This window comes from Salmo trutta, chromosome 12, assembly GCF_901001165.1.
Source record: "Salmo trutta chromosome 12, fSalTru1.1, whole genome shotgun sequence".
NCBI classification, from domain to species: Eukaryota; Metazoa; Chordata; class Actinopteri; order Salmoniformes; family Salmonidae; genus Salmo; species Salmo trutta.
Genome location: NC_042968.1, coordinates 35770010 through 35914188, shown reverse-complemented (window position 1 = coordinate 35914188; position 144179 = coordinate 35770010). Strand labels below are relative to the sequence as shown.

The 144179-nt window shown below is 43.4% G+C and overlaps 4 protein-coding genes and 1 long non-coding RNA gene across 8 annotated transcripts; 3 read left to right on the top strand and 2 right to left on the bottom strand.

The window, feature by feature from the left end:
- Nucleotides 1–54419: 54419 nt before the first annotated feature.
- On the bottom strand, nucleotides 54420–70899 carry LOC115203449 (5-formyltetrahydrofolate cyclo-ligase). Its single transcript, XM_029768136.1, has 3 exons — nucleotides 70692–70899; nucleotides 69121–69391; nucleotides 54420–57137 (listed from the first exon to the last, which is right to left on the bottom strand). Exons 1-3 carry the CDS (start codon nucleotides 70800–70802, stop codon nucleotides 56911–56913), a joined length of 609 nt encoding a protein of 202 aa, XP_029623996.1. The 5' UTR covers nucleotides 70803–70899; the 3' UTR covers nucleotides 54420–56910.
- Nucleotides 70900–71052: 153 nt separating this feature from the next.
- LOC115203446 (AN1-type zinc finger protein 6) lies at nucleotides 71053–90046 on the top strand. 4 transcript variants are annotated; one of them, XM_029768134.1, is made up of 7 exons: nucleotides 71089–71276; nucleotides 74413–74460; nucleotides 79653–79810; nucleotides 82288–82402; nucleotides 83677–83777; nucleotides 88497–88628; nucleotides 88807–89698. In XM_029768134.1, the coding sequence occupies exons 3-7, from the start codon at nucleotides 79660–79662 to the stop codon at nucleotides 88953–88955; spliced, it is 648 nt and encodes a 215-aa protein (XP_029623994.1). In that variant the 5' UTR covers nucleotides 71089–71276; nucleotides 74413–74460; nucleotides 79653–79659; the 3' UTR covers nucleotides 88956–89698. The 4 variants fall into 4 exon arrangements, with proteins under 4 accessions (XP_029623991.1, XP_029623994.1, XP_029623993.1 ...); XM_029768131.1 differs by lacking the exon at nucleotides 74413–74460 and having other exon boundaries at nucleotides 71053–71276; XM_029768133.1 differs by lacking the exons at nucleotides 71089–71276; nucleotides 74413–74460 and adding an exon at nucleotides 71852–72147 and having other exon boundaries at nucleotides 88807–90046.
- A 107-nt stretch (nucleotides 90047–90153) lies between these two features.
- Nucleotides 90154–113733, top strand: LOC115203429 (fumarylacetoacetase-like). Its single transcript, XM_029768120.1, has 14 exons — nucleotides 90154–90338; nucleotides 90572–90682; nucleotides 91683–91804; nucleotides 92384–92433; nucleotides 92930–93020; nucleotides 94665–94762; nucleotides 94914–94966; nucleotides 95183–95282; nucleotides 100325–100455; nucleotides 102760–102835; nucleotides 105195–105241; nucleotides 108329–108430; nucleotides 110464–110581; nucleotides 113383–113733. Exons 1-14 carry the CDS (start codon nucleotides 90174–90176, stop codon nucleotides 113451–113453), a joined length of 1335 nt encoding a protein of 444 aa, XP_029623980.1. The 5' UTR covers nucleotides 90154–90173; the 3' UTR covers nucleotides 113454–113733.
- Nucleotides 113734–115070: 1337 nt separating this feature from the next.
- LOC115203435 (major histocompatibility complex class I-related gene protein) lies at nucleotides 115071–117630 on the bottom strand. Its single transcript, XM_029768126.1, has 2 exons — nucleotides 117428–117630; nucleotides 115071–117329 (listed from the first exon to the last, which is right to left on the bottom strand). Exons 1-2 carry the CDS (start codon nucleotides 117483–117485, stop codon nucleotides 116308–116310), a joined length of 1080 nt encoding a protein of 359 aa, XP_029623986.1. The 5' UTR covers nucleotides 117486–117630; the 3' UTR covers nucleotides 115071–116307.
- Nucleotides 117631–129413: 11783 nt separating this feature from the next.
- LOC115203453 (uncharacterized) lies at nucleotides 129414–131756 on the top strand. The gene is made up of 2 exons (XR_003880166.1): nucleotides 129414–129492; nucleotides 131589–131756. It is a non-coding gene; the product is annotated as an uncharacterized LOC115203453 (long non-coding RNA).
- Nucleotides 131757–144179: the final 12423 nt, after the last annotated feature.

Here is a 144179-nt window from a genome sequence, read left to right as displayed (position 1 = left end):
AAACTTAACATGTGTAAATATTTGTATGAACATAACAAGATTCAACAACTGAGACATAAACTGAACAAGTTCCACAGCCATGTGACTAACAGAAATTGAAAAATGTGTCCATGAACAAAGGGGGGGTCAAAATCAAAAGTAACAGTCAGTATCTGGTGTGGCCACCAGCTGCATTAAGTCCTGCAGTGCATCTCCTCCTCATGGACTGCACCAGATTTGCCAGTTCTTGCTGTGAGATGTTACCCCACTCTTCCACCAAGCCACCTGCAAGTTCCCGGACACATCTGGGGGAATGGCCCTAGCCCTCACCCTCCGATCCAACAGGTCCCAGACATGCTCAATGGGATTGAGATCCGGGCTCTTCGCTGACCATGGCAGAACACTGACATTCCTGTCTTGCAGGAAATCATGCACAGAATGAGCAGTATGGCTGGTGGCATTGTCATGCTGGAGGGTCATGTCAGGATGAGCCTGCAGGAAGGGTACCACATGAGGGAGGAGGATGCCTTCCCTGTAACTCACAGCGTTGAGATTGCCTGCAATGACAACAAGCTCAGTCCAATGATGCTGTGACACACCGCCCCAGACCATGACGAACCCTCCACCTCCAAATCGATCCCGCTCCAAAGTACAGGCCTTGGTGTAACGCTCATTCCTTCGACGATAAACATGAAAACGATCATCACCCCTGGTGAGACAAAACCGCAACTCGTCAGTGAAGAGCACTTTTTGCCAGTCCTGTCTGGTCCAGCGACGGTGGGTTTGTGACAATAGGCAACGATGTTCGGATGTACCGATCCTGTGTGGGTGTTGTTACACGTGGTCTGCCACTGCGATGATGATCAGCTGTCCGTCCTGTCTCCCTGTAGCGCTGTCTTAGGCGTCTCACAGTACGGACATTGCAATTTATTGCTCTGGCCACATCTGCAGTCCTCATGCCTCCTTGCAGCATGCCTAAGGCACGTTCACACAGATGAGCAGGGACCCTGGGCATCTTTATTTTGGTGTTTTTCAGAGTCAGTAGAAAGGCCTCTTTAGTGTCCTAAGTTTTCATGACTGTGACCTTAATTGCCTACAGTCTGTAAGCTGTTAGTGTCTTAACGACCGTTCCACAGGTGCATGTTCATTAATTGTTTATGGTTCATTGAACAAGAATGGGAAACAGTGTTTAAACCCTTTACAATGAAGATCTGTGAAGTTATTTGGATTTTTACCAATTATCTTTGAAAGACAGGGTTCTGAAAAAGGGACGTTTCTTTCTTTGCTGAGTTTATTATTGAGACGCACCCTTGGACATCATCCTTCAATATTTCTCCCCCTTTAGTTGATCTTTAGTGTCAAGTGACTCATGCAAGCCTCTCTCTCACTTCCTGGTTATTGCTATGGTTACCACCTCATATTGAGTCCCAACACATTCTCTCTGGGAGGCCTCTGATGCAGCCCTACTAAATTATTCACAACTATCCATATACAGTGACTTCAGAAAGTATTCATTCCCCTTGACTTATTCCACATTTTGTTGTGTTACAGCATGAATTCTAAATGTATTAAAAAAAAAATTCTCACCCCTCTACACACAATACCACATAATGACAAGTGAAAACATGTTTTTTGAAATTCATGGAGAAGGAAATAAAGAAAAATCAAATTTACATAAGTATTTACTCCACTGAGTCAATACATGTTAGAATCAACTTTGGCAGCGATTACAGCTGTGAGCCTTTCTGGGTAAGTCTCTAAGAGCTTTGCACACCTGGAATGTATAATATTTGCACATTATTCTTTTTTAATTCTTCAAGCTCAGGTAGCCTAGTGGTTAGAGCGTTGGGCCGGTAATCGAAAGGTTGATAGATTGAATCCCTGAGCTGACAAGGTAAAAATCTGTTGTTCTGCCCCTGAACAAGGCAGTTGTTCAGTGTTCCTAAGCTGTCATTGTAAATAAGAATTTGTTCTTAACTGACTTGCCTAGTTAAATGAAGGTTAAATAAAATAAAGTTGGTTGTTGATCATTGCTAGACAGCCATTTTCAAGTTTTTCCATAGATTTTCAAGCCAGTTTAAGTCAAAACTGTAACTAGGCCATGCAGGAACATTCAATGTTATCTTGGTGAGAAACTCCAGTGTATATTTGGCCTTGTGTTTTAGGTCATTGTCCTGCTGAAAGGTGAATTTGTCTCCCAGTGTCTGTTGGAAAGCAGACTGAAGCAAGTTTTCCTCTAGGATTTTGCCTGTGCTTAGCTCTATTCCATTATTTTGATCCTAAAAAACTCCCTTGTCTTTGCCGATGACAAGCATAGCCATAACATGATGCACCCACAACCATGTTTGAAAATATGAAGAGTGGTACTCAGTGATGTGTGGATTTGCCCCAGACATAACGCTTTGTATTCAGGACATGAAGTTAATTTCTTTGCAGTTTTACTTTAGTGCCTTATTGCAAACAGGAATATGTTTATTATGTACAGGCTTCATTATTTTCCTTCTGTCATTTAGGTTAGGATTGTGGAGTAACTACAGGCACATCATTTAGCAGATGTTCTTATCCAGAACAACTTACAGGAGCAATTAGGGTTAATTGACTTGCTCAAGGGCACCTCGACAGATTTTTCATCTAGTCCGCTTGTGGATTTGAACCAGCAACCCTCCAGTTATTGACCAAATGCTCTTTTTTGTTGTACTTTTACCCCCTTTTTTCTACCAATTGGTAGTTATAGTCTTGACCCCTCGCTGCAACTCCCATACGGACTTGGTAGAGGTGAAGGTCGAGAGCCATGCATCCTCCAAAACACTACCCTGCCAAGCCGCACTGCTTCTTGACACACTGCTCGCTTAACCCGGAAACCAGCTGCACCAATGTGTCAGAGGAAACACCGTACAACTAGCGACTGCAGTCAGCATGCATGTGCCCAGACCGCCACAAGGAGTCGCTAGAGCACGATGGGACAAGGTCATCCTGGCTGGCCAAACCCTCCCTTTACCCGGATGACATTGGTCTCCCGGTCGCGGTCGGCTGCGACGCAGCCTGTGATTGAACCTGGGTCTGTAGTGACGCCTATAGCACTGCAATGCAGTGCATTAGACCGCTGTGCCACTCGGGAGGCAGGCCCAATGCTCTTAACCACTAGGCTATCTGCTGCCCTACACTGTTGTTGATCCATCCTCACTTTTCTATCACAGCCATTAAACTCTGTAACTGTTTTAAAGTCATCATTGGGCTCATGGTGAAATCTATGAGTGGTTTCCTTCCTCTCCGGCAACTGAGTTAGGAAGGATGCCTGTATCTTTGTAGTGGTTGGGTATATCGATACACCATCCAAAGTTTATTTAATAACTTCACCATGCTCAAATTGATATTCAATATCCTTTTTTGTTTTTACTGAATTACCAATATGTGCTCTTCTTTGCGAAGCATTAGAAAACCTCCCTGGTCTTTGTGGATGAATCTGCGTTCGAAATTCACTGCTCGACTGAGGGACCTTGCAGATAATTGAATGTGTGGGGTACAGAGATGAGGTAGACATGTTAAACATGATTATTATTGCACACAGAATCAGTCCATGCAACTTATTATGTGACTTGTTAAGCAAATCTTTACTTCTGAACTTATTTAGGCTTGGGGTTGAGTACTTTACTGACTCAATACATTTTTTATAAACATTTCTACTTTGACATTATGGGGTATTGTGTGTAGGCCAGTGACACAAAATCTAAATGTAATCCATTTTAAATTCAGGCAGTTACATGTTGTGTATTTGACATTTTAAAATGCTTCAGAAGCTTGTAATTTCCACTTTGAAATTTCAACCCCTACAGAAATGTAAATTAATTATAATCAACATAATAACTCACATTTCCTTTTGATTTCCTGCTGTAGCAAACTGGCTCAAATTAAGATCCTACACATGTACTCTTCCTTAGGTCTACACTCTTCCTGGGGTCTTCCGGGGGTCTTCCTGTGGTCCACACTCTTCCTGGGGTCTTCCTGGAGGCCATCTTCTAATACCTTCATGAACCTTGTATGGAGTCTATCTCTCTTCAGTTGTTTAAAGCTGGACGTAAAAATAATTTCCTCATACAATAATACCTCCCCCACGCACACATTTACCTACTGTACTGCATGCACCAAGTATTCTGACATGAGATCATCAGGCTGTTATTCCCAGAAAAAAGGAAAGGAGGGATTTGTGTGTGTGTGTGTATTAATTCCCCCCCTCTCGTCCTCGTTTTCTTCCGTTCACATTAATCGATGTAGTGCTCATGCTGTGTGACTTTATCGGGTCAGTGTTCACCTCTAATTGAAATAAATGCATCCAATTTATCTACGTTCTCTGTCCACTGATTTACGAGGCCCGCAGACCAGAGAGAAGGAATGTGGGAAAGTGTGTGTGTGAGTGTGTTTAAAGTTGTATTAGTCGTATGTACAGGATACACATGGTATACATCATTCAACTGAATGCTTACTTGCTGGTTCCTTCTTGACAATGCAACAACAATAAGAAATAATAAAAGATAAGAATGCTAACAGAAAGTAAATGTCTCAGTAGAATAGAATAAACATTTTAACATCAGTATAATACAGGAAGGCACAACTTAGAGTCCAATATTTACATGTGTATTTGGCAAGGGGGGTATGGGGGGGCAGTGTATAAACAGGAATATAATAAGAGTCTGGGAGCAGCAGTTCTGATGTGTGTAGCATGAATGTGTGCGTGTGTGTGTGACTGCACACTTATGTGTGTCTGTGACACATTTTTCCGTGCATGTGTTTGAGGATGAATGAACAGTCCAGAGATTGGACGGTTGTTAAAACCCAGATTGAAAATGCCTTCACAATCCATATCCGTTCCATCACCATTAGGGCTCTATGTACCCTTGTCAAAGGTAGTGCTATATAGGGAATTAGGGGACCATTTGGTACTCAGCCATTAGCTCTCCTCCATACTGTCATTGCCCTCCGTGCTGCCATTAGCTCTCCTTAGTGCTGCCATTGCCCTCCTTCGTTCTGCCATTATTTTATTTTGATTTTTTATTTAACTAAGCAAGTCAGTTAAGAACAAATTCTTATTTACAGTGTGAAGTCTGAAGTTTACATACACCTTAGCCAAATACATTTAAACTCAGTTTTTCACAATTCCTGATATTTAATCCTAATAAGAATTCCCTGTCTTAGGTCAGTTAGGATCACCCCTTTATTTTAAGAATGTGAAATGTCAGAATAATAGTAGAGAGAATTATTTATTTCAGCTTTTATTTCTTTCATCACATTCCCAGTGGGTCAGAAGTTTACATACACCCAATTAGTATTTGGTAGCATTGCCTTTAAATTGTTTAACTTGGGTCAAACGTTTCGGGTAGCCTTCCACAAGCTTCCCAGAATAAGTTGGGTGAATTTTGGCCCATTCCTCCTGACAGAGATGGTGTAACTGAGTCTGGTTTGTAAGGCCTCCTTGCTCGCACACACTTTTTCAGTTCTGCCCACAAATGTTCTATGGGATTGAGGCTTTGTGATGGCCACTCCAATACCTTGACTTTGTTGTCCTTAAGCCATTTTGCCACAACTTTGGAAGTATGCTTGGGTCGTTGTCCATTTGCGACCAAGCTTTAACTTCCTGACTGATGTCTTAAGATATTGCTTCAATATATCCACATAATTTTCCTTTCTCATGAAGCTATCTATTTTGTGAAGTGCACCAGTCCCTCCTGCAGCAAAGCACCCCCACAACATGATGCTGCCACCCCGTGCTTCACAGTTGGGATGGTGTTCTTCAGCTTGCAAGCCTCCCCCTTTTTCCTTCAAACATAACGATGGTCATTATGGCCAAACAGTTTCTGTTTGGCCACATTTCTCCGAAAGGTATGATCTTTGTCCCCATGTGCAGTTGCAAACCGTAGTCTGGCTTTTTTATGGCGGTTTTGGAGCAGTGGCATCTTCCTTGCTGAGCGGCCTTTCAGGTTATGTCGATATAGGACTCGTTTTTCTGTGGATATAGATACTTTTGTACCTGTTTCCTCCAGCATCGTCACAAGGTCCTTTGCTGTTGTTCTGGGATTGATTTGCACTTTTTGCAACAAAGTACATTCATCTCTAGGAGACAGAACGCGTCTCCTACCTGAGCGGTATGACGGCTGCGTGGTCCCATGGTGTTTATACTTGCGTACTATTGTTTGTACAGATGAACGTGGTACCTTCAGGCATTTGGAAATTGCTCCCAAGGATGAACCAGACTTGTGGAGGTCTACAATTTTTTTCTGAAGTCTTGGCTGATTTCTTTTGATTTTCCCATGATGTCAAGAAAAGAGGCACTGAGTTTGAAGGTAGGTCTTGAAATACATCCACAGGTACACCTCCAATTGACTCAAATTATGTCAATTAGCCTATCAGAAGCTTCTAAAGCCATGATTCATCTGGAATTTTCCAAGCTGTTTAAAGGCACAGTAAACTTAGTGTATTCCAACCCACTGGAATTGTGATACAGTGAATTATAAGTGAAATAATCTGTCTGTAAACAATTGTTGCGAAAATGACTTGTGTCATGCACAAAGTAGATGTCCTAACCGACTTGCCAAAACTATAGTTTGTTAATAACAAGAAATTTGTGGAGTGGTTGAAAAACGAGTTTTAATGACTCCAACCTAAGTGTATGTAAACTTCCGACTTCAATTGTGTAATGATGGTCTTCCCCAGCCAAACCCGGACGACACTGGGCTAATTGTGCACCGCCCTATGGGACTCCCAATCATGGCCAGATGTGATACAGCCTGGATTCAAACCAGGGACTGTAGTGACGCCTCTTGCACTGAGATGATGCAGTGCCTTAGACCGCTGCGCCACTCGGGTGCCCATTAGCTCTCCTTCTTACTGCCATTGCTCTCCGTACTGCCAGTAGCTCTCCTTCATACTGCCATTAGCTCTCCTTTGTACTGCCATTAGCTCTCCTTCGTACTGCCATGGCCCTCCGTACTGCCATTAGCTCTCCTTCATACTACCATTGCCCTCCGTATTGCCATTAGCTCTCCTTCGTACTGCCATTGCCCTCTGTACTACCATTAGCTCTCCTTTGTACTTCTATTGCTCTTCATACTGCCATTAGCTCTCCTTCGTACTGCCATTGCTCTCCGTAGTGCCATTAGCTCTCCTTCGTACTGCTATTGCTCTCCGTACTGCCATTTGCTCTCCTTCATACTGCCATTAACTCTCCTTATTACTGCCATTGCCCTCCGTACTGCCATTAGCTCTCCTTCATACTGCCATTGCCCTCAGTACTGCCATTAGCTCTCCTTCGTACTGCCATTGCTCTCCGTACTGCCATTTGCTCTCTTTCGTACTGCCATTAACTCTCCTTCTTACTGCCATTGCCCTTCGTACTGCCATTTGCTCTCCTTCCTACTGCCATTGCTCTCCGTTACTGCCATTGCTCTCCGTACTGCCATTAACTCTCCTCCATACTGCAATTGCCCTCCATACTGCCATTAGCTCTCCTTCGTACTGCCATTGCCCTCCGTTGCCACTGCTTCCCTGTCACCTTCACATCGATTCCACATTGGTCCAACACACTGTAACCTTCCCTTCATCACCCCTGTCAGTACGGCTGTGTTTCAGTTCTCTGAAGAAGCTATATGAATGACTCATGATATGATGATGTAGCCTGAACAAGCTATATGACTCATGATATTAAGAAGAATCAAACAGATTTCTATTTCAAGGTCAACTTGCCCAGAGAAAATGATCAGGCAGGACACAAAGAAAGATGTGAGACAAGATGTGAGACAAGCCCCTGATTATTGAGCTGGTGGCAGGTTATACTGAAGTGGACTGTGGTTCTGTGCCCCCATTTAAACAGAAACCCGACCAACCATAGCCTTATCTGTGCTGAGGGCGGTCAGGCCTATACTGTAACATAACTACATTGTGACATTTACATTCAGCCATATCTCTCCCCATCACTGCCATTCTCCTTATCTGTCACTCTAGACATACAGTAGAGAATGTGTTTGCTATATCTACCTTGTTAGAAAGATTAAATCATTATATTTCTTTATTTGAACTATTTTTGCTTTATCTAGCGAGGGAGGCATTGAAAACACTTGTTTCCGATAATAACCTGGGTTTCTCTAAACCTGCGTAGCTAACATGGACGTTTTTTTGATGACCCAGGCCAAAACCACGGAACTCGTAGAACAGCAAAGTGCTTTGTTTCACAAATGTCTTTCCTTCATGCACAAAGTATGGATTTTTTTTATTGTTCCTCTTTGGCGGCTTTGCAGCTGGGATGTTCGTGGAGAGAAGTAACGCTCCATGTAAGCTCCGAGGCTTTCCTAAAACTCTGCACATGTCAGTCAAGAGGTGAACAGTTCAACAAATGGGGGACAATACACTATTGGCACAGTATTTCTAGTGTTCGTAGAATTGCACCAAACATTCCTTGAGTAAAGTGAGGATTGGAATCTGTTTTCAGCCAAAGCGTAACTCCGTCTCTCTCTCCCCATGTCTGTGTTTCTGGTATTGGACGTGTGACTGATAGCGCTGTCAGCCGGCCCTGCAATTGGCTCTCCTCCCGTCGCCGACTTTATAGACTGCCCTGTCTGGGAGAATGTATTCAGCCATGCATTAAATAGAGCAAGCCGCAAACAGCTGCTGACAACAGCAGAACAATACAAATACAACTGGGAATGTTGTTGCTTTCATATGTTCTGGTCACAATATGTTCGGAGTTGTCACAGTCTTCATCGTCTGACGAGGAGGAATCATCGGACCAAAACGCAGCGTGGTAAGTGTTCATGTTTATTGAAATGACTGAACACTAAAACAAAAATAATGAAGAGAATACTGACAACAGTTCCGTCAGGTGCAAAACACTAAACAGAAATTAACTACACACAAAAACCCTGTGGGAAAAGGCTACCTAAGTATGGCTCCCAATCAGAGACAATGATAGACAGCTGTCCCTGATTGAGAGCCATACCCGGCCAAAACAAAAAATACACAAAACATAGAAAACGGAACATAGAATCCCCACCCTAGTCCCACCCTGGCCTAACCAAAATAGAGAACAAAAACCTCTCTATGGCTATGGCGTGACAGGATTAGGATGGAATTAGATTTTCAATTCTTGAATTGGAGCGTTTGGGAGCGAATCACAACGTTACATTTTTGTCTGGCTTTATGAGAAAAAAGAGCTCTTGTTCATTTTGAGCTCAAATCAATACAAATGTTAGCCTCTTGGCTAGCATGAAAAGAGTAAGAGTCTTGTTTAAGGTCTGACTGCTGTTCCCGTAGAACCCTTCTCCAAGCAGTGAACGCCGTCTTCTACGTCAACGCCTGTTTCTAGCTACTTTGGCTTATCAGGCACAAATCGGTCCAAAGGCAATGGACTCTCTCAACATAATAACTTTAACTTCAATGGCCTCCCAAGTGGCACAGCGTTCTAAGGCACTGCATTGCAGTCACTACAGATCCTGGCTCGATCCCAGGCTGTGTTGCAGCTGGTCGCGACTGGGAGACCCATGAGGCGGCGCACAATTAGCCCATCGTCATCCGGGTTAGGGGAGGGTTTGGCCAGCAGGATTGTCCTTGTCCCATCGCGCTCTAGCGACTCCTGTGGTGGGCGCTATGCACGCTGACACGATCACCAGGTCTTACGGTGTTTCCTCTGACACATTGGTACGGCTGGCTTCCGGGTTCAGAAGCAGCTTGATGGGGTCGTGTTTCGGAGGACGCATGGCTCTCGACCTTGTTGCAGCGATGGGACAACACTGTAACTATCAATTGGATATCACGAAAAAGGGGTAAAAAAACGAATAATAATAATAACTTTAACATACCAGTAATTTATGATAATTACATCTAGACATTACCGACTGTCCGTATTAGTGCAAGGAAGAGAATCGGATGTTAGTGATTGATTAGTAATGCCTTTGCGTCACAGGAGATCATTTAGATGGTGGTTGCATGTCAAGAATGAAGTCAGTTCTTGTAGAGCTGGTGTATGCTAGGTAGAACTGGTGTATGCTGCCTGTATGCAGGGTAGAGCTGGTGTATGCTAGGTAGAGCTGGTGTATGTTCCCCGTATGCAGGGTAGAGCTGGTGTATGCTGGGTAGAACTGGTGTATGCTGCCTGTATGCAGGGTAGAGCTGGTGTATGTTGGGTAGAGCTGGTGTGTGCTGCCTGTATGCTGGTGTGTGCTGCCTGTATGCAGGGTAAAGCTGGTGTATGCTGGGTTGAGCTGGTGTATGTTGCTTATATGCAGGCTAGAGCTGGTGTATGCTGGGTAGAGCTGGTGTATGCTGCTTGTATGCAGGGTAGAGCTTGTGTATTCTGCCTGTATGCAGGGTAGAGCTGATGTATGCTGCCTGTATGCAGGGTAGATCTGGTGTATGCAGGTTAGAGCTGGCGCATGCTGCCTGTATGCAGGGTAGAGCTGGTGTATGCAGGGTAGAGCTGGCATATGGTGCCTATATGCAGGGTAGAGCTGGTGTATGCAGGGTAGAGCTGGTGTATGCAGGGTAGAGCTGGCGTATGGTGCCTATATGCAGGGTAGAGCTGGTGTATGCAGGGTAGAGCTGGCGTATGGTGCCTATATGCAGGGTAGAGCTGGTGTATGCAGGGTAGAGCTGGTGTATGCTGGGTTGAGTTGGTGTATTTATTCATTTAATTTATTTTTATTTCACCTTTATTTAACCAGGTAGGCTAGTTGAGAACAAGTTCTCATTTGCAACTGCGACCTGGCCAAGATAAAGCGTAGCAATTCGATACATACAACAACACAGAGTTACACATGGAATAAACAAAACATACAGTCAAAAATACAGTAGAACAAAAGAAAACAAAAAGTCTATATACAGTGAGTGCAAATGAGGTAAGTTAAGGCAATAAATAGGCCATGGTGGCAAAGTAATTACAATAAAGCAACTGGACACTGGAATGGTAGATGTGCAGAAGATGTATGTGCAAGTAGAGATACTGGGGTGCAAAGGAGCAAGATAAATAAATAAATACAGTATGGGGATGAGGAAAGTAGATAGATGGGCTGTTTACAGATGGGCTATGTACAGGTGCAGTGATCTGTGAGTTGCTCTGACAGCTGGTGCTTAAAGCTAGTGAGGGAGATAAGTGTTTCCAGTTTCAGAGATTTTTGCAGTTTGTTCCAGTCATTGGCAGCAGCGAACTGAAAGGAAAGACAACCAAAGGAGGAGTTGGCTTTGGGGGTGACCAGTGAGATATACCTGCTGGAGCGCGTGCTACGGGTGGGTGCTGCTATGGTGACCAGAGAGATATACCTGCTGGAGCGCGTGCCACGAGTGGGTGCTGCTATGGTGACCAGTGAGCTGAGATAAGGCGGGGCTTTACCTAGCAGAGACTTGTAGATAACCTGTAGCCAGTGGGTTTGGCGACAAGTATGAAGCGAGGGCCAACCAACGAGAGCGTACAGGTCGCAATGGTGGGTAGTGTATGAGGCTTTGGTGACAAAACGGATGGCACTGTGATAGACTGCATCCAGTTTGTTGAGTAGAGTGTTGGAGGCTATTTTATAGATGACATCACCGAAGTCGAGGATTGGTAGGATGGTCAGTTTTACGAGGGTGTGTTTGGCAGCATGAGTGAAGGATGGTTTGTTGCGATATAGGAAGCCGATTCTAGATTTAATTTTGGGTTGGAGATGCTTTATGTGAGTCTGGAAGGAGAGTTTACAGTCTAACCAGACACCCAGGTATTTGCAGTTGTCCACGTATTCTAAGTCAGAGCCGTCCAGAGTAGTGATGCTGGACGGGCGAGCAGGTGCGAGCAGTGATCGATTGAATAGCATGCATTGATGTTTTACCTGCGTTTAAGAGCAGTTGGAGGCCACGGAAGGAGAGTTGTATGGCATTGAAGGTCGTCTGGAGGTTAGTTAACACAGTGTCCAAAGAGGGGGCAGAAGTATACAGAATGGTGTCGTCTGCGTAGAGGTGGATCAGAGAATCACCAGCAGCAAGAGCAACATCATTGATGTATACAGAGAAGAGAGTCGGCCCGAGAATTGAACCCTGTGGCACACCCATAGAGACTGCCAGAGGTTCAAACAACAGGCCCTCCGATTTGACACACTGAACTCTATCAGAGAAGTAGTTGGTAAACCAGGTGAGGCAATCATTTGAGAAACCAAGGCTGTCGAGTCTGCCAATAAGAATGTGGTGATTGACAGAGTCGAAAGCCTTGGCCAGGTCGATGAATACGGCTGTACAGTAATGTCTCTTATCGATGGCGGTTATGATGTCATTTAGGACCTTGAGTGTGGCTGAGGTGCACCCATGACCAGATCTGAAACCAGATTGCATAGCGGAAAAGGTACGGTGGGATTCGAAATGGTTGGTAATCTGTTTGTTGACTTGGCTTTCGAAGACCTTAGAAAGACAGGGTAGGATAGATATAGGTCTGTAGCAGTTTGGGTCTAGAGTGTCACCCCCTTTGAAGAGGGGGATGACCGCGGCAGCTTTCCAATCTTTGGGAATCTCAGACGATACAAAAGAGAAGTTGAACAGGTTAGTAATAGGGGTTGCAACAATTTCGGCAGATAATTTTAGAAAGAGAGGTTCCAGATTGTTTAGCCCGGCTGATTTGTATGGGTCCAGATTTTGCAGCTCTTTCAGAACATCAGCTATCTGGATTTAGGTGAAGGAGAAATGGTGGGGGCTTTGGCGGGTTGCTGTGGAGGGTGCCGGGCAGTTGACCGGGGTAGGGGTAGCCAGGTGGAAAGCATGGCCAGCCGTAGAGAAATGCTTATTGAAATTCTCAATTATAGTGGATTTATCGGTGGTAACAGTGTTTCCTAGCCTCAGAGCAGTGGGCAGCTGGGAGGAGGTGCTCTTATTCTCCAAGGACTTTACAGTGTCCCAGAACTTTTTTGACTTAGTACTACAGGATGCAGATTTCTGTTTGAAAAAGCTAGCCTTAGCTTTTCTAACTGCCTGTGTATATTTGTTCCTAACTTCCCTGAAAAGTTGCATATCACGGGGGCTATTTGATGCTAATGCAGAACGCCACAGGATGTTTTTGTGCTGGTCAAGGGCAGACAGGTCTGGAGTGAACCAAGGACTATATCTATTCCTAGTTCTAAATTTGTTGAGTGGGGCATGCTTATTTAAGATGGTGAGGAAGGCACTTTTAAAGAATAGCCAGGCATCATCTACTGACGGGATGAGGTCAATGTCATTCCAGGATACCCCGGCCAGGTCGATTAGAAAGGCCTGCTCGCAGAAGTGTTTTAGGGATCATTTGACAGTGATGAGGGGTGGTCGTTTGGTCACAGACCCATTACGGATGCAGGCAATGAGGCAGTGATCGCTGAGATCTTGTTTGAAAACAGCAGAGGTGTATTTGGAGGGCGAGTTAGTTAGGATGACATCTATGAGGGTGCCCGTGTTTACGGATTTGGGGTTGTACCTGGTAGGTTCATTGATAATTTGTGTGAGATTGAGGGCATCAAGCTTAGATTGTAGGATGGCCAGGGTGTTAAGCATATACCAGTTTAGGTCACCTAGTAGCACGAGCTCAGAAGATAGATGGGGGCAATCAATTCACATATGGTATCGAGGGCACAGCTGGGGGCAGAGGGAGGTCTATAGCAAGCGGCAACAGTGAGAGACTTGTTTCTGGAAAGGTGAATTTTTAGAAGTTGAAGCTCGAATTGTTTGGGTACAGACTTGGATAGCAATATAGAACTCTGCAGGCTATCTTTGCAGCAGATTGCAACACCACCCCCTTTGGCAGTTCTATCTTGGCGGAAAATGTTATAGTTAGCGATGGAGATTTCAGGGTTTTTGGTGGTTTTCCTAAGCCAGGATTCAGACACGGCTAAGACATCCGTGTTGGCAGAGTGTGCTAAAGCAGTGAGTAAAACAAACTTAGGGAGAAGGCTTCTAATGTTAACATGCATGAAATGTATTTATGTATGCTGTGTAGAGCTGGTGTATGTTGTCTGTATGCAGGGTAGAGTTGGTGTATGCTGCCTGTATGCAGGGTAGAGCTGGTGTATGCTGGGTAAAGCTGGTGTATGCTGCCTCTGTCTGGTCTTAACTTTCTGATAGATGTTCCACTCTCGGAACCCTCCAAACGTCGCGTTACATTAGGATAGTCTCAGTGGGACACAGTAACGTCGCGTTACACTAGGATAGTCTCAGTAGGACACAGTTACGCCGCGTTACATTAGGATAGTCTCAATGGGACACAGTTACGCCGCGTTACATTAGGATAGTCTCAGTGGGACACAGTAACGCCGCGTTACATTAGGATAGTCTCAGTGGGACACAGTAACGCCGCGTTACATTAGGATAGTCTCAGTGGGACACAGTAACGCCGCGTTACATTAGGATAGTCTCAATGGGACACAGTAACGCCGCGTTACATTAGGATAGTCTCAGTGGGACACAGTAACGCCGCGTTACATTAGGATAGTCTCAATGGGACACAGTAACGCCGCGTTACATTAGGATAGTCTCAGTGGGACACAGTAATGCCGCGTTACATTAGGATAGTCTCAGTGGGACACAGTAACGCCGCGTTACATTAGGATAGTCTCAGTGGGACACAGTAACGCCGCGTTACATTAGGATAGTCTCAGAGGGACACAGTAACGCCGCGTTACATTAGGATAGTCTCAGTGGGACACGGTAATGCCGCGTTACATTAGGATAGTCTCAGTGGGACACAGTAACGTCGCGTTACATTAGGATAGTCTCAGTAGGACACAGTAACGCCGCGTTACATTAGGATAGTCTCAGAGGGACACAGTAACGCCGCGTTACATTAGGATAGTCTCAGTGGGACACAGTAACGCCGCGTTACATTAGGATAGTCTCAGTGGGACACAGTAACGCCACGTTACATTAGGATAGTCTCAGAGGGACACAGTAACGCCACGTTACATTAGGATAGTCTCAGAGGGACACAGTAACACCGCGTTACATTAGGATAGTCTCAGTGGGACACAGTAACGTCGCGTTACATTAGGATAGTCTCAGTAGGACACAGTAACTCCGTGTTACATTAGGATAGTCTCAGAGGGACACAGTAACGCCACGTTATATTAGGATAGTCTCAGTGGGACACAGTAACGCAGTGTTACATTAGAATAGTCTCAGTAGGACACAGTAACGCCGCGTTACATTAGGATAGTCTCAGTGGGACACAGTAACGTCGCGTTATATTAGGATAGTCTCAGTGGGACACAGTAACGCAGCGTTACATTAGAATAGTCTCAGTAGGACACAGTAACGCCGCGTTACATTAGGATAGTCTCAGTGGGACACAGTAACGTCGCGTTACATTAGGATAGTCTCAGTAGGACACAGTAACGCTGCGTTACATTAGGATTGTCTCAGTAGGACACAGTAATTCCGCGTTACATTAGGATAGTCTCAGTGGGACACAGTAACGCCACGTTACATTAGGATAGTCTCAATGGGACACAGTTACGCCGCGTTACATTAGGATAGTCTCAGTGGGACACAGTAACGCCGCGTTACATTAGGATAGTCTCAATGGGACACAGTAACGCCGCGTTACATTAGGATAGTCTCAATGGGACACAGTAACGCCGCGTTACATTAGGATAGTCTCAGTGGGACACAGTAATGCCGCGTTACATTAGGATAGTCTCAGTGGGACACAGTAACGCTGCGTTACATTAGGATAGTCTCAGTGGGACACAGTAACGCCGCGTTACATTAGGATAGTCTCAGAGGGACACAGTAACGCCGCGTTACATTAGGATAGTCTCAGTGGGACACAGTAATGCCGCGTTACATTAGGATAGTCTCAGTGGGACACAGTAACGCCGCGTTACATTAGGATAGTCTCAGAGGGACACAGTAACGCCGCGTTACATTAGGATAGTCTCAGTGGGACACAGTAACGCCGCGTTACATTAGGATAGTCTCAGTGGGACACAGTAACGGCGCGTTACATTAGGATAGTCTCAGTAGGACACAGTAACGCCGCATTACATTAGGATAGTCTCAGAGGGACACAGTAACGCCGCGTTACATTAGGATAGTCTCAGTGGGACACAGTAACGCCGCGTTACATTAGGATAGTCTCAGTGGGACACAGTAACGCCGCGTTACATTAGGATAGTCTCAGAGGGACACGGTTCCAAAGAATGAAGTAGCCAGAACTAAGCTTCCATTCCTTTATGTCTTTTACGGGCACTGGTAAAAGAAGTCATGTAAATCTTTCACTTTTAACTCTCCCTCTAGATAAAGAGGAATTGGCTGTGAATTTGTCTTGAGCAATTAAAGCTAATCAAATATTAATGGTGGTCCTAAATGTTGAAATTGATTAACTCTGATAACCAATCTCAATTTCTACTGTGGTAATGTGAAATGTATAAATTAGATATGCTTCAGGTAAGGCAGGCATTATATCAGATCTATACCGCCCATGTGAGATGTGACGACAATATATCCATCTCCCCGATCAATATATTTCACAGGAAAAGATGTATAGGCACATAGCGAGAGGTTAAGAGGGATTTCTCAACTCAGTCTATACAGAGCGATGGTTTTAGTCAACTTTGATTCTGTAAGTTAGGAATGTGTTGAAAAAGATGAGTTGAGGACAAGAGGATATGAAAGGGATTATAGAAGCAGCATAATCAGCCCTGAAGTCCAATTGAAAGATATAATTTATTCATCTAACATGATTGTGATAAGACATTAGTGGAATATATTACCATCTGCTTAGACTAGTAAACAGGAGATCCTATGTTGAAATCCCAGCAGTGGCTCCACTTGTGACCATCTCGTCTTTAGCAGCAATGTTCTCTATATTAATAACCCAGCTATCTAACAGAGAGATTTAGACATACAGTATATTCTATCAGTTGGGGCCTATAAATAGGTGAGCTGCAGTAATAGAGGTAGCTGAACTATATGTGAGAGATAATGTGTATTTACTGTTATGTGTGAGTACGACCATAGTAATAATTTCTTAGAGATGGAGAGAGATGGAGAGAGATGGAGAGTGGGATATCACACGTCCGGTGCCAGTGATTAGGATTCGGATCTGTGTGTAATGAATGTGTTTAATTTGTCAATGGGACTCAGACAGTGCTAGCCCTGTGAAGCTGAGTATCTGGACACAGCTGCACCTGCCAACCAGAGCCGAGGATTCATTTGGACCCACACGCGCAGGCACGCACCTGATGCACACAGAAACACACGCATGCTCACACACACACAGGCCACAACCCTCTTGCTGTTTTGGCCACGCCACGTAAGCTTAGCCTGGTACAACAACCATTATATCCGCTGTATATCCAACGGTTTAAGAAAATCATTTGTGCTTTTCCTGATTTACCACAGATGTTACTTAGATGTTTCCTAATAAATAGAGCCTGAAGAGTCTGTTATACAGTAGGAGTTCAGCCCTGTCCTAATAAATAGAGCCTGAAGGAGCCTGTTACACAGTAGGAGTTCAGCCCTGTCCTAATAAACAGAGCCTGAAGGAACCTGTTATACAGTAGGAGTTTAGCCCTCTCCTAATAAATAGAGCCTGAAGGAACCTGTTATACAGTAGGAGTTTAGCCCTCTCCTAATAAATAGAGCCTGAAGGAACCTGTTATACAGTAGGAGTTTAGCCCTGTCCTAATAAATAGAGCCTGAAGGAACCTGTTATACAGTAGGAGTTTAGCCCTCTCCTAATAAATAGAGCCTGAAGAGTCTGTTATACAGTAGGAGTTCAGCCCTGTCCTAATAAATAGAGCCTGAAGGAGCCTGTTATACAGTAGGAGTTCAGCCCTGTCCTGATAAACAGAGCCTGAAGGAGCCTTTTATACAGTAGGAGTTCAGCCCTGTCCTGATAAACAGAGCCTGAAGGAGCCTGTTATACAGTACGAGTTTAGCCCTGTCCTAATAAATAGAGCCTGAAGGAACCTGTTATACAGTAGGAGTTTAGCCCTCTCCTAATAAATAGAGCCTGAAGGAACCTGTTATACAGTAGGAGTTCAGCCCTGTCCTGATAAACAGAGCCTGAAGGAGCCTTTTATACAGTACGAGTTCAGCCCTGTCCTAACAATCTGAGCCTGAAGGAGCCTGTTATACAGTACGAGTTCAGCCCTGTCCTAACAATCTGAGCCTGAAGGAGCCTGTTATACAGTACGAGTTTAGCCCTGTCCTAATAAACAGAGCCTGAAGGATTCTGTTACAGGAGTTCTATGTCATAGGTCCTATTCTGCCTCAACGTTACACCTCATTAATACTACTGAATTAATCATGTGTTCAGCTCAACACCATTAAACACTAATTTAAGGTCTAATTGCTTTGTAATCAATCACTCGAGACCCTCAAACTTCCCTGTCTTTTGTTTATAGATAAATGTGTGTGTCTGTGTGTGTGTGTGTGACTGTGTGTATGTTTCCAGATGTGGGCACATGCCAGCGTTTCCGTTCACCTGCCATTATATTGCTAGCTTTTGACCGAGCATAAAAAGCATAAAACAGACAAAACGATTGCATCCTTTCTGGACTCTGGTAGCGCTGGGGCTGCGGCTCTGACAACACATTAGACTGGGTCTGTGTCCCCCCCCAAAAAAAACATCTAACCTCCCCTGTTATTGTAATGGTGAGAGGTTGGGCCCATCTCAAACAACACCCTGTTCCTTATAGTATGTGACTTTTGACCTCTGGAATAGGGGGCCATTTGGGGTGCAACCTACCTCTCTCTGGAAAACAAAGAAAGATGAGAAAGTAGTGTAATGAATCAGCAGTCAATACATTCTGTTACATAAATACAGCAGAAAACATCCTCATTAGAGGTGTGTACAGGAGAGAGAGACAGTTCAGATAGAGATGTTTCTTTGTAGACCAGACAGGCTTCTCTGTGATGGAAAATAGGAAAAACTGTCAACTCTATATATTGCATTTCTATCTGCAGTGATATGATTGAACACCACTGAATAAGCAGCCTTGACAGTTCAATGATGGTTGAGGCATCATCTTTTCTCCAGTCACTGTGGTAAAGTCATGGATGTGGAGGACTCAGGCTGATATTCACACACACACTCACGCATGCAAAGAACACACACACAGAACAAGCACACACACACACACACTCACGCATGCAAAGAACACACACACAGAACAAGAACACACACACACACTCATGCATGCACAGAACACACACACACACGCTCAAAACACACACACAGAATGTGCTTAGTCTGTGCTGTCATGCTTGACAGCCCGCCCCATGAGTGCTGTGTGTCACAAACGTTCACAGCCTACAGGATGAACCTACTGCCTCCCCCTCACACACACACACACACACACACACACATACACACAGACAGACATAAATAAATATACACACTCGTACACATGAACATGCAAGCTCACATACACACACGCTAACGTACACACAAATTTGTATAAAAACATGTGCTCATACATTGTACAAAATATTGTGCTAGTTCTACTTTTAAAATATAACAACTATTTGCATCAGCTTTTTGAGTATTTCAAACATGAAGTATTCTTATGTATAATATACGGTATACCTACTTAACTTTTGCTGTTTCACAAACACTCAAATTAAGTCCAGCATAAAAAAATGGCTTATATCCAACTTCATTTTATCAATTCCAAAACTGTTTTTATTTGTCAGATCTACTTTAATCTTACTTTCAGTTTTACATTTGTTTACCGTTCTTTTATGTTTCTGATTATTAGTCATTTTAACCCACTTTAGCAGGCATTGTTGAACACAGTGCTCATTCCACTTGCAGTAAGTGGAGGTAGAGCTGCAAGCCTTGTATGATGCTGCATTTGCCTCTGATATTAAGGGTGATGCATGTGGACAAGCTGATGGTGGGAATGGCTGGTCAGATCAGTGACTGTCAGTTTGCCTGACAGTTCTGATATCCGTTCATCCTGATCCATTACACCTCATAGCACAACAAGCTGCTTCATTTTTTATTTTTATTTCACCTTTATTTAACCAGGTAGGCAAGTTGAGAACAAGTTCTCATTTACAATTGCGACCTGGCCAAGATAAAGCAAAGCAGTTCGACAACATACAACAACACAGAGTTACACATGGAGTAAACAACATACAGTCAATAATACAGTAGAAAAAAAAATAAGACTATATACAATGTGAGCAAATGATGTGAGATAAGGGAGGTAAAGGCAAAAAAATGCCATGGTGGCAGAGTAAATAAAGTATGGCAAGAAAAACACTGGAATGGTAGATTTGTAGTTTGAAGAAAGTTCAAAGTTCAAATATAAATAATATGGTGCAAATGAGCAAAAAAAATAAAATAAATAAATACAGTAGGGGAAGAGGTAGTAGTTTGGGCTAAATTATAGATGGGCTATGTACAGGTGCAGTGATCTGTGAGCTGCTCTGACAGCTGGTGCTTAAAGCTAGTGAGGGAGATAAGTGTTTCCTTCATACTAACATAGAAATGTACTTTCTTTCTTCAAACATGCATACAACATTGTGTAAAGGTATCATAACACCTTAAAATGTTGAATTACCCACAATCCTCCAAAAACGGAGCCACATGGCAAGTTGTTGCAAAAACGTACAATTCTTAACCCTTGTGTGGTGGTCGGGTCTGTGGGACCCATTTTCAATGTTTACTCAAAGAAAAATGATACAATGAATCATTATTTCAACCTGAGACTCATTGGCCTTGGCTCATATTCTGTGAAGAACATGTAAAATAACACATTTTCATTGAGCGCACACTGTGCTCCTCCCTACATATTTATATTACATATGTGGTGTTCTGGTCCACTGGACCCCCCTACATATTTATTTTACATATGTGGTGTTCTGGTCCACTGGACCCCCCTACATATTTATAGTACATATGTGGTGTTCTGGTCCACCGGACCCACCTACATATTTATATTACATATGTGGTGTTCTGGTCCACTGGACCCCCTACATATTTATATTACATATGTGGTGTTCTGGTCCACTGGACCCCCCTACATATTTATATTACATATGTGGTGTTCTGGTCCACCGGACCCACCTACATATTTATATTTACATATGTGGTGTTCTGGTCCACTGGACCCCCCTACATATTTATATTACATATGTGGTGTTCTGGTCCACCGGACCCCCCTACATATTTACATTACATATGTGGTGTTCTGGTCCACTGGACCCCCTACATATTTATATTACATATGTGGTGTTCTGGTCCACCGGACCCCCCTACATATTTATATTACATATGTGGTGTTCTGGTCCACTGGACCCCCCTACATATTTACATTACATATGTGGTGTTCTGGTCCACCGGACCCACCTACATATTTATATTACATATGTGGTGTTCTGGTCCACCGGACCTCCCTACATATTTATATTACATATGTGGTGTTCTGGTCCACTGGACCCCCTACATATTTATATTACATATGTGGTGTTCTGGTCCACCGGACCCCCCTACATATTTATATTACATATGTGGTGTTCTGGTCCACTGGACCCCCCTACATATTTATATTACATTACATATGTGGTGTTCTGGTCCACTGGACCCCCTACATATTTACATTACATATGTGGTGTTCTGGTCCACCGGACCCCCTACATATTTACATTACATATGTGGTGTTCTGGTCCACCGGACCCACCTACATATTTACATTACATATGTGGTGTTCTGGTCCACCGGACCCCCTACACATTTACATTACATATGTGGTGTTCTGGTCCACCGGACTCACCTACATATTTACATTACATATGTGGTGTTCTGGTCCACCGGACCCCCTACATATTTACATTACATATGTAGTGTTCTGGTCCACCGGACCCCCTACATTTTTACATTACATATGTGGTGTTCTGGTCCACCGGACCCCCTACATATTTACATTACATATGTGGTGTTCTGGTCCACCGGACCCCCTACATATTTACATTACATATGTGGTGTTCTGGTCCACCAGACCCACCTACATATTTATATTACATATGTGGTGTTCTGGCCCACCAGACCCACCTACATATTTACATTACATATGTGGTGTTCTGGTCCACCGGACCCACCTACATATTTATATTACATATGTGGTGTTCTGGTCCACTGGACACGAGGGTAATAAAAGTGTGGAAAAGTGTGTGTGTAGGTGAAAACATGTCAAAATTTAGCAAAAAGGTTTGATGTGTGCCTTTACTCTTTCTTCCTCCTCCCTGGGCCTGTTGTTTCAACATAGCACCAATATCCTGTCTGTCTCTCTGCCTGTCTCCTGCTTTTCTTGCACTCTTTACCCTTTGTACTGTGTGAAACTACACAATGTCTTGCGGGAACCTGCACAATGTTTTTACAATACATTATTTAGATACATTGTAAGAAATGCTGTATTTTACCACACTCTACCCCAGCCAGGTGCAAAGTGGGGGAGGGACACAAATAAATAGCTTTGCATGTGTGGCTCCTTACCACAATCAATCAGTATGGCAAAAATCATCTCTGCTCAGAGGGACTTAGAAATAATTTTTGTAGAGAGAGAAGTTAGTGTGGAAGGATCGCCTCCCACTTTGGAAGATGAAGAATTTTCCGAATATGAGGATCATGTCTCTGTCAATTCGGAGTCTGACAGTGAGTTGGAAGAGGATGAGATTGGCCCTCAGCCAGCCCCAGGACCAGCGCGTCAGCAGCCTGCCCCTGGATTAGCCCGCCAGCAACCAGCTCATGGCAGCCTGTGGGAGGAGAAATATGGATGTCAAAAAATGGTGAAATTGAATGGTCTTCTTGCTCAAGGAGTGAGCCACCCCGCATGGCTGCCAATGTGATAAGGATGTAACCAGGGTGATCTAGGTAAATGGCTAATATTAACCATGTATGCTGTCTATATTGCTTGCAATTGATATGAGTCAACATGTAAGTATTAAGTATTTTTACGTGAATTGTTATGGCTGTATTGTTTTAAAAACCCAATAATGTTGTGGGTCATCAGACCCCCAAACATTGGGTGAATAACAAAAGGGGTTAAGTTGGAGTAAATTAACCTCTCTGGGCCAGTGGGACGTTTGCGTCCCACCCTAGTCAACAGCCAGTGGAATCGCGTGGCGCAAAATACAAATACCTCAAAAATGCTATAACTTCAATTTCTCAAACATATGACTATTTTACACCATTTTAAAGATAAGACTCTCGTTAATCTAACCACGTTGTCTGATTTCAAAAAGGCTTTACAACGAAAGCAAAACATTAGATTATGTCAGGAGAGTACCCTGCCAAAAATAATCACACAGCCATTTTCAAAGCAAGCATATATGTCACAAAAACCAAAACCACAGCTAAATGCAGCACTAACCTTTGATGATCTTCATCAGATGACACTCCTAGGACATTATGTTATACAATACATTCAGGTTTTGTTCAATCAAGTTCATATTTATATCAAAACCCAGCTTTTTACATTAGCATGTGATGTTCAGAACTAGCATACCCACCGCAAACTTCCGGTGAATTTACTAAATTACTCATGATAACGTTGACAAAATACATAACAATTATTTTAAGAATTATAGATACAGAACTCCTTTATGCAATCGTGGTGTCAGATTTTAAAACTGCTTTTCTGCGAAAGCACATTTTGCAATATTCTGAGTACATAGCTCGGCCATCACAGGCTAGCTAATTTGACACCCACCAAGTTTGGGGCAACCTAAACTCAGAATTACTATTAGAAAAATTGGATTACCTTTGCTGTTCTTCATCAGAATGCACTCCCAGGACTTCTACTTCAACAACAAATGTTGTTTTGGTTCCAAATAATCCATAGTTATATCCAAATACCTCAGTTTTGTTTGTGTGTTCAGGTCACTATCCAAAGGGTAACGCGCGAGTGCATTTCGTGACCAAAAAATTCAATATATTCCATTACCATACTTCGAAGCATGTCAAACGCTGTTTAAACAGAGTTTCCCTTGTAGTTATTTTTACACACAAATAATCATTCAGATTTTGCAGTATATTACATTTTATGTACATTTTCTAATGTAATGCTTTTTGAACACAAAAATGTAATAAGATATTCAAATATTGATTTGAAACCAGAAACCTGCATTTTTATGTGAAAAACATTTTCGTCACGTTTTCGTCACGTTCTCGCACATACACACACACACACACACACACACACACACACACACACACACACACACACACACACACACACGCACCGCAGGCTAGATAAGATATGATCATATCCAAGGGAAGGCAACAGATTCCTGTGCTGTGTTCTACAGTATAAGTGATAGTGTCTGAAAAAATCTTGCATATAGTGCACTGTAAAAAGACCATTCTGGAAAACACAAAAAATTCTGTTAGAGCTCATGGCCTCCCATAGTGTTCCTTCATCGCCATAGCAACATGGCACGACTCCTGTCAGGGCTTAGTAAAACGTTATTGATTACCCTTAGCCTCCTGAAACAGTCTGAATGACTCCCTGTGGACACACACACACCTAACTGCACCTCTCTCTCTCTCTCTCACATACACACACACACACACACACACACACACACACACACACACACACACACACACACACACACACACACACACACACACACACACACACAGGAAGTTAGGAGTGTGTGTGTGTGTGTGTGTCTGTGTGTGTGTGCGTTTAGTGCAGTTGTATTGGAGGAGCTGTTTAATCTCACTCAATCCTACAGAGTTGTCCTGTCCTCTGAGGGCCTCCACGTAGCTGCGCTGGTCCTGCAGTGAAGGGGAGGGGGGACAGATCTGGGCCGGGAGGCTGTGAGGTAGTAGGCCAGGCCCGGTCCAGTCTTGCTGTGCCGATGGAGGTGGTGATGCTCTGGTGGTGGGTGGGACCAGTGGGGTGCGCTGGGTCTGGTGGGGTGTTGAGGGGGCCTGGGGCTCCTTGGTGTTGCAGTGGGTGATCATCTGTCCTATGTCAAGTGTGGCTTGGGGTGTTTGTCTACCAAGTGTCATGTCCTTTAGAATCTTGGCAAACATCTCTCTCTCTCTTCTTTCCTCTCCTCTCTCTCTCCTCTTTCCTCTCACTCGCTCTCTCTCTCTCTCCTTTTTCCTCTTTCTCTCTCTCTCTGGATGTGTGAAGCCCCACTTGAACACAGAACAGGAAACAACTCCTTTGATGTAATCATATACTATTAATCTAGCCCTACAGGCGACCTGTCTGTGTCTGTCTGTGTCTGTCTGTGTCTGTCTGTGTCTGTTTGTATGTGTCTGTCTGTGTCTGTCTGTGTGTGTCTGTGTGTGTCTGTGCCTGTGTGTGTGTCTGTGTGTGTGTGTGTGTCTGTCTGTGTCTGTGTGTGTCTGTGTCTGTGTGTGTCTATGTCTGTGTGTGTCTGTGTCTGTGTCTGTGCATAATTGCAAATGTGCTTGTGTGAGCACAGAAATTTCAAAGACCCAATTTACCTCTTTCTGTTTTTTGGAGGATTATCGACCCAGTTTGGTCTCAAACGCCTAACTCTCAGAGTTGGTTTGGGGACTTTGGGTGTAAGATGTATTTTGGAGGGAGCAGCTCTGATGAGTTGTAAAGTACTGTATATAGTGGCACAGTTTCAGGTTGGAAAAGAGGTTGGCTGGTCAGTACTAAAGTAAAGCCACCTCTAAATAGACGTGACACAAGAGGGACATTTGATCTGAATCATATTAACATAAGCCTATTTGAGTTTATACCTATTCCAGTGATCTAGTTTTTGCGCTCAGGAACACACACGCACACACACACACACACACACACACACACACACCTAACCTTGAGGGGACACAACATTCAGTCCCATTCAAAATCATACTTTCCCTAATCCCTAATGCTAAACATAACCCTAACCAGTACTCTTACCCTAACCCTAATCTTTACCCAAAAACCTAACCCTAACCCTTACCCAAAAACCTAACCTTAACCCTAACCCTAAAACTAACCCTAGCTCCTAACCAACGCCCCCCTCAGAGAGAGAGACACAGCAGCATGTGACATCTCACATTTTTCAACATGTTTTTTACAAAAGTATAGATTTGGAGTTAGATAAACTTGGATTTTTCAGCAGGTACGTATGCAGGATGCTACCCTCCACAGCATGGCCTTCACACCAGATCAAAACCAGAGAGATTACTGCTTCCAAGGTTTTCTTTTCCCAAGCTACACGGAGGGTGCTCTAGCAAACAAACAGCAGAGACCTGAGGACACCATCCAACCTGGAACTGAGTGAGTAGTGTTTGGTCTGATGCTGTTTTGAAAGCCAAAAAGAAAAAGAAAAAAAGAGAAAAAGAAAGTACATTACAATGATATATTTTATGGGGACTGAACGCTGAGTTAAGGCTCCCAGGCTTGCAAGGACTGACCAGATACAAATTCAATTAGCACTGAGGGGTGAAGTAAAAGGTGTCGAGGCCTTTGGGCCCAACAAGTGTCAGGAGTCTTTAAAGCATCCTCTGAAGCCCCCTCCTGCTGTTCAAAGACCATCCACTGGCATTTTCTACAAGAAATCTGCCTCCAGAAATAAAAGCTTCTCCCAAGTGGGTGTGACACCTACTCCCGTTGCCTGCTGCACTGCTGCTTGGATTCCACCTGGCGATCTGTTCACCGTCTGCCCTGGCCTGTCTCCCCCTGTCTGGTACAGGTACCTCCACCACACTCACCCCTCTCTGTTCACCGTCTGCCCTGGCCTGTCTCCCCCTGTCTGGTACAGGTACCTGCACCACACTCACCCCTCTCTCTTCACCGTCTGCCCTGGCCTGTCTCCCCCTGCCTGGTACAGGTACCTCCACCACACTCACCCCTCTCTGTTCACCGTCTGCCCTGGTCTGTCTCCCCCTGTCTGGTACAGGTACCTCCACCACACTCACCCCTCACTGTTCATCGTCTGCCCTGGCCTGTCTCCCCCTGCCTGGTACAGGTACCTCCACCACACTCACCCCTCTCTGTTCACCGTCTGCCCTGGTCTGTCTCCCCCTGTCTGGTACAGGTACCTCCACCACACTCACCCCTCTCTGTTCACCATCTGCCCTGGCCTGTCTCCCCCTGCCTGGTACAGGTACCTCCACCACACTCACCCCTCTCTGTTCACCGTCTGCCCTGGTCTGTCTCCCCCTGTCTGGTACAGGTACCTCCACCACACTCACCCCTCTCTGTTCACCGTCTGCCCTGGCCTGTCTCTCCCTGCCTGGTACAGGTACCTCCACCACACTCACCCCTCTCTCTTCACCGTCTGCCCTGGCCTGTCTCCCCCTGCCTGGTACAGGTACCTCCACCACACTCACCCCTCTCTCTTCACCGTCTGCCCTGGCCTGTCTCCCCCTGTCTGGTACAGGTACCTCCACCACACTCACCCCTCACTGTTCACCGTCTGCCCTGGTCTGTCTCCCCCTGTCTGGTACAGGTACCTCCACCACACTCACCCCTCACTGTTCACCGTCTGCCCTGGTCTGTCTCCCCCTGTCTGGTACAGGTACCTCCACCACACTCACCCCTCTCTGTTCACCGTCTGCCCTGGCCTGTCTCCCCTGTCTGGTACAGGTACCTCCACCACACTCACCCCTCTCTGTTCACCGTCTGCCCTGGCCTGTCTCCCCCTGCCTGGTACAGGTACCTCCACCACACTCACCCCTCTCTCTTCACCGTCTGCCCTGGCCTGTCTCCCCCTGTCTGGTACAGTACCCCCACCACACTCACCCCTCTCTGTTCACTGTCTGCCCTGGCCTGTCTCCCCCTGTCTGGTACAGTACCCCCACCACACTCACCGCTCTCTGTTCACTGTCTACCCTGGCCTGTCTCCCCCTGCCTGGTACAGGTACCTCCATCACACTCACCCCTCTCTCTTTACCGTCTGCCCTGGCCTGTCTCCCCCTGTCTGGTACAGTACCCCCAGCACACTCACCCCGCTCTGTTCACTGTCTGCCCTGGCCTGTCTCCCCCTGCCTGGTACAGGTACCTCCACCACACTCACCCCACTCTGTTCACTGTCTGCCCTGGCCTGTCTCCCCCTGCCTGGTACAGGTACCTCCACCACACTCACCCCTCTCTGTTCACCGTCTGCCCTGGCCTGTCTCCCCCTGTCTGGTACAGTACCCCCACCACACTCACCCCTCTCTGTTCACTGTCTGCTGTCGTGTCTTTGGGGTACCATTAAACTGAAGACATGTTTATCAATTAACTCCTTGTAATTATTATCACACAATTAAACTGATTAATCATTTAATTGTAATTAACTAGGAGATCGGGGCACCAAGAAAAATATTCAGATTACAAAGTTATAATTTTCCTAATATAACTTTCCTATATTATAATATAGGCCGATTATCTTCTGGTTTAAATGGTGTATTTTACCTCGCGTTCAGTCTCATTCCAAACGTCGTAAATTGTTGTATCTGCACGAACCCAGTCTTTACTAAAATCATCCATACATCAATTGTCTTAAAATCATTTATTTACTACACTAATTAACAGAAAACATACAAACTGTAATTATCGTCACAAAGGATTGGTATAGTAATGTGCCCTAATGGGCTAACAGGCAGGTCGCCTGTTGAACAATGGATCATAAAAGTCAGCTGAGGATGCACACCTACAGAGTTCATTAATATTACAATTGACAATTGAACGCTCACTCATTCGGGAACAATTGCAATCAATATATATTTACGCTCAGTGTCGTCGGGATCCTTGTTCGAGCGTCGTTCTGATGGAGAGTTCTCTCTCTCTCTCTCTCTCTCTCGGTTAGAATGGATCTTTCAAAGCGACATTCATTAATGTCGTCATAGAATGGATGTTTCGTTGGTCTTCGCGTTCGATGATATAATTTACTTAGCTGCAGACTAATAATTAATATCAAAGACTTGTTCTTATTCTGTCGGTCTCGATAGTAAAAGTTAACCACGTGGTATAGTTCACTTTCAGTAGAGGAATTGTATGGTAAAACCTATTGACCATGGAGTGGAGGCCTGGTCTGGAGAAATGTAAATCAGGGTATAGTTTTATAGTGACCCTTGAACAGGCTTGTCAAATGACGCCTGGTCCTGTCTGTGTCCCTTGGGGGGCGTGCCGATGGCTGAGTGAAGCTTGGTACAGAAATCCAATTCTATCACATTAACATCAGTACATAGCATCTCAATGTATTACAAATAGCTTTATCCTTATTAATACATTTTATACAACCATTATGATGCAAGTCTCATCGCTGAGGCTATTATATAAACAGTTTTATGGTAATATGGCTATATTGTCTCTTCTGAGCATCACAAAATTGTACCAAGCGGACCAGTTCGTAGCTGGATTCTTCACCAATCTTCCATACCTTCTCCAGAACACACATGTCGCTCGGTTCTCCAATTCTATGAGTTGGAAGAATTTCCTTTGTCTCTCTATGAAACATGTGGTAGGAGATTCTCCTCTTAGAGTTTTTACAACCCTATCACACAGGGCCTGGGTTGGGGGGAAGGTATGTTGGGGGATGGTACAAAGGGGAGGGGGCCAACTGTCCTCCCTGTACCCAAAGAGGCCAACGTCATGACATACCCCCCCTGGTGGTTTGGATCTTGTTTATCCTGCAAGTTACAAATCAACATAAAATCATGACCACGTGATGTCCCGTTGGTAGATCATCGTTGCAGTCCCCTCTGGTGGTTGAACTGTTATAGGCTCTCTGGAAGCGGAGCAGTCCACCACAAGGATGGGCAGTTGATGTCCGGTTGGTGATCGCCATTGCGGTCTCCTCTAGTGGTGTACCTTGGTAGGTTCCCTGGAAGCTGCAAAGTACCCCAGAAAGGGCCATGGGATGTCCTGGTTGGTGATCGCCGTTGCGGTCCCCCCCTCTGGTGGTTTACCTTGGTAGTCTCTCTGACAGCGGGCATGCCGCCACAAGGATAGGCCGTGGGTGTCCGGATTTGGGGTCGCCGTTCCGGACCCGTCGTCCAGACTGGAAGATCTGGCAGTAACTTAGGCAGATGTTAACAACGCACACACACTCATGAAATATATATAATTACATTCATTCCCCAATGAGCGGCGTTGTGGCACTAAGTGATGGTTGTATGGGGACTTTGTTTATGGCTCTATCACTTCCTATGTGTCAAAGGAACTGAACCGAAAAGGAATGAAAGCATAAACAAAACAAAAAATATACAAAATATTGTTCTCACACAAAAAAAATAATCTAATTGGACTGTATTCTATATACGTCCAATGTTCTGGCAAAATGATTATCATGGCATTGTCTCTAATGCCATATCTAGGGTTTTTCCTACTTGGTGTGTTGCTTAGGCGCTATCCTAAGTTGATAACTATATGATGTCTACAGCTGTAATGCACTAGTTTTGGGCAGTCTACAGGTATGACCTACGGACTTCTGGGAAGAAAACTGGTGAGTGCTGTAGAGTCAAAGGCTTAGAAGTAAATGTTCAACTTTACTAAGGCTGGTATATTGCTTGGGCCCTTAAGTGGTCCTAGCATAAATCCTAATTGGATGTTCCGTTGTGCATGTGCGCTTATCCTTACACATGCGCGCATGTCAAGGGAAGAAAACCAAGTATCCGGGCAGATTACAACTTGTTCAGAATGAGTCTGACGTAGTCAGGTAATTTTCAGGTCAATGCCTGGAGGTCAGTCAGAAATGGTGTCAAGGGAGTCTGTAGTAGTTTTTCTACAAGTCACTGTGTCTTCCACTATTGTAGTGGCGATAGGTATGAAGTCTATTTCATAGCTATGTTATCCACGGAGGAGCTAACCTCACGACGGAAGTACTCTTTAAGTATTGGACAAGTCATACGTGGTGTGATCATGGTTCATGACTTCTAATAATTTTCCTCCTGAATGGAGGGTCCTATTTATTAGTGACATGTGTGTTAACCATTGGAAGAGTGCAATGGAGATTCCCTTCCCCGTGTTGCACTCTGAGTGACTCCTATGTTGCTATTATCAATAGCAATTTAACTTGTGAGGTTACTAATCCTCTTACTGAGTGTTGCTGGACTGACTGTTGCTAGTACTGGTACTCAAGGGGTCCAGTTGTCCTACCGATTTATTCTGAAATATTATCTACCGGAACACATGATTGGAGCATTTTACTAGTTGTATTGTAGTTGAACCTACACATGGCAAGGAATGACTATTGATGCCATTTGTTTTGGAGGTGGACAAGTCCACTGGACTTCCTTTACGACCAGTGTGGTACACCTCAGTACTATCTTAGATGTCTTCTAAGATAATCCCCGTCTAGGGGCCTGTCTGCTCCTCACTGTTCTCATAGGAGAGTTTACAACTAGATTTGATTTATGCTCTGGCGGCCTCGTACGGTGTTGTCCGTAGTCTTGACCCCCCCCACCGGCCTCGATGAGGCTCATCATGGGTCTGGGCTACTATTCCCCCCTTTGTGCCTTGGGACCCCCCCACCAGAGGGTGGTGTTGGTGTCCGATGCGCAAACAAGAAGATCGGACCCTACGTACGAGTTTTCAGCGGCCGCGTTGTTATGAGAATGGCTGTAACCTTTCAACCAAATCTCCTGGTGTTTGTGCTGCAAAACGCTCAGTGGCTGTCGAGGCATGTCAGTCCCCACCGCGTCCGCGTGTGGCAACCTCTTCATTACCTGCGAACTGAGATGAGGATATCGGTCTGTGATATCGCAAAGTGTTTCAACAGTGGGAGTCATCGGGTCAGTTGCTGGACTGACGCCATTAGTGTCATTGTAAGGGGTGACAGTCCCCAACAAAGCGGAAGGTGTATCATCGGAAGCATAGTATACTCTGTGCATCAATGTTTTACTTGCTGAGACGGCCGCAGTGCTTGCGGAATTGTCCGAAGGGCAAGAGAAGTTCATCTCAACTATCGTATTGCACGACTGCAAGGAGGAGGGAAGTTGCTTATTCACAGAGACAGCTGGCTCGAAATCATGAAAAGAATGGTCGGCTGATGGAATGTGTCGAGATATCGTACTATCTCCGTGGATCGGATTCTGTACCAAGAGGTTTCTAAACGTCTTTTTCCCAAGGGGTGCTTTCGACAGATACCCCTCGTGACGGACTGCGTTGCAGCTAGCGTTAGGGGAAGACAGGGTGGTCAGTGGAGAAGGCACCGTGGCCTGTGACCATACCTGGTTGGTTTTCCAATCCATCAATGGGAGTAACCGATCCATCGTCTGCTCCAAGTAGCAGGGGTACAGTTTCGAGGCTGGTAACATACACAGGGTGAACGAGCGATACGTCCTGGAAGTGTAGTTTCAGCATGTCTCTCAATGTGAGAGGCGAGGTTGTCTGAGTGACCCCTCGAAGTTTAGTGTCGCATCGTTCCACTTTTAACCAACGTTTAGTTGGCTTCAAAGCCCTTTTGAGATCATCAAACAATGTTTGAGAGATGAGTGATATTGTCGCACCCGAATCCATTAGCGCATGACAAGTTAGGCAGTCCTCCAGGACTGTTTCCAGGTATGGCCGTTTTGATTCGTGGTTAGTGGACATATTCCCCACAAAGTGGAGTGGTCGTTCGCAACGACGTGATCTGCCATTTCTGTTCAAGGTGGAAGCAGATTGACTTTTCCGATTTTGAGTGGGCTTGGCTTTAACGAAGCGTTTGACCTTTTTCTTCGCAACAGGTACCTCCACCACACTCACCCCTCTCTGTTCACTGTCTGCCCTGGCCTGTCTCCCCCTGTCTGGTACAGTACCCCCACAACTTACAATGGCTAGCCCCAAGACGTTATATATTTTATTTTTTTCTTGTGCATTTTGCTATTTTGCTCTTTGCCTCATGACTCCTGCATACTTTGTTGTCTATAAACGTTCTTTACCCAACCATGGGACATACTATGTTTGTTCCCACACTTGAGACTCTGACTCTCTATTGGTTACACAGACTTTTGGCCTCCCATCCTAATCTAACCATCTCTCGCGGCTTTGTATTCATGTTACCTGATGAAATTGCTGTACAATATGATCTTGTTGCCATCTGATGCACATTCAGACGTCATAAATCAGCACTGCAGAGCTCTCCTTGTCTGATGCTGTGCCTTGATTGTTGATGATATCTGGGAATGTGCATGTACACCCTGACCCATCTACAGCTGCTAGCCCCAATTCTGACTTGTGCTCTGATATCTGCTTCACTGATTTCTGCTCTCGTAAAAGCCTGGGTTTTCTGCATGTTAACACTAGAAGCTTATTACAGTACCTAAAATGGATCAATTGAACGTGTGGGTTCACAGCTCCAATCCAGATGTGTTGGTCATTACTGAGTCATGGTTAAGGAAGAGTGTTTTGATTACTGATGTTAACCTTTCTGGTTATATTTTTTTGGGTCAAGACAGATCTTCCAAAGGTGGGGGAGTGGCAATCTTACCAAGGATCACCTTCAGTGCTCGGTTGTCTCCACCAAGTCTGTCCCCAAACAATTTGATTTGCTGGTTTTAAGCATTAAACTTTCAAATAGCACCCAGCAAAAGTCAACAAAGAGCTATCATCCTCCATCGCACCGGCCTGTACCCTACCTGCCCTAAGCTCTCTCCTGGCCCCTTACATTAAGTCTGAATTTGTCCAGCTAGGTGACCTAAACTGGGACATGCTTAAACCACCTGACCAAGTCCTAAAGCAATGGGACTCCCTAAATCTTTCTCAGATTATTACCAATCCCACAAGGTATGACTCCAAACACCCAGAAAAGGCTACTCTCCTCGATGTTATCCTCACAAATAATCCTGATAGGTATCAGTCTGGTGTTTTCTAATGACCTTAGTGATCACTGTTTTACAGCCTGTGTTCGTAATGGCTGCTCAGTGAAACGACCTGTCCTGATTTGTCATAGACGCTTGCAAAAAAACTTCAATGAGCAAGCCTTCCTGGCCTCTGTAAAATGGTATAGAATCAGCTTGATCCCCTCTGTCGAAGACGCTTGGACCTTCTTTTTTGATATTTTCAGTGGTATTGTTAACAAACCCGCCCCCCATAAAGAAAATGAGAATTAAAAACAGGTTCAGCCCCTGGTTCAATCGTGATCTTGCAGAGTTACTCCACCTCAAGAATTGCATTTGGGGAAAGGCTTGGCACACGCATACTCAGGCTGACTGGCTATCGTTCAGGCAAATGAGAAATAAGTGCACTCAGGCTATCCGGAAGGCCAAAGTTAGTTACTTTAAGGAGTAGTTCTCTCTCTGTGGGTCTAACCCCAAGAAGTACTGGATCAACAACATAGCTCAGGCAGTAGGAATCTCTCTAATCCATTTATATGCAGATGATACAGTCTTATACTCAGCTGGCCCCTCCCCGGATTTTGTGTTCTACAAAAAAGCTTTCTTAGTGTCCAACAAGCTTTCTCTGCCCTTAACCTTCCCAAGTTCTGTCACTTCACCCCGCTCCTCCGCTCTCTCCACTGGCTTCCAGTTGAAGCTCACATCCGCTACAAGACCATGGTGCTTGCCTACGGAGCTGTGAGGGGAACGGCACCTCCGTACCTTCAGGCTCTGATCAGGCCCTACACCCAAACAAGGGCACTGCGCTCATCCACCTCTGGCCTGCTCGCCTCCCTACCTCTGAGGAAGCACAGTTCCCGCTCAGCCCAGTCAAAACTGTTCGCTGCTCTGGCACCCCAATGGTGGAACAAGCTCCCTCACGACGCCAGGACAGCGGAGTCAATCACCACTTTCCGGAGACACCTGAAACCCCACCTCTTTAAGGAATACCCAGGATAGGATAAAGTAATCCTTCTAACCCCCCCCCCTTAAAGATTTAGATGCACTATTGTAAAGTGGTTGTTCCACTGGATATCATAAGGTGAATGCACCAATTTGTAAGTCGCTCTGGATAAGAGCGTCTGCTAAATGACTTAAATGTAAATTTTAACCTTGTTCTGAACACCTCCAAAACAAAGGTCATGTGGTTTGTTAAGAAGAATGCCCCTCTCCTCACAGGTGTTTATTACTACCTCTGAGGGTTTAGCGCTTGAGGTAGTCACCTCATACAAGTACTTGAGAGTATGACTAGACAGTACACTGTCCGTCTCTCAGCACATATTAAAGCTGCAGGCTAAAGTTAAATCTAGACTTGGTTTCCTCTATCGTAATCGCTCCTCTTTCACCCCAGCTGCCAAACTAACCCTGATTCAGATGACCATCCTACCCATGCTAGATTACGGAGATCGGCAGGTAAGGGTGCTCTCGAGCGGCTAGATGTTCTTTACCATTCGGCCATCAGATTTGCCACCAATGCTCCTTATAGGACACATCACTGCACTCTATACTCCTCTGTAAACTGGTCATCTCTGTATACCCGTCGCAAGTTTATGTGTCGGGGGGCTAGGGTCAGTCTGTTACATCTGGAGTATTCTCTTGTCTTATCCGGTGTCCTGTGTGAATGTAAATATGCTCTCTCTAATTCTCTCTCTCTTTCTCTCTTTCTTTCTTTATCTCGGAGGACCTGAGCCCTAGGACCATGCCTCAGGACTACCTGGCATGATGACTCCTTGCTGTCCCCAGTCCACCTGGCCATGCTGCTGCTCCAGTTTCAACTGTTCTGCCTGCGGCTACGGAACCCTGACCTGTTCACCGGACGTGCTTGTTGCACCCTCGACAACTACTATGATTATTATTATTTGACCATGCTGGTCATTTACGAACATTTTAACATCTTGACCATGTTCTGTTATAATATCCACCCGGCACAGCCAGAAGAGGACTGGCCACCCCTCATAGCCTGGTTCCTCTCTAGGTTTCTTCCTAGGTTTTTGGCCTTTCTCAGGAGTTTTTCCTAGGGAGTTTTTCCCAGCCACCGTGCTTCTTTCACATGAATTGCTTGCTGTTTGGGGTTTTAGGCTGGGTTTCTGTACAGCACTTTGAGATTTCAGCTGATGTACGAAGGGCTATATAAATACATTTGATTTGATTTGATTTGAAGACCCACTGGTTGATGCTTATTTATAAAACCCTCTTAGGCCTCACTCCCCCAGTCTGAAATATTTACTGCAGCCCTCAACCTCCACACACAATACCCGTTCTGCCAGTCACATTCTGCTAAAGGTCCCCAAACCACACACATCCCTGGGTCGCTCCTCTTTTCACAGCAGCTAGCGACTGGAACGAGCTGCAACAAACACTCAAACTGGACAGTTTTATCTCAATCTCTTCATTCAAAGACTCAATCATGGACACTCTTACTGACAGTTGTGGCTGCTTTGTGTGATGTATTGTTGTCACTACCTTCTTGCCCATGGTGCTGTTGTCTGTGCCCAATGTTTGTACCATGTTTTGTGCTGCTACCATGTTGTGTTGCTATATTTATTCATTTTGAATTTTGAATCCCAGCCCCCATCCCCACAGGTGGCCTTTTGCCTTTCGGTAGGCCTTCATTGTAAATAAGAATTTGTTCTTACAGACTTACCTAGTTAAATAAAGGTTAAATAACAAAAATAAACTTTAACTATTCTAACCTTAACCCTAAACCCCCTAGAAATACCATTTGACCTCATGGGGACTAACAAAATGTCCCGAGTTGGTCAAATTTCTGTCCAGTGTCTGTGTTATTTTGCCCATCTTAATCTTTTATTTTTATTGGCCAGTCTGAGATATGGCTTTTTCTTTGTAACTCTGCCTAGAAAGCCAACATCCCGGAGTTGCCTCTTCACTGTTGACGTTGAGACTGGTGTTTTGTGGGCACTATTTAATGAAGCTGCCAGTTGGACTTGTGAGGCGTCTGTTTCTCAAACTAGACACTCTAATGTACTTGTCCTCTTGCTCAGTTGTGCACCGGGGCCTCCCACTCCTTTTTCTATTCTGGTTAGAGCCAGTTTGCGCTGTTCTGTGAAGGGAGTAGTACACTGCGTTGTACAAAATCTTCAGTTTCTTGGCAATTTCTCGCATGTAATAGCCTTAATTTCTCAGAACAAGAATAGACTGACGAGTTTCAGAAGAAAGTTAATTGTTTCTGGCCATTTTGAGCCTGTAATCAAACCCACTAATGCTGATGCTCCAGATACTCAACTATTCTAAAGAAAGACAGTTTTATTGCTTCTTTAATCAGGACAACAGTTTTCAGCTGTGCTAACATAATTGCAATTTTCTAATGATCAATTAGCCTTTTAAAATGATAAACTTGGATTAGCTAACACAACGTGCCATTGGAACACAGGAGTGATGGTTGCTGATAATGGGCCTCTGTACGCCTATGTAGATATTCAATAAAAAATCTAATATTGTAAATATATCACTTAATCTCCATAGTATGATTTGGCAAAACGTACATTGTTACGTCATTCCAATAAAGCACATTGAATTGAATTGAGAGAGAGAGGAGAGAGAGGAGAGCGAGAGGGAAAAGAGAGAGGAGAGAGAGAGAGAGAGAGGAGCGAGAAAGAGATTGTGTGTGTGTGTGTGTGTGTGTGTGTGTGTGTGTGTGTGTGTGTGTGTGTGTGTGTGTGTGTGTCTCAATGCTAGAACCCATAATCCCTTGTGTGCTGGTTTATACTCCCAAGAGGTCCAGGGGTCTTTACTTCCAAGGGCCCCTATAGGAATAGAGTGATCATTGTGCCCTAGGATGGTACTGTGAGATGAGGAAAGTAATGCTCTGTTCAACAGGTTGCTGTGATAGAGAGCTATACATAGAGAGTGGTACAATAACATTTTGGGTTGCAACTGCAATGGCAAAACTCAGTGTGTGTAGCTTTGCTTCAAACATCCATTAAAATGAGAAAATGTCTCTCTCCTTTGACAAAGATTTCCCGGACACAAATTAGGCGCTGGCCTAAAAAGCAATCTCAGTTGAAAATGCATTTTGTCTAGGATCATTCTAGGCTGCAGATAGCCTAGCGGTTAAGAGTTTTGGACCGGTAACCCAGAGGTCGAATTGAAAAATCTGTCGATGTGCCCTTGAACAAGGCACTTAACCCTAGTTACATTGGATAAGAGTGTCTGCTAAATGACTAAAATGTAATCTGTGTTTGGTAAACCGCCCCAGAAAGTGTCAACACTCGTGTGTTTCTTTTAGGTAAGAATTGAGGGTGAGCTTTAGGACCACCTCCGGTGTTTGAGGCGTGTGTGATGTCTGTGTGATGAGCATCATTAACACCTCAACACACAACATAACATCAGTTGGGAGAAATATTGACAAAACATCTTCCATCTTATCCATGGCTTTACTAGGCTCCATATGCCATTCATGTGTATGGGGAAATGAATTGACTCTGATGCCTGAAGTGAGATTATGATAAGATGAGGCCATAATGAAGTTAGCGTGGATAAGCTCATTAGAGAGAGAGAAAGAGAAAGAGAGAAGATATAGGGGGGAAGAGAGAGAGTAGCAGGGTGTAGACTGGAAGAGAGAAGGGCAGAAGATAGAACGAGAGAGGAAGAAAGAGATATGCAGGGGATAGACAGAGATAGGTAGGCGAGAGAGGAGCAGAAGATAGAAAGTGGAAGAGACTGAGCTGAGCTGCAAGGCCTAATACAGTCTGCACTATTTATGCAGTATTCTGCACTATTTATGCAGTATTCTGCACTATTTAACACTCTCTGGGCCCACATGAACTTCACATCTAGATCAGAACAGAGTGCTTTCAAAAAAAGGGGGCATATCTCTGAGACGGAGAACATTTGATGTCTCTGCTCTCTTCAGTACACCAGACAGATAGACAGAGAACATGCTGAGGCTCTGCTTTTGTGTGTGTGTGGGTGCGTGTGTGTGTGTGTCTGTGTGTGTGTATGTGACATTTCCCCTCAGCTAGGTTTTAACCCTGATGAGGACAGTTTAAAAAAATATTTGCCTTGTGGAGAGTCGACAACCTGTGCCGGCAAATCCTGTTCAGCCTGTTGAATAGAAATAAACAGCATTCCAGATATTGAAATGGAGTAGCTCTGAATAATTCAATAGGGCTGCCTCATCTCTCTCCCTGTGGCTTTAGAGGAGATATTGGCGTAAAATATGCACAGATGACATGTCCAGCATCTGATGGGATATGCATACATGTTTCAATGAGGCACAGGTGTGCGTCCCAAACGGTACCCCTATCATCTATATAGTCCACTACCTTTCACCACAGCCCTATGGTCAAGAGTAGTGCATTGCATAGGGAATAGGGTGGCATTTGGGACACAACCACAGTTTGCCAGGACTTCTAAGTCTCTGTGATGAAATTGGTGACAGATGAGATGATGGCCATTGGTCAAATCTCATGACACCCTAGTCATTAGTGCACTACTTTTGTCCAGAGCCTCATGTGGTTCCATATGGATCTGGCCAAAGGTAGTGCACTAGATAGGTAATAGGGAGCAACATACCTTGAGTATACCAAACATTAGGAACACCTTCCTAATATTGAGTTGCACCCTCCCTTTTGCCCTCAGAACAGCTTCAATTCGTTGGGGGCATGGAATCTACAAGGTGTCGTTCCACAGGGATGTTGGTACATGTTGACTCCAATGCTTCCCACAGTTGTGTCAAGTTGGCTGGATGTCCTTTGGGTGGTGGACCATTCTTGATACACACAGGAAAGTGTTGAGCGTGAAAAAGCAGTTATTGACATGAACCAGTGTGCCTGGCACCTACTACCATACCCTGTTCAATGGCACTTAAATCTTTTGTCTTGCCCATTCACCCTCTGAATGGCACACACACAATCCATATCTCAAGTGTCTCAAGGCTTAAAAATCCTTCTTTATCCTGTCTCCTCCCCTTCATCTACACTGATTGAATTGGATTTAACAAGTGACATCAATAAGGGATCATTGTTGGCAACATGTCAACTATAGGGCAGCACAGACTGGGTTGGTTTAGATTGTTGACAACATGGAAACTATATTTCGTCTCCAATGTTTATTGAAAACATAAATACATTTGCACAATGAGCACTTGTTGTCTCTCAAATACATCGTTACATTTGTTGGTTAGCTAGCTAGCAAAGTTTTGCCATATTAGCATATCAATAATCAGATAATATGAGCTGAAATAAGTCACCTGCAATTCCTCACATGGCAGCTTCTTTGTCATTGTTGCTAGCTATGTGGCCATCCAGAATCACAACAACACACGACCTTCTGCCCCATTGAAGCCTGAGCATTGTTCTGGTGACGTTGTCAGCTAACCCCTTCTATAGGAATCTGACCTAGTAGTAGTGCACTATATGGGGAATGACACATACTGTAACACACAGTCAGAGAGGAAATCTGACACAACCATTTGAGATGTTGATCATGCTTCCTCAGATTTCCTCTCTGACTGGTGGTAAAGTATGTGTCATCTGGTATCAAAAGGATTAGAGAAACTAGGCTGTTCTATTCTTCCCCCAGCAGCCCTTCCTGGGTGATACTCTGCTGGATATAAAACTCTCTGTGTGTGTGTGTGTGTGTGTGTGTGTGTGTGTGTGTGTGTGTGTGTGTGTGTGTGTGTGTGTGTGTGTGTGTGTGTGTGTGTGTGTTCATGCCTACACGCATGCACACACACACACACACATACACGACACACACACACACACACACATTCACAGGTATTCCACTTGACATCAGTACTCTCAGCACTGCAAGAAAGAGCACCTCATAGTGAGATTGCTTCGGTAGCGAAGCCAGTTGCTGTGAATCACCTTCACATCTGTTGAGATGAAGTAATTGACACTTGGTGTGAACTAATCTATGTTAATGCTGTGAACACAGACTGGTGATTTAGGACAATAACAGAGAATTCTTTTTTTTTACTTCAGTTTATTTTAGTAAATACTTTAACACTTATTTTTCTTAATACTGCATTGTTGGTTAAGGGCTTCTAAGTAAGCATTTCACTGTTTGGCGCATGTAAAAAATACATTTTGATTTTGATGTGAACTAGACTCTATGGTAGTGCTGTGAACACAGCCGGGGGATTTAGGACAATAACACTTTTATGACCATCTCTCTTTCTCTGGCACACACACACACGTGTGGACGCCACACACACACAACCATGTTGTGGCCTCTGTATCCCTATCAGTGGCTTTATGGACACATATGGACACAACCATCAATCCTCCCTGCATGAATACTGCACTGCCAAGAGGCTGGCTGCTAGTGTGGTGTGTGTGTGTGTGTGTGTGCGTGTGTGCGTGCGTGTGTGTATGTGTGTGTGTGTGTGTGTGTGTGTGTGTGTGTGTGTGTGTGTGTGTGTGTGTGTGTGTGTGTGTGTGTGTGTGTGTGTGTGTGTGTGCGCAAGTGTGCGTGCGTGTGTGCGAGAGGGGACTGAGCTGCTGTGATACCGGACTGCCAACAGAGGGACCATCTGCAGAGCTGGAGCTACTGGTGAGCTGGGAAGAGGAGGAAGGAAGGAGAAGTATGGATCAGGGTGTATGAGGCGGAGGGAGGGAGGGAGGGAGGGAGGGAGGGAGGGAAGAAATTGTGAGGGACAGCCTCTGCAACAGCAGGATTTTACCACACAGGTAGGCGCCTCACCAATATCCAATGGTAGCGCCTGGCGCGAAATACGAAAAACCTTAAAAATGCTATAATTTCAATTTCTCAAACATATGACTATTTTACACCATTTGAAAGATAAGACTCTCCTTTATCTAACCACATTGTCCGATTTCAAAAAGGCTTTACAGCGAAAGCAAAACACTAAATTATGTCAGGAGAGTACCCAGACAGAAATAATCACACACCCATTTTTCAAGCTAGCATATATGTCACAAAAACCAAAACCACAGCTAAATGCAGCTCTAACCTTTGATGATATTCATCAGATGACACTCCTAGGACATTATGTTATACAATACATGCATGTTTTGTTCAATCAAGTTCATGTTTATATCAAAAACCAGCTTTTTACATTAGCATGTTTTGTTCACAACTAGCATACCCATCGAAAACTTCCGGTGAATTTACTAAATTACTCACGATAAACATTGACAAAAAACATAACAATTATTTTAAGAATTATAGATACAGAACTCCTTTATGCAATCGCGGTGTCCGATTTTAAAACAGCTTTTCGGTGAAAGCACATTTTGCAATATTCTGAGTACATAGCCCGGCCATCACGGCTAGCTATTTTGACACCCACCAAGTTTGGCACTCACCAAACTCAGATTTACTATAAGAAAAATTGGATTACCTTTGCTGTTCTTCGTCAGAAAGCACTCCCAGGACTTCTACTTCAACAATCAATGTTGTTTTGGTTCGAAATAATCAATAGTTATATTCAAATAGCTCCGTTTTGTTCGTGCGTTCAAGTCACTATCCGAAGGTTGACGCGCCGGCGCGTTTCGTGACAAAAAAAATTCTAAATATTCCATTACCGTATTTCGAAGCATGTCAAACGCTGTTTAAAATCAATTTTTATGCGATTTTTCTCGTAAAATAGCGATAATATTCCAACCGGGAGACGTTGTATCCGTTCAAACACTAAAAGAAAAAAATGGAGTCGTCACATGCACGAGCGCCTCAGTGTCATTGTCCTCCGAAGGTCCACTCACCAAAACCCCTGCTGTTTTTTGCCCAGAGACTTCAGAGCTATCATTCCACGTTCTGGCGCCTTCCTAGAGCCAATGAAAGCCTTAGAAAATGTCACGTTACAGCAGAGATCCTGTATTTTCGATAGAGAGGCTATAGAAGGACAAGAAATGGTCAGACAGGGCACTTCCCATATAGAATCTTCTCAGGTTTTGGCCTGCCATATGAGTTCTGTTATACTCACAGACACCATTCAAACAGTTTTAGAAACTTTAGAGTGTTTTCTATCCAAATCTACTAATTATATGCATATTCTAGTTTCTGGGCAGGAGTAATAACCAGATTAAATCGGGTCCGTTTTTATCCGGCCGTGAAAATACTGCCCCCTATCCCAAACAGGTTAAGGTTAACATCTAACCATTCCGAGTTAATGTCTAACCTTAAGGTTAATGAATAAACTTCATCTTCAACATTTCCAAATGTAACATTTGCAACAACTTAGAAATTTGACGTTTGAGAAACATGAATGAATGTCTAATTCTGACGTGAAACTGTGAGAGCTAGTTGGAAAATGTTACAGTTTCAAAGCAAGAACACTAAGCAATTTTATAAAATCGTCATGCAATTCTACTCATTTTGCCATGGGGTGGAGAGAAATTTCTGCAGTTTGAAAGCTAATTTGCAACAATTCTATACATTTTGTAATGACTTATTCCATGTAAATAGAATATGTGAGTGAGAATGATTAACAAAATCATAGAGGCCCCCTGGAGGTCAGGGACCCTGGGCATGTGCCCTGCCTGCCCGGTCAGTATTCGGCAATGATTACTACAAGTTTAGATAGCTGGCTAGACTAACTACCAATCTAAACATTTGCTGGCATGGCTAATTGAGCGACTGTCAGTGACCGACAACAAGAGAAAAAATTGCTGACACAACCAAATTTCAAATTGCACCTGGTGTATTCTACTATTCTTACTCTCAGTAGTAAGTTGAGACCCAGATTGAGTTCCTAAAAAGAAAACTAGCGGCCGGGGGCCCTAACCAACAACTTAGGCCCCTTATCCCTGGATCCGGCCCTGCCCACCCACACACAAGCATTCAAGACAGTAGCAGTACAGGTACATATCAAAATGTATAGACTCAGAGCTGCTTCTGAAATTCGACAGAACCTGTTTTGTATGCAGTGCTATTGTGCTTGGATCTCACCTTTAAAAGGCTCTGACTGTAATTTAAAATGGTATTATTTTCTGTACTGACAGGCTGTGCATTGCTGGTATATTCATCTCAGAGGTACATATTCAGGTTGTATACTGACACAATGGTTGAGAGAACACTGTCTTTTTTAATCACACATCTTTACCTCTTTCCCTATCTAAACCTTGTCTGACCTGGCTTTCATCCTGTCATCCGGAGTCGAGGCACGTTCTGTCTCAGACAGAGAGTGTGTGTCTCTGTGTTTTTGTTTGTACATGCCATTGCTGACTAGCACCCTCCTCTATCCACATGGCATGGCTCAGAGAGCCACCCCCACCACCCCAACCTGTCCTTGACCCTCTGCCCCAAACACATACGCCCCCTTCACGCCTCACAGGCCTTCACCACCATCAAAAGTCTCACACACACTGTCGCATCCCACCTGCTGATGAGATTTCCATGGGCCACTGCCAGGCTCTGATTACATGTATGGGCACACAGGGAGTGTGTGTGAGTGTGCGTGTGTATGTGCGTGGTTGCATATGTGTGTGTACATTTGTGCATGTGTGTGTGTGTGTGTGTGAGAGGGAGAGGGAGAGAGAGAAAGAGAGAGAGTTAAAGAATAAGGATAAAGCAGTCCGTCCAGGATTCTGCTATTGAATCAACAATACCCTCCATATTATGCGAGGGATTGCTAATTGACATATCACTGCACTATTTCCGCATAAAAGTTTTGATTTTTGACCACAAGTATAAGAAAAAGTTGAATTGAATGCTAGCTGAATTGTCCCACTACCTGCAACACAGAGAGCAATATTTGTCAGGCTAAAAGGCAAGCCAACCACTTACTAATCAGGACAACCGGCAAAGTCAACGTGCTCTACAATAAATGACCTGCCCAGAAGAGCCAATCACCTTCAGGCATAACAGAGTAACTCACCCTTTAGTGCAAATATTTGCATTGGAATAATAGTAATAATCATCTTTGTGCGGAAGTTCAATCAAGTTGTATTCCTCCCTGTTCTGGAGATTAGCTGGGCTCAGATAGGAGGTGAGGAGAGTACTGGGAAAGAAGAGAAACAAATGCTGTTCAAAAGCAGAAGGCCAATCACTGGGGCGGGAAGTAGGAGGGCCTTCCATAACATCAGATTGCCCTCAGTCCCCCTCCCCCACGCACCCCGTCCTTTGTTTCCCTCTTAGTTCTGTAAGCGTGTTGTGTCGTTGTAATGGTATACATTTTTAAAAATAGAATTGCTTTTGTTTTTCAGCTAAGGGTAAAATTATTTCCATAGTTTCTTATTATTGTTAGTAGGAGCATGACAATTAAACAATAGAGGCAGAAGCGCACTGACAGAGTTCATGTTCAGTGCACTTCTGCCTTACAGTTACATCGTACAGAGTTGAAGGTCCACACACACACACACAAACCTCAAATCAGAGGGTGACTTATTCCAGAATATTCCCTATCAGCTGTTCTGTGGGACTCAAGGGTGCTTACACTGTCAAGCCACTGGTATGTAGCCAATAGCAATCAGTGAGATCTGGAAATGAAGCCAGTCCTCTAGCCCGAGTCTAGTACTTTTCAGACTGGGCTAGTAGAAAATATGTCCAACTAGCCCGGCTGGCTAGTGAAATGTTGTCTTTATAAACGTTGCATGGTGCAGATTTAGGACCTGAATGTTACCCGGGCTAGTAGAAACCGCAGTCTAGTAGCCCAGCTGGCCAGTACCCAAAATCCTTCAGTTCCATCCCACAAACCAAACTCTAGTCAGCTCTCCATCTCAAGACTGGTCAGTCCTCACTGCGCCTGTTGCAAAATGAGATGTTCAGACTTATCGTACATATTCATGTCAGATTCACCATGAATATACACTACAAAGTTAGTGTCCACAGTTAGGAACTGATGAAGGCAGTCTAGTCATTACTGACAGGTTGACTGGATGTGGGAACACCCGCCTTGAGTCCAGGGTGCAATCGCACATATTAAAACAACACATTTAACACTGGATAAAAGTGGCTATTACCTCGTGTTAAATATTAATTAATTTGTTCATTCATTTGTTCATTCATTCACTTTCTCATACACGTTCATACCTACCTGTACATGCAGTACATACATACATATGCCCATTCATTCATTAATCCATTCACTCCATGTCCTTTCCTCTGCCTCAGATTCCAGGTGGGTGCAGGCCTGTACCGATGATGGATTACATAATATTAGAACTGCTGCTCAGATGGTTAAATCTCTTCAGCCATGTTTCTCTGCTGCTCATGGCAGAGGGTGCTACCCAGTTCACAATGGGCCATGGTCATGGTCAATGTCATTAGAACAAATGTGTCTTTCTGTGGAATGCCTCTGAAAGCGCTGCAGTTCTGTAGGTCTGTGTGTGGAATGCCTCTGAAAGCGCTGCAGTTCTGTAGGTCTGTCTGTGGAATGCCTCTGAAAGCGCTGCAGTTCTGTAGGTCTGTCTGTGGAATGCCTCTGAAAGCACTGCAGTTCTGTAGGTCTGTGTGTGGAACGCCTCTGAAAGCTCTGCAGTTCTGCAGGTCTGTGTGTGGAACGCCTCTGAAAGCTCTACAGTTCTGTAGGTCTGTGTGTGGAATGCCTCTGAAAGCTCTGCAGTTCTGCAGGTCTGTCTGTGGAATGCCTCTGAAAGCTCTGCAGTTCTGTAGGTCTGTGTGTGGAATGCCTCTGAAAGCTCTGCAGTTCTGCAGGTCTGTCTGTGGAATGCCTCTGAAAGCTCTGCAGTTCTGTAGGTCTGTCTGTGGAATGCCTCTGAAAGCTCTGCAGTTCTGCCTGTGGAATGCCTCTGAAAGCTCTGCAGTTCTGTAGGTCTGTCTGTGGAATGCCTCTGAAAGCTCTGCAGTTCTGTAGGTCTGTGTGTGGAACGCCTCTGAAAGCTCTGCAGTTCTGTAGGTCTGCGTGTGGAACGCCTCTGAAAGCTCTACAGTTCTGTAGGTCTGTGTGTGGAACGCCTCTGAAAGCTCTGCAGTTCTGTAGGTCTGTCTGTGGAACGCCTCTGAAAGCTCTGCAGTTCTGTAGGTCTGTCTGTGGAACGCCTCTGAAAGCTCTGCAGTTCTGTAGGTCTGTGTGTGGAACGCCTCTGAAAGCTCTGCAGTTCTGTAGGTCTGTCTGTGGAACGCCTCTGAAAGCTCTGCAGTTCTGTAGGTCTGTCTGTGGAACGCCTCTGAAAGCTCTGCAGTTCTGCAGGTCTGTGTGTGGAACGCCTCTGAAAGCTCTGCAGTTCTGTAGGTCTGTGTGTGGAACGCCTCTGAAAGCTCTGCAGTTCTGTAGGTCTGTGTGTGGAACGCCTCTGAAAGCTCTACAGTTCTGTAGGTCTGTCTGTGGAACGCCTCTGAAAGCTCTGCAGATCTGTGTGTGGAATGCCTCTGAAAGCTCTGCAGTTCTGAAGATCTGTGTGTGCTATATCAGCCGCTTGTCATTACTACAGGCACTCTGTGTGTGTGTGTGTGTCACCATCAGTCCATTATCATTAGTCAGCTCTACAAGCACAACGCAACTTGGAAACCTGGTTATTGGATTATTATTGGACAAAAACATTCCATAACTGCAGGTAGCAGTAAATCACCAATGTGGCTTTATACCTTTCAGACTATACACAGTCCAGCACAGTCCGTGGTGGTACACACCTGTTCAGTTTATTTACAAATGACCAAAACACTCATAGAAGTAGAGGAAATGTATTACTTTAAAGGGGAGATAGCTGCCCATGCTGTCACAGAAGACCTCATTTGCAAGGATAGAACGTGTGCTATCTTTCCATATCTATGCTGGAGCTTGTGTTTAATGCTGCGTTCGTAACCATGTGGGAGGTGGGAATTTACCATTTGTGAAGTCGTAAATACTAGTTGGATGCATTCACGTGCTTTGAACTTGTTGAGAATTTGATTTGATATATTAGGATCCCCATTAGACTACGCCAATGGTGACAGCTAGCCTTACTGGGGTCCGACATATAACAAAAAAGACATTACAGACAAAATACTTTACAATTTACATACATTTAAAAACATTAACATTTAGTGTGTGTATGTTTGCATCTATCAGTTCCACATACATGTCAGTACATATACACAACAAGTAGGTCAAATCAAATCAAATTTATTTATATAGCCCTTCGTACATCAGCTGAAATCTCAAAGTGCTGTACAGAAACCCAGCCTAAAACCCCTAACAGCAAGCAATGCATGTGAAAGAAGCACGGTGGCTAGGAAAAACTCCCTAGGAAAAACTCCCTAGAAAGGCCAAAAACCTAGGAAGAAACCTAGAGAGGAACCAGGCTATGAGGGGTGGCCAGTCCTCTTCTGGCTGTGCCGGGTGGATATTATAACAGAACATGGTCAAGATGTTAAAATGTTCATAAATGACCAGCATGGTCAAATAATAATAATCATAGTAGTTGTCGAGGGTGCAACAAGCACATCCGGTGAACAGGTCAGGGTTCCATAGCCGCAGGCAGAACAGTTGAAACTGGAGCAGCAGCATGGCCAGGTGGACTGGGGACAGCAAGGAGTCATCATGCCAGGTAGTCCTGAGGCATGGTCCTAGGGCTCAGGTCCTCCGAGAGAAAGAAAGAAAGAGAGAAAGAGAGAATTAGAGAGAGCATATTTAAATTCACACAGGACACCGGATAAGACAAGAGAAATACTCCAGATGTAACAGACTGACCCTAGCCCCCCGACACATAAACTACTGCAGCATAAATACTGGAGGCTGAGACAGGAGGGATCAGAAGACACTGTGGCCCCATCCGATGATACCCCCGGACAGGGCCCAACAGGCAGGACGTAACCCCACCCACTTTGCCAAAGCACATCCCCCACACCACTAGAGGGATGTCTACAACCACCAACTTACCGTCCTAAGACAAGGCCGAGTATAGCCCACAAAGATCTCCGCCATGGCACAACCCAAGGGGGGGGCGCCAACCCAGACAGGAAGACCACGTCAGTGACTCAACCCACTCAAGTGACGCACCCCTCCCATGGACGGCATGGAAGAACACCAGTAAGCCAGTGACTCAGCCCCTGTAATAGGGTTAGAGGCAGAGAATCCCAGTGGAAAGAGGGGAACCGGCAAGGCAGAGACAGCAAGGGCGGTTCGTTGCTCCAGCCTTTCCGTTCACCTTCACACTCCTGGGCCAGACTATACTAAATCATAGGACCTACTGAAGAGATAAGTCTTCAGTAAAGACTTAAAGGTTGAGACTGAGTCTGCGTCTCTCTCACATGGGTAGGCAGACCATTCCATAAAAATGGAGCTCTATAGGAGAAAGCCCTGGTCACATGGGAGAGAGGCGTTGTGCTGTGAGGTGTTGCTTTCTTAGTTTTTTTTTAAAACCAGGTTTGCTGTTCACTTGTACTATATAAGATGGGAGTTCCATGCACTCATGGCTCTGTATAATACTGTACGTTTACTTAAATTTGTTCTGGACCTGGGTGCTGTGAAAATACCCCTGGTGGCATGTCTGGTGGGGTAAATGTGTGTGTCCGTGCTGTGTGTAAGTTGACTATGCAAAAAATGTGGAATTTCCAACGCATTAATGTTTCTTATAAAACAAGAAGTGACGCCTCAACTCTTAGCCAAGACAGACTGTCAAGCACAGTATTAATATCAGCCCTCTGATTACAATGAAGAGCAAGACGTGCCGCTCTGTTCTGGGCCAGCTGCAGCTTAACTACGTCTTTCTTCGCAGCACTTGACCATATGTCTGGACAATAATCAAGATAAGATAAAACTAAAGCCTGCAGGACTTGCTTTGTGGAGTGTGGTGTCAAAAAAGCAGAGCATCTCTTTATTACCGACAGACCTCTCCCCATCTTTACAACCATTGAATCTATATGTTTTGACCATGACAGTTTACAATCTAAGGTGACACCAAGTAGTCTCCTCAACTTGTTCAACAGCCACACCATTCATTACCAGATTCAGCTGAGGTCTAGAACTTAGGGAATGATTTGTACCAAATACAATGCTCTTAGTTTTGGAGATGTTCAAGACTACCTGGCCACCCATTCCAAAACAGAATGCAAGTCTTTGTTAAGGGTTTCAGTGACTTCATTAGCTGTGGTTGCTGATGTATATGGTTGAATCATCAGCATACATGGATAAACATGCTTTGTTTAATGCCAGTGGCAGGTCATTGGTAAAAATAGAGAAGAGTAGAGGGCCTAGAGAGCTGCCCTGCGGTACACCACACATTACATGTTTGACATTCGAGAAGCTTCCATTAAAGAAAACCCTCTGAGTTAAATTAGATAGATATCTCTGAATCCACAATATGGCAGAAGTTGAAAAGAAATAACACATATGTTTTCTCAACCATATGTTATGGTCAATAATATCAAAGGCTACACTGAAATCTAACAGTACAGCTCCCACAATCTTCTTATTATCAATGTCTTTCAACCAATCATCATTTGTGTCAGTACAGTGCATGTTGAGTGCCCTTCTCTATAAGCATGCTGAAAGTCTGTTGTTAATTTGTTTACAGAGAAATAGCATTGTATTTGGTCAAACATAATTTTTTCAACAGTTTGCTAAGAGCTGGCAGCAAGCTGATAGGTCTGCTGTTAGAACCAGTAAAGGCCACTTTACCACTGTTGGGTAGCAGAATGACTTTGGCTTCCCTCCAGGCCTGAGGACAAAGACTTTCCTCTAGGCTCAGATTAAAAATATGACAGATAGGAGTGACTATAGAGTCAGCTACCATCCTCAGTAGCTTTCCATCTACGTAAGTTGTCAAGGCCAGGAGGTTTGTCATTATTATTTTTGTATTTATTTAACTAGGCAAGTCAGTTAAGAACAAATTCTTATTTACAATGACAGCCTATGAACACTGCCTTGCTCAGGGGCAGAATGACAGATTTTTACCTTGTCAGCTCAGGAATTCGATCTAGCATCCTTTTGGTTACTGGCCCAACACTCTAACCACTAGGCTACCTGCCGCCCCAGGTAATTTTTACACCTCTCCCACACTAACTTTACAAAATTCCAACTTGCAATGCTTTTCTTTCATTATTAGTTTTTTTATACATGATTACGATGGCTCACTGTTCGTTGTTGGCATTTCCTGCCTAAGTTTGCCCACTTTATCCATGAAGTAATCATTAAAATAATTGGCAACTTAAAATGGTTTTGTGATGAAGCCATCTGATTCGATGAAAGATGGAGTTGAATTTGTCTTTCTGCCCATCATTTTTTCCATCATTCTTTATATCATTGATCTTGGCTTCATAATACAGTTTCTTCTTCTTTTTGTTTAGTTTAATCACATCATTTCGCAATTTGAAAAGTCAGCCAGTCAGATGTGTAGCCAGACTTATTAGCCACTCCTTTTGCTCCGTCTCTTTCAGCCATACAGGTTTTCAATTCCTCATCAATCCATGGAGCCTAACAGTTCTAACAGTCCGTTTCTTAACAGGTTCATCAATAAACTCATCAAGTGCAGCGTCTGGGATGCTCCTCATTAATCACATCAGACCAACAAATATTTTGAACATCATCCACATAAGAGTCACAGATAAATATTATATTTTGTATTTTTGAACATCATCCACATAAGAGTCACAGATAAATATTTTGTATTATATTTTGTATTATATTTTATATTTTTGAACATCATCCACGTAAGAGTCAAAGATAAATATTTTTTCTCTTAAACACTATTTTAGGCCCAGCTTTTGGAACTTTGGCTTACCTGGATATAGCTACTATATTGTAATCACTGCATCCAAAGGGGACGGATACAAAAATGTGATCAATACATGTGGATTATCTTGTTCTTGTAGTGTTTGTAAACACCCTGGTAGGTTGATTAATAACCTGAACCAGATTACAGGCACTGGTTACAGTGAGAAGCTTCCTCTTGAGCGGAGAGCTTGATCTTCTCTAAGCATTACAGGGATATGGCTCTGAATATATTCAGTCCCACTTTCCCCATAAGCATTCCTGTCTCTTCTATAGATGTTATATCCTTGTATTGCTACTGCTGTATCATCAAATGAACTAAGTGAGTCTCAGAAATGGCTAATATGTGAATGTTATCTAAAGTTAGCAAGTTATTGAGTTCATTAACCTTATTTCCAAGGCTACATATATTAATATGGCCTATTTTCCTGGGTAGCTTATTGGCTAATGACCAACACTAAAAGTACAGCTATCATGCTTGTAAACAAATTATAGAGTAAAATAATTATATTAATAGATTGCTTTTTATAAGTTAGAGGGCTGTTCAAGTGGTAAATTCCCACTTCCCACTTGGTTGCAAACGCAGCATAAGGCTCCAACATAGATGCCATAAAGTAATTGCCTGGGGAATCACCCCAAAACAGAATCAAACATTGAACATACTTTAGTAGGCCAATCTCTGTAAACTGAGAATCTAGTTCATGCATGTTTCTATTTCTAATCAAGCCTCATTTAGTTGATTATTCAACTGAAAGTAACTGTTGAAAACATCTCTGGTTTAATATCTACCATATCATTTATTCAATCAATTTAGCTAAGCAAATTGAGTTAGTGAACTATGATGAGTAACCTTGCCTGAGACCTGAAGACTTGTGTTGGCTCTCTGAGATAATCTCATCAGAACCCTGTCATTCTGAAGATGGTTCATTAAGGAAATGAGACCTACAGGTATGTGTGTGTGTGTGTGTGTGTGTGTGTGTGTGTGTGTGTGTGTCTGTGTGTTCACCTGGGGTGTTCTTGGGGTGTGAAATCTGAACTCATGCTCATTTTCAGTGCAGTCCCTAGAGCATAAACACTCTTCCCGTTCTCATGAAATATTGAAGAGCCCTCACTCTTGTGGTTTATTGGGGAAGAGATACACACACACACACACACACACACACACACACACACACACACACACACACACACGCACAGGGGAGAGAGAAAACACACACACACACACACACAGGCGATTTACAAACAGGTTAAACACAAGGAGACGGCCAAAAGACTGTGGAAGAGAGCAGTGATGGAGCATTCGGGAATTGTGTAAGGCTGCGTCCCAAATGGAACCCTATTCGCTATATACAGTGAGGGAAAAAAGTATTTGATCCCCTGCTGATTTTGTACGTTTGCCCACTTACAAAGAAATGATCAGTCTATAATTTTAATGGTAGGTTTATTGAATACTTATTTCCCTCATTAAAATGCAAATCAATTTATAACATGTTTGACCTGCGTTTTTCTGGATTTTTTTGGTGTTATTCTGTCTCTCACTGTTCAAATAAACTTACCATTAAAATTATAGACTGATCATTTCTTTGTCAGTGGGCAAACGTACAAAATCAGCAGGGGATCAAATACTTTTTTCCCCTCACTGTAGTACACTACTTTAAACCAGAGCCCTATGGGCCCCGGTCCAAAATAGTGCACTATAAAGGGAACAGGGTGCTATTTATGGATCTGCTTATATTTAACATCTTTCCAGTTTGTTAGAACATGTATAAGGCCTGTTGTTCATGCTTTATATATGTTGACATTCAGACTTAAATGGTTTATACTGTTCATAAATATATAAAACAGTATTTATGGGTAGGCTTACCTGTATTTATGAATAAAATTAGATCTATTTGTCAATTGTTGAAATTAGTTTTCTAGACTGTTGAGACGCACCCCAGGGGCCATATGTACAGTGCAGTATCAAGCTTCTCAACGTAGGAGTGCTGATCTAGGATCAGGTCCCCCCTGTACATGTCTTTTTTTTCATTGTGATCTAAAAGCCTAAACTGATCCTAAATCAGCACTCCTGCTCTGAGATGCTTGGCCCCTGATCATGCAGAATGGCTGTGACATCAGAGCTACCTGCGTCATTGAAGCCAGACCTGTCACCTGACACTGACAGTCCTACACCTGTTGTATTCGGCGCACGTGACAAATAAACGCTGATTTGATTTGATGTGGTAGGCCGTAATTTTAAATAAATATTTGTTCTTAACCGACTTGCCTAGTTAAATAAAAAATGTGCCCGTCCCATCTAGCCTTGTTACCTCTCTGTAATGAGCAGCCATGCTGAGCACACACACACATACATGTAGGTCTCATTTCTTTAATAAACCATCTTCATACTGGTTCTGATGAAGCAGGCAGCTGTAGCTCTCTGGGAGAGATTGATCAAGCAGAGAAAGAGAGGATGGAGAGAGTGATGGAGAGAAGGCAGTGGTAGGCGAGAAAGTCTGTGTGTGGCTGCTGGCCTACATATATGCTCCTGATCCATGTCATTATAAAGCTGGCTGATTCTGAGAGAGATGTACTGTGTGTACTGATGTACTGTGTGTTCTGTTCTGTACAGCTGGAGAAAGACTTCCTCCCCGCCATGGTAATAAACCAACTGCTGAGCAGACAGACAAACAGACAGACAGACAGCCTTTGAAAGATGGGACTGTTTGGTAGTCGGGCTTTACAAACTGAAACCAATGTTAAACACATAGAGGAACCAAATAACGTTTATGCAAAACCACTTTTGTGATTTCAGCAGATGAACAAACTATAAACCACCATGGGGATTTAATGAGTGGGCAAGTCGTGGTGGAAGTACAGCCAGTCTAAAATAATAAGATTGAGACAAGGTCTTTTGTAATCTCTCTTTTGCCCCCCTCCCCCACTCCACTCCTTTCATATTTTTTAATGGTTCCTATTGAACAGAAGACCATAGAGAGAAGCCAGGAAAGACTGGAGGAGATCGAGTCGGAGGATTGGATTTGAACCCATGTCGACTCTCGTATACGTGTACCAGGGTCAGTGGCATTATAATCACTGGACCACACAGGTCACATAATCTTTCTGGCAGGTGCCTTTTTTTTCTTGTTTAGATCATGGATGGATAACTGTGGATATGAAGGTCTTGTCTATATCATGGATGGATGATTGTGGTTCTGAAGGTCTTGTTTAGATCATGGATGGATGACTGTGGTTCTGAAGGTCTTGTTTAGATCATGGATGGATGACTGTGGTTCTGAAGGTCTTGTTAAGATCATGGATGGATGACTGTGGCTCTGAAGGTCTTGTTAAGATCATGGATGGATGACTGTGGCTCTGAAGGTCTTGTTTAGATCATGGATGGATGACTGTGGTTCTGAAGGTCTTGTTTAGATCATGGATGGATGACTGTGGTTCTGAAGGTCTTGTTAAGATCATGGATGGATGACTGTGGTTCTGAAGGTCTTGTTTAGATCATGGAAGGATGACTGTGGTTCTGAAGGTCTTGTTTAGATCATGGATGGATGACTATGGTTCTGAAGGTCTACTGTAGGTGTGTACATCCATTTGTTACCGCCCAGGAACAAAAGTTTCTTGATCCAAATAATCATGGTCTTCAATAAATAAAAATGGAGGACCAGCAATGTATGTTCAAGTGCGGTTACACAAAAAGAGAGAACATCTTAGTGTTTTACTCTTGGATCTACGGTGAGCCATTCAAGCTTTCTGCGATTCATGCTGCTGCACTTAGCAATGTCATGTCATTCAGTCTCAGTTTAAAACAGGCAAGACTTTGATAAGCAAAACATAAAAAGACTCTACCAGAAAAGTATGGATTAATTCCCAAGAGCATCACAGCAATTAGGCAAACAAGCGAGGCAGTCACTAGGCAGTTCATTAACATTCTGCCAGTCAAACATTCATTCTTAGCATGCTCTCAGTCTCCAGTAATAATACTGTTATTCCTTTGTTAAGACAACGGAGGGGTTTTGGATCCCACTTCTGACACCAAAACTATGCTAGCTAGCTTTGGTGAGCAATAAACAAGTGTGTGTTCATTCAGCCGTCTTTATTCCTAACCGAACTTCCTGTGTCCCCTGATGGCAGCATAACCATCTCATTACAGAAGACCAGGAAGTTTGACAGTTTAAAAAAAATCTAAGAACTGAAATCACAGGAATCTTGAAATGGAAACAAGGTAGTGTCATCTGGTAGTAGTGTCATCTGTAGAGAACAGTTTATTCCTCACCAATTCAGGCACATTCTAAGACAACTCGTTTGACCATTATGATTACTAGGGGTCTTTAGCAAGCACTTTAGAGGTCCCAAGTCCAAACTGAACCCCGGCCCCTTACTTAGGCCCTTGTTGATGCCCCCACTAGAAGATTTAAATGGATTGGATCCGTATTTAAACAAACACCTTGGATTAAGGGCTAATGATCCATTTGGAATGAGGCCACCAGGCTCAGCTCCACCACCGTCCTGTTGACTAGTTCACAGCTTCATGTCTTATGATAATATCATATCAACATACCAAACAATATCATCACAGCTAGCACAGAACGTTCCCTAAAGGCTCTCTTTTGGTTGTTTGAAATAACTTTCCCACAATGTTCTTGGAACCAATATCTGTTAGCTGGGATCACATAATATGATATCATGTGCTGCATAATCCAATTTCATCCACAGGTTGGTGGCACCTTAATTGGGGCGGACGGGCTTGTGGTAATGGCAAGAGCGGAATCAGTATGTAAATACATGGTTTGATGCCATTCCATTTGCTCCGTTCCAGCCATTATTATGAGCCGTCCTCCCCTCAACCTCCACTGATTTCATCGTCATACCATTGTAGTCCAGTTGACTATTCACATCCCAGTTAAAGGAGAATGTTCCTATTTCTGAATTAGATCTCTGTTTCTGGTGTAAATGGCATGTTCTAGAAGGGTCCAGTCACTGTTTTGTTTGATTTGTCTTGTTTTCATACGTTTCTCCCAGCCATGATACACTTCCTCATTGCTCGTTGTGCAGTATCAGGGCACATAAAAGACATGAACAAAAGCTCCAAAAACACCCAAATATGTCCTTTTAGAAATTGATTTTCAGTATAGTGATGTAGGTCTTAAGATGTTGTACACGTTACACGTGTCATTCCGAAATGTATCCGCAACATTATAATCCATTTTGGTCGACTTGCACTGTTTCCCCCCTGCAGCTGTGCAGGTTGAGCGTGTCCCTATAGTACACGGACACAGCCCGCGCAGCACAGCTGCTAGAAGAAACGGCTCCAGTCGCACAAAATGGAAGCTAACGTTGTGGATAAAGTTTGGAATGACACCATTTAATGTGTACAACATCTAAAGACCTACATCACTATACTGAAAGTGTGTCCGTTTCTAAAACAACACATTTGGGTATGTTTTGTTCATGTCTTTTGCGTTGCCGATTACTGCACAACGAGCAAGGACGTGTATCACGGCTGGGGTAAGTTTCTCAAAAACAAGCCAAATCACAAAAAAGGTGTCTGAACCCTTCTAGAACATACCATTTACATCACAAATACAGATTTATTTCAGAAATATGAAAATGTGCCTTTTAACTAGTCCAGGACATCATACAGGACCTCGTCTATCAGCACGTCGTTGTTGCCCACGGGTATGTCCTGACACAGCTGCTCCCTGAAGGCCAGAGCGATGGTGTACGGCTTCCCCTTGGGGTGCGTCATACAGCGTTCCAGGTATGTGTCGTAGAAGCCCTCCCCTCGGCCCAGCCGGTTCCCATTCCTGTCAAATCCCAGGCCTGGCATCAAGATCAGGTCAAGACCTCCTGCATGGGAGGAAGACATGGAAATACATGAATGAGGAGGCTTACTAGAATACCTTCTGAACTATTTATTTGATTTTTCAGAGAGCTGATGCCATCTCCCTTATGTGAGCACAATGTATACTTGTTATCTGGGTCAGGGGTTTTACAGCAGTGGTGATATAGGTCTATAGTTAGCCATCTCTATGCATGTTTAAAACAGTATGTCTGATCTTCAAACTGAATTACAATAAATCTTGCTAAACAGTTGCCTTTCCCCTGTATGGTGATCAAAGTACAACACTATGAAAGGATTGGTTGGTTCAAGAACATGAAAGGAGTTCCTTAAAGCTCTAAAACAACACTGTTCATCCTATTTAAAACAGAAAACACTCCACCCCACAAAATAAATGTGGCTAAAAATGCTATTGTTGCTTCGTAGCAGTGAACTGCAGGCCTGCTTCAATACATGCCAGAACTAAAACATGCATTGCCAGTTCTACAGTCTCCAGCATGATCAATTCTTTATAATTCCATCAGACCCAACAAGCTACAGATTCTCTGTGAGGCAAAAGATGGATGGTGTTCGCTGCAAGACTTCACAAGCCCTTCGATGAATATTTCACAACATCCTGGTGTAACCATAGCATTAAGTGCTCGCTGAAAACCCAAAGAAATAACAGATGAGATGTTTCACAGAATCTTTCTTAGAACATCTGATATCAGGGCCCGTATGTATCAATCGTCTCAGGGTAGGAGTGCTGATCTAGAATCAGTTTTGGCTTTAAGATCAAAATGATCAAGATTACATGGACAGGGTGGACCTAATCCTAGATCAGCACTTTATGAATGCTGCAGCAGGTTTCTGGTGATGATGTGGACCTCTCACTTCATTCTGCTCGGTGTAGCCTGAGACTCTAATATCAAAAGCTCTTCCTGTTGTCACGCAACCATGACATTCACTAATCATTTATGCAGATTAAGCAGGGACATTCTGCATACACGTTCCTCACAACAGCAGCAGGTTGTAGATGCTATACTGCTGCGGTCTCTTCTCCGGCCCTCCAGACTGCATGGCAACATTCATCTATTATTGATGCATGTAGCCTACTGTTGTTCACATGACTCATCTGGCATCACATCTACTTTAAATGGCAGTAAGGATGTAATGCTAACAATCGAACCCTGATAGTTAGACACGCACGCTCACACCCACACACACCCTCCCAATGTGTAAATAACACAGAGCCCAATCAAAGGTTTTAATCTACTCCAGTCTTTTCTATTCCTAGCCAATAACAAAGATCTCGAATGAATGTTAAATCACTCACTTTCTGAAGGACATCTACTCCTGCTGTGCCAAAATGCCATTGCTCTCTCTCTCTCTCTCTCTCTCTCTCGCTCTCTCTCTCTCTCTCTCTCCTCCCCCCTATTTCTATATGCTGTGTTCTCTCACTCTCTGCTGTGTCCTCTCTCTCTCCCCCCATCTATCTGCCGTGTTCTCTCTCTCTCTCCCCCCCATCTATCTGCCGTGTTCTCTCTCTCCCCCCATCTATCTGCCGTGTTCTCTCTCTCCCCCCATCTATCTGCCGTGTTCTCTCTCTCTAGCTCTCTGCCGTGTTCTCTCTCTCTCTCCAGCTCTCTGCCGTGTTCTCTCTCTCTCTCCAGCTCTCTGCCGTGTTCTCTCTCTCTCTCCAGCTCTCTGATGTGTTCTCTCTCTCCCCCCAATCTATCTGCCGTGTTCTCTCTCTCTAGCTCTCTGCCGTGTTCTCTCTCTCTCCAGCTCTCTGCCGAGTTCTCTCAAGGTCTCTGCCGTGTTCTCTCCCTCTCTCCAGCTCTCTGCCGTGTTCTCTCCCTCTCTTCAGCTCTCTGCCGTGTTCTCTCTCCAGCTCTCTGCCGTGTTCTCTCCCTCTCTCCAGCTCTCTACCGTGTTCTCTCTCCAGCTCTCTGCCGTGTTCTCTCCCTCTCTCCAGCTCTCTGCCGTGTTCTCTCTCTCTCTCCAGCTCTCTGCCGTGTTCTCTCCCTCTCTCCAGCTCTCTACCGTGTTCTCTCTCTCTCCAGCACTCTGCCGTGTTCTCTCTCTCTCTCCAGCTCTCTGCCGTGTTCTCTCCCTCTCTCCAGCTCTCTGCCGTGTTCTCTCCCTCTCTCCAGCTCTCTAACGTGTTCTCTCTCTCTCCAGCACTCTGCCGTGTTCTCTCTCTCCAGCTCTCTGCCGTGTTCTCTCCCTCTCTCCAGCTCTCTGCCGTGTTCTCTCTCTCTCTCCAGCTCTCTGCCGTGTTCTCTCCCTCTCTCCAGCTCTCTGCCGTGTTCTCTCTCTCTCTCCAGCTCTCTGCCGTGTTCTCTCCCTCTCTCCAGCTCTCTGCCGTGTTCTCTCTCTCTCTCCAGCTCTCTGCCGCGTTCTCTCTCTCTCTCTCCAGCTCTCTGCTGCGTTCTCTCTCTCTCTCTCCAGCTCTCTGCTGCGTTCTCTCTCTCTCTCTCTCTCTCTCTCTCTCCAGCTCTCTGCCGTGTTCTCTCCCTCTCTCCAGCTCTCTGCCGTGTTCTCTCTCTCGAAGTATCTGAACAAGAGGAAAATGCTTTGAAGCCAAGTTTCAGATGCTCAGCAGGACGGCAATCCTTGCAGGTAGCAATTTGTGTTGTGTTGTCCACACACACACACACACACCTCCAGACCTTTGCTTTCTATGCACCCCAGGACAAAGAAATGTTCTTTATGAGGATGGAACTGCTGTTATGAAAAAAGGGGGAAATAATATGGTCTAAACCCTTCTGTCAGCTACTGGGAATACTCAAGGTACTTGGAATAAAGTGCCCTTCTTGTTGCTATGTGAAAACGATGACGATAATCAAAGCTAATCTGATGGCACGGCAAGACAGACCCCCCCCCATCTCTTCTCATGTATTTACATTTGCTTTGCATTATGGTCTATCGGTAGTTTCCTTGACAACAGCCATGATAGGTTCATGAGAGGTATTCAAGGCTGCAGGACTGAGTCAGAGTGGAGAGAAATTCATCAAACCAGCTGTTCACTGTCAGAGGGAGCCCTAAACTGAAGACGTGATTGGTTGGTAAACAGAGACTATAGAAAGTCTACACCCCCTTCAACTTTTTTCACATTTTCTTGCGTTTTTAAGTGGGACTGAAATAGATTTAACTGTATTATTTTTATGTCACATTGAATAGAAAATTATATATTTTTTTACAAATTAATAAAAATTAAACAACAAATAGTAACTGCAAAAGTATTCACCCTCTTTGTTTAGGCAAACCTAAATTAGTTCAGAAGTATTTGGCTTAACAAATCACATAAGGACTCCCTCTGTGTGAAATAACAAGGGTTGACATGATTTTTTAATGACTATCCTTTCCTCTGTCCCCCATACATACAGTGAGGGAAAAAGGTATTTGATCCCCTGCTGATTTTGTACGTTTGCCCACTGACAAAGAAATGATCAGTCTATAATTTTAATAGTAGGTTTATTTGAACTGTGAGAGACAGAATAACAACAAAAAAATCCAGTAAAACGCATTTAAAAAATGTTATAAATTGATTTGCATTTTAATGAGGGAAATAAGTATTTGACCCCTCTGCAAAACATGACTTAGTACTTGGTGGCAAAACCCTTGTTGGCAATCACAGAGGTCAGATGTTTCTTGTAGTTGGCCACCAGGTTTGCACATATCTCAGGAGGGATTTTTGTCCCACTCCTCTTTGCAGATCTTCTCCAAGTCATTAAGGTTTCGAGGCTGACGTTAGGCAACTCGAACCTTCAGCTCCCTCTACAGATTTTCTATGGGATTAAGGTCTGGACACTGGCAAGGCCACTCCAGGACCTTAATGTGCTTCTTCTTGAGCCACTCCTTTGTTGCCTTGGCCGTGTGTTTTGGGTCATTGTCATGCTGGAATACCCATCCACGACCCATTTTCAATGCCCTGGCTGAGGGAAGGAGGTTCTCACCCAAGATTTGATAGTACATGGCCCCGTCCATCGTCCCTTTGATGCGGTGAAGTTGTCCTGTCCCCTTAGCAGAAAAACACCCCCAAAGTATAATATTTCCACCTCCATGTTTGATGGTGGGGATGGTGTTCTTGGGGTCATAGGCAGCATTCCTCCACCTCCAAACACGGGGGTTATGAGTTGATACCAAATAGCTCCATTTTGGTCTCACCTGAACACAACACTTTCACCCAGTTGTCCTCTGAATCATTCAGATGTTCATTGGCAAACTTCAGACGGGCATGTATATGTGCTTTCTTGAGCAAGGGGACCTTGCGGGCGCTGCAGGATTTCAGTCCTTCACGGCGTAGTGTGTTACCAAATGTTTTCTTGGTGACTATGGTCCCAGCTGCCTTGAGATCATTGACAAGATCCTCCTGTGTAGTTCTGGGCTGATTCCTCACTGTTCTCATGATCATTGCAACTCCACGAGGTGAGATCTTGCATGGAGCCCCAGGCCGAGGGAGATTGACAGTTCTTTTGTGTTTCTTCCATTTGCGAATAATCGCACCAACTGTTGTCACCTTCTCACCAAGCTGCTTGGCAATGGTCTTGTAGCCCACTCCAGCCTTGTGTAGGTCTACAATCTTGTCCCTGACATCCTTGGAGAGCTCTTTGGTCTTGGCCATGGTGGAGAGTTTGGAATCTGATTGATTGATTGCTTCTGTGGACAGGTGTCTTATATACAGGTTACAAGCTGAGATTAGGAGCACTCCCTTTAAGAGTGTGCTCCTAATTTCAGCTCCTTACCTGTATAAAAGACACCTGGGAGACAGAAATCTTTATGATTGAGAGGGGGTCAAATACTTATTTCAAATACTTATTTCCCTTATTTCCCTTCCCCTGGATTTCTTTGTTGTTATTCTGTCTCTCACAGTTCAAATAAACCTACCATTAAAATTATAGACTGATAATTTCTTTGTCAGTGGGCAAACGTACAAAATCAGCAGGGGATCAAATACTTTTCCCCCCTCACTGTATAACATATGTAAGGTCCCTCAGTCAAATATTGAATTTCTAGCACAGATTCAACTACAAAGACCAGGGAGCTTTTTCGAAAGCCTCATAACAGAGGGCAGTGATTGGTAGATGGCTAACAATAACAAATTAAACATTGAATATATCTTTAAGCATGGTCAAGGTAATAATGATGCAGTGGATGATGTATTAAACCACCCAGACACATCAACGATGAAGTCATCCTTCTGAACTGAGCTGCAGGACAGGAAGGAAACTGCTCAGTGATGTCACCATGAGGCCATCGGTGATTTTAAAACAGCTAGAGTTCAATGGCTGTGATGGGAGAAAACTGAGGATGGATCAACAACATTGTAGTGACTCCACAATAATGACCTAAACGACAGAGTGAAAACAAGAATATAAATCAAATCACATTTATTTGTCACATACACATGGCTGCCTTTCTAAGGTCTTCGAAAGCCAAGTCAACAAACAGATTACTGGCCCTTTCGAATCCCACCGCACCTTCTCCGCTATGCAATCTGGTTTCAGAGCTGGTCATGGGTGCACCTCAGCCACGCTCAAGGTCCTAAACGATATCGTAACCGCCATCGATAAGAAACAATACTGTGCAGCCGTATTCATTGACCTGGTCAAGGTTTTCGACTCTGTCAATCACCACATCCTCATCGGCAGACTCAATAGCTTTGGTTTCTCAAATGATTGCCTCGCCTGGTTCACCAACTACTTCTCTGATAGAGTTCAATGTGTCAAATCGGACGGCCTGATGTCCGGGCCTCTGGCAGTCTCTATGGGGGTGCCACAGGGTTCAATTCTTGGGCCAACTCTCTTCTCTGTATACATCAATAATGTCGCTCTTGCTGCTGGTGAGTCTCTGATCCACCTCTACGCAGACGACTCCATTCTGTATACTTCTGGCCCTTATTTGGACACTGTGTTAACAACCCTCCAGACGAGCTTCAATGCCATACAACTCTCCTTCTGTGACCTCCAACTGCTCTTAAATACAAGTAAAACTAAATGCATGCTCTTCAACCGATCGCTGCCTGCACCTGTCCGCCCGTCTAGCATCACTACTCTGGACGGTTCTGACTTAGAATATTTGGACAACTACAAATACCTAGGTGTCTGGTTAGACTGTAAACTCTCCTTCCAGACTCACATCAAACATCTCCAATCCAAAGTTAAATCTAGAATTGGCTTCCTATTTCGCAACAAAGCATCCTTCACTCATGCTGCCAAACATACCCTTGTAAAACTGACCATCCTACTGATCCTCGACTTCGGCGATGTCATTTACAAAATAGCCTCCAATACCCTACTCAATAAATTGGATGTAGTCTATCACAGTGCCATCCGTTTTGTCACCAAAGCCCCATATACTACCCACCACTGCGACCTGTACGCTCTCGTTGGCTGGCACTCGCTTCATACTCGTCGCCAAACCCACTGGCTCCAGGTCATCTACAAGACCCTGCTAGGTAAAGTCCCCCCTTATCTCAGCTCACTGGTCACCATAGCAGCACCCACCTGTAGCACGCGCTCCAGCAGGTATATATCTCTGGTCACCCCCAAAGCCAATTCCTCCTTTGGCCGCCTCTCCTTCCAGTTCTCTGCTGCCAATGACTGGAACGAACTTCAAAAATCTCTGAAACTGGAAACACTTATCTCCCTCACTAGCTTTAAGCACCAGCTGTCAGAGCAGCTCACAGATCACTGCACCTGTACATAGCCCATCTATAATTTAGCCCAAACAACTACCTCTTCCCCTACTGTATTTATTTATTTAGCTCCTTTGCACCCCATTATTTCTACTTTCTTCCACTACAAATCTACCATTCCAGTCTTTTACTTGCTATATTGTATTTACTTTGCCACCATGGCTTTTTTTTCCCTTTACCTCCCTTATCTCACATTGTATATAGACTTATTTTTCTACTGTATTATTGACTGTATGTTTGTTTTACTCCATGTGTAACTCTGTGTTGTTATATGTGTCGAACTGCTTTGCTTTATCTTGGCCAGGTCGCAATTGTAAATGAGAACATGTTCTCAACTTGCCTACCTGGTTAAATAAAGGTGAACTAAAAAAAAATGGTTAGCAGGTGTTAATGCAAGTGTAGCGAAATGCTTGTGCTTCTAGTTCCGACCATGCAGTAATATCTAACAAGTAATATAACCTAACAATTTCACAACAACTACCTTATACACACAAGTGCAAAGGAATGAATACGAATATGTACATAATAATATATAAATGAGTGATGGCCGAACGGCATAGGCAAGATGCAGTTGACATATGAGATGAGTAATGTAGAGTAAGTAAACATTATATATATATATATATATATATATATATATATATATATATATATATATATATATATATATATATATATATATATATATATATATATATATATATATATATATATAAAGTGGCTAGTGATAAATTGATTACATCAATTTTTCCATTATTAAAGTGGCTGTTGTTGAGTCAGTGTGTTGGCAGCAGCCACTCAATGTTAGTGATGGCTGTTTAACAGTCTGATGGCCTTGAGATTGAAAAACAGCTTCTGTCTCTCGGTCCCCGCTTTGATGCACCTGTACTGACCTCACCTTCTGGATGATAGCGGGGTGAACAGGCAGTGGCTCGGGTGGTTGTTGTCCTTGATGATCTTTTTGGCCTTCCTGTGACATCGGGTGGTGTAGGTGTCCTGGAGGGCAGGTAGTTTGCACCCGGTGATGCGTTGTGCAGACCTCACTACCCTCTGGAGAGCCTTCCGGTTATGGGCGGAGCAGCTGCCGTACCAGGTGGTGATACAGCCCGACAGGATGCTCTCGATTGTGCATCTGTAAAAGTTTGTGAGTGTTTTGGTGACAAGCCGAATTTCTTCAGCCTCCTGAGGTTGAAGTGGCGCTGTTGTGCCTTCTTCACCACGCTGTCTGTGTGGGTGGACCATTTCAGTTTGTCCGTGATGTGTATGCCGAGGAACTTAAAACTCTCCACCGTCTCCAATACTGTCCCGACAATGTAGATTGGGGGCTGCTCCCTCTGCTGTTTCCTGAAGTCCACGATCATCTCCTTTGTTTTGTTGACATTGAGTGTGAGGTTATTTTCCTGACACCACACTCCGAGGGCCCTCACCTCCTCCCTGTAGGCCGTCTCGTCGTTGTTGGTAATCAAGGCCACCACTGTAGTGTCGGCTGCAAACTTGATGATTGAGTTGGATGTGTGCATGGCCACGCAGTCGTGGGTGAACAGAGAGTACAGGAGAGGGCTGAGAACATACCCTTGTGGGGACCCAGTGTTGAGGATCAGCGGGGTGGAGATGTTGTTACCTACCCTCACCACCTGGGGGCGGCCCGTCAGGAAGTCCAGGACCCAGTTGCACAGGGCAGGGTTGAGACCCAGGGTCTCTAGCTTAATGATGAGTTTGGAGGGTACTATGGTGTTAAATGCTGAGCTGTAATCGATGAACAGCATTCTTATATAGGTATTCCAATTGTCCAGATGGGTTAGGGCAGTGTGCAGTGTGATGGCGATTGCGTCGTCTGTGGACCTATTGGGGCGGTAAGCAAATTGGAGTGGGTCTAGGGTGTCAGGTAGGGTGGAGGTGATATGGTCCTTGACTAGTCTCTCAAAGCACTTCATGATGACGGATGTGAGTGCTACAGGGCAGTAGTCATTTAGCTCAGTTACCTTAGCTTTCTTGGGAACAGGAACAATGGTGGCCCTCTTGAATCATGTGGGGACAGCAGACTGGAATAAGGATTGATTAAATATGTCTGTAAACACACCAGCCAGCTGGTCTGCGCATGCTCTGAGGACGCGGCCCGGTATGCCGTCTGGGCCTACAGCCTTGCAAGGGTTAACACGTTTAAATGTTTTACTCACGTTGGCTACAGTGAAGGAGAGCCCGCAGGTTTTGGTAGCGGGCCGTGTCAGTGGCTCTGTATTGTCCTCAAAGCGAGCAAAAAAGTTGTTTAGTCTGTCTGGGAGCAAGGCATCGTGATCCGCAACGGGGCTGATTTTTCTTTTGTAGTCGGTGATTGACTGTAGACCCTGCCACATACCTCTCGTGTCTGAGCCGTTGAATTGCGACTCCACTTTGTCTCTGTACTGACGCTTAGCTTGTTTGATTGCCTTGCGGAGGGAATAGCTACACTGTTTGTATTCGGTCATGTTTCCGGTCACCTTGCCCTGATTAAAAGCAGTGGTTCAGAATACATGCATAAGTATGCAACAAGGCACTAAAGTAATACTTTAAAAAAAACAAGGCAAAGAAATGCAAAGCCTTATGCCAAATCCAACGCAACACATCACTGAGTAACTGCCTCCTTATTTTCAAGCATGGTGGTGGCTGCATCATGCATCATTTACACCAGACACTGGGAGAGGAATTCACCTTTCAACAGGACAATAACCTACAACACAAAGCCAAATCTACTGGAGTTGCTTACCAAGAACACAGTGAATGTTCCTTTGGCCAAGTTACAGTCTTGACTTAAAATCTGCTTGAAAATATATGGCAAGACTTGAAAATTGCTGTCTAGCCATGATCCCCAACACCTTGACAGATCCTGAAGAATTTTCAAAAGAATAATGGGCTAATATTGCACAATACAGGGTTGCAAAGCTCTTAGAGACTTACCCAAGAAGACTGACCGCTGAAATCGCTGCCAAATGCGTTTCTGACATGTATTGACACAGAGGGGTAAATACTTATCTAATCAAGGTGTATTAGGGTTTTATTTTTCATTCATCTTTAAAAGTGTTTGAATTTTTTCTTCCACTTTGACATGAGTATTTTGTGAAGATTGTTGACAAAAAATAAAAATGTAATCCATTTTTATCCCACTTTGGAATGCAACAAAATGTGAAAAAAGTTAAAGGGAGTGTAGACTTTCTATAGTCACCAACGCCAAAAGAAGTGAACCTGTTTACTAGTGAACCCGGTTACTAGTGAACCCGGTTACTAGTGAACCGGTTACAAGTGAACCCGGTTACAAGTGAACCCGGTTACAAGTGAACCCGGTTACTAGTGAACCCGGTTACTAGTGAACCCGGTTACAAGTGAACCCGGTTACTAGTGAACCCGGTTACAAGTGAACCCGGTTACTAGTGAACCCGGTTACAAGTGAACCCGGTTACTAGTGAACCCGGTTACAAGTGAACCCGGTTACTAGTGAACCCGGTTACAAGTGAACCCGGTTACTAGTGAACCCGGTTACAAGTGAACCCGGTTACAAGTGAACCCGGTTACTAGTGAACCCGGTTACAAGTGAACCCGGTTACTAGTGAACCCGGTTACAAGTGAACCCGGTTACTTGAGCTGGTGAGTGGAGTGCATGAGGCGAGTGAGAGCGATAATTAGAATTGACACAGGTTATTGCCAGACAGGAGTGAATTCATACATATGTAACCGGTGTGAAATGGCTAGCTAGTTATAGCGGGGTGCGCGCTAATAGCGTTTCAATCGGTGACATCACTCGCTCTGAGACCTTGAAGTAGTTGTTCCCCTTGCTCTGCAAGGGCTGCGGCTTTTGTGGAGCGATGGGTGGCTGTTGCCGATGTGTGCAGAGGGTCCCTGGTTCGAGCCCAGGTAGGGGCGAGGAGAGGGACGGAAGCAATACTGTTACACATACACAATGAAGGAGCGTGGTTATGACCAGTTTGGTTCCAGAAGTCATGATGACATTATTTGCACAGCTCAAATAGACTCAGAGAATACACAACAAACACATTTCCTCCCCAGGCGTTGGTATTTCATATCCTATCCAATGATTAAAACTGTGACGGTCTGGATTAAAATAGTTGAGGTTGACAGAGGAAAAAATAAGTATTCACCATCCAAGAGATTACAGTGCTAATAACCGTTATCAATATGATCTTTCTTATTATACAGCAGCAGCAGAGTTGATTGCAATAGAATTATGCAACGTCACCAATGATTCACAGTGCTTATTTGGTGCTCAGGGTAAATGTTACCAGATCTAGGATCAGTTTATCCTCCCCCTAACCAATGATTAACCTTTAGGGGGTAAATGACCTTGGATCAGTGTTGGGGCAATTCCATCCATCCCCTTGCATAGTATTTCGATTAAGTGTCACATGACAGGTGTGTGGCCAGACGTAAGATTGTTATTGCAGGAGACTACCATTTTGATCTCGATGATGGTACTATACCACCATCTTGTGGACGAAACCAAAACAGGAACTTTTGTCTGACACTAATATGATGTCACATGTTGGAGACCATCCCAAATGGCACCCTTTCCCCTAAATAGTGCACTACTTCTGAACAGGGCCCATAGGGGAACAAAGATTAACTGTGTATAAGGGAAGAAAGATGAACATTGCAAGGCCATGCCAGGATTTAGGTAATTCAAACAAATAGGTCATAAGTGTGTTATGATACACACAGCTGGTAACATACAACAGGCAAACTAAAGTACAATGTGTCAAGACACACTGTGAGGATCGTATCACCATAGGGCACCCTGTGTGTGTGTAAATGTTTTCCAACCTACCAGGCCCACAAATTCCTGACAAGTCACCAGAATGTCCTGACAAGGTAGGAAAACAGTCAGGACTTTTTTCATGTCCTGAATTTGTTAACATTTTATTTTACGCTTAAGGGTTAGGTTTAAGAGTTAGGTTTAGGTTAGGCATTTGGGTTTGAGTTAGGTTAAAGGTTATGGGTTAGGGAAACTAGGATTTTGATTGGGAATACATTTTTACTCCCCAAAAAGTAAAAAATGAATCATGAAAACTGAGCTCTGTGTGTGTGTGTGTGGCCCTATGTGCGTACTGAAAGAAGGTACCATTACGCTTACCTGACTCGGTAGGATATAAAGGATATTTTGTTGTTGTGTAAAACCAATAAAGAGATCACAGAAAAATAGAATAGGTTCTCACACAAAGTGGACAGACTCCAATATCTTCTTCTTTGTGATTTTTTTCTTTATTTATTCTTGCAGCAGCAGGGCAAAAAGCTTGTGTGTGTGTGTGTAGGTTAACACTAACCTGTCTCCAAGGCCTCCTCTCTGGTGTTGTCGTTGGCGGCAGGCTGTCTGATGTTCCAAGAAGTCAGAGGCAGTGACATCATATCCTCCATGCTGGTGAGCTTCACCATGTCCATGTGGTTACTGGTGCCCTGGGTCAAGTACTTGGGCATAAAGCAGGTCTTACCGTGCTTAAACAAGTCCTGAATTATCTCCTCGGTTCTCACCTCGTCATGCAGGCTGAGGAACACAGCGATGCGCTCACAGCTAGCATAGTTGGGGTGCTTGAAGAGCTGGTTGAGAGGAGAGTATAAACGGGTCAGTGTAGGCATAGTTTTTCTATTTTCCTGTCATTTACGGAGCAAATTACATCAAAAATTGTATGAAAAATAACCATTCAAAAGGTGCTGTTAGGTTTGATGAAAGTAATTAGGTATGAGGTGTGAGAGTGGTAATTATATGATTACAGCATTAAGGTACTGCCACTTTAACACTCTAGGAGACAGTACGGCCTATGAAAACCATGTGAGGTCACCAACTGGAGACATCTGACAAACGAATTGTTTGAGTTATTTGATTATTTTAAAAGCAATATCATCTATCTGTTAGTAAAAGGCAAGTTACATATAATTGAAAGCATTCATGGCTAGGTGTCTTCTGCTTGCAGGTATTGACAATACTAAACACAAAAGTAGCTATAGAGAGCAATAGTAATGGAATGTTTTTGGAGGCACCAACTCCACCCTGGTTCACACTAAATCAGGCTTTGGTTCCACAGGCTGTCGAGCCACGCACCCAGGTGCTGATGGGGAGGGCTCCAGGGGTCCTCGGGAGTGGGCTGGGGGTCCATGGCCGGGTTGGGTAAGACCCCCTAGGGGGGCCAACACCCCCCCCACCTGGGATCCACCACAAGGGGGCGCCACTGGTCGTTTTAGGACATTTTTAACCACGGGCACCAGGGAACCATTGTACAAAGCCTGTGGGGAAATTAATGGAATTTTTGGGATAAACGCCAAAAATAAGGTATGTGGTAAACACAGGCTTAGGAGGTCTTATATGTATGTTCTATGAGATCATCTCCATCAGCTAACATTACTTTGTGATTTTCAAAAAAAAGAATCTGAAAAAGCACATGAAAGGCTTCATAATTCATAAAGGTCATGTTAACTGACTGATATCTCATAGAGCAAAACATACCAGATATCCTAATGCAACATTCAAATGAACTGGGAACTCGGAAATCTCAGACTTCTGTGAAAAAAAACAAAAAAAATTGACTGGAATTATTTTTTGAAAGGTCAACTGGGAATTCCAAGTTCGAAACTCTGGCATCTTCCTAGAGCTCCGAATTTCCGAAATGAAGACCACCAACTTCGTGATTGACCTCGTTTTTTTCCAAGTTCCCATTTGTCGTGAAAGCACGACAAATGGGACAAATTTCGACATTTATCCCAGAACCCCATTTTTTCCGCATTCAATTTCCCATTGGAATGGCTGATGAATTTATTTATTTTAATAATAAATGCACTAGCACATTGTAAATGTGATACCCAGTTTTTTGTTACATGATTGTTCATATCTCACTGCAGTTACCTTTTGCGAAATGACTCGAGACTGGCGAAGTTTCTCTTGATCGTCCAACGCAGCTACTCGTTTCTTTATTTCTCTCCTCATAGCTTGTTTGGCTGCACGCAAGGCGGCCATGCTGGCTAATGTAAAACTCGTGTTGCAATGTGTGTGAGTTCAGAGAAAGCAGCAAGTTAGGCTGGCCTTGAAATGAGCAAATTCTACATTTGGATTGGACTCAGCTAGCCACGTAATTGATTTGCCAATCAATCATTAAACGGACTGCAAAAACATAATAATCATCTATATGGCTATCACACTACCCCACGGCATTATTTGACAGCCCAGTGACGTGTGTCGGATTGTCTGTGACGTCACCACCAATTTTACAGTCGGAGTTGAAGTGAAAAAAGTAACAAATAGACAGTGTCTGGTTGGGGGTAGGGAAGAGGCGAGAAAAGACGACCCAACAACACCGCGTAGAGTTAGCAAGCCTACAATCCTGGTTGTTAGATATCGTTCGTTTTTCCTACCTAGCTAGTCTTTTCCGAAGTCCAAGAAAGTTATCGTGGGCTAGCTACTTACGAGTAGAAACGTAACGTTTAACAGAAGGTAAGGCAACGTCAGTTCAAACAAGCTAGCTACTGATAGGTCTGGGTTGCTAGCTGGCTATCCAGTAGATGTCGCACAAACTTTTAACGATGCTTTGGATCTTTATTTAGCTACAGCATCTAATGTTCTGGTACAGCTAAGTTATCTAATTAACGTTAGTGTGACTATATATACACGATATACTATCCTGCCAGTGCTACTACGTTAGCTAGCTAGTTAACGTCGTTAGCTACTGTAACTGTATCATACAGTGTATGACCTCGGTCCTTGAAAACTAGGTTAGTGTCCACTTATCCAAGGACGGCTAGCCTGCACAAAACTTTAACACTTGATGCTAGCTAACGCTAGCTAGCTATCTTTTTTTTTTTAAATGTTACATTCCCTGTTTTAAAGTTGGATTTTAACTATAATAGGTCAGTAGAGACGATATGCATAGGCAGTTAACTACATCAGAATCATGTTGATGTCAGCAACTTCTTAGACATACAGTAGATAACGTTTACTTAACGTTACACGGATAAATGGCAGCTAACGTTACATTTACGTTATGGCTGGTTACAATACTTTCTCGGTGACAATTTATTATACTTGTTTTCTGTCACTTGTATGGGGGTGTATACTTTCACATTCCCTGTCCAACCAGCTGTGTTTTTAAAAGGCTGTAAATGATTGACGTTTAATTTGTGCAAGACGATAATATATATGGGCGTGGTTTACTAAACAAACAGCCAATGACAATGGATTATGTGTAGTCAGTTGAGTGCGTTCTGTTGTGGGATCATTCTGCGTATGATGTCGGATCTAATCTGCTGGTGTAGAGACGAAGAAAGAGAGGAGTAGGAGAGAGGGGGAAATTGGTACGTTTCTTGAGGTTGGTCCAATACAAAGTTACATGATTGTGATAGACACCCATTTCAGGTTTATTCTCAGCCAACGTTATTTGTCTCTGCCTAAGTTGCCTGTTACAATTTTGCACTTATCCGAACAATACTGGGCACTGTTGAGACAGGCAGTAAAACGATAATACAGGCTAGGCTGGGGATTTATAACAACATTTGTCACAGTTCCGTGTGATTTTAATCGCAATTTACTACACTCACTGCAAGCTACTGTAAGAGCTCCTGACTAGGTTCATTGTTGCAAGTTTTCATTGTCTGATTTATATGTTTGGATAATGTTGTGTAGTTGATGGCAGCATTTATTTTCCCAGTTTGATATTATAGCTAATGTGCTTGGGACTAGGACAATCAAATAGCTTTTATGACGTTATAGTACAATGCCCTTTGCTTTGTTGCATCTCAGAGCTTATATTGGACTATTTTGAGTCCCAATGGAGGAACCATACTTCCTCTGTTGCTGCTAGGTCCGTCTACTACTAGAGACCCAGTGTTGCTGTATCTGTAGCAAGACAGCTGTTCAGTTAAAATGATAGCACACTAGCTAAATAAATAAAGCCAATGACAAATCGTAATGTAGGATAACACCTGTGATGTCATGTAGATGTAGATGTAGGCTAGGCTATGGCAATGGGTTCCTGTGACTTGGATAGTGTTGGCCTATTCAAACAACACTAGTAGGCTATTACCCCAGCCTATAAGAACACATATTGAGTTATATTGGTTCCCCCAAACCACATTATGCCGTTTGAGATAAATGGAATCAGTTGACAATGACAAGTCCCTGGCCGATACCCTCAGATTACATCCTTGCTAGTAGAGGAGAGAGTTCTTTCCACAGCCAAGGTGACGGTATCGGCCTATCTGTGTGAGAGTCAGCATGTAGCCTATCGTCATGTGTGACAGTCTTTGTTGAACTGGTTCACTGTGGTTGCACAACTAGGCCAGTGACATAACACTGTCCTTAGCCTATGCTGTGATGTGTGCAATAAGGCTTCAGCTGGAGTTCATAAGTTTGTTTTCCAGATTTCAGCTAAACTGAATGTGTAGGTCTACACATGTTTTGGCATTTAGATAGGCCTTATGTCTCTTACCTGTTAGCTAAGACATATGATTAGGGAAGATGTTCAGGCTAGTCTACATATTGGATTCCTCACCATGTTCGTTAAAGACACGTTACTGTACTGCGTAACAATGGCATGCCAGACCTAGTTTCAGCTCCAGGTAGGCCTAATGCTTGTTGTGTTCTCTGAATTATTCACCTCTCACCAGAGGTGTGTCCTAAATGGCACCCTATTCTCTATATAGTGCACTACTTTTGACCAGGACCCGTAGGGCTATGTAGGGAATACTATGGTGCCATTGTTTTGGACTGGAGCATCTCTCATTGGCCTGCTGTAAAGAGAGTCCACATCGTTTCTATGTTCAACCTGAGAAAGTAGCCAGCTGTGTGTGAAGTCACCACTTCTTATCGCTTCCACGTAGCATACTCAAGCTTGATCTGATTTTGGTCTATATGCATTGATGACGTTTACGTGTGTGTGTGAGAGTTTCTCTCTCACGTGTGTGTGTTTGTTTGGGATTGTTACTATTGTAGAGTTTAAATGGCAGATTACATAACATAATCTAGACTGGAGGAGGCCATTGTGAAATCTCACTGTAATTAATCTGGTGATTGGCATCAAGGGGGCAGGGGTAGAGAAATGGGGCAATGATTGGTGTAAAGAAGGGGAGCGGGGAGGGACTTGAATTACAGTAATATTGAGAAGGACAGAATGGAATGGTGCTGATCTGCAGAACCTGAGATCTGAGCCTGTATTTATCAAGTCTCAAAGTAGGAGTGTTGATCTAGGATCAGTTGAGCCTTTCAGATCATAATGAATCAAATTATTATGGACAGGCAGGATCTGATCCTAGATCAGACACTTCATAATAGTGGTCGACCGAGTAATCGGAATGGCCGATTTTAATTAGGGTCGAGTTCAAGTTTTCATAACAATCGGTATTTTTGGCCGCCAATTTTATTTATTTATTTATTTATTTTTTTTTTATGAGAAAAAAAATGTATTTTTTTTTACACCTTTATTTAACTAGGCAAGTCAGATTAAGAACACATTCTTATTTTCAATGAAGGCCTAGGAACGGGGGTTAACTGCCTTGTTCAGGGGGCATTCGTTTTTGCAACCTTCCGGTTACTAGTCCAATGCTCTAACCACCTGCCTTACATTGCACTCCACAAGGAGCCTGCAGGCTGACTACCTGTTACGGGAGGGCAGCAAGAAGCCAAGGTAAGTTGCTAGCTAGCATTACATTTATCTTGTAAAAAACTATCAATCTTAACATAATCGCTAGTTAACTACACATGGTTGATGATATTAGTTTATCTAACGTGTCCTGCATTGCATATAATCGATGCGGTTGCTGTTAATTTATCATTGAATCAAAGCCTACTTCGCCAAACGGGTGTTGATTTAACAAGCGCATTTGCGAAAAAAAGCACTGTCATTGCACCAATGTACCTAACCATAAACATCAATGCCTTTCTTTAAAATCAATAAACAAGTATATATTTTTAGATAATATTATTTAGATAATATTGCCTGCTAAAATTAAATTGTGTCACATCTCTAGCGTTCATTGCACGCAGAGTCAGTGTATTTGCAACAGTTTGGGCCGCCTGGCTCGTTGCGAACTAATTTGCCAGAATTTTACGTAATTATGACATAACATTGAAGGTTGTGCAATGTAACAGGAATATTTAGACTTGGGGATGCCACCCGTTAGATAAAATACGGAACGGTTCCGTATTTCACTGAAAGAAAAAAAACGTTTTGTTTTCGAGATGATAGTTTCCGGATTCGACCATATTAATGACCAAAGGCTCGTATTTCTGTGTGTTTATTATATTATAATTAAGTCTATGATTTGATAGAGCAGTCTGACTGAGCGGTGGTAGGCACCAGCAGGCTCGTAAGCATTCATTCAGACAGCACTTTTGTGCGTTTTGCCAGCAGCTCTTCGCTGTGTTTCAAGCTGTTTATGACTTCAAGCCGGGTGGGTATAATTTTTGGAACGTTCCAACAGGAATCTATTCCAAAAACTTTGTAAATAACAAGGTTGTCAAAAAACAACTCACACAAAGTTGTATAGCGGCAGAATAAGATACCGGGTAGGGAGTGGTCTATTTCATTGCGTTTTTCACTCATCGCCTTTATTCCGAAAAATGTCTGTCCTCACTCTGGTTGCCTATGGACAAACATTAAGAATAAGCTACGTGGTGAGTTGATGCCTATTCGGCAGCTAGTTAGCTAGGTTTGTATGCGTTGCTACTTTGTATGCGTTGTTGGTTGGCAACCTTTTACTTTACGTTTGTTGGAACAGATTCCTGTTGGAACGTTCCACAAATTATACCCACCCCTTCAAGCCTATCAACTCCCAAGATTAGGCTGGTGTAACCGATGTGAAATGGATAGCTAGATAGCCGGGTGCTCGCTAATAGCGTTTCAAACTCACTCGCTCTGAGACTTGGAGTAGTTGTTTCCCCTTCCTCTACATGGGTAACGCTGCTTTGAGGGTGGCTGTTGTCGATGTGTTCCTGGTTCGAGCCCAGGTAGGAGCGAGGAGAGGGACGAAGTTATACTGGCAATACTAAAGTGCCTATAAGAACATCCAATAGTCAAAGCTATATGAAATACAAATCGTATAGAGAGAAATAGTCCTATAATAACTACAACCTAAAACTTCTTAACTGGGAATATTGTAGACTCATGTTAAAAGGAACCACCAGCTTTCATATGTTCTGAGCAAGGAACTTAAACGTTAGCTTTCTTACATGGCACATATTGCACTTTTACTTCAACACTTTGTTTTGCATTATTTAAACCAAATTGAACATGTTTCATTATTTATTTGAGGCTAAATAGATGTTATTGATGTATTATATTAAGTTAAAATAAGTGTTCATTCAGTATTGTTGTAATTGTCATTATTATAAATAAACAAAAAAATTGGCCGAGTTAATCGGCATCGGCTCTTCAGGTCCGCCAATAATCGGCATCGGCTCTTCAGGTCCTCCAATAATCGGCATCGGCTCTTCAGGTCCTCCAATAATCGGCATCGGCTCTTCAGGTCCGCCAATAATCGGCATCGGCTCTTCAGGTCCGCCAATAATCGGCATCGGCTCTTCAGGTCCGCCAATAATCGGCATCGGCTCTTCAGGTCCTCCAATAATCGGCATCGGCTCTTCAGGTCCTCCAATAATCGGTACCGGCTCTTCAGGTCCTCCAATAATCGGTATCGGCGTTGAAAACCATAATCGGTCAACCTCTACTTCATAAATACGGGCTCTGGATAAGATGTATTAGTCGTATGTACAGGATACACATGGTATACACCGTCCAACGAAATGCTTACTTAGGACCTCTACATGTCTCTTCCACCAGTAGGCTATTTCAGATCAAAGGAGAAAAATATCACACAGGCACGGCACAAATTCTGAACTTGGCACAGGACCTGAGCAAAAGGAGAGCCTATAGGCGGTCTATGGTTTCAGGCTGTAGCAATAGAAAGAGCGTTAATCTCAGCTCACTGTTAGCATGATCTTCATTGAGTTAACCTGCTGTTGTATCGCTCGCTTTCTTTTCACTATGGTCATCTTGGTATTTCAGCCCCTCTGTGAGTGGTTGCTATCCACCCTGATTAAAGACAGTCCCTGAGATTATCACTGGATTATTCTCTCTCTCTCTTTCTCTCTCTCTTTCTTTCTTTCTTTCTCTTTCTCTTCCTCAAATCACTCTGTTTATGTAAAAGATAGAATTAGGATGGTGAAGTCCATGTCACGATGAAGTCAAATGATGTCCTCTCCGTACTACCTTAAGAGCCCAGTACGATGCTGACGACACTTTGGCGTCACATGTCCACACTCTCTTAAACTTGTTATGCTTTCTGTATATTTTCCTATGCATTCTCAGGGTAGTGAAGCAGCCCTCCCTATCCTGTCTCCCATGGAGGAAATGGCAGTGTACTAAACCATACACCAGATGTCCAACCCAGCAGATGCACCATTACATCACTACTACCCAGATCAGTGTTATAGGCTTAGTTTAGACTACGTCCCAAATGGCACCCTATTCCCTATATTTGGGCTCCTGAGTGGTGCAGCAGTCTAAGGCACTGCATCTCGGTGCTAGAGGCGTCACTACAGACACTCTGATTCGATTCCAGGCTGTATCACAACCGGCCGTGATTGGGAGTCCCATAGGGCGGCGCACAATTGGTCCGGGTTTGGTCGGTGTAGGCCGTCCATTGTAAATAAGAATTTGTTTTTAACTGACTTTCCTAGTTAAGTACATAAAATATAGTGCACTACTTTTGAGCAGGGCCTAATATAATGTAATTTGGGATGCATCCTTATGTAGCTAATGCGACATTAGCAGTTTTCATTTCTGTGGCTTCTTTGATGTTTTGACATAGTAGCCTAAGTGTTACAAAGAGTGTAGGCTATCAACACGACTATGGAGCAGTAGCCTGTATCGAATTAGGCCTAATGCTGTTTCCCGCACAGAAAATGAGGCTGCATAGAATGCATTAGACCCAATTATATAGCCTAGTGCAGGGATCATCAACTAGATTCAGCCGCAGGCAGATGGTCAGGGGGCCAGAACCTAATTACTGTAAACTGCAAGAAGCCCAAACAGATAATTTGACTAAAATAGTCATTTCAAACCTTACTTACATTTGTGTATGATCACATATCTCTTTATTATGTGTGGAAATACTTTGGAAAATATATTTAATTTAGAGCTGATTTGCTGGTGTTTTTAGTCTTTTGTCCCTTTTTCTTGCTCAGAAAACTTGGTGGGGGGGCAAATAAATTGAACTGCGGGCTGCCAGTTGGGGAACCCTGGCCTAGCTAACCCTGTTAGCCTACGCCGAGGCTGTATTTGACCTGTAGTTAGTCTCTCTGCTCTCTAGTCTCTCTGTCTCTAGGCTTTATTTGACCTGTAGTTAGTCTCTATGCTCTCTAGTCTCTCTGTCTCTAGGCTGTATTTGACCTGTAGTTAGTCTCTATGCTCTCTAGTCTCTCTGTCTCTAGGCTGTATTTGACCTGTAGTTAGTCTCTATGCTCTCTAGTCTCTCTGTCTCTAGGCTGTATTTGACCTGTAGTTAGTCTCTCTGCTCTCTAGTCTCTCTGTCTCTAGGCTGTATTTGACCTGTAGTTAGTCTCTATGCTCTCTAGTCTCTCTGTCTCTAGGCTGTATTTGACCTGTAGTTAGTCTCTATGCTCTCTAGTCTCTCTGTCTCTAGGCTGTATTTGACCTGTAGTTAGTCTCTATGCTCTCTAGTCTCTCTGTCTCTAGGCTGTATTTGACCTGTAGTTAGTCTCTATGCTCTCTAGTCTCTCTGTCTCTAGGCTGTATTTGACCTGTAGTTAGTCTCTCTGCTCTCTAGTCTCTCTGTCTCTAGGCTGTATTTGACCTGTAGTTAGTCTCTATGCTCTCTAGTCTCTCTGTCTCTAGGCTGTATTTGACCTGTAGTTAGTCTCTATGCTCTCTAGTCTCTCTGTCTCTAGGCTGTATTTGACCTGTAGTTAGTCTCTCTAGTCTCTCTGTCTCTAGGTCACCCATATCCAGTTGTATTGGTGACATAAGCAGCCTCATTCCCTACCCCTCTTCTCACCCTCTTCTCTCAAGTCTGTGTCAGCCTGTCACTTGTTATACAGGAGAGTGACTGTGAGGCTTAGGTTTCTCGTCTGATTTTTAATACAGCACATTTTAACTCTGCACTTAGGCTATATGTAGTTTTGGCTGCCTTACAAGGGCAGGCTGGCCCAGAGAGAAACAGAAGTGAGAGTTACACCATACACACTCAGCAGCCAGTCGGTCAGAGATTGGGCATGACCAAAGACACAGATTAGTAGTAGCTACTTTTATCTTCCACTTTCAGCAATTAACCTACATAGGAGAGCTATGTGTTAATATCAGATAGCCTAAGTACCAGTGATTATACATTTTCAGTGCTTAGGTCATTGTGTTGCCATAGAATGATCCAGGGCATCGTGATGCAACAAACAACTTCTAGAACTTGTGAGTCCAAGTCTAGGGAATTGTGACCAACTTGTTTTGGTTTACACCACTTTCAATGCTACAGCCGGCTGGCTAGAGATTGTCTTCTAATCTTCCTTCCTTCCTTCCGGTCCTGTGTGTCTCAGTTGGTAAGAGTATGGCACTAGCAACACCACAGTTGTGTTCAATTACCACAAGGATCACACACTTTTATCCAAGGTGACTTTTAGAATAAGTGGGTGCTAAGTGGTATAGCCTTTTGCAGCAGCACACTGGGCATCTCCGCTCTCTTTTCAAGAAACTAGCCTTTGGCTTTCACCAATACCTAAGCATTTTTTAGACCTAGGCAGCAGCCAATCCTGAAATGGCGTGATAGCCATATTGACCTTTGAACTCTCCCCTCTTGACCTCCACAGGAGGGACATGGCCCAGGAGACCAACCAGAACCAAGGGCCGCTGCTCTGCACCACGGGCTGCGGTTTCTACAGCAACCCGCGAAACAATGGCATGTGTTCGATGTGCTACAAGGACTTCCTCCAGAGACAAAACAACAATGGACGAGTCAGTCCACCAGGTGAGTAGGAAAGAAATTCCACAGAGCTTTCCAGTATCTTATTGATCATTTAGTTAATCAATCAAAAAAGACCTGTTAGACCAAAATATTGACACTGACCCTTTTGACTGAGTGAGCATGATTTCTGGTGTTTGGTACTTACTATTTCATAATGAATTCAGTTTACAAAAAACGACTGAAGTTTGTTTGAAAGACTAATGATAGCGACAGTAACTCCAGACAGTGACTAACTTTAGACAGTGTCTCATTTGAGTGAGTGACTTTTGCCACAGATGATCCATTATATTGAGCAGATACCCAATTAAAAGAAATGTGTTAAAAATGGAAGGCAGTCAGGAGGAGGTAAGATGAAGTTGGCCCATTCTAGCCAATGAGAGGGCCGATGCCTGTATGAACAACAGGCACAACTCCAATAGAAGGTGTTGTTTCTCTGAGTTTCCGGGATGTCATGTATCCTACTAATATCAGTACACTCGTAACAACCTAAGCATTATAACATGTATATTCCATCAAATAAGCCATTACATTTTATGTTAATCAAATTCTACAAGGGGCGAAAGAAATGCACACCTATTTAGGCCAGGTGCTGGCTAGCGGAGTAGAACACCTATTTAGGCGAGGTGCTGGCTAGCGGAGTAGAACACCTGTTTAGGCGTGGTGCTGGCTAGCGGAGTAGAACACCTATTTAGGTGAGGTGCTGGCTAGCGGAGTAGAATGCCTGTTTAGGTGAGGTGCTGGCTAGCGGAGTAGAACGCCTATTTAGGTGAGGTGCTGGCTAGCGGAGTAGAATGCCTGTTTAGGTGAGGTGCTGGCTAGCGGAGTAGAATGCCTGTTTAGGCGTGGTGCTGGCTAGCGGAGTAGAATGCCTGTTTAGGTGAGGTGCTGGCTAGCGGAGTAGAATGCCTGTTTAGGCGTGGTGCTGGCTAGCGGAGTAGAACACCTATTTAGGTGAGGTGCTGGCTAGCGGAGTAGAATGCCTGTTTAGGCGTGGTGCTGGCTAGCGGAGTAGAACACCTATTTAGGTGAGGTGCTGGCTAGCGGAGTAGAATGCCTGTTTAGGTGAGGTGCTGGCTAGCGGAGTAGAACACCTATTTAGGTGAGGTGCTGGCTAGCGGAGTAGAATGCCTGTTTAGGCGAGGTGCTGGCTAGCGGAGTAGAACGCCTATTTAGGCGAGGTGCTGGCTAGCGGAGTAGAACGCCTGTTTAGGCGAGGTGCTGGCTAGCGGAGTAGAACGCCTGTTTAGGCGAGGTGCTGGCTAGCGGAGTAGAACGCCTGTTTAGGCGAGGTGCTGGCTAGCGGAGTAGAACGCCTGTTTAGGCCAGGTGCTGGCTAGCGGAGTAGAACGCCTGTTTAGGCCAGGTGCTGGCTAGCGGAGTAGAACGCCTGTTTAGGCCAGGTGCTGGCTAGCGGAGTAGAACGCCTGTTTAGGCCAGGTGCTGGCTAGCGGAGTAGAACGCCTGTTTAGGCCAGGTGCTGGCTAGCGGAGTAGAACGCCTGTTTAGGCCAGGTGCTGGCTAGCGGAGTAGAACGCCTGTTTAGGCCAGGTGCTGGCTAGCGGAGTAGAACGCCTGTTTAGGCCAGGTGCTGGCTAGCGGAGTAGAACGCCTGTTTAGGCCAGGTGCTGGCTAGCGGAGTAGAACGCCTGTTTAGGCCAGGTGCTGGCTAGCGGAGTAGAACGCCTGTTTAGGCCAGGTGCTGGCTAGCGGAGTAGAACGCCTGTTTAGGCCAGGTGCTGGCTAGCGGAGTAGAACGCCTGTTTAGGCCAGGTGCTGGCTAGCGGAGTAGAACGCCTGTTTAGGCCAGGTGCTGGCTAGCGGAGTAGAACGCCTGTTTAGGCCAGGTGCTGGCTAGCGGAGTAGAACGCCTGTTTAGGCCAGGTGCTGGCTAGCGGAGTAGAACGCCTGTTTAGGCCAGGTGCTGGCTAGCGGAGTAGAACGCCTGTTTAGGCCAGGTGCTGGCTAGCGGAGTAGAACGCCTGTTTAGGCCAGGTGCTGGCTAGCGGAGTAGAACGCCTGTTTAGGCCAGGTGCTGGCTAGCGGAGTAGAACGCCTGTTTAGGCCAGGTGCTGGCTAGCGGAGTAGAACGCCTGTTTAGGCCAGGTGCTGGCTAGCGGAGTAGAACGCCTGTTTAGGCCAGGTGGTGGCTAGCGGAGTAGAACGCCTGTTTAGGCCAGGTGCTGGCTAGCGGAGTAGAACACTTGAAACATTTAAAGGAGAGCCCACACTAGGAGCTCAGATCCAATAATTGAATAACCTAATATCCAACGTTTCGACCGACAAGCTGTCTTCATCAGGGTAAGATTCTATCAAATTCTACACTCATTGACCTACATCCAAAAACTCCTTGCTTGGTGAGTGAAAAATAAAACTGCCACCTGCTGGAGAAGACAGATTTTTGGGCCCAGTTGTCCCTCTCGCTTTGCCTCTTCCTCTCCGTTTTGGGACTGCTCTAATGTAAGCGTGTGTTGTCGTTGCAGTGTCGTCCTCGGCGGCGGTTAGCAGCCTGGGGGAGTCCCTCCTAGCCCAGTGCTCAGAGAGCAGTACTGTAGACGTGCCGTCAGCCACGACCCACACAGCCATCATTATGAACAGGTACAGTAGGTATACAGCTACTCTTCTCTGAAACACGCTACAAGCATGATCACACCACCACCATGTCTACGGTGTAGCTGCCAAGCCAGCCATGCAACATACAGTATAGGATACACAGGCCATGTGGAAATGATTGTAATAAAGTAGCCTATGTGAAACGTAGGTACACTAGATATATACATAGCCCTTTCTATAAAGATGTAGTTATTACTGTACGTACGCAATGCCCCAAAAAAACACATGGCAATCCTGCATACTGCACACCAGTTTATAATTGTGGGGCTGCACACTTCTGTGTATTTCTGCTACGCAATTAAGTAGAATCATTTTGCGTCACTATTTGTAGTTCTTGCATTGCTTACTACGTACGGTCAAGGCTAGTATTACGGTGGATTATTATTATTTTAAACCTGGATCATTTATTTCCTGTTACAAAATTCAAAGATGTTGTCATTTTAAATTAGTGTGTCAATCATGAAGTGGTTTCTCTGCGAAAGGGAAGATTATTTTTGCACCATGGTCTTCCTGTACCCCATTGAAGTACAGTACAAGGAAGTCAATCATCTCTAGTTCTGTCTGAATAGTGTGATGTCATCTCCCTGGACGCTTCTGTCTCTTCTAAGATTCAACTTGCCATGTCCGTTTCCCTCCCAGTGTGTGTGTTAAGACACGAGACCTTCTGTGGTTATCTAATGCGCTCTGTCTTTGTCTATCTGTACCATACCTAGTCCTGCTGAAATCTACAGGGACACTGTTTTCTCAAACACACAGAAAATGATTTGAAAAAAAAAATAATAATCACTGTATAGAATTGAGTACTGCTCATTTCTCTACAGTCGTTACGGTTTTATCCATTTAATACACTTTTTATTGCTTCAACATTGAAAGCTTGTAGCTCTATCTATAACCACAGAGAGACCCTATTATGAAGCCACAGTGGACAGCTGCCACTAAGTCTTTCTGGATAAGAGCGTCTGCTAAATGACTCATGTGAATGCCAGTCGTTCTGACTGTGAGGTGGGCATTAGTGGTGAAATGCTTTGTAATATGATTGCCATAGTTGATGACAATGAGCTACATGTCATTGGATTTTACAGTCAGTTTTCTTCCTCCAGTGCATTTTCAGAAAAATCCTGAGTAGGATTAAATTGAAGTCTTCAAGTGCATCATTTTCATAATACTGTATGTAGCTAGTCTAGTCTTCTAATCTAGACTACCAACTGATGGATCATGCTTTAGGCTAATTGAACACTTCCATTTTTTTTTTCTTCCAGGGTTGTATCTAGCCAGTCACTCTTAACGGCAGCACCAGCTACTCATTCAGAAGTGGAGAGTACAGCCACGTCTGAAGACCTGAAAACAGAAGAGATACAGGGTGTGTATTACCAGTGCATTTCACACAAACCTTTTCTCATAGGGACGAGTCGATCCTCATTTGAGATCTGCACGTGTAACTCACATTTCTGTGCTAGATGTCATTGACATGAATGCACAATTTACACATTGTTTTCTCATTGACATCAATGCATGGTTTACATAAAAGACTCGAGTTATGCAGGCGAATCTCAAGTTAGGATTCAGACAATAGTGCTGTTGCTTTGCTACCCTCTCATGTTCCTGTGAATAGCCTGAGGGTCTCACACACACATCAAATGCAGGCTCACTACCATGGGAACCCTTCACCTCATACCCTCTTGCAGTCAATCTCAGTCCGTGGGGTGGTTTTACACACACACACATTGTTGTCCCATCTCTATTAGCTTAGAGATCGGTAGTAGAGAAAGCCCAAAGATCAGCCTAGGGATTTCAGGAAGGATTTCAGACACAATCCTCTCCTGCTGGATTACAGTTACACTGGTTCTCTAGTGTTTCTGTCTACCCTCTTCTAGAACAGTTACACTGGTTCTCTAGTGTTTCTGTCTACCCTCTTCTAGAACAGTTACACTGGTTCTCTAGTGTTTCTGTCTACCCTCTTCTAGAACAGTTACACTGGTTCTCTAGTGTTTCCGTCTACCCTCTTCTAGAACAGTTACACTGGTTCTCTAGTGTTTCCGTCTACCCTCTTCTAGAACAGTTACACTGGTTCTCTAGTGTTTCCGTCTACCCTCTTCTAGAACAGTTACACGGGTTCTCTAGTGTTTCCGTCTACCCTCTTCTAGAACAGTTACACTGGTTCTCTAGTGTTTCCGTCTACCCTCTTCTAGAACAGTTACACTGGTTCTCTAGTGTTTCCGTCTACCCTCTTCTAGAACAGTTACACTGGTTCTCTAGTGTTTCCGTCTACCCTCTTCTAGAACAGTTACACTGGTTCTCTAGTGTTTCCGTCTACCCTCTTCTAGAACAGTTACACTGGTTCTCTAGTGTTTCCGTCTACCCTCTTCTAGAACAGTTACACTGGTTCTCTAGTGTTTCCGTCTACCCTCTTCTAGAACAGTTACACTGGTTCTCTAGTGTTTCCGTCTACCCTCTTCTAGAACAGTTACACTGGTTCTCTAGTGTTTCCGTCTACCCTCTTCTAGAACAGTTACACGGGTTCTCTAGTGTTTCCGTCTACCCTCTTCTAGAACAGTTACACGGGTTCTCTAGTGTTTCCGTCTACCCTCTTCTAGAACAGTTACACTGGTTCTCTAGTGTTTCCGTCTACCCTCTTCTAGAACAGTTACACTGGTTCTCTTTTCAAGTATTCGTTTCGGTATTTCACTATGGGATCCGCCCCCAGCGTTTGTGATCTATAGCACAGGGCAGTCGGTCGTCAGGATAAGCTTGTCTGGCAATACGGGACTCAGTATATCCCATAGTGAAATACCGAAACTAATACTTGAAAGAGAACTATAGGTTACGACTGTAACCCCGGTTCTCTGATAGTATGAGTGAGGTATTTCACCAGAACACCCTCCTTGCATGAGCAGGGAAGAGGTGTGGCTTATTCGTTAATGGCTCAGATATGTTGCGTTGGGCTCTTTATAGGGTAGGAGGGACACCCTTTCCTGACTCGCACGTCTCGACGTCCAGCCAATCATGGCTGGCGTAGTGTAATAAGGTTTCTGACGAATACGCTGGGGGCGTATCCCATAGTGAAATACCTCACTCATACTATCAGAGAACCGGGGTTACAGTCATAAGCTATAGTTCTCTAGTGTTTCTGTCTTCTAGAACAGTTACAGTACATACATCCAATTCAACATTTGTTAAAGAGGAACTGTGTTAGAAGGGTAGAAAATAACCCAAAGTGTTTTAAGCTTTTAGTCTTGAATTACAAACCAGTCGCTAAAGTTTGAGTGTGTCTCTGTGTGTATGTCCCTACGTGTGTGTGTGTGTCCCTACGTGTGTGTGTGTGTCCCTACGTGTGTGTGTGTGTCCCTACGTGTGTGTCCCTACGTGTGTGTGTGTGTCCCTACGTGTGTGTGTGTGTGTCCCTACGTGTGTGTGTGTGTCCCTACGTGTGTGTGTGTGTCCCTACGTGTGTGTGTGTGTGTCCCTACGTGTGTGTGTGTGTGTCCCTACGTGTGTGTGTGTGTCCCTACGTGTGTGTGTGTCCCTACGTGTGTGTGTGTGTCCCTACGTGTGTGTGTGTGTCCCTACGTGTGTGTGTCCCTACGTGTGTGTGTGTGTCCCTACGTGTGTGTGTGTGTCCCTACGTGTGTGTGTGTGTCCCTACGCTGTGTGTGTCCCTACGTGTGTGTGTGTGTCCCTACGCTGTGTGTGTCCCTACGTGTGTGTGTCCCTACGTGTGTGTGTGTGTGTCCCTACGTGTGTGTGTGTGTCCCTACGTGTGTGTGTGTGTGTCCCTACGTGTGTGTGTGTGTCCCTACGTGTGTGTGTGTGTCCCTACGTGTGTGTGTGTGTCCCTACGTGTGTGTGTGTGTCCCTACGTGTGTGTGTGTCCCTACGTGTGTGTGTGTCCCTACGTGTGTGTGTGTGTCCCTACGTGTGTGTGTGTGTCCCTACGTGTGTGTGTGTGTCCCTACGTGTGTGTGTGTGTCCCTACGTGTGTGTGTATGTCCCTACGTGTGTGTGTATGTCCCTACGTATGTGTGTATGTCCCTACGTGTGTGTGTGTGTGTCCCTACGTGTGTGTGTGTGTGTCCCTACGTGTGTGTGTCCCTACGTGTGTGTGTGTGTCCCTACGTGTGTGTGTGTGTGTGTGTGTGTCTGTGTGTGTGTGTGTGTATGTCCCTACGTGTGTGTGTGTCCCTACGTGTGTGTGTATGTCCCTACGTGTGTGTGTGTCCCTACGTGTGTGTGTGCGCCTACGTGTGTGTGTGTGCCTACGTGGGTGTATGTCTCTCTGTGTGTGTGCCTACGTGGGTGTATGTCTCTCTGTGTGTGTGTGTCTCTGTGCCTACGTGTGTGTGTGTGTGTGTGTGTGTATGTCTGTGTGTGTGTGCCTACGTGGGTATATGTCACTGTGTGTCTCTGTGTGCCTACGTGTGTGTGTGTGTATGTCTCTGTGTGTGTGTGTGTGTGCCTACGTCGGTGTATGTCTGTCTGTGTGCGTGTGTGTGTGTGTGTGTGTGTGTGCAGAGCGAGCAGCTGTAGAAAGTGAACAGCAGGAGCCCAGCACAGCAGGTAGCTCAGGGACTCGCCCTAATAGACAGGACAGTCAGCCAATGAGAAGGCAGGACAGGAAGTCAGTCAGAACGCCTGCCCCAGAGGACAGCTCTCGCAAGAGGAAGCTAGAGGAGTCAGATGGAGTGAAGGGTGAGTAAGGACAATCGTGACAAATGGCACCCTTATTCCCTATTTCTGACCATTGCCTATGGGGATCTGGTCTAAAGTAGTGCACTACTGTGTATATAGGGTGCCTTTTGGGACGCACACAGACAGAACAGACGCTGTCAATGGTTGTTATAATGACTTATAAGCTTTTAGAGGGGATTGAGTGAGTTCTAGAGAGCGGTGAGAGTCTGAGAACAGCTGCTAGCTGCTTCCCCTGTACCAAGGGTGGTCAAAACCTGGGCCGTATTCATAAGTGCACACCGTAGCAAAACGTTTTGCGATGGAAAACGAAAACAAGTGTTTCTTACTGGACAAGTTCAGGTACTCCCCGTTTCGGTACATTTCCTTCCGTTTGGTTTCTACTTAATCCCAATGGCTACCTTTCCTTATCTCCTTTCCTCCACGACCACTTATCTTCCATGTCACGATGGGTGAAAGGGTATTGTAGAAACCCCATCCAGTACTATTCACAGGTAATGAACAAAGGACGCTCTTTGAGAGGACCGAGACACAGTCCCAATCTTCAGGCCCCTTCTAAAAATAATCCCTTCATATCCATATGGTCAAGACTGTACAATATGGGTTTTGTATCAAGTTAAAAAGGACACGTGTATATAAAAAATGTTTACTTTGTTAATAGGAGGAAAAAATATCAAGAAACGAACAATAAAGGAACTGGTTAGTACTTTAACACTTCATTCTTACAGTTGAATGTTTACTGTGTGAATACGTTTACCCAAAGGCAAGTACTGGCACCATGCAATAACCCAGTCACTTCTGTTGTGACTTCTCTTCACCATGACAGGGAAAGGGCGCTGGCTTTGTGCCAGATAAACTAAGCTTTTCTACCCATTATGTTCAAAAGTGAAGAAAAACAAATGCGTTGTAAAAATGTCTGCATTTTTCAGCTGTTTTTTTTATTTCCTACTGAAAATATGTTAAGTGGCAACAAGCATAGTAGGCTTTCGCTTCGATCACATGACAGCGTCCTTGCGCAAAATAGTGCGCAACATCTGGATATGTATGCGCCGAAAGTTCAACAGTCACCTTCTGCTACCATTTCTGTCATGTCGTCTACACAGACAGTTTGACACATCGATAAATCCAACATATGCACCACACCGAACGCACTGCAACTGCCTCTGTAATGCAATGCTGCAGGGCAAACGCAGCGTTTTCATTGGAAATGAATGCAATTCTGGTGTACCAAAATGCAATGACGCTGTCGGTGTGATGGAAGCGTTGGTCTGTAGCACAGTGAAATGTAGTGCCATCACCTGAAAAGCATGGGCATTGGCTATTCCTTTAAAGCTGCAGTAGTATTGCTGAGCTGAGAAGGCGAGACTAAAGTTGTTGTTCTGTGTGATCCATCCAGTGTCTGTATCGGTATCCGAGGACACGGACCAGGCCTCGGTAGACGGACTGGACAAACCCTCGGACTCAGACGAACCCAAAGCCGCCAGGAAAAATCGCTGCTTCTCCTGCCGCAAGAAAGTCGGCCTCACGGGTAAGGTTCTGACACGTTCTCCTGTTGGCTTAGTGAAGTGACTTAATAGTTCCCATTTTCTCGCTCTGTCTCTGTCTCTCTCTGTGTCTGTCTCTGTATGTACTTGATATCCTGGAGATACATTTGGCGATCAGCCATTTTTTTTTTTACCTTCAAACTCTTCCGTCTGTGTACCCAGGCTTCGACTGCCGATGCGGCAACGTGTTCTGCAGCATGCACCGGTACTCAGACGTTCACAACTGCACCTTCAACTACAAGGCCGACGCAGCGGAGAAGATCAGGAAAGCGAACCCTGTCTGCGTCGGGGAGAAGATACAGAAGATCTGAAAACGGGTTTGCCGCGAATCGATGTCCACCCGGAAGCCTGCGGTTTAGATGAACCATTGACCACCTTTTCGTTTCCTCTTTTGATTTGAAGTTGTTTATGTGAGCAACGCTCCATTCCAATCGGACCCTTTAAAATCATGCATGCCAGCTGCAACAAAAAAAAAATCTTTGTAAATGTATTTTTACTTAACCTGTTTCCTTTTGTAGTTTTAATTATTTTATCCCTTAAATGTTGTGGTTTATGAAAAACCTGAAGATTTAAACAGTTACAGTATTTAGATTGATTAATTGGGCTTTAATTACTTTGTTGGGTACTACTGGAAAGGCTGTGCTTTTCTGGTGTTAAAAAAAAATCTAAAAAACAAGCATGTTAAAGCCTGAAGGATCTTTCCATTCCTCCTTTTGGACTGTATGTAGCCTGACAAAGAGGACGGAACAGGTTGTGTTTTACATTATCAGCGAGAGAGCAGAAACCAGGATTGCGCTGTTGCTTCCAGACCTTTTTGTATAATTGAGTCATTTTAAAGACTGTGTGATCTGCTGTGTAAAAGAGTTTGTTTATCATATGATTATGAATAGCCTGTATGCATGTTTCCGGTTGTGCGTTTTGAAGAGGATTATAAAGTTCATTTATGGGTGCACAGGAGTATGACCTGAATCTATTGTTCTGTATTTATGTTAGTTTATTCACTGTCTTAACTTTGATCTGAATAAAGCTCTAACACATTTGAGAAAATTTGAAACGTTATGCATTTGGTACAATTTTCTCAGAAACCAAATGAAGTAAGGTCCAAAAAGTGGTTTTCGATGTTAATAAGTACTGTCATATAATGCCTTTACACAGGCAGCCCAATTCTGGTATTTTATCACTCATTTGCATTTTGACCAGTCAGATCAGCTCTGAAAAATATGAAAAGATTTTATGTGATTGATCAAAATACCAATTATTGGGAAAAAGATCAGAATTTTGCTGCCTGTGTAAACGCAGCTTAACAGTCTACTTCATTAATGTCACAAAATAACTTCACTCGCAACTTTTTCAATAGGGTAATATTTATTACACCCCAACCAATAAAGGTTAATCAGTTGTACACCGCATCATTTTTGCTGAGTCATTTTCAAACCGTTTTGGGGTATTTACAGTTCTTGAAAAAGGGTGGATATAAGAGAGCGTTTTCTATTGGTCGTTGGTTCATTGTGTGAGAGGCGGGCTGTCCTATGGCTGCGGTCAACATCTGGAAGAAGTTACTCACGCTGTTGCTTACCTTGGAGAGTATACCGGAGAACAACTGCAATTTCAAAATGTCTTTTGTAAAAATTGACGAGAAGTCCGACTTCTCCTATCATAATTTACCATATGGCGTGTTCTCGACACCGGATAATGTGAGTATGACGATAAATATGTTGTACTTTTAGTTGAATCGGTTTTCCTACACCGTCTCCTGTGCCATAAAACTATGGCATGTAAATTGATTTTCTTGGGATAAAATGTTACAAACCACTGTGGAAACGTGAAGTTCTCTTGGATGAAGTTTACAAAGTAGCTTCTCCAATATCGTTCCATATCGGTATTTCATTGCTGTTTACTGTTTTCACAAATGTCTCGTCACTCTCAGCCCAGGCACCGGATTGGGGTTGCTATTGGAGATCAGATTTTGGATTTGAGCGTTATAAAATCTCTCTTCAGAGGTCCTGTGCTCTCCAATCACCAGGATGTGTTTGACCAGGTAAGGCCATCAAAATGTATAATGCCCTTCAATGTCTCGTATTGATGGTTGATATCTCTTATCGGCAATGATGGCAACATTATGCATTGACCTGGTAATGTAACATGGCACGTTTACTATGCATCTCCACTAGTTTACTTATAGCTACATGGGTCTACCTTATGTAGCCAATAGTGCAGTATGCTAGGAGGGTAGGTCTATTCAATGGCCACGATGCACTGCTTTTCTTCCTTGAGAAAATCCATACCCGTGTCATAATCGAGTCATCAACTAGGATGTATGCTTCATATATTGTGGACTATACAGTACATTAAATCTACAAGTGAGTAGTGTGAATTAGTTTGGAGTGTCACCTCTCGCCCTCTGCCTGTGAATGGGTCCCTAATACCACTATTGTCTGGAGGCCTTGTGTGCCGCTGCCTCCCAACTGTCTCCCCCCTTCAGCTGGGTGCTGCTCTGACATAACATGATCGGTTAAACCACAATGGTGGATTCCTACTAGGAATTGGCTTTCACCTGTCCAGTTCTGTCACATTAGTGCTGACAGGGGAATGAGACAAGGGGAGAAAGTCTCATCATGCTGTTGAAATCACACTAGGCTTCAACAGGAAATGAAAGAAGAAGAAGAAGAATTTCTGTCATGATTTCACTCCTTGAATTCAATCTCAAATGCACAGGTTCCCCCGAGGATATTTTCACTCCTGGAACCCGGTTCCCCCTATTTCCACCCCTGGGGGTGTCAATGAAGAGACCTGCTTGTATGAGTGAGAGCTGCCCCCACACCAACGTCAAAACAAATTGGACTTGCATTCAACTTGCAAACATGCCTGTTTTCTCTTAAAGTTTCTTCCTTTTAGGTTGTTTTTCCTTGCCACTGTGCTGTTACTTGCTCCTTGGGGGTCCAGGCTGGGTTACTTGTTATGAGGGCTATATACAGTATAAAATAATACTTTAGATTTTTATACGTTTCCTCCATCATATGTTCCAACCTCTCGAATAGCCGACCCTGAATGCATTCATGGGTCTGGGGTACGAGGCATGGAGGGAGACCAGGAGGAGTCTACAGCAGCTGCTGTCTGCCAACGAGACCACGCTCAGAGACGATGTCAGCCTCAGGAGCAGGTCAGCCTCCAGCACTTCTGTAGCACTTTTTACAATTATTTATTGGATTTTGCCGTATGTAAGAAGCACTTCTATATTCTATAGCACTTCTATATTCAATAACACTTCTATATTTAATAACACTTCTATATTCAATAACACTTCTATATTCTATAACACTTCTATATTCAATAACACTTCTATATTCAATAACACTTCTATATTCTATAACACTTCTATATTCAATAACACTTCTATATTCAATAACACTTCTATATTCTATAACACTTCTATATTCAATAACACTTCTATATTCAATAACACTTCTATATTCAATAACACTTCTATATTCTATAGCACTTCTATATTCTATAGCACTTCTATATTCAATAACACTTCTATATTCAATAGCACTTCTATATTCTATAACACTTCTATACTTTATAGCACTTCAACAGTTCGGCAAAGTAGGATCATGTCAAATATATTGCATTATTATATTAATTGTTTAGGATATGGTTTTTGGCCGCAATCAAATTCACATTTTCTTGTATTCCCTCTATTGTGTGTGTGTGTGTGTGTGTGTTTTATATGTCTCAGAGCGTTTTTCCATCAGAGTTCAGCCATGATGCATCTGCCTTCTGAGATAGGTGAGTTGTTAAACAATAGGACAAGAGGCAAGGAGTGGAAGCCTCTTTAGACTATTGACATGCACCTCATATTTCACTCCTCCTGTCTCTTCACTGAGCTTGATGTATCCTACAGTTGTCCCTAAGCATAGATCTAGGATCAGATTTATGGCTCTGCCATTGCTAACTTTAACTCTCAGTGGTATTAAACAAAATCTGACCCTGTATCAGATGAGAGGGTCATCCAATGTGTTTGAGAAGGAAGCAAGGAGATTGGACGCGAGGAGTCAAGACAATGCAATTGAGGTGTTTGTATGATGCTTGAACAAGAGGGGGCGCTGTTAACCAATAGAAGTTTACTAGTGATTGAGAGATTTGTTTGCTATCCAATTGTTGATATAAAAAAAGTTCTGAAGGCTGATCATTGGTTCACTGTATATATTTAACAATGTCACTTAATTTCCCTCTTTCTCTCCATCACACACACAAACATGCATCAAAATATAACCACACACAGGTGACTACACTGACTTCTACTCATCCAGGGACCATGCCACCAATGTTGGCATTATGTTCCGAGGGAAGGAGAATGCCCTGATGCCCAACTGGTATGATATGACAATCAACATCGATCTGTGACCCAAATGGCATCCTATTCCCTTTATAGTGCACAACTTTTTAACCTTTATTTAACAAGTTAAGAACAAACTCTTATTTACAATGACGTACTACCCCGGCCAAACCTTAACGACGCTGTGACAATTGTGCGCTGCCCTATGGGACTCCCAATCACGGCCTGTGGTGATATAGCCTGGAACTGAACCAGGGTCTGTAGTGATGCCTCTAGCACTGAGATGCAGTGCCTTAGACCACTGCGCCACTCGGCCCAAATAGCTTTTGTCAAAAGTAGTAAACTACAAAGGGAATAGGGTTCCATTTGGGAAGCAGACGGTTGTCTGTTCCACTACTACACTGAGTGGACAACACATTAAGAACACCTGCTCTTTCCATGACAGACTCCAGGTGAAAGATATGATCCCTTATTGATGTCACTTGTTAAATCCACTTCAATCAGTGTAGATGAAGGGGAGGAGACAGGTTAAATAATCATTTAATCATTGAGACAATTGCAACATGGATAGTGTATGTGTTATGTTCAGAGGGTGAATGGGCAAGACAAATTATTTAAGTGCATTTGAACGGGGTATGGTAGTAGGTGCCAGGCGTACCGGTTTTTGTCGTGAACTGCAATGCTGCTGGGTTTTTCACACTCAACAGTTTCCAGTCAGTCAGTCAGTCAGAGTCTGCTGTCCAACACTGCACCATCCTTCCAGTCAGTCAGTGAGTCTGCTGTCCAACACTGCACCATCCTTCCAGTCAGTCAGTGAGTCTGCTGTCCAACACTGCACCATCCTTCCAGTCAGTGAGTCTGCAGTCCAACACTGCACCATCCTTCTAGTCAGTGAGTCTGCAGTCCAACACTGCACCATCCTTCCAGTCAGTGAGTCTGCAGTCCAACACTGCACCATCCTTCCAGTCAGTGAATCTGCTGTCCAACACTGCACCATCCTTCTAGTCAGTGAGTCTGCAGTCCAACACGGCACCATCCTTCTAGTCAGTGAGTCTGCTGTCCAACACTGCACCATCCTTCTAGTCAGTGAGTCTGCAGTCCAACACGGCACCATCCTTCTAGTCAGTGAGTCTGCAGTCCAACACTGCACCATCCTTCTAGTCAGTGAGTCTGCTGTCCAACACTGCACCATCCTTCTAGTCAGTGAGTCTGCAGTCCAACACTGCACCATCCTTCCAGTCAGTGAGTCTGCTGTCCAACACGGCACCATCCTTCCAGTCAGTCAGTGAGTCTGCTGTCCAACACGGCACCATCCTTCCAGTCAGTCAGTGAGTCTGCTGTCCAACACGGCACCATCCTTCCAGTCAGTGAGTCTGCTGTCCAACACTGCACCATCCTTCCAGTCAGTGAGTCTGCTGTCCAACACTGCACCATCCTTCCAGTCAGTGAGTCTGCAGTCCAACACTGCACCATCCTTCCAGTCAGTGAGTCTGCAGTCCAACACTGTACCATCCTTCCAGTAAGTGAGTCTGCAGTCCAACACTGCACCATTCCTGTCTTAGGGGGAGTTGGGATATGCAAGAAACACTTGTTTGTGACAGGACAAATGTTATATTTGTCCTGTCACAAACAAATGATTATTATTATTATGTTTGTTTGACTGACTGATTGTGTCCCTCAGGTTGAGGCTGCCTGTGGGGTATCATGGCAGGGCTTCTTCCATAGTGGTGTCTGGGACCCCCATACGCAGACCCTCTGGACAGATGAGACCCGACCAATGTAATGAAACACAACGCCTAGTCTGAAAATCAAAACATACTCTGATTTCAAAGAGACTCACACTCACACACAAAAAAAACCTTTCAGACCAGTGTCACTGTTTTTGTGTCCCTCACTAACGGTCCTCCTCTTCCATTGTGTTCTCTCTTAGCTAAGCCTCCTGTGTTTGGCCAGTCCAAGCAGCTGGACATTGAGCTGGAGATGGTCAGTATACACTTTATGTAGCTACACTTTATTACAACCAAGGAGATGGTTCATATCAATGGCATCACAAAACAATGATCTGTCTCCCTCGCGCTCTCTCTGCCTTTTATCTCCTTTCTCTCTCTCTCTCTCTCTCGCTGGCTCTCTCTCTCTGTCTCTCTCTCTCTCGCTGGCTCTCTTTCTCCATGTCTCTCTCCCTCTCTCTTTCTCTCTCAGGCATTCTTTGTAGGTGGAGGTAATCGTCTTGGTGAGCCCATTCCCATAGAGAGAGCCCACCAACACATCTTTGGCATGGTGCTAATGAACGACTGGAGTGGTAAGGCCTAACACACACACACTTATACACACACTCACTCGCAGACTCATGCACACACACACACACACACACACGAGTACACACATAGCCACTAACAACTACACACACACACAAACACACGAGTACACACACAGTCACTAACAACTACACACACACACACACACACACACGAGTACACACACAGTCACTAACAACTACACACACACTCACAAGCTTACTCACTCATGAGAACACTCAAAAGTCACGATAACACACACACACACACACACACTTATTTACACACTCATATGTGCATACACACACACCTACATAGCCCACCTCACTGGAAGACAGAAATTAATAAGCACCATACAGTATTTCTTCATTTTCAAATGAATGCATCTATCGACTATAGCAGCCAATAGTAGAATCATTAGCCAAAAATTATACATCAGTAAATGTAAAATTCTAACGTCAATAACACTAATTGAAAAGCATCCACTTTCCACAATAACACTAACCTTAAGTTCCTTAATTTAGTTCTGCATTATACATGTTGATGTAAACAGTTCATATTTAATGACTGGGATCAGGGTAAGTTACTCAGGAAAACATGACAGGTTATTGATTATTGATGAGGCAGAAGGATCTCAGGAGGAGTGGTTTCGACTGTAGCCTTGAGATTTCAAGATCGTCTTCTCTCCATCTCTCTCTTTCTGTCACGATCTGTCTCTCTCTCTTTCTCTCTCTCTTTCTCCATGTTTTTCCCTCTTTCTGTCTCTCTCTTTCTCTCTCCTTCCTTCGTTCTCTCTCTTTAGGTTAAGCTCCCACTGTATACTGTCTATCCTCTATTCTCCTGGGAAAATGGAGAATGAACTGTTTGCCAAATATATTTTCCAAAATTGTATGTGTTTGTCAAGCCCATAACCACTATCATTTCGTAGTTAGCTCCCTTGCTAAGGCGTCATTATGACCAAGGTTGTTAGCTACAACGTTGTTAATCAACTAAGCGAGAACACTTTCTTGCCCGCACGTGTTTTGATCTCAATGGTAGTAGACGCGGGCGCATTGACGAGCCAGGAAACGTACAGTGTTGCGGTAGTTCAGTGCGCGTCGCTGCATGGATGGAAACAGACATGGCAGAGAGAGCTGTTCCACTGATACCATCAGTTATGTTAGACTGTTCAAGTTTAGTAGACCTATGTTAATTAATCAGTTGTTGATCTGTCCTCTTGATATAGCTGTATGTCAACAGTATAATGACATAATAGTCAGTTCACCAATGACAACAAGGCATGTTGAATGAATGGCAGCTAGTAGTCAGACCTAACTGGAAGGATGAGGTCAGGGATGGAGATCTGGAACCAGCTCATATAGACCTAGTCCAGTTGTTTCATATTCCAAATAGCCTGTAGTTAGCTACACTACTATATTGCTGCCAGTCATTTAATTATTCAGAATCCCCCCGTTTACATTTTTCCTAGACTATCCACATAAAGACACCTATTATATAGAATAATAATTACCCCTAAAGTTAACCTAGAAACATGTGAGTGTCATTGAGACCACCTCAATTTCATTTAGGATCAAACAGCAGACTGTCACGTCCTGGCCAGTATAAGGGTTAATTGTTATTGTAGTTTGGTCAGGACGTGGCAGAGGGTATTTGTTTTATGTGGTTCAGGGTGGTGTTTTTCTAGAAGGGCATTTGATTTAAGTATTCCGGGGTTTGTTGGGCACTGTCTGATATTCATGTATTCTATGTTTAGTCTAGTGAGTCTTCTTCTATGTTTGGTTAATTGGGGTTGGGACTCTCAATTGAAGGCAGGTGTTGTCTATTTGCCTTTGATTGAGAGTCCCATATATTAGGGTGTGTTTGTCATTTGTGGGAGATTGTTCTTTGTCTAGCGTATGTGAGCCTGAGAAGACTGTCAGTATATCGTGAGTTTGTTTTGTTGTTTTTGGTATTCATTTTGAGTTAATAAATGTTCAAAATGAACAAACACAGTCCTGCTGCATTTTGGTCCTCCTTTTCCGACGATGATTTCGCCATATCGTCTGACGACGACGAAATCCCTGACACAGACTTCTGTGTTGGCTACATTGTTTGATATATTTGACGACTCCAAATACCATAACAGTCTATGGGCTCCCATTCATACTGAGGCAGTCTTCTGCCAACATCATTAGGCTAAACAAGGTGCATTTGCCTATGGTTTGAGCAGTGTGGGTGTCACACACGTGCCGTCGCAGGGCCGGGGGTGCCGGTTACGTGCTGAAGTGGTACTCAATTCTTCAAGGTTGGCAGGTCTGTCTCAGTCACACCCATATACAATACTGTTTCCTGTTGATTCAAACAAGTTGTTTCCTTCCCTCCGGCTTCAGTCACACCACTTTAATGAAATCCAATTAAAAGAAACGCATGTTTTTGCCATGAGGGAACTGCTTATGAGAAATTATACTTTTGTTTCTGTGTGCATGTATGTGTGTGTGTGCATGAAATAATACATATGTGTGTATGAACTCAACCATTAAAGAGATACACAGTCAGGGACCAACTGACATTCTGACTCCTCACCTGTTCCAATAGCAGCACTCTCTCTCAGCCCCGCCTCCCCTCTTAGCTTATTTAAATATTGAAGATATCTCATCTTTGCAAACCTGTTACCTCTTAACACTAGGTCGAGACATCTCACGATGACTCGCTGAGTTTCTGTGGTTTAGTGAGACTTTCAAGGCAGAGTAAGTGTCATTTCAGCACATTGACTAGTTCTGTGTCCCAAATGGCACCCTATTCCCTATATGGTGCACCACGAAAGGAGTGCACGTGTAATGGTTGTAGTCGGGAATGGAGGACCAAAACGCAGCAGGAATGTGGATGCTTATCTTGTATTTTATTTTAAATCAAGAAAACACCGAAATAACTAAATGAAGAACGAACGGACAACAAAACAGTCTTGTCAGGCTCACACAGGCAAAACAAGAAACAATCTCCCACAACACTACACCAAACAATTACCCATATATAGGACTCTCAATCAGAGGCAATGAGAAACACCTGCCTCCAATTGAGTCACACCTAAACATAGAAAACCTAAACTAGACAAAATGCAGAAATACAACCTAGAACATACTAACCTAGAACATACACCCAAAACCCAGGAACACATAAATCAAACACCCCTCTACAACACACACAAAACCCCCACCATACAAAACAAACGTCCCTCTGCCACGTCCTGACCAAAATACTAAACAACTACTCCCTCTGCTGGTCAGGACGTGACAGCACGGTAAGGAATCAGTGGCGTGAAGTACTTATGTAAAAATACTTTCAAGTACTTAAGTCGATTTTTGGGGTATCTGTACATTACTATTTATATTTTTTAAATGTGTACTTTTACTCTACTAGCTACATTCTTAAAGAAAATAATGTACTTTTTACTCCATACATTTTCCCTGACACCCAAAAGTACTCGGTACATTTTGAATGATTAGCAGGACAGGAAAATGGTCCAATTCACACACTTATCAAGAGAACATCCCTGGTCATCCTGACCGCCTCTGATCTGGCGGACTCAATAAGCACCAATGCTTTGTTTGTAAATTATGTCTGAGTGTTGGAGTGTGCCCCTGGCTTTCCGTAAATTTAAAAAACAAGTGTGCCGTCTGGTTTTATAATAGGGTGAGTGACTGGTTGCCGAGAAGTCAGGCGCAGGAGAGCAGAGATGGGTGATAACAGGAGAACTTTAATATACACCCTGGCCCAAAGGCACAGGCGAGACAGCACAAAGCACAACCACAGTAACATGAACCGGATTAAACAAAACGAACAAACCTAGGTTTGAAACAAACCTAGCGCAAGCCAGTCTGTAGCCTAACACCCTACACAAAGAACAATTCCACACACAGACATGGGGGAAACCGAGGGTAATATACATTTAGTCTGATGAGGGAATGTGAACCAGGTGTGTGGGAAAACAAGACAAAACAAATGGAAAATTAAAGGTGGAGCGGTGATGGCTAGAAGACCGGTGACTTCGACCACCGAACAAGGAGAGGGACCGACTTCAGTGGAAGTCGTGACAGGTTTGCTTAATATAAGGAACTTGAAATTATTTTTACTTAAGTATATGTAAACTAAATACTTTTAGACTTTTACTCAAGTATTATATTTCTTGTTGACTTTTACTTGGGTAATTTTCCCTGTTGAAATGCACTTAAATCTTTCGACTTGCCCATTCACCCTCTGAATGGCACACATACACAATTCATTTCTCAATTGTCTCAAGGCTTAAAACTCCTTCTTTACCCTGTATCCTCCCCTTCATCTACACTGATTTAAGTGACATTGATTAGGGATCATATCTTTCACCTGGTCAGTCTATGTCATGGAAAAGGCAGGTGTTCATAATGTTTTGTCCACTCAGTGTATGGAGCTCTAAGGGCTTTGGTCAAATATAGTGCACTATATAGGGAATAGGGTGCCATTTGGGGTGCATCCTCCACCCCTGCGACTACAGCTGACCAGTCATTTACAGCAAAGATACAGTGAGGCTGAATGACTGACTGATTGATATCATATCTTATCTGTCAGTTGGGAGAAGTCATTTCTCAGACAGATGTAAGGGAGTCTGAGCCAGGTTCCACCTGGGTTAATATGTAGAGTAGAGGGGTACTGATAGTTGAAATAGATTTTCCTGCTGACTGCAGTACATGATCATTTATCACATCCCTCAACACAATATTTCATAGAATAGTTCCTGGGTTGTCAATAGTCAAAAAGACCAGTAGTTCAGTTGATCATCACACAACTAACTTCACCTACACAATACCAAGGTTTTGAAGCTATGTCTATGTACAGGTAGTGTTAGTACAGGTACTTTAGCTGTGTTGGTCAACGATCATCCAATCAACATAGCATGGATCACCACTGGGCAGGTTACATAGTATTCAAACCTAGCTGTAATCTGTGTATCCACTGAGGAATATTCAGTAAATACCAGTTTAATATCTAATGGTAAAATAAAGGGTAACCTCTCTTCTTCCTGTGTGTGTTCCAGCCAGGGATATCCAGGCGTGGGAGTATGTTCCTCTGGGTCCGTTTCTGGGGAAGAACTTTGGGACAACCATCTCACCCTGGGTGGTTCCTATGGAGGCCCTGCTGCCCTTCGCTGAGCCCAACACTGTCCAGGTGAGGAACACAAACAGTATAGTAGTGTAATATAGTATAGACCTGGTGGTCCTACTGCCCTATAGTATACTATGGGTGGTCTGGATGTATTTTACATTACATTATGGGTGGTCTGGATGTATTTTACATTACATTATGGGTGGTGTTATACTACAGGTGGTCTGGATGTATTTGACATTACATTATACTACGAGTGGTCTGGATGTATTTTACATTACATTATACTACGAGTGGTCTGGATGTATTTTACATTACATTATACTACGGGTGGTCTGGATGTATTTTACATTACATTATACTACAGGTGGTCTGGATGTATTTTACATTTCATTATACTACGGGTGGTCTGGATATATTTGACATTTCATTATACTACGGGTGGTCTGGATGTATTTTACATTACATTATACTACAGGTGGTCTGGATGTATTTGACATTACATTATACTACGAGTGGTCTGGATATATTTGACATTACATTATACTACAGGTGGTCTGGATGTATTTGACATTACATTATACTACGAGTGGTCTGGATGTATTTTACATTACATTATACTACAGGTGGTCTGGATGTATTTTACATTTCATTATACTACGGGTGGTCTGGATATATTTGACATTACATTATACTACGGGTGGTCTGGATGTATTTTACATTACATTATACTACGGGTGGTCTGGATGTATTTTACATTACATTATACTACGGGTGGTCTGGATGTATTTTACATTTCATTATACTACGACTGGTCTGGATGTATTTGACATTACATTATTCTCCGGGTGGTCTGGATGTATTTTAACTTTCATTATACTACGGGTGGTCTGCATGTATTTGACGTTACATTATACTACGGGTGGTCTGGATGTATTTTACATTACATTATACTACGGGTGGTCTGGATGTATTTTACATTAAATTATACTACGAGTGGTCTGGATGTATTTGACATTACATTATATTACAGGTGGTCTGGATGTATTTTACATTACATTATACTACGAGTGGTCTGGATGTATTTTACATTACATTATACTACGAGTGGTCTGGATGTATTTTACATTACATTAAACTACGGGTGGTCTGGATGTATTTTACATTACATTATACTACGGGTGGTCTGGATATATTTGACATTACATTATACTACGGGTGGTCTGGATGTATTTTACATTAAATTATACTACGAGTGGTCTGGATGTATTTTACATTACATTATACTACGGGTGGTCTGGATGTATTTGACATTACATTATACTACAGGTGGTCTGGATGTATTTTACATTACATTATACTAAAGGTGGTCTGGATGTATTTGACATTACATTATACTACGAGTGGTCTGAATGTATTTTACATTACATTATACTACAGGTGGTCTGGATGTATTTGACATTACATTATACTACAGGTGGTCTGGATGTATTTTACATTTCATTATACTACGGGTGGTCTGGATATATTTGACATTACATTATACTACGGGTGGTCTGGATGTATTTGACATTACATTATACTACAGGTGGTCTGGATGTATTTTACATTTCATTATACTACGGGTGGTCTGGATATATTTGACATTACATTATACTACGGGTGGTCTGGATGTATTTTACATTACATTATACTAATAGTGGTCTGGATGTATTTGACATTACATTATACTACGAGTGGTCTGGATGTATTTTACATTACATTATACTACAGGTGGTCTGGATGTATTTTACATTACATTATACTACGGGTGGTCTGGATGTATTTTACATTTCATTATACTACGACTGGTCTGGATGTATTTGACATTACATTATACTCCGGGTGGTCTGGATGTATTTTAACTTTCATTATACTACGGGTGGTCTGGATGTATTTGACGTTACATTATACTACGGGTGGTCTGGGTGTATTTTCAACATAACATTATACTACGGGTGGTATGGGTGTATTTTCCATTACATTATACTGTGGGTGGTCTGGATGTATTTAACATAAAATTATAGTACGGGTGGTCTGGATGTATTTTACATTTCATTAATACTCTTACATTTTCACCATTCAGGTAAGCCTTTAGTAATGAGAGCCAGTATCCATACCGTGTTAGAAAAAAAGGTTCCATCTAGAATCTAAAAGGGTTATTCAGCTGTCCCCATAGGAGAACCTGTTTGGTTCCAGGTAGAACCCTTTTGGGCTCCATTTTCTACATGGAACCAAAAATGGTTCTACTATGAGGACAGCCGAAGAACCCTTTTTTCTAAGAGTGTAGTGGTTCTTCATGCTTTCTATTTCCACTTCCTGTTTCAGGATCCAAAGCCCCTCCCTTATCTATGCCATGACGATGCCTTCACCTTCAACATTAACCTGTTTGTGTCAGTGAAAGGTATGTTGGGTTTTACACACACACACACACGTGCACAGACACACAGTAAAAAGGAATTGTTGGTGAATGAGTGCCTTGCCTGGTAATTAAGCACACACACAGAAGGGAGGTGATGATTTACCATTAAGAGCTTTGTATTCCTAATGACCAGGACTGTTCATTCTCTCTGTCCTGACTTTCACTCTCTCTCTCCTGACTCTCTCTGTCTCTCCACTGACTCTCTCTCCTGACTCTCTCTGTCCTGACTTTCACTCTCTCTCTCCTGACTCTCTCTGTCTCTCCTGACTCTCTCTGTCTCTCCTGACTCTCTCTGTCTCTCTCCTGACTCTCTCTGTCTCTCTCCTGACTCTCTCGGTCTCTCTCCTGACTCTCTCTGTCCTGACTTTCACTCTCTCTCTCCTGACTCTCTCTGTCTCTCCACTGACTCTGTCTCTCCTGACTCTCTCTGTCTCTCCTGACTCTCTCTGTCTCTCCTGACTCTCTCTGTCTCTCTCCTGACTCTCTCTGTCTCTCTCCTGACTCTCTCGGTCTCTCTCCTGACTCTCTCTGTCTCTCTCCTGACTCTCTCTGTCTCTCTCCTGACTCTCTGTCTCTCTCCTGACTCACTCTGTCTCTCTCCTGACTCTCTCTGTCTCTCTCCTGACTCTCTCTGTCTCTCTCCTGACTCGGTCTCTCTCCTGACTCTCCTGACTCTCTCTGTCTCTCTCCTGACTCTCTCTGTCTCTCTCTGTCTCTCTCCTGACTCTCTCTTTCTCTCCACTGACTCTGTCTTTCCACTGACTCTGTCTTTCCACTGACTCTGTCTTTCCACTGACTCTGTCTCTCCACTGACTCGGTCTCTCTCCACTGACTCGGTCTCTCTCCACTGACTCGGTCTCTCTCCACTGACTCTGTCTCTCTCCACTGACTCTGTCTCTCTCCACTGACTCTGTCTCTCTCCACTGACTCTGTCTCTCTCCACTGACTCTGTCTCTCTCCACTGACTCTGTCTCTCTCCACTGACTCTCTCTCTCTCTCCACTGACTCTCTGTCCTGACTATCTTTCTCTCTCTCTCCACTGACTTTGAAACCTTGAATAAGGGTTTCAAATTTGGGGAAATGACACTGTCTAATTGTTTTATATTTTTCACATTTTGTCAGGAAATGCAGCTCCGTCTCAGGTTCTGCTGTTGTGCAGTGGTTGCACAGCCTTTCCTCTACAGGGAGCCAGGTTTTCCTGTGTCTACCCTTCTCAATGGCAAGGCTGTGCTCACTGAGCCTGTACTTTGTCAAGGTTTTTCTAAGGTTTTGATCAGTAACCATGGTCAAATAGTTAACCATGGTGTACTGTTGATTTAGGGCCAGATAGCACTGCATTTTGCTTTGTGCTTGTGTTTCCCAATAAGCAATGTAGTTTTGTTTTGACTGTGTTGTAATTTGGTTTATTCTGATTGATTGGATGTCCTGGTCCTGAGGCTTCAGTGTGTTAGTAGAACAGGTATGTGAACTCAGCCCCAGGACCAGCTGGATGAGGGAACTCTTTTCTTTGCTCAGCTCTTGGCATTGCAGGGGTTGGTAATGATATGAGAGGGGTCACTGTATTTTAGATGTTTCCAAAACTTAATTGCTCTTTTTTGAGTTTTTATTATTAGTGGATATTGGCCTAGTTCTGCCCTGCATGCATTGTTTGTAGTTTTCCTCTGGACATGTAGGAGATTGATGTGACACCCCCTCTCTCTCTCTCTCTCCACTGTCTCTCTGTCCTGACTATCCACTTACTCTCTGGCTTGACTATCTCTCCTGACTCTCTGTCCTGACTCTCCACTGACTATCTCTCTTGACTCTCCACTGACTATCTCTCTTGACTCTCCACTGGCTCTATCCTGACTCTCCACTGACTATCTCTCCTAACTATCTCTCCTGACTCTCTCCTGATTCTCCACTGACACTCTCCAGTGACTCTCTGTCCTGACTCTCTGTCCCTACTCTCTCTCATAACTCTCCAGTGACTCTCTGTCCTGACTCTCTCTCCAGTGACTCTCTGTCCCTACTCTCTCTCATGACTCTCCAGTGACTCTCTGTCCTGACTCTCTCTCCAGTGACTCTCTGTCCCTACTCTCTCATGACTCTCCAGTGACTCTCTCTCCTGACTCTCCAGTGACTCTCTGTCCCTACTCTCTCTCATGACTTTCCAGTGACTCTCTGTCCTGACTCTCTCTCCAGTGACTCTCTGTCCCTACTCTCTCTCTCCTGACTCTACAGTGACTCTCTGTCCTGACTCTCCACTGTTCTTCCTATGTATTTTCTGAGGTATTATTGAGGGGGTATATCAGGTGTTAATATCCTGTCTCAATTAACTATTGTGGGTTGTTTTTTTCAGGAGAGGCAATGAAGGAAGCAGCCACTATATGCAAGTCCAACTTCAAGGTAAGCAGTTGGTGAAGTGGACTTGTCTAAACATTGGATAGTTTACTACAGTTGCATCAATGTGCAGAGTTGTGGACTCGAGTCACATATTTGATGACTTCAGACGCGACTTGATAGAAAATAAAATAACTAGAGGCTTGACTTGACTTGGAGCCTCAAGACTTGGGACCAGAGTTTGACTTGAGACTGATGACTTGAAATGATTTGGCCAGGGTTTGTCACTCATTTTGTGGCACAGAGTCTTAGTGCATTACTCTCTACGTAGCCAGAGACAGTAGCCACAGCATCGCACATTGCAAAAAAAATGTGCAACAGATTGGCTAGTGAAATGCACACTTGGCCCTCTGATTGGCCCAACAAACGGTCAATTAATACAGGTCTGGTGAGGTAGCGCAGTGTTTCTCGAAGCGTAAAAGTATTTGGGGGGTCGTGAGCAATGTTCCCTCTAATCTTTTCTGGCACTGAGATAATTTAAGTTCTGCTGAGCGCAAACTTGAACATTGTGAAAATTCTGAAGCTGAAGCTGCACTCGCTTTGAGTTAGTTTTAACAGTGGCCAAGTAGGCTACTGTGGCTATTTGATCATATTGTAGGCCTACCAGAGTGGCCCACCATCAAAAACAATGGAGATGTTTTGTGCTCTTGTAGGAAGCAATCAATCACCTATTGCTGACTACAAATGATCTATAACTGGGATAATACCTCACTAAATAGCAAAGGATATGAACTAAATGTACACTTGTGGCTACATGCAGCTCTTGTTTTGATCTCAAAACAAGTGGATCTACTCACGACCACAGCTGTAAACACAGTCCAGTTCAAAGTAAATGGCATAGATCCATATATGGCAATGGTCTCTTTGCATACAGGCCTACTGCAGCTCTGATTGGTTATGCTGTGTAGAGTACAGGCTGAGTTGTTGCAATAGAATCCTTTTGCGATGCGTTCTGCTTACAACAACATCTCTAGCATGATTAGTTTTGTTTCACTATGTTGCATTGACAGTGGCTAATATTGTGTTGATTCGATCACGATTGCCAGAGTAAAGGGAAACTAGTGTTAACTAACAAGGAAAACTCTAGAAAGCTGAGTGAAGTTTAATCTCGTGGCTGATATTTCTTCTGTGCGCTGCACTGCATTCGCGGACTACTGCACACCCCCGAAAGTTTAGAGGGAATGTTTGTTGTGAGTATGAAACTGAAGTTTTTAAACATATTTTAATTGGCTACATACATTTTATATTTATACCTTTGCCTATTTGATCTGGTTTCAGGCATAGGCCACGGTATTACACCAAATGATTGTCTAAAAAACATTTAATCCGTGCTTCAGAACCACCAAGTTGCACGTCTTGACTGTTGATGAACAGTGATCAGCATTAGCACACAAAGGCTCATATCCAGATTAGTCTTCAGAAAGCGCTTGTTACATTTTCTCCGGTTTTGCCTGGTAAAAACAGAGTGAGCCTAAATGTATATTATCCATATAAAAGTCTACTACGGACACATCTTTTCCAGAACAATAACCTTAGGCTATGTGGTGATTTCATTGATCGTTTTCATATTTCAGATAGTCCTAGTTTGGGTGGTAACTGGCTATATGTCTGAAGATATCTGTAACATCACACTGCCTTGAATATTATGGGATGAAGATGTAGAACCAACATATTCCGGTGAATGTATTATGATATGTGTGAGGAAGAAAGGATCTTCCCAGTTGGCAACGAGATGCAGGCAGGCGGCCCTCCAGAGTGACAGGCAAGGTGCAGACAGACCATGCTTTCCTGTTCCTGCAACCTCCGCTGCATTCAGGCCTATTATCCTGGTTTCTCTGGACACCAGAGGAGTGAGAAGATATCCCTAGTTGATATTGGCTGCTAACATGAATGACTTTCATCAAGAGATGCAGGTGTAAAAAGTTTATTTCTGTGTCTTGCGCTTTGACAAATGCATCGCTGTTTATGGCTGTAATGACAGTCTACATTTGCTCAGCGTTTCAGCGGGCGGGCGGGTCGCAAGCTTTGAACCATATACAAATACATTTTTACATAATAAAAATATTTTTGCTTGTGACTTGTGACTTGGTTGGGGCAATTTCAGTCAATTCAGTAAGTACACAAAAATGCAAATTATTTTCAATGAGGAACATTTGGAATTTGGTTTACTTTCTGAATTGGAATGCAGCTCTTATGGAATGCAGGACTGGCCCAGGGGGTTTGACTAGCTGTAAATGAGTACTGTTATCATTGAGATACATTAGTGTTTACTGCATTAAAGGGATAGGTCACTCTATTTTCATAAGGTGTTAATATTTGTAATGTCAGAGGCAGTTAAGAGTGCAGTAGTGACAGCATCTACGATGAGCCTTACATGTCTGCCAGAGCCACCACAGGCTGACAGTTAGCATTGACCATTGAGTTTCAATGTTTCAACGCAGCATCCTCCAATGTAAATGCCCATGAAATGAAAGACTTAGCGTAGATACTGTCACACAACTGGTCTCTAGACCACTTTTAAGGTAAGATACACATTACAAAACATAACGATTATATTCCGATCATATATTACTAAATATAATGATTTATGAAAATTGGGTGGACTACCCCTTTAACCAGAAGACGATAGAAATAAAACAAATCCTGTGTCATTTAAGTCTCATTAGCCCTCTCTCTCTCCTGCCTCCTAATGGCAGCTGTCTTATCTGCCGTTGTAGGCAAGTACTCAGTACTCAAACACAGACTATTGTTATGTCCCAAATGGCACACAAATCCCTACATAGTGCACTACTTTTGACCATCAGTGAAGCCCTATGGGCCCTGTTCTAAAGTAGTGCACTATGAAGAGAATAGGGTGCAATTTGGCACGTAACCAATATATTGGTGAGGTGAGTGAGTGGAGTCTATCAGCTTCTCTGATGAGAACGGTTAGTCTCCAATATGTACATGTGTTCTGGGGAAGGGTGGATTGGGGAGCAAGTGTTTAAATTGTGCAGCATGGTATACACATGGTGTATGTTGGTGTGTGTCTCTTTCTCACTCATTTCTCTCTTTCCCTCTCACTTCTCTCCATCTCTCTCTTTCTCTCTCCAGTATATGTACTGGACTATGAAGCAGCAGTTAGCCCATCACACAGTCAACGGCTGTAACGTCAGACCTGGAGACCTGCTGGCCTCAGGAACCATCAGTGGACCGGTGAGTGTGTGCGTGCATGCATATACGCTACCGTTCAAAAGTTTGGGGTTACTTATACATTTCCTTGTTTTCCATGAAAGCATACATGAAATGAGTTGCAAAATAAATATGAAATATAGTCAAGAAGTTGACAAAGTTATAAATAATGATTTTTAATTGAAATAATTGTGTCCTTCAAACTTTGCTTTCGTCAAAGAATCCTCCATTTGCATCTATTTCAGCCTTGCAGACCTTTGGCGTTCTAGTTGTCAATTTGTTGAGGTAATCTGAAGAGATCTCACCCCATGCTTCCTGAAGCACCTCCGACAAGTTGGGTTGGCTTGATGGGCACTTCTTACCTACCATACAGTCAAGCTGTTCACACAACAGCTCAATAGGGTTGAGATCCAGTGACTGTGCTGGCCACTCCATTATAGACAGAATACCAGCTGACTGCTTCTTCCCTAAATAGTTATTGCATAGTTTGGAGCTGTGCTTTGGGTCCTTGTCCTGTTGTAGAAGGAAATTGGCTCCAATGAAGCCCCGTCCACAGGGTAGGGCATGGTGTTGCAAAATGGAGTGATAGCCTTCCTTCTTCAAGATCCCTTTTACCCTGTACAAATCTCCCACTTTACCACCACCAAAGCACCCCCAGACCATCACATTGCCTCCACCATGCTTGACAGATAGCGTCAAAAACTCCTCCAGCATCTTTTCATTTTTCCTGCATCTCATGAATGTTCTTCTTTGTGATCTGAACACCTCAAACTTAGATTTGTCTGTCCAGTGTCTGTGTTGCCCATCTTAATCTTTTCTTTTTATTGGCCTGTCTGAGATGTGGCTTTTTCTTTGCAACTCTATTGTCTTCCCTGTGGCTCAGTTGGTAGAGCATGGTGTGTGCAATGCCAGGGTTGTGGGTTCGATTCCCACAAGTTCGATTCCCGCAAGTACAAAAAAAAATTGCATGAAATGATGTATGCATTCACTACTGTTAGTCGCTCTGGATAAGAGCGTCTGCTAAATGACTAAAATGTAACTCTGCCTAGAAGGCCAGCATCCTAGAGTTTCCTCTTCAGTGTTGACGTTGAGACTGGTGTTTTGCAGGTACTATTTAATGAAGCTGCCAGTTGAGGACTTGTGAGGGTCTGTTTCTCAAACTAGACACTCTAATGTACTTGTCCTCTTAGTCAGTTGTGCACTGGGGCCTCCCACTCTTTCTATTCTGGTTGGAGCCAGTTTGCGCTGTTCTGTGAAGGGAGTAGTACACAGTGTTGTACAAGATCTTCAGTTTCTTGGTAATTTCTTGCATGGAATAGCCTTAATTTCTCAGAGCAAGAATAGACCGACGAGTTTCAGAAGAAAGGTCTTTGTTTCTGGCCATTTTGAGCCTGTAATCGAACCCACAAATGCTGATGCTCCAGATACTCAACTAATCTAAACAAGGCCAGTTTTATTGCTTCTTTAATCAGAATGACAGTTTTCAGCTGTGCTAACGTAATTGCAAAAGGGTTTTCTAATGATCAATTAGCCGTTTAAAATGATAAACTTGGATTAGCTAACACAACGTGCCATTGGAACACAGGAGTGATGGTTGCTGATAATGTGCCTCTGTACGCCTACGTAGATATTCAATAAAAAATCTGCCGTTTCCAGCTACAATAGTCATTTACAACATTAACAATGTCTACACTGTATTTCTGATCAATTTGATGTTATTTTAATGGACAAAAAAAGTGCTTTTCTTTCAAAAACAAAAATATTTCTAAGTGACCCCAAACTATTGAACGGTAGTGTATGTGTTATTCTGTGTGTGTCTGTGAGCATTTTGTATCTGAATCAGTGTTTACATGTGTTCACATTTTACTGTGTATGTTCTGATGAGTTGTTGTTGTTGATTCAGTATTGACTGACTCTCTGTCTGTCTGTCTGTCTCTGTCTGTCTGTCTGTCTCTCTCTCTCCTGACTCACTCTCTGTGTCTGTCTCTCTCTTTCTCTCTGTCTGTCTCTCTCTCTGTCTGTCTGTCTCCTCTGTCTCTCTGTCTCTCTGTGTGTAGGATCCCGACAGTTTTGGTTCTATGTTGGAGTTGTCATGGAAGGGTTCTAAGACCGTGGACCTGGGAGGAGGAGAGACAAGAACCTTCCTAAAGGATGGAGACGAGGTCACTCTTACAGGTGGGTGGAACCCTATTATACACACTGTTACAGATGGAACCACTACAGAAACCATCATACAACCTTACTGAGCTCTCTACAAACACTGTTATAGACAGAGCCACTACAGAAACCATGATACAACCTTACTGAGCTCTCTGCAAACACTGTTATAGACAGAACCACTACAGATACCATGATACAACCTTACTGAGCTCTCTACAAACACTGTTATAGACAGAACCACTACAGATACCATGATACAACCTTACTGAACTCTCTACAAACACTGTTACAGACAGAACCACTACAGATACCATGATACAACCTTACTGAGCTCTCTACAAACACTGTTATAGACAGAACCACTACAGATACCATGATACAACCTTACTGAGCTCTCTACAAACACTGTTATAGACAGAACCACTACAGATACCATGATACAACCTTACTGAGCTCTCTACAAACACTGTTATAGACAGAACCACTACAGAAACCATGATACAACCTTACTGAGCTCTCTACAAACACTGTTACAGACAGAACCACTACAGATACCATGATACAACCTTACTGAGCTCTCTACAAACACTGTTATAGACAGAACCTCTACAGAAACCATGATACAACCTTACTGAACTCTCTACAAACACTGTTATAGACAGAACCTCTACAGATACCATGATACAACCTTACTGAGCTCTCTACAAACACTGTTATAGACAGAACCACTACAGAAACCATGATACAACCTTACTGAGCTCTCTACAAACACTGTTATAGACAGAACCACTACAGATACCATAATACAACCTTACTGAGCTCTCTACAAACACTGTTACAGACAGAACCACTACAGATACCATGATACAACCTTACTGAGCTCTCTACAAACACTGTTATAGACAGAACCACTACAGAAACCATGATACAACCTTACTGAGCTCTCTACAAACACTGTTATAGACAGAACCACTACAGATACCATAATACAACCTTACTGAGCTCTCTACAAACACTGTTACAGACAGAACCACTACAGATACCATGATACAACCTTACTGAGCTCTCTACAAACACTGTTATAGACAGAACCACTACAGATACCATGATACAACCTTACTGAGCTCTCTACAAACACTGTTATAGACAGAACCTCTACAGATACCATGATACAACCTTACTGAACTCTCTACAAACACTGTTACAGACAGAACCACTACAGATACCATGATACAACCTTACTGAGCTCTCTACAAACACTGTTATAGACAGAACCTCTACAGAAACCATGATACAACCTTACTGAGCTCTCTACAAACACTGTTACAGACAGAACCACTACAGATACCATGATACAACCTTACTGAGCTCTCTACAAACACCACTACAGAAACCATGATACAACCTTACTGAACTCTCTACAAACACTGTTATAGACAGAACCTCTACAGATACCATGATACAACCTTACTGAACTCTCTACAAACACTGTTACAGACAGAACCACTACAGAAACCATGATACAACCTTACTGAGCTCTCTACAAACACTGTTATAGACAGAACCACTACAGATACCATGATACAACCTTACTGAACTCTCTACAAACACTGTTACAGACAGAACCACTACAGATACCATGATACAACCTTACTGAGCTCTCTACAAACACTGTTATAGACAGAACCACTACAGAAACCATCATACAACCTTACTGAGCTCTCTACAAACACTGTTACAGACAGATCCACTACAGAAACCATGATACAACCTTACTGAGCTCTCTACAAACACTGTTATAGACAGAACCACTACAGATACCATGATACAACCTTACTGAGCTCTCTACAAACACTGTTACAGACAGAACCACTACAGAAACCATGATACAACCTTACTGAGCTCTCTACAAACACTGTTATAGACAGAACCACTACAGATACCATGATACAACCTTACTGAGCTCTCTACAAACACTGTTATAGACAGAACCACTACAGAAACCATGATACAACCTTACTGAGCTCTCTACAAACACTGTTATAGACAGAACCACTACAGAAACCATGATACAACCTTACTGAGCTCTCTACAAACACTGTTATAGACAGAACCTCTACAGATACCATGAACAACCTTACTGACTCTCTAAAACACTGTTATAGACAGAACCTCTACAGATACCATGATACGGTTGGTCTGTGTTGTTCTTTAATTTATTTTTCCTTCTCTTTCTCCTCTCCCCCAACCCTCTCGCTCTCTCGCTCTCGCTCTCTCTCTCGCTCTCTCTCTCTCCTTTCCCCAACCCTCTCTCTTTCTCTCTCGCTCTCCCCAACCCTCTCTCTCTCGCTCTCTCTCTCTCCTCTCCCCCAACCCTTTCTCTCTCTCCTCTCCCCAACCCTTTCTCTCTCTCCTCTCCCCAACCCTTTCTCTATCCTAATCTCCCCAACCCCTCTCTCTCTTCCCAAACCCTCTCTCTTTCTCTCTCGCTCTCCCCCAACCCTCTCTCTCTCCATTCCCCCAACCCTCTCTCTTTCTCTCTCGCTCTCCCCCAACCCTCCTCTCTATCATTCCCCAACCCTCTCTCGATCTCTCCCTCTCTCTCTCTTCCCCCAACCCTCTCTCTCTCATCCATTCCCACCCTCTCTCTCTCTGCTCCCCACCCTCTCTCTCTCCATTCCCCCAACCCTCTCTCGCTCTCTCTCTCTCTCCTTTCCCCCAACCCTCTCTCTTTCTCTCTCGCTCTCCCCCAACCCTCTCTATTTCTCTCTCTCGCTCTCTCTTTCCTTCCTTCTCGCCCCCCTCTCTCTCTCTAGGTTACTGTGAGGGGAATGGGTATAGGGTGGGTTTCGGACCGTGTGCTGGGACCATTCTACCAGCCCTGTAACCATGAGAATCATCCACCCTCAATGTCTCTTCCATCCTGGGGGGGGGTAATGTTGTTACTGAAGTCCTTTAAAAGAGACAATCTGGGATTTTAAATACAACAAATCATTCAGATGGATGTACATACCAATCCTGGATTGACCCTTTAAATGTTCATTTTAGTGAAGGATTCTTGTTTATCATTCTAAAGTATTGTTGCCAGAAGCAGTATTATATTCCATAATGTTGTAACTATGTGGTTTGGGACCTGACATCTAAAAACTATAAATGTTTAAACCCTCCTGTGACTTTGTTTTGTTTTCATCCTATTGATTTACTGAGTGACATCTTTGTGGTGCAAAATACTGTAGTTTAAATCTGTGCAAAAGTATTGTAAAATGCATTACAATCTGTCAGTATAATTTAATTTGACACTTTTTTGAACAATGTGCGTTATGAAAAGGTGATTATTTAACTAGAGCAATGCATAAATAGTGGCCTTTTTATTTTGCGCATTGCTGAATTGTCAAATTAAAACATCTCACTCGCTCACTCTCTCTCTCACCAGACCGTTTTAGCTATCCTTTTATAGTGTCGTTCCACCAAGTGTAACTTGGTCAATAGACTATAGTAAGTGCCTTTGAAGTGCTAAATTAAGTAACAGGGTTAACGATGTATTCTTAAATCAGCCTTAAATTCCCTTGTGACAGGGGGAATAGAAGCTTGTTTTGTTGACAAGGGGAATGGAAGCTGATTTTGTTCCTTTGACTTTGTCAAAAATAGCTTGGGCTTTACAATGATGGTAAACATTGGGAGACATTTTGGGACTAAGTGGGCTGAAATCTTCCTAGAAGTGACACATGGTTGATGGAGGGCCATGACAAAATGCTGAATTGTAACACTTTAGCAAGCCTTTATATTTAAAAAAAATCGAATTTATTGAATTCTCCATGGCTATGTTTACACAACCACCTGAAGAACCCAGTTCTGTTTCTATCCCCATATCCAATATTTTCTTCTGACAGTCCACACTCAGTTTTACATGTGACTCATATCAGATTTGCACATTCATGATGTAGCCTCTGAAGTAGTACACGGATGCAGTGCTCATTTCCTGTCACTCTTCCTTAGCATTTTGGCCGTGGTTGTCATGGTAATGGCAGGTCATGTACAAACACTTCAGAGCAAAAAAAAAATCTGATTTGAGCGTCCAGACCGAGGTCACATGTGGAGCCGAATTGTATCAGGATTCAAATAATTGGCAAAAGATGGGGGCCGGTTGGGAATCAGCTAACTACCTACATTTTACACATTTTGCCATGGTGCAGAGACAACATTTTGCTGTTTTATAATGCTATTCTACACATTTAGTCATGAGGCTAAAAGAAAATGTTGCAGTTTTAAAGCTAATTTCCTGCAATTCTACACTTTTTGCTCTCACATGCTATCTAGGGGCCCCCGACCTCCAAGTCTGTCCGTCCCTGCTTGTGTGTGTGACTGAGCATGTCAGATATGGACATTTCTGGATATTTTGTGCCGCAGTGCATTTTCAGGAAGGATGTACGACACCAGGCAAGTTTCACAATGAACAATACTTGATTTGGAAAAGGGTAGGCGGCACAAACTCTGATTCATTTCAGATTGACAAATGGCATTTACTCTTTATTAGTCATTAGTCTCCAAGACAAATACAATTCTGCCTTTTTTCTACCTTTAGGATATTTAATGAGTGGGTTCAAAAGTGGCGCAGCTGTCTAAGGCACTGCATCTCAGTGCAAGAGGTGTCTCAATAGTACCAGATGGCTAACACAGTATTATGGTTCACAGGAGACCGAGGTTCAATCTTGTTGGTCTCATTAGGAAGCAGGTAACATGGAAGGATACTTATTTCAAAATGTGGAATGGAGACATTGGCTTTGCAGCCTTTTAATATAACATTCAGTGTTCAATACAAAATAACAGTTAATTAAACTAGATCTTATATTCAAAAGCAGTGTTTAATGTTGTGGTCCAGCCTTGGAGTGGAAATGTAGGCCTGCATTTTTGACTGGGGAAAGGTAACACTAAAAAATATATGTTTAGAAGAAGTGGTGTGCATATTGCAAAATAGAAAATGACTTTTCATGGCACTGACAATCCAACAGATTCAGTCCCCACTAAAGCTGTTCTATCAAAAAACGGTTTAATTGTTTATAATGCATACAACATTTACCTTAGTTTATTCCTCATGCCAGTCTTAAACTGGAGAGAAATAGGGTCAGATATCTCTCCCTTCCACCGTGATAAACAAGTTCTTGAGAGAAGTTACGGTATACTTGACATTGTTTAAATTAATGTCGTAGTTAACATGAATCAATCCATTAATCGATTAGGCTACATTTTATATTCTGTAATAAAGGTATTATTGTACAGCCTGGGGGTAATATACACCACATACAATACAACAGAGACACTGTAAAGTCTTTCCAATAATAAATAAATAGACCTACACATGATCACATGATTCTCCTTCTGGTTAAGATACTGGATATCAGCTAATACAGCACAGATAGAATTGTACAGTTAATGAATATTCATGATTAGAAATGACAGATTACATCACAAAATAACTAACAGATTACCTTTGTTAATGCTCAGGACGCCAAACCAGCATATCAAATATATAAATGCAGATCTAGACTAATGCCCAGATATTTGTTATTGTCAGCAGTCTCCCCATACTGATACTTTACAGTCTGTTTTTGAGGGGAAGATCAACTAGCAATATCAGATTCATTCGTACATTTTGTGTCTGCTCTGATGGGTGCTCTGGCAGTCATATTTTCATTGTGAACTGAGCTGAATTGACAAAGCTGCATCCGTGTCCCAAGAATATGTTAGGTCTCAGAAACTGAAGAAAGGTTCATTTCCTCTGACACTTTTGCATCAACGTTGGCAAGTTCAGACTGGGAGGCAGTGTTACTCCACCTCCTTTTGACACAAATGAATGTGACCAATAGAATAAGAATCAGCAGCATCATCAGTAGAACTGAGAGGGTGGACAGGTGAACTCTCTCTGCCCCAGACTCCCAACTGACATCCAGCTTGTTGTCCAGACTGAGGTGAGAGGCAGTACAGGTGTAGTTGTGTCTCTTCTTTAGCTCATCAGTACTGACCTCCAGACTCTTCCTCAGCTGGTAGGTCCCATCTCCACTAGGCAGCACCTCCCCCCCTGTCAGCTCCTGTTCTGCCACTGGCTGGCCGTCTCTCAGCAGGGTCAGGTTGATGTGGCGGGGGTAGAAACCAAACGCCAGGCAGCTCACCTGAAACCCTCCAGAAACCTCTTTCTTTATCAACCTGAGTCTGGGAGGAACTTTACGCATCACAATGTTCTTCTCTCTTTTCAGGAGAGTCTTCAGTGTTCTGATGCAAAGGGTAAGTAAAACATTCTCGTAAAGAATTTTTTCTTGTGCTTGCCTCATCCCATCCCATCCTTGAAGTAGTTTACCAGCATCATATGTAAAATGTGTAATGTTGTAATATATTGCATGATCTGCAAAAACTGCATTGAAATTGTTCTTTGTCATGATCAGTGCTGGTTCACCATTGTCCAACATCTCACAGCCAGCCATTCTTTGCTGAACTTGAACACCTTCTGTGAGATTCAAGTGGTGCTTTAGGTGAAAGTATCTCTCTTTCATGTGGTGGTACATAACTCCAAATACAAAATCTCCGTTCTTAGCTTCGTCATCATGTATTTTGTCTGAGGTGTTATGTCCCCTGTAGATGAAGTGTTTCATGTTGGAGTCATAGTAAGTCACTTGAACATCATCCAACATCACCACAACCGTAAACTCAGGGAAAGGTGTCTCTCCTCTTATATATGTTGCAAGTGCCCACAGAGAATGTGATCCTGAACCTGGGAGAGGAGTTATAATATATAGTTATGGACATTTTATATTTTATAACATAAAACATCATTAAATGAGGTAAGAGAAAGTAGATAGTCCATCTTACCTGCGTTGACAATGGTGTAAAAGGAAAGAACAAGCAAAAAGATAGACAGTTTGCCCATGATTTAGAAAATGTTTCCTCGTGTAGCAAGTTTCTAAGCTCTAAAGTGTGTCTGACAGACTTCCCCCTTCTATTAGCTATGAAAAACAATATGCTACGCAGTTGGCTATGTGGCTTTTTGGGAGACGATACCAAATTCACATAGAAATGAGTTATAGATCTGTCATTCTCATTGTAGCAAGTCTGAGAAGCGGTAGATCTGTGAAATGTCTGCTATTTCTATGCTTCCTGCCATTAAAGAGCAACTTCCCCTTAAAAGTAACTTCTCGTTTAGAAAATGGCCAATGTGGCATCGATATGAGTCAGAAACATTTATTCTAGTGTCAAAATTGACAACAAAGTGTAAATAGGATAACTTTGGACATAAAGTTAGTCTCGTCCAAAACAGAGATTTGCGAGATTATAGGGAAAAAATGTATGTCACTGGAATTACTAAAGCCAGTGATAATGGATGCATCCCAAATGGCACCCCGTATTCTATATAGTGCACTACTTTTGACCAGGGCCCATAGTAAACCATGTAGGGAATAGGGGTGCCGTATTAAATGTAGGTTAGATATACAGCTCTGGAAAAAATGAAAAGACCACTGCAAAATGATCAGTTTCTCTGGTTTTACTATTCTAAGTATGTGTTTGGGAAAAAACAATCCTCAGAGTTGGGGAACATTGTCAGAGCAGAAGGAAGCAAGTTTTCTTCCAGGACAACCTTGTACGTGGCTTGATTCATGCGTCCCCACTGTGAAATTTGGTGGCAAATCGGTGACCCACAGATCATCACCGATCCTCCACCAAATTTCACAGTGGGTACGAGACCTGGAGAGGATTACAAGCCACAATGTCTCACACCCACTGTGAAATTTGGTGGAGGATCGGTGATGATCTGGGGGTGCTTCAGTGTTAAGGGATTTATATGTTTGAATGTAATGATTAAATAATTCTACCCTGAAACTGAACTATTAGGGATATGGTCTATATAGCATGTAGAATGAGTAACTAATGGGTTAAGCATACATCGTAACGAGGTTGGACTGGGAAAGAGAAGAATGTGTGTCTGTGTGTTTAAGTAAACACCAAGAACTGTTAAACTGTGGTTGACCTGCCCTAGCTTGAACTCTGAGGCTTTATGATATGAGAGGGAGGACCCCTCAAGGTTTCCCTAATCTCAGAGGAATGAAATTGTCAGCTAGGTAATGATCTACAGTGTTAAGAGATCTGGGGCCTTAATGTTTGTGTGTATGTGTGTGCGTAGTATATAATCGATGTCTCTGTACAATGGACTTCAGAACGTACTCGTGAATAAACATTCTGCATCTTGTAAGCTGGGACTCTGTCTGTGTTATTCAACCAGAATCTTACAAATTCCGGGTTGCAGACTGAGTATTTTAATTGAAGTTCACATTGAGAATGTTAATTCTCCTAACATTCAGCAAGGATGGAATCGGGCAGATTTGTCTTTGTGAAGGACTGATGAATCAAGCCACGTACAATGTTGTCCTGGAAGAAAACTTGCTTCCTTCTGCTCTGACAATGTTCCCCAACTCTGAGGATGTGTTTTTCCAGCAGGACAATGCTCCATGCCTCACAGCCAGGTCAATCAACATGTGGATGGAGGACCACCAGATCAAGACCCTGTCATGGCCAACCCAATCTCCAGACCTGAACCCCATTGAAAACCTCTGGAATGTGATCTACAGGAAGATGGATGGTCACAAGTCATCAAACAAAGCCGAACTGCTTGAATTTTTTGCGAAAGGAGTGGCATAAAGTCACTCAACATCAATGTGAAAGACTGGAGGGCATGCCAAGACGCATGAAAGCTGTAATTGAAAGATCCGGGTTATTCCACCAAATATTGATTTCTGAACTCTTCCTAAGTTAAAACTATAGTATTGTGTTGTTTAAAAATGAATATGAACTTGTTTTCTTTGCATTAATTGAGGTATGACAACACTGCATCCTTTTTGTTATTTTGACCATTTCGTGCAAATACATTTTCTAAATGACAATATTTTTATTTTTATTTGGAATTTGGGAGAAATGTTGTCAGTAGTTTATAGAATAAAACAAACATTTTCATTTTACCCAAACACTTACCTATAAATAGTAAAACCAGAGAAACTGATAATTTTGCAGTGGTCTCTTAATTTTTTCCAGAGCTGTAGATGTTTATGGACTTTACATGGGAAAATGCACAAAGCAGGGTTTAGGGAATCTAATATGGCCAGTGGCCCTAAGCTTTAGCTCAAAGGGCTAATCTGGTTGGTTTCATTAAGAAGCAGGTAATTGTAAAGACCAACGCCGGACAGGAGAAGCTGGTACGGGGGGTCAGACATTTATTCGGGAACAGACATAGAACAAGACAGGAACAGTGTCAGAACACGGTAACAGGGACACATGACAAACAATGCAGCAGCGGGGAACAGAGCTGGGGAACTGAGAAATATAGGGGAGGTAATAAACAGGTGATTGAGTGAGTCCAGGTGAGTCCAATATCACTGATGTTCGTGACGAGGGAAGGCAGGAGTGCGTAATGCAGGGCAGCCTGGCACCCTCGAGCGTCAGGGGGAAAGAGCGGGAGCAGGTGTGACAGTAATATGGAAGGATACTTATTTCAAAATGTGGAATGGAGACATTAGCTTTAGCTCATCATAAAATAATGGTTAACTTCGCTGGGCTAGGTGGGACGCTTGCGAAATACAAATACCTAAAAAATGCTATAACTTCAATTTCTCAAACATATCACTACTTTACACCATTTTAAAGACTCTCGTTAATATAACCACATTGTCCGATTTCAAAAAGGCTTTACAGCGAAAGCAAAACATTAGATTATGTCAGGAGAGTACCCTGCCAAAATTAATCACTAGCCATTTTCAAAGCAAGCATATATGTCACAAAAACCAAAACCACAGCTAAATGCAGCACTAACCTTTGATGATCTTCATCAGATGACACTACTAGGACATTATGTTATACAATACATGCATGTTTTGTTCAATCAAGTTCATATTTATATCAAAAACCATCTTTTTACATTAGCATGTGATGTTCAGAACTAGCATACCCACTGCAAACTTCCGGTGAATTTACTAAATTACTCACGATAAACGTTCACAAAATACATAACAATGATTTTAAGAATTATAGATACAGAACTCCTTTATGCAATCGCATTGACAGATTTTAAAATAGCTTTTCGGCGAAAGCACATTTTGCAATATTCTGAGTACATAGCCCGGCCATCACGGCTAGCTATTTTGACACCCACCAAGTTTGGGACAACCTAAACTCAGAATTACTATTAGAAAAATTGGATTACCTTTGCTGTTCTTCGTCAGAATGCACTCCCAGGACTTCTACTTCAACATCAAATGTTGTTTTTGTTCCAAATAATTCATAGCTCCATTTTGTTTGTGCGTTCAGGAAGGGTGAATCCGAAGGGTGACGTGCGAGCGCATTTCGTGACAAAAAAATTCAAAATATTCCATTACCGTACTTCGAAGCATGTCAAATGCTGTTTAAAATAAATTGTTATGCTATTTTTCTCGTAAAATAGCGATAATATTCCAACCGGGGCGACATTGTATTCATTCAAAGGCTGAAAGAAAAAAATTGAGAATTCTCATGAACGCACATCTCCAGTGTCACTGTCCCCAGGCTGACCACTCACAAATTCTCCTGCTGTTCTTTGCCCAGAGACAGCAGACACCCCACTATACTTTCTGGCGCCTTCTGAGAGCCAATGGAAGCCTTAGAAAATGTCACGTTACAGCAGAGATGCTGTATTTTCAATAGAGATGCAACAGAAGGACAACAAATTGTTAGACAGGTCACTTCCTGTATGGAATCTTCTCATATATGCATATTCTAGTTTCTGGGCAAGAGTAGTAACCAGTTTAAATGGGGTACATTTTTTATTCGGCCGTGCAAATACTGCCCCCTAGCCCCAACAGGTTAAACTGCTAAATCTTATATTCAAAATCATATGTTTTATGTGGTCCGGCCTTGAATTTTTGACTGGGGAAAGTAACACTTAACAAATAATGTTTAGAATGAGAGGTGTGCATACTGTAAAATAGAAAATGACTTTTCATGGCACTGACTACAATCAAACAGATTCATTTCCCAATAAAAGCTTTCTACCCAGCTAGCAATGAGGAATCGGCCCAGAAGCGTCCCTCTTCCGAGGGGCCGGAACTGATTGAATCGGCCCGGAATCGGATGTCGGACTCGGCCCGGAATCAAAATGAATGACTGGCCAGAATCGGCCCAAATACATTTTCCGTCTACCAGAATTCAGACGACTTTGCCGGCATCTTACCAGAATCCCCCCAGAAGCGGCCCGATGCAAATGTAAATAGATGTATACAAAATTACCCGATTTAGTCATTTTAAATATTACTATTTGTCATATGCGTCATAAAAAGTGGACCAAGGAGCAGCAGGTATTGTGCTCATCTTCCTTTTTTATTTGGATAAACGTGAACACTTAAAAAAAATAACAGACGACGACACACACACACACACACACACACAACACACACACACACACACCAACACACCACACACCACACACACACACACACACACACACACACACACACACACACACACAGTCCTGTAAGGCTACACAGCTATACATGGAACATACCACCCACAAAACCCATGGAAAACACCCCTACTAAATAGGACCTTTAATTAGAGGCAATGAGGAACAGCTGCCTCAAATTGAGGTTCAACCCAATAAACTAAACATAGAAATAGAAGAACTAGAACAAACATAGAAATATATATTTTTTGTACTGGCCCCCCTGTGGGAATCCGGCATTGCAAACACCATGCTCTACCAACTGAGCCACAGGGAAGACCTCCTTATAGCTACATGGGTCTACCTTATGTAGCCAATAGTGCAGTATGCTAGGAGGGTAGGTCTATTCAATGGCCACGATGCACTGCTTTTCTTCCTTGAGAAAATCCATACCCGTGTCATAATCGAGTCATCACAACCACACCACACACACCACACACACACACACACACACACACACACACACACACACACACACACACACACACACACACACACACATATACACACACACACACAAAAACCTCTCAGACAAGTGTCACTGTTTTTGTGTCCCTCACTAACGGTCCTCCTCTTCCATTGTGTTCTCTCTTAGCTAAGCCTCCTGTGTTTGGCCAGTCCAAGCAGCTGGACATTGAGCTGGAGATGGTCAGTATACAATTTATATAGCTACACTTTATTACAACCAAGGAGATGGTTCATATCAATGGCATCACAAAACAATGATCTGTCGCTCTCACTCTCTCACTCTCTCTCTCTGCCTTTTATCTCCTTTCTCTGTCTCTCTCTCGCTGGCTCTCTTTCTCTCTCTGTCTCTCTCTCGCTGGCTCTGTTTCTCTCTCTCTCTCGCTGGCTCTCTTTCTCTCTATGTCTCTCTCTCTCTCGCTGGCTCTCTCTATGTCTCTCTCTCTCTCTCTCGCTGGCTCTCTTTCCCCATGTCTCTCTCTCTCTCTCTTTCTCTCTCAGGCATTCTTTGTAGGTGGAGGTAATCGTCTTGGTGAGCCCATTCCCATAGAGAGAGCCCACCAACACATCTTTGGCATGGTGCTAATGAACGACTGGAGTGGTAAGGCCTAACACACACACACTTATACACACACTCACTCGCAGACTCATGCACACACACACACACACACACACACACACACACACACAACACACACACACCACACACACACCACACACACACACACACCACACACGAGTACACACATAGTCACTAACAACTACACACACACACACACACACGAGTACACACACAGTCACTAACAACTACACACACACTCACAAGCTTACTCACTCATGAGAACACTCAAAAGTCACGATAACACACACACACACACACACACACACACACACACTTATTTACACACTCATATGTGCATACACACACACCTACATAGCCCACCTCACTGGAAGACAGAAATTAATAAGCACCATACAGTATTTCTTCATTTTCAAATGAATGCATCTATCGACTATAGCAGCCAATAGTAGAATCATTAGCCAAAAATTATACATCAGTAAATGTAAAATTCTAACGTCAATAACACTAATTGAAAAGCATCCACTTTCCACAATAACACTAACCTTAAGTTCCTTAATTTAGTTCTGCATTATACATGTTGATGTAAACAGTTCATATTTAATGACTGGGATCAGGGTAAGTTACTCAGGAAAACATGACAGGTTATTGATTATTGATGAGGCAGAAGGATCTCAGGAGGAGTGGTTTCGACTGTAGCCTTGAGATTTCAAGATCGTCTTCTCTCCCATCTCTCTCTTTCTGTCACGATCTGTCTCTCTCTTTCTCTCTCTCTTTCTCCATGTTTTTCCCTCTTTCTGTCTCTCTCTTTCTCTCTCCTTCCTTCGTTCTCTCTCTTTAGGTTAAGCTCCCACTGTATACTGTCTATCCTCTATTCTCCTGGGAAAATGGAGAATGAACTGTTTGGCCAAATATATTTTCCAAAATTGTATGTGTTTGTCAAGCCCATAACCACTATCATTTCGTAGTTAGCCTCCCTTGCTAAGGCGTCATTATGACCAAGGTTGTTAGCTACAACGTTGTTAATCAACTAAGCGAGAACACTTTCTTGCCCGCACGTGTTTTGATCTCAATGGTAGTAGGCGCGGGCGCATTGACGAGCCAGGGAAACGTACAGTGTTTGCGGTAGTTCAGTGCGCGTCGCCTGCATGGATGGAAACAGACATGGCAGAGAGAGCTGTTCCACTGATACCATCAGTTATGTTAGACTGTTCAAGTTTAGTAGACCTATGTTAATTAATCAGTTGTTGATCTGTCCTCTTGATATAGCTGTATGTCAACAGTATAATGACATAATAGTCAGTTCACCAATGACAACAAGGCATGTTGAATGAATGGCAGCTAGTAGTCAGACCTAACTGGAAGGATGAGGTCAGGGATGGAGATCTGGAACCAGCTCATATAGACCTAGTCCAGTTGTTTCATATTCCAAATAGCCTGTAGTTAGCTACACTACTATATTGCTGCCAGTCATTTAATTATTCAGAAATCCCCCCGTTTACATTTTTCCTAGACTATCCACATAAGACACCTATTATATAGAATAATAATTACCCCTAAAGTTAACCTAGAAACATGTGAGTGTCATTGAGACCACCTCAATTTCATTTAGGATCAAACAGCAGACTGTCACGTCCTGGCCAGTATAAGGGTTAATTGTTATTGTAGTTTGGTCAGGACGTGGCAGAGGGTATTTGTTTTATGTGGTTCAGGGTGGTGTTTTTCTAGAAGGGCATTTGATTTAAGTATTCCGGGGTTTGTTGGGCACTGTCTGATATTCATGTATTCTATGTTTAGTCTAGTGAGTCTTCTTCTATGTTTGGTTAATTGGGGTTGGGACTCTCAATTGAAGGCAGGTGTTGTCTATTTGCCTTGATTGAGAGTCCCATATATTAGGGTGTGTTTGTCATTTGTGGGAGATTGTTCTTTGTCTAGCGTATGTGAGCCTGAGAAGACTGTCAGTATATCGTGAGTTTGTTTTGTTGTTTTTGGTATTCATTTTGAGTTAATAAATGTTCAAAATGAACAAACACAGTCCTGCTGCATTTGGTCCTCCTTTTCCGACGATGATTTCGCCATATCGTCTGACGACGACGAAATCCCTGACACAGACTTCTGTGTTGGCTACATTGTTTGATATATTTGACGACTCCAAATACCATAACAGTCTATGGGCTCCCATTCATACTGAGGCAGTCTTCTGCCAACATCATTAGGCTAAACAAGGTGCATTTGCCTATGGTTTGAGCAGTGTGTGGTGTCACACACGTGCCGTCGCAGGGCCGGGGTGCCGGTTTACGTGCTGAAGTGGTACTCAATTCTTCAAGGTTGGCAGGTCTGTCTCAGTCACACCCATATACAATACTGTTTCCTGTTGATTCAAACAAGTTGTTTCCTTCCCTCCGGCTTCAGTCACACCACTTTAATGAAATCCAATTAAAAGAAACGCATGTTTTTGCCATGAGGGAACTGCTTATGAGAAATTATACTTTTGTTTCTGTGTGCATGTATGTGTGTGTGTGCATGAAATAATACATATGTGTGTATGAACTCAACCATTAAAGAGATACACAGTCAGGGACCAACTGACATTCTGACTCCTCACCTGTTCCAATAGCAGCACTCTCTCTCAGCCCCCGCCTCCCCTCTTAGCTTATTTAATATTGAAGATATCTCATCTTTGCAAACCCTGTTACCTCTTAACACTAGGTCGAGACATCCTCACGATGACTCGCTGAGTTTCTGTGGTTTAGTGAGACTTTCAAGGCAGAGGTAAGTGTCATTTTCAGCACATTGACTAGTTTCTGGTCCCAAATGGCACCCTATTCCCTATATGGTGCACCACGAAAAGGAGTGCACGTGTAATGGTTGTAGTCGGGAATGGAGGACCAAAAACGCAAGCAGGAAATGTGGATGCTCATCTTGTATTTATTTTAAATCAAGAAAACACCGAAATAACTAAATGAAGAACGAACGGACAACAAAACAGTCTTGTCCAGGCTCACACAGGCAAAACAAGAAACAATCTCCCACAACAATACACCAAACAATACCCATATATAGGACTCTCAATCAGAGGCAATGAGAACACCTGCCTCCAATTGAGTCACACCTAAACATAGAAAACCTAAACTAGACAAAATGCAGAAATAACACCTAGAACATACTAACCTAGAACATACACCCAAAAACCAGGAACACATAAATCAAACACCCCTCTACAACACACACAAAACCCCCACCATACAAAACAAACGTCCCTCTGCCACGTCCTGACCAAAATACTAAACACTACTCCCTCTGCTGGTCAGGACGTGAACAGCACGGTAAGGAATCAGTGGCGTGAAGTACTTATGTAAAATACTTTCAAGTACTTAAGTCGATTTTTGGGGTATCTGTACATTACTATTTATATTTTTTAAAATGTGTACTTTTACTCGTACTAGCTACATTCTTAAAGAAAATAATGTACTTTTTACTCCATACATTTTCCCTGACACCCAAAAGTACTCGGTACATTTTGAATGATTAGCAGGACAGGAAAATGGTCCAATTCACACACTTATCAAGAGAACATCCCTGGTCATCCTGACCGCCTCTGATCTGGCGGACTCAATAAGCACCAATGCTTTGTTGTAATTATGTCTGAGTGTTGGAGTGTGCCCCTGGCTTTCCGTAAATTTAAAAAACAAGTGTGCCGTCTGGTTTTATAATAGGGTGAGTGACTGGTTGCCGGGAAGTCAGGCGCAAGGAGAGCAGAGATGGGTGATAACAGGAGAACTTTAATATACACCCTGGCCCAAAGGCACAGGCGAGACAGCACAAAGCACAAACCACAGTAACATGAACCGGATTAAACAAAACGAACAAACCTAGGTTTGAAACAAACCTAGCGCAAGCCAGTCTGTAGCCTAACACCCTACACAAAGAACAATTCCACACACAGACATGGGGGAAACCGAGGGTAATATACATTTAGTCTGATGAGGGAATGTGAACCAGGTGTGGGGAAAACAAGACAAACAAATGGAAAATTAAAGGTGGAGCGGTGATGGCTAGAAGACCGGTGACTTCGACCACCGAACAAGGAGAGGGACCGACTTCAGTGGAAGTCGTGACAGGTTTGCTTAATATAAGGAACTTGAAATTATTTTTACTTAAGTATATGTAAACTAAATACTTTAGACTTTTACTCAAGTATTATATTTCTTGTTGACTTTTACTTGGGTAATTTTTCCCTGTGAAATGCACTTAAATCTTTCGACTTGCCCATTCACCCTCTGAATGGCACACATACACAATTCATTTCTCAATTGTCTCAAGGCTTAAAACTCCTTCTTTACCCTGTATCCTCCCCTTCATCTACACTGATTTAAGTGACATTGATTAGGGATCATATCTTTCACCTGGTCAGTCTATGTCATGGAAAAGGCAGGTGTTCATAATGTTTTAGTCCACTCAGTGTATGGAGCTCTAAGGGCTTTGGTCAAATATAGTGCACTATATAGGGAATAGGGTGCCATTTGGGGTGCATCCTCCACCCCTGCGACTACAGCTGACCAGTCATTTACAGCAAAGATACAGTGAGGCTGAATGACTGACTGATTGATATCATATCTTATCTGTCAGTTGGGAGAAGTCATTTCTCAGACAGATGTAAGGGAGTCTGAGCCAGGTTCCACCTGGGTTAATATGTAGAGTAGAGGGGTACTGATAGTTGAAATAGATTTTCCTGCTGACTGCAGTACATGATCATTTATCACATCCCTCAACACAATATTTCATAGAATAGTTCCTGGGTTTGTCAATAGTCAAAAAGACCAGTAGTTCAGTTGAACATCACACAACTAACTTCACCTACACAATACCAAGGTTTTGAAGCTATGTCTATGTACAGGTAGTGTTAGTACAGGTACTTTAGCTGTGTGGTCAACGATCATCCAATCAACATGACATTACATTATACTACGGTGGTCTGGATGTATTTTACATTTCATTATACTACGGGTGGTCTGGATATATTTGACATTACATTATACTACGGGTGGTCTGGATGTATTTTACATTACATTATACTACGGGGGTCTGGATGTATTTTACATTTCATTATACTACGAGTGGTCCTGGATGTATTTGACATTACATTATACTACGGGTGGTCTGGATGTATTTTACATTTCATTATTCTACGGGTGGTCTGGATGTATTTACATTACATTATACTACGGGTGGTCTGGATGTATTTTACATTTCATTATACTACGGGGTGGTCTGCATATATTTGACATTACATATTATACGGGTGGTCTGGATGTATTTTACATTACATTATACTACGAGTGGTCTGGATGTATTTTACATTACATTATACTACAGGTGGTCTGGATGTATTTTACATTACCATTATACTACGGGTGGTCTGGATGTATTTTACATTACATTATACTACAGGTGGTCTGGATGTATTTGACATACATTATACTACGGGTGGTATGGATGTATTTTACATTTCATTATACTACGAGTGGTCTGGATGTATTTTAACATTACATTATACTACGGGTGGTCTGGATGTATTTTACATTACATTTACTACGGGTGGTCTGGATGTATTTGACATACATATACTACGGGTGGTACTGGGTGTATTTTCCATTACATTATACTACGGGTGGTCTGGATGTATTTTACATTCATTATACTACGGGTGGTATGGGTGTATTTTCCATTACATTATACTACGGGTGGTCTGGATGTATTTTACATTACATTATACTACAGGTGGTCTGGATGTATTTGACATTACATTATACTACGAGTGGTCTGGATGTATTTTACATTACATTATACTACGGGTGGTCTGGATGTATTTTACATTACATTATACTACGGGTGGTCTGAATGTATTTTACATTACATTATACTACGGGTGGTCTGGATGTATTTTACATTACATTATACTTCGAGTGGTCTGGATGTATTTGACATTACATTATAGTACGGGTGGTCTGGATGTATTTTACATTTCATTAATACTCTTACATTTTCACCATTCAGGTAAGCCTTTAGTAATGAGAGCCAGAATCCATACCGTGTTTGAAAAAAAGGTTCCATCTAGAATCTAAAAGGGTTATTCAGCTGTCCCCATAGGAGAACCTGTTTGGTTCCAGGTAGAACCCTTTTGGGCTCCATTTTCTACATGGAACCAAAAATGGTTCTACTATGACGACAGCCGAAGAACCCTTTTTTCTAAGAGTGTAGTGGCTCTTCATGCTTTCTATTTCCACTTCCTGTTTCAGGATCCTAAGCCCCTCCCTTATCTATGCCATGACGATGCCTTCACCTTCAACATTAACCTGTTTGTGTCAGTGAAAGGTATGTTGGGTTTTACACACACACACAGTAAAAAGGAATTGTTGGTGAATGAGTGCGTTGCCTGGTAATTAAGCACACACAGAGAAGGGAGGTGATGATTTACCATTAAGAGCTTTGTATTGCTAATGACCAGGACTGTTCATTCTCTCTGTCCTGACTTTCACTCTCTCTCTCCTGCCTCTCTCTGTCTCTCCACTGACTCTCTCTCTCCTGATTCTCTCTGTCTCTCCACTGACTCAGTCTCTCTCCACTGACTCAGTCTCTCTCCACTGACTCTCTCTCTCTCCACTAACTCTCTCTCCACTAACTCTCTCTCTCCACTGACTCGGTCTCTCTCCACTGACTCAGTCTCTCTCCACTGACTCAGTCTCTCTCACTGACTCTCTCTCTCTCTCTCCACTGACTCTCTCTCCACTGACTCGGTCTCTCTCCACTGACTCGGTCTCTCTCCACTGACTCTGTCTTGCTCCACTGACTCGGTCTCTCTACACTGACTCTCTCTCTCTCCACTGACTCTCTCTCTCCACTGACTCTCTCTCTCTACACTGACCTCTCTCTCTCTCTCCCACTGACTCTCTCTCTCTCTTCTCACTGACTCTCTCTCTCTCTCTCTCCACTGACTCTCTCCTCTCTCTCCCACTGACTCTCTCTCCACTGACTCTCTCTCTCCCCTGACTCTCTCTCTCTCTCCCACTGACTCTCTCTCTCTCTCTCCACTGACTCTCTCTCTCTCTCTCCACTGACTCTCTCTCTCTCCACTGACTCTCTCCTGACTATCTTTTCTCTCTCTCCACTGAATTTGAAACCTTGAATAAGGGTTTCAAATTTGGGGAAATGACACTGTCTAATTGTTTTATATTTTTCACATTTTGTCAGGAAATGCAGCTCCGTCTCAGGTTCTGCTGTTGTGCAGTGGTTGCACAGCCTTTCCTCTACAGGGAGCCAGGTTTTCCTGTGTCTACCCTTCTCAATGGCAAGGCTGTGCTCACTGAGCCTGTACTTTGTCAAGGTTATTCTAAGGTTTTGATCAGTAACCATGGTCAAATAGTTAACCATGGTGTACTGTTGATTTAGGGCCAGATAGCACTGCATTTTGCTTTGTGCTTGTGTTTCCCAATAAGCAATGTAGTTTTGTTTTGACTGTGTTGTAATTTGGTTTATTCTGATTGATTGGATGTTCTGGTCCTGAGGCTTCAGTGTGTTAGTAGAACAGGTTTGTGAACTCAGCCCCAGGACCAGCTGGATAAGTGGACTCTTTTCTTTGCTCATCTCTTGGCATTGCAGGGCTTGGTAATGATATGAGAGGGGTCACTGTATTTTAGATGTTTCCAAAACTTAATTGCTCTTTTTTGAGTTTTTATTATTAGTGGATATTGGCCTAATTCTTCCCTGCATGCATTTTTTGTAGTTTTCCTCTGGGCATGTAGGAGATTGATGTGACACTCTCTCTCTCTCTCTCTCCACTGTCTCTCTGTCCTGACTATCCACTTACTCTCTGGCTTGACTATCTCTCCTGACTCTCTGTCCTGACTCTCCACTGACTATCTCTCTTGACTCTCCACTGACTCTCTCTCCCGACTATCTCTCCTGACTCTCCACTGGAATTCTCTCCTGACTCTCCACTGACTATCTCTCCTAACTATCTCTCCTGACTCTCTCCTGATTCTCCACTGACACTCTCTCTCCTGACTCTCCACTGACTCTATCTCCTGACTCTCTTTCCAGTGACTCTCTGTCCTGACTCTCTCTCTCCTGACTCTCCAGTGACTCTCTGTCCTGACTCTCTTTCCAGTGACTCTCTGTCCCTACTCTCTCTCATGACTCTCCAGTGACTCTCTCTCCTGACTCTCCAGTAACTCTCTCTCCTGACTCTCTCTCCAGTGACTCTCTGTCCCTACTCTCTCTCATGACTCTCCAGTGACTCTCTGTCCTGACTCTCTCTCCAGTGACTCTCTGTCCCTACTCTCTCTCTCCTGACTCTACAGTGACTCTCTGTCCTGACTCTCCACTGCTCATGTATTTTCTGAGATATTATGAGGGGGTATATCAGGTGTTGATATCTGTCTCAATTAACTATTGTGGGTTGTTTTTTTCAGGAGAGGCAATGAAGGAAGCAGCCGCTATATGCAAGTCCAACTTCAAGGTAAGCAGTTGGTGAAGTGGACTTGTCTAAACATTGGATAGTTTACTACAGTTGCATCAATGTGCAGAGTTGTGGACTCGAGTCACATATTTGATGACTTCAGACGCGACTTGATAGAAAATAAAATAACTAGAGGCTTGACTTGACTTGGAGCCTCAAGACTTGGGACCAGAGTTTGACTTGAGACTGATGACTTGAAATGATTTGGCAAGGGTTTGTCACTCATTTTGTGGCACAGAGTCTTAGTGCATTACTCTCCACGTAGCCAGAGACAGTAGCCACAGCATCGCACATTGCAAAAAAAATGTGCAACAGATTGGCTTGTGAAATGCACACTTGGCCCTCTGATTGGCCCAACAAACGGTCAATTAATACAGGTCTGGTGAGGTAGCACAGTGTTTCTCGAAGCGTATAAAAGGATTTGGGGTTGGTCGTGAGCAATGTTCCCTCTAATCTTTTCTGGCACTGAGATCCTTTAAGTTCTGCTGAGCGCAAACTTGAACATTGTGAAAATTCTGAAGCTGAAGCTGCCACTCGCTTTGTAGTTAGTTTTAACAGTGGCCAAGTAGACTACTGTGGCTATTTGATCATATTGTAGGCCTACCAGAGTGGCCCCCACATCAAAAACAATGGAGATGTTTTGTGCTCTTGTAGGAAGCAATCAATCACCTATTGCTGACTACAAATGATCTATAACTGGGATAATAGCTCACTAAATAGCAAAGGATATTAACTAAATGTACACTTGTGGCTACATGCAGCTCTTGTTTTGATCTCAAAACAAGTGGATCTACTCACGACCACAGCTGTAAACACAGTCCAGTTCAAAGTAAATGGCATAGATCCATATATGGCAATGGTCTCTTTGCATACAGGCCTACTGCAGCTCTGATTGGTTATGCCGCTGGTCTGTTTAGATGTACAGGCTGAGTTGTTGCAATAGAATCCTTTTGCGATACATTCTGCCTACAGCAACGTCTCCAGCATGATTAGTTTTGTTTCACTATGTTGCATTGACAGTGGCTAATATTGTGTTGATTCGATCACGATTGCCAGAGTAAAGGGAAACTAGTGTTAACTAACAAGGAAAACTCTAGAAAGCTGAGTGAAGTTTAATCTCGTGGCTGATATTTCTTCTGTGCGCTGCACTGCATTCGCGGACTACTGCACACCCCCGAAAGTTTAGAGGGAATGTTTGTTGTGAGTAGGAAACTGAATTTTTGAAACATATTTGAATTGGCTACATACATTTTATATTTATAACCTTTGCCTATTTGATCTGGTTTCAGGCATAGGCCACGGTATTACACCAAATGATTGTCTAAAAAACATTTCATCCGTGCTTCAGAACCACCAAGTTGCACGTCTTGACTGTTGACCAATGAACAGTGATCAGCATTAGCACACAAAGGCTCATATCCAGATTAGTCTTCAGAAAGCGCTTGTTTCATTTTCTCCGGTTTTGCCTGGTAAAAACAGAGTGAGCCTAAATGTATATTATCCATATAAATGTGAACCACATATATACAGTTTAGCAATCTACGACGGACACATCTTTTCCAGAACAATAACCTTAGGCTACGTGGTGATTTCATTGATCGTTTTCATATTTCAGATAGTCCTAGTTTGGGTGGTAACTGGCTATATGTCTGAAGATATCTGTAACATCACACTGCCTTGAATATTATGGGAGGAAGATGTAGAACCAACATATTTGGGTGAATGTATTATGATATGTGTGAGGAAGAAAGGATCTTCCCAGTTGGCAACGAGCTGCAGGCAGGCGGCCCTCCAGAGAGACATGCAAGGTGCAGACAGACCATGCTTTCCTGTTCCTGCAACCTCCGCTGCATTCAGGCCTATTATCCTGGTTTCTCTGGACACCAGAGGAGTGAGAAGATATCCCTAGTTGATATTGGCTGCTAACATGAATGACTTTCATCAAGAGATGCAGGTGTAAAAAGTTAATTTCTGTGTCTTGCGCTTTGACAAATGCATCTCTGTTTATGGCTGTAATGACAGGCTACATTTGCTCAGCGTTTCAGCGGGCGGGCGGGTCGCAAGCTTTGAACCATATACAAATACATTTTACATAATAAAAATACGTAGTAGACAGAATAAAGAAAATGGCTGTCTGGTAGCCTCAATAAATAGACAAAATATTGTAGTTGAAACAAGTCATTGCGTGTGTATATATATATATATATATATATATATATATATATATATATATATATATATATATACACTGCTCAAAAAAGTAAAGGGAACACTTAAACAACACAATGTAACTCCAAGTCAATCACACTTCTGTGAAATCAACTGTCCCTTAGGAAGCAACACTGATTAACAATAAATTTCACATGCTGTTGTGCAAATGGAATAGACAACAGGTGGAAATTATAGGCAATTAGCAAGACACCCCCCAATAAAGGAGTGGTTCTGCAGGTGGGGACCACAGACCACTTCTCAGTTCCTATGCTTCCTGGCTGATGTTTTTGGTCACTTTGAATGCTGGCGGTTGCTTTCAGTCTAGTGGTAGCATGAGACGGAGTCTACAACCCATACAAGTGGCTCAGGTAGTGCAGCTCATCCAGTGTCATGACGTTGGCCTCTTTGAGTACAGGGAGGACAGTTGACCCCCTCCCCCTTGCACCGTCCCCCAACCTACCTCCCTCCACCCAGTCCCTGTGTGAAGCGTAGGTAAAATTCCAGAGGAGAATCTCTTGCCACATGGCCCATAGAGAGACACAGGAAATTCTTCCAACTCACAGAATTGGGGAGCCAAGCGACATTTGTGTTCTGGAGAAGGTATGAAAGATTGGTGAAGAATCCAGCTACAAACTGGTCCGCTTGGTACAATTTTGTGATACTCAGAAGAGACAATATAGCCATATTACCATAAAACTGTTTATATAATAGCCTCAGTTATGGGACTTGCATGCAAATGGTGGTATAAAATGTATTAATAAGGATAAAGCTATTTGTAATACATTGAGATGCTATGTACTGATGTTAATGTGATAAGCTTGGTACAGAAATACAATTCTAACTCAGTCATTGGCACGCCCCCAGGGACACAGACAGGACCAGGCGTCATGTGACAAGCCTGTTCTATGTTCACTATAAAAGCCCACCCTGATTTACTTTCTTCAGACCAGGCCTCCACTCCATTGCGAGTTGGCCAATAGGTTTTACTATCCAATTCCTCTACTGAAAGTGAACTATACCACGTGGTTAACTTTTAGACTATCGATACCGACAGAATAAGAACAAGTCTTTGATATTAATTAATAGTCTGCAGCTAGAAATGATATCATTGAACGCGAAGACCAACGAAACATCCATTCAATAACAAAATTAATGAATGTCGCTTTGAAAGATCCATTCTAACGAGAGAGAGAGAGAGAGAGAGAGAGAGAGAGAGAGAACTCTCCAACAGAACGACTCTCCAACAAGGATCCCGACGACACACTGAGCGTAAATATATATTGATTGCAATTGTTCCCGAATGAGTGAGCGTTCATGTGCAAAGGATTAGCATATCAATTGTTAATATTAATGAACTCTGTGTGCCTCCTCAGCTGACCTTTTATGACCCATTGTCTAACAGACCAGCCATGCCTGTTTAGCCCACTAGGGCACATTACTCTACCAATTCTTTGTGATGATAATTACTGTTTGTATACTTTCTGTGAATTACTTGGTTTAGTAAATAAATGATTTTAAGACAATTGATGTATGGATGACTCTTAGTAAAGGCTGGGTTCGTGCAGATACAACAATTTACGACGTTTGGAATGAGACTGGACGCGAGGTAAAATACACCATTTAAACCAGAAGATAATCGGCCTATACTATAATATAATATATAATGTTATAATATAGGAAAGTTATATTAGGAAAATTATAACTTTGTAATCTGAATATTTTCCTTGGTGCCCCGATCTCCTAGTTAATTCCAATTAAACGATTAATCAGTTTAATCACGTGATAATAATTACATGGAGTTAATTGATAAACATGTCTTCAGTTTAATGGTGACCCAAAGACACGACACCAGGATGGCACATCAATGCGAGCTGTGGCAAGAAGGTTTGCTGTGTCTGTCAGCGTAGTGTCCAGAGCATGGAGGCGCTACCAGGAGACAGGCCAGTACATCAGGAGACGTGGAGGAGGCCGTAGGAGGGCAACAACCCAGCAGCAGGACCGCTACCTCCGCCTTTGTGCAAGGAGGAGCATGAGAAGCACTGCCAGAGCCCTGTAAAATGGCCACAAATGTGCATGTGTCTGCTCAAACGGTCAGAAACAGACTCCATGAGGGTGGTATGAGGGCCCGACTTCCACAGGGGGGGTTGTGCTTACAGCCCAACACCGTGCAGGACGTTTGGCATTTGCCAGAGAACACCAAGATTGGCAAATTCACCACTGGCGCCCTGTGCTCTTCACAGATGAAAGCAGTTTCACACTGAGCACATGTGACAGAGTCTGGAGACGCCGTGGAGAACGTTCTGCTGCCTGCAACATCCTCCAGCATGGCCGGTTTGGCGGTGGGTCAGTCATGGTGTGGGGTGGCATTTCTTTGGGGGGCCGCACAGCCCTCCAGTCAGAGGTAGTCTGACTGCCATTAGGTACCGAGATGAGATCCTCAGACCCCTTGTGAGACCATATGCTGGTGCGGTTGGCCCTGGGTTCCTCCTAATGCAAGACAATGCTAGACCTCATGTGGCTGGAGTGTGTCAGCAGTTCCTGCAAGAGGAAGGCATTGATGCTATGGACTGGCCCGCCCGTTCCCCAGACCTGAATCCAATTGAGCACATCTGGAACATCATGTCTCGCTCCATCCACCAACGCCACGTTGCACCACAGACTGTCCAGGAGTTGGCGGTTGCTTTAGTCCAGGTCTGGGAGGAGATCCCTCAGGAGATCATCCGCCACCTCATCAGGAGCATGCCCAGGCGTTGTAGGGAGGTCATACAGGCACGTGGAGGCCACACACACTACTGAGCCTCATTTTGACTTGTTTTAAGGACATTACATCAAAGTTGGATCAGCCTGTAGTGTGGTTTTCCACTTTAATTTTGAGTGTGACTCCAAATCCAGACCTCCATGGGTTGATAAATTGGATTTCCATTGATTATTTTTGCGTGATTTTGTTGTCAGCACATTCAACTATGTGAAGAAAAAAGTATTTAATAAGATTATTTATTTCATTCAGATCTAGGATGTGTTGTTTAAGTGTTCCCTTTCTTTTTTTGAGCAGTATATATATATATATATATAATATATATATATTACTTGACTTGAAAAAACTTGACTCTACATGCACTTCGAATACATAGACTAACTGTTCTACTTCAGACTTGCTTGTGACTTGGTTGGGGCAATTTCAGTCAATTCAGTAAGTACACAAAAATGCAAATTATTTTCAATGAGGAACATTTGGAATTTGGTTAACTTTCTGAATTGGAATGCAGCTCTTATGGAATGCAGGACTGGCCCAGGGGTTTTGACTAGCTGTAAATGAGTACTGTTATCATTGAGATACATTAGTGTTTACTGCATTAAACGGATAGGTCACTCTATTTTCATAAGGTGTTAATATTTGTAATGTCAGAGGCAGTTAAGAGTGCAGTAGTGACAGCATCTACGATGAGCCTTACATGTCTGCCAGAGCCACCACAGGCTGACAGTTAGCATTGACCATTTAGTTTCAATGTTTCAACGCAGCATCCTCCAATGTAAATGCCCATGAAATGAAAGACTTAGCGTAGATACTGTCACACAACTGGTCTCTAGACCACTTTTAAGGTAAGATAAGGTAACTCTGTCTGAAGACAAGCAGACTAAGGACATGGATTACTGGAACCATGTCCTGTGGTCTGATGAGACCAAGATAAACTTTTTTGGTTCAGATGGTGTCAAGCGTGTGTGGTGGCAACCAGGTGAGGAGTACAAAGACAAGTGTGTCTTGCCTACAGTCAAGCATGGTGGTGGGAGTGTCATGGTCTGGGGCTGTATGAGTGCTGCCGGCACTGGGGAGCTACAGTTCATTGAGGGAACCATGAATGCCAACATGTACTGAGACATAGTGAAGCAGAGCATGATCCCCTCTCTTCGGAGACTGGGCCGAAGGGCAGTATTCCAACATGATAACGACCCCAAACACGCCTCCAAGACGACCACTGCCTTGCTAAAGAAGCTGAGGGTAAAGGTGATGGACTGGCCAAGCATGTCTCCAGACCTAAACCCTATTGAGCATCTGTGGGGCATCCTCAAACAGAAGGTGGAGGAGTGCAAGGTCTCTAACATCCACCAGCTCCATGATGTCGTCATGGAGGAGTGGAAGAGGACTCCAGTGGCAACCTGTGAAGCTCTGGTGAACTCCATGCCCAAGAGGGTTAAGGCAGTGCTGGAAAATGATGGTGGCCACACAAAATATTGACACTTTAGGCCCAATTTGGATATTTTCACTTAAGGGTGTACTCACTTTTGTTGCCAGCGGTTTAGACATTAATGGCTGTGTGAGTTATTTTGAGGGGACAGCAAATTTACACTGTTATACAAGCTGTACACTCACTACTTTACATTGTAGCAAAGTGTCATTTCTTCAGTGTTATCACATGAATAGATATACTCAAATATTTACAAAAATGTGAGGGGTGTACTCACTTTTGTGAGATACTGTAAATCATTAAATGAGTTAGGGAGAAAGATAAAGCCTTACCTGCATTGACAATGGTGTAAACGAAAGAACAAATAAAAAGACAGTTTGCCCATGATTTTGATAGTGTAGCCTCACGTAGCAAGACGTGAGTCTGACAGACTTTCCCTTCTACTTAAACTGCGTAGCGAGAAGTGTCTGTCATACTTTCTCTTTCACTTAGCCAACTGCGTAGCAAGAAGTGAGTCTGAAATACTTTTTTGTATAGAGCTTGCCTGCTTATAGACAAAGATATTTATAACTAACCCAAAATAGATAATTAGTGTCTTCTTCTTCTAGGGTATATTGGCGATCACAATTGAATGTGCATTCCGCAACCTACTATACCAGATGGAAATAGGATTTCCCCAAAAAACTGAACTACCAAAAAACTGTTCAAAAAATAAATCAAACAGATCTGATCTCCACACAGGCTCAAGGGGAACCTGGGAGGGCAGGTCTTCCGGTGCCAGTACCCCTTGCAAGTCTACATATGTAAAATCCTTGAGTCCCAAACACTTTTCTGCCGCAGCCACAATAATGTCCAGTTTCTTCGACTTCTTTGAGACTTGTGCTGTACAGTTTATAACTGTGGCAATGAACGCAACAAAATCCACCTTTTTAACACACAGGGTATCTTTTGTCTGTCAGCAAACATTTACTACAGGCTGTATTCCATCCAATACCATATCTTCACTAGCATTTCTTACTTAAAAAAACAAAAAAAACAACAACAACTCCAACACCATCATTTATTTTGCTGACAACACAACGGTGCTAGGCCTGATCACCGAAAACGACGAGAGAGCCTATAAGGAGGAGGTCAGAGACCTGGCAGTGTGGTACCAGGATAACAACCTCTCCCTCAATGTGAGCAAGACAAAGGAGCTGATCTCGGACTACGGAAAAGGCGGGCCAAACAGGCCCCTATTAACATCGACGGGACTGTAGTGGAGCGGGTCGAGAGTTTCAAGTTCCTTAGTGTCCACATCACCAATTAACTATCATGGTCCAAACACACCAAGACAGTTGAAGAGGACACAAAAACACATTTTCCCCCTCAGGAGACTGAAAGAATTTTGCATGGGTACCCAGATCCTCAAAACATTGTACAGCTGCACCATTGACAGCATCCTAACCTGGCATGGCAACTGCTCGGCATCTGAACGTAAGGCACTACAGAGGGTAATGCGTACGGCCCAGTACATCACTGGGGCCAAGCTCCCTGCCATTCAGGACTTATATACCAGGCGGTGTCAGAGGAAGGCCCAAACAATTGTCAAAGACTCCAGTCACTCAAGTCATAGATTGTTCTCTCTGCTACCACACGACAAGTGGTACCGGAATGCCAAGTCTAGGACCAAAAGGCCCATTAACAGCTTCTAACCTCAAACAATAAGACTGCTGAACAATTAATCAAATAGCCACCCGGACTATTTACATTGACCCCCCACCCACCATTTGTTTTTACACTGCTGCTACTCACTGTTTATTATCTATGCATAGTCACTTTACCCCTACCTACATGTACAAATTACCTCGACTAACCTGTACCCCCGCACATTGACTCGGTACCGGTACCCCCTGTATATAGCCTTGTTTTTGTCATTTTATTGTGCTACTTTTTATTATTTTTTACTTCAGTTTATTTGGATAATATTTTCTTAACTCTTCTTGAACTGCACTGTTGGTTAAGGGCTTGTAAGTAAGCATTTCACGGTAAGGTCTAGACTTGTTGTATTCGGCGCATGTGACAAATAAAGTTTGATTTGTTTTCTCAATTATTTAATCATTTCCACATAGAATATTTGATTGACTGCTAACTTTTGCCACCTCCGTTTCCTTCACCCATACAGGGCACTAGAAGGGACTCAGGATCATGACCCCAACACAATAGCAAAACCGTCGTCCTTCGACACACCGCTCTTCTATATACTCTGTTCTTCTACACACACTTGTTTACAATGACGGCCTACCAAAAGGCAAAAGGCCTCCTGCGGGGACGGGGGCAAGGATTAGAAATAAAAATATAGGACAAAACACACATCACAACAAGAGAGACAACACAACACTACATAAAGAGTAACCTAAGACAACAACATAGCAAAGCAGCAACACATGACAACACAGCATGGTAGCAACACAACATGACAACAACATGGTAGCAACACAACATGGCAACCGCATGGTAGCAACACAACATGACAACAACATGGTAGCGACACAACATGGTAGAAGCACAAAACTTTGTACAAACATTATTGGGGACAGACAACAGCACAAAGGGCAAGAAGGTAGAGATAACAATACATCACACAAAGCAGCCACAACTGTCAGTAAAAGTGTCCATGATTGAGTCTTTGAATGAAGAGATTGAGATAAAACTGTCCAGTTTGAGTGTTTGTTGCAGCTCTTTCCAGTCGCTAGCTGCAGCAAACTGAAAAGACGAGCAACCCAGGGATGTGTGTGCTTTCGGGACCTTTAACAGAATGTGACTGGCAGAACGGGTGTTGTATGTGGAGGATGAGGGCTGCAGTAGATATCTCAGACAGGGGGGAGTGAGGCCTAAGAGGGTTTTATAAATAAGCATCAACCAGTGGGTCTTGCGACTGGTATACAGAGATGAGCAGTTTACAGAGGAGTAGAGTGCAGTGATGTGTCTTGTAAGGAGCATTGGTGGTAAAATCTGACGGCCGAGTGGCAAAGAACATCTAGCCTCTCGAGAGCACCCTTACCTGCCGATCTCTGCAATCTAGCATCGGTAGGATGGTCATCTGAATCAGGGTTAGTTTGGTAGCTCTGGTGAAAGAGGAGCGATTACGATAGAGGAAACCAAGTCTAGAATTAACTTTAGCCTGCAGCTTTGATATGTGTTGCGAGAAGGACAGTGTACCATCTAGCCATACACCCAAGTACTTGTATGAGGCGACTACCTCAAGCTCTAAACTCTCAGAGGAAGTAATCACACCTGTGAGGAGAGGGGCATTCTTCTTACCAAACAACATGACCTTTGTTTTGGAGGTGTTCAGAACAAGGTTAATAAGGGTAGAGGAAGCTACTGTAGTCCACTCAGAACATTAGTCTTCACCAAATGTACTCGACGCACTGCTTAATTCAAACTCAGCATCCAGTTCTACCATCTTTCCTTCTCCGATCGTTCATCTATGTTGTTTACAGTGGGAGCAAATGAAGCACACTGGGCAGAACAAGCAAGGAGGTGTGCAAAGCCAAGGACGAGCTAACGAGATTCTATTGGCATGTTGTAGCATGTTTTTGCACCTCCTTCATGAATTGCGCATGTGCACAAACTCAACTCGACCTTGCACTCCTAATGTCACACCCTGATCTGTTTCACCTGTCTTTGTGCTTGTCTCCACCCCCTCTAGGTGTCGCCCATCTTCCTCATTATCCCCAGTGTATTTATACCTGTGTTCTCTGTTTGTCTGTTGCCAGTTCGTCTTGTCAAGCTTACCAGCGGTTTTTTTTTTCGTGCTTCTGCTTTCCTAGTCTGTTTTGCTAGCCCTCCCGGTTCCGACCCATTCTGCCTTCCCTGACACTGAGCCCGCCTGCCTGACCATTCAGCCTGCCTTGACCACAAGCCTGCCTGCCCCCACTGTACCTTTTGGACTCTGACCTGGTTAATGAACTTCTGCCTGTCCCTGACCTGCCCATTGCCTGCCCCTTGTATTTCAATAAATATCAGAGACTCAAACCATCTGCCTCCTGTGTCTGCATCTGAGTCTCGCCCTGTGCCGTTATACCGAAACAACACCATTTCTGGAAGATTTGTCAAAGTGTCAAGTCTATAAAACTTAGTACACTGTGTTTGTAACAGATTCTAGTTATGGGAATAGAAAAATGTATTAAGATCAGATGTTTTATCGATGAGAACATTAACTGAGTGTGGGTCCAGTTACACCGAGTTCCATCCACTATCACTACCCGCGACTGTATTCTTCTTTTTCATGTAACTTTCTGGCAGGCTAGACGCTGTGTAACTGCTATTCATAGGTCAGAGTGCAGATTGCACATTTTAGTCACAAAAAATAAGTAGAAAATACAGGGAAAAGGGGAATGGTAAAATTGCAACACCATCTAACCCTGCACCTATACCCTATCCCCACCCAAAACACCACTCCATACGTGGTGGTATGGTTGGTCCTAAATGATCCTACACCAGGCCAACGCTCTGATATGATGTAACCCCTTCTCTCAAAACTTCCTGTAGATCTTCTGCACTGATATCTCTCACACCCAAATACTTCTCTGCTGCTGCAACTACCACATCTATCTGCTGTGACTTCATCTACGTCATTACAGTGCAGTTGATCATTATGGCTATTAACACAAGAAATCCAACCTTACTGAAACTCATCCTCTCTGGATCTCTCTCTTCAGACCTACTCACTAGGAGTCTCCCAGTCAACTCACTCACCCTTGGTCTATCCCCTACTCACTTCACTGCCTCAGTGTAGAACACATTCTGCCCCACTCAAACTCAATCTCAACCTCCTTCCAGTCTTCGACCCGCGACTGGACTTGCTCTCACTACCATATTTGGTGGTGAGAAAACTTCCTCTTCTTCTTCTACAGTATTATGGCGGTCCGCAAACAAACGTTAGAAGTGCATCTTCTTCTTCTTCTTTGAGGTTTTATGGCAGACTACAACCTACTGGTCTATTGCTGACACCTACTGTACAGGGTGATGAAACAAGAGTGTTTCATTGCGGGAAAGGGGGGGGAAACCCCAGACATCATACAAAATAAAAAATTCACAATTCAAATCACAGCTCAGGGGCCTGTGAGGACAGAGCATTCATCGACAGGATTCCTGTAAAATCCCTGAGTCCCAAAAAACGTTCAGCCGCACACAACGATGCCTATTTTCTCAGATTTCCTCTGTTTGCGCTGTGCAGTTGATAGCCAATGCAACAAACACTACCATGTCCACCTTCTTTACATGCAACATGTCAGGATCCCTCTGTTGACAAGGAACATTCTCTGGTGTCTCTACTCCTACTACCATTACTTCTTCAACTTCACTCCTTTCTTCCACTCTTCTCACCACCTGAGGACAGGAGACATGCTGGACAGCCCTTATTCTCACCACCTCAGGACAGGAGACATGCTGGACAGCCCTTATTCTCACCACCTCAGGATAGGAGACATGCTGGACAGCCCTTATTCTCACCACCTCAGGATAGGAGACATGCTGGACAGCCCTTATTCTCACCACCTCAGGATAGGAGACATGCTGGACAGCCCTTATTCTCACCACCTCCATCTCCTTCATCCTATCAGGACACTTCAGGAATTCTGGCACATGTTCACCACCACAATTGCAGCATTTAGGCTCAGGTGGCACACGGTACTCCTCCCGTCTACATACACTTGACACATGACCAAATAATCACACTGCACAGGTTGGACATGAAGATGCCTCTTGGGTAAAATCCATCAATCAATTTCCAATGAACTCCTGAGAAATTAGGACATGTGTTATTGATAGCACAAGTGAGATTTCACACATCAATTATTAAACACACAGCACTCGTGAATAGGTTGGCACAGCAAACGTATTTCAATTCATGTGAATACAACAAACATGAGAGGAAAAAAGGAATCGCTTCATCACCAGGTGACATGTCCTACAGACTGCCATGTTTGGAGTTTCCTTCCCTATACTAGTCTCTGTAGCCTTCTGTAACATTGTTCATCGATGGTGTCACCTGGGTTCTGGCTGTTAAAACAGGAGATCCACTGTTTCATTACACTCAGAAGGACAGAACTGCTGAGGCAGGATCTGGTTAGAAATGCCAGATAATTAAGAAGACTTTTTTT

Coding starts and splice junctions, on each gene's coding strand:
- LOC115203449 (XM_029768136.1), bottom strand. CDS start 70,802: ATGGCCGCCTTGCGTGCAGCCAAACAAGCTATGAGGAGAGAAATAAAG. Junction 69,392..70,691: donor CTCGAGTCATTTCGCAAAAG/GTAACTGCAGTG, acceptor CCTCTCAACCAG/CTCTTCAAGCACCCCAACTA. Junction 57,138..69,120: donor AGAGGAGGCCTTGGAGACAG/GTTAGTGTTAAC, acceptor CCTCCCATGCAG/GAGGTCTTGACCTGATCTTG.
- LOC115203446 (XM_029768133.1), top strand. CDS start 79,660: ATGGCCCAGGAGACCAACCAGAACCAAGGGCCGCTGCTCTGCACCACG. Junction 83,778..88,496: donor GAAAACAGAAGAGATACAGG/GTGTGTATTACC, acceptor TGATCCATCCAG/TGTCTGTATCGGTATCCGAG. Junction 88,629..88,806: donor CAAGAAAGTCGGCCTCACGG/GTAAGGTTCTGA, acceptor CTGTGTACCCAG/GCTTCGACTGCCGATGCGGC.
- LOC115203429 (XM_029768120.1), top strand. CDS start 90,174: ATGGCTGCGGTCAACATCTGGAAGAAGTTACTCACGCTGTTGCTTACC. Junction 90,683..91,682: donor ACCAGGATGTGTTTGACCAG/GTAAGGCCATCA, acceptor CCTCTCGAATAG/CCGACCCTGAATGCATTCAT. Junction 108,431..110,463: donor CAGGAACCATCAGTGGACCG/GTGAGTGTGTGC, acceptor CTCTGTGTGTAG/GATCCCGACAGTTTTGGTTC.
- LOC115203435 (XM_029768126.1), bottom strand. CDS start 117,485: ATGGGCAAACTGTCTATCTTTTTGCTTGTTCTTTCCTTTTACACCATT. Junction 117,330..117,427: donor TTACACCATTGTCAACGCAG/GTAAGATGGACT, acceptor CTCCTCTCCCAG/GTTCAGGATCACATTCTCTG.